Source organism: Leuciscus leuciscus (genome assembly GCF_965113295.1).
Source record: "Leuciscus leuciscus genome assembly, chromosome: 14".
Lineage (NCBI taxonomy): Eukaryota > Metazoa > Chordata > Actinopteri > Cypriniformes > Leuciscidae > Leuciscus > Leuciscus leuciscus.
This window is the reverse complement of record NC_138738.1, coordinates 11,964,638-12,074,153: the sequence shown is the minus strand read 5'-3', so window position 1 is coordinate 12,074,153 and position 109,516 is coordinate 11,964,638. Positions and strand designations below refer to the sequence as shown.

Below are 109,516 nucleotides of genomic sequence, written 5' to 3'. Positions count from 1 at the left end.
ATGACTGTCTCCATGGTAAGCCCTGTCACTTCCATCCCGTTGGCATGAAGGACTAACATTCTGGGCTTACATGGGGCGCTGGGTAGGTTACGACTCAACTGGAGCAGTTGCCAAAAGGGCACGCTACAGCTTGCCAGCATCTGCATCTCTATCACTTGTAACACACAGTTCAGTGGTTGTGGTGCTTTCCATTAGGAGCCCATTCATCAGTCAACATAACGTTGTAGTAAATTACACATGGAGAACATCTTGGTTACTGATGTAACCCTCATTCCCTGATGGTGGGAACAGAGACATTATGTCCCCTTTGCCACAACCCTGAAACACAGCTGAATGGCCAGGGCCCTCGTCTCGCCTCCTCATGAATGAATGAATGAATGAATGAATGAATGAGGCATTTATATAGCGCTTTTCATATGTACTACTGTACACCCAAAGCGCTTTACAGTCATGTCAGGGTCTCTCCTCAACCACCACCAGTGTGCAGCATCCACTTGGATGATGCGATGGCAGCCACGGTACAACGGCGCCAGTGCGTTCACCACACACCAGATACAGGTGGAGAGAGGAGAGAGAGTGATAGAGCCAATTCAGTGGATGGGGATTATTAGGAGGCCATGATTGGGAAGGGCCATTGGAGGGAATGTGGCCAGGGCACCGGGGTTACACCCCTACTCTTTTACGAGAAGTGCCATGGGATTTTTAATGACCACAGAGAGTCAGGACCTCGGTTTTACGTCTATCCGAAGGACGGATGATAAACTCATCATAAACCTGAATGAGTGGATGAGACGCCATCTAATATATCCGTATACGGGGAGTGGCTCCGCATGCAAATTCCAGCTCGATGGTGTTTTAAGCCCCCAGTGGCTCCTTAGAGGCAGCTAACCCTACCCTCAACCTTAAACCTACCCATCTCCTCGCTGCCTGGAAGGCGCCGTTGGGGGCTTAAAACACCAAATGCCCAAAATCCACTCGCCAATTCCATTGGCCATTTTTCTAAAACTCAGAGGTGATTAGACCTCCCAAGTGAGACCGCATTTGTCAGTCGACAGAATGTCTCCCTTCCCTCCATCAGAGAATGAGGGTTACATCAGTAACCAAGACATTCAGAGTGCAAAACTTGCCATGAGAGGGCATTGCAACATTTCACACAAACATTTCTCCATCATTTCCCCAGGTTCAGCATAGAAATAAAAGTAAAATAATCAGTGCAATAATCAGACTCACCACAGGTAACCAGAATTCAAATCTGATTTAGATTATGCAAATGTATCAGCATGTTTAGCAAAAGGCTTAGCCAGATACACATTTTCTATAGACCTAAGTGAAGTTCACAACGTAATTTCGGGAGGAGTGAACCCATCTAATCTTTCAATTAACTGCCGGAGCATATAAGCAGCCGCTCACCTTGCTCTGGCATCAGCTGTTTTGGCATTGCGCCCCGCCCACTTCACCCACATAATTTAGGCAACTGGCTGCCATACTCATTATCCAAGCATTAGTAGTGCCACTGGGGGGGTATATCTAACCTCGAGTTGAAGTTGCTTCCTCGAGCCCCTCCACTGCGGACAGCAAGCCAAATACACTTAACCTTATTAGCTTAAAGATTATATGGGCAAAGGAACTTGTGAAATTACGTTGGCGGACTGATGTCAGCACTAAGAAAACAAATCATTTGGGTGTAGAATTTGGAATGAGACACAAAGTATTCCCCCAAACACACCAAACTAACTCACTGGACTTTTGATGTTGTTGGTTATTTCATTCCAACAATTATTTATAACAATTGCCTACCAGTTTTAATTGTACATACAAATACATGTTAAAGTTTTCCTTTAAGACAATAAACTAAACTCCTATGTAAGTATAAACTTGAACATTTTGATTGCACCCGCATGGACTAACACATTATGCTGAGCTGTCTGGTTACGTAGGGCTTATTAAAATTCGCTAATGGATCCAGTGTCAGTGGCATCATTTCTCATGAAGTGAGAAACTCAGAAACGGGTGGGAGGAGTGATGTACAAGAAGAAATATGTAGAAGTGTGATTCTCATTTTCACATGCCAACTTATTGGCCCAAAACACAAAGGGAGTCACATTTGACACACAATGTGATGATCACACACACAGTGCAATATCAAGCGTTAACAAATCCTTATTATCATGGGGGGGCTTTGGGTGATTTTGTGTGTGTCCATGTGTGTGAAAATATGTCAGATATGTCCCCGATATACATTTGTCATTATGGACACCAGAGAGTAGTAAAATGTGTTAGATAGGACTGAAAGCAATCTTATTTAGTTATAATTGGATATATAATTGAATTAAACAAAATTACCTGGAGTAGCCTCAGGATGCGGCATCAACAAGGCAATACATTATTTCTGAATCAACCAAATGATAAGCAACACTCCTTTGCACATAAAAAACTCCAAACCTGTGTGTTAGTAAATCTTGTGTACATTTCATTTCAATAGTCCCCTAAATCAGTTAAACGCTAAATATGTAGGATAAAGTATCCAGCAGCAATCCATGGGCCATGGTAAATTGCTTGGATTTATGAAATTAATTTACGCTGAAAGCCTTGAAATTCAGGTTTTCTCTCACTGCTGCATGTAATGCCATCCTACATGCGTGTGATTCAGGGAAAGTGATGCATCATCTTTGCAAAGTTTTCAGAAACCTAGGTCACCTTGGTTTAAATTTTCAATGAGGACACAAAGTCTGATGAATACTACACTTTCAATGACCACTGACCATGAGACAGACAAGACAGTTTCCTTTTCAAAATAAGGGTTGTTTGAATGGACAGAGAAAGCATTTAACCACTACTTTATCCTTGATCTAAAGACTCAAAGGTGTGTTTGTGTGTGAGTATGTAGGTGGACGAGGGTTGGATGCAAGCTGTCAACAACCTAGCTGAATGACATTGAGACAGAGTGCACACGAATAAAATATAATAAGTGTAAATGCCACATTTGGATATAGTAAATAATAGGCCTATAAGAAAAATGATGATCATGATGATGATAGTGAAGTTTTTTTTTTAGCTGCATGGCAGAACAAAGTCTGCACATGCATTGAAGTTCTTTGCATTCAATCTTTCATTCTAATCTGACATAATGTTATTCACATAAAAAGTAAGTTATATGAATCAACATTTAGTGACTGAATGAGACCAGAAATACACAAAAAATTCAAGGGAATTATGCTATAAGAAAGGAAATGAGAGAGAAGCTCTGTGTGTGTGTTTGCGTGTTTGTGAGAGTTTATTTGCGTAAGCGAAAGATGGTAGGTGTCATTCACCATTGAGAAGCACTGACTGGACTGTAGTGAGTGTGGGTGTACTTCCGAACTGTTCTAATACTTCACGTCTGCTTCAGCAAACACATGCACACTTTCTCACAAATCCAGGAACAAATCAGTCTTAGGCGAACTAATGATTCTTACTTCCACTGACAAGTCTATCAGAAAGTAATCACTTGTTTTGATGGTAATGGAAATGTTAAGAACTGAGAGAATCATTTGTTCTCAATGCAAACAACCGGACTTAATCACTTCAAAGTCCTGTTTTCCAGCTCCACGTCCGTTGTATACAGTAAATCCGGCTTCCGGAAGACTGTAGTGCGTTGGTGTATAAGAGCTTTCCTGCTTGCTGAGAAATCAAAAGAGAGAAATAAGAATAATTTGAAAAACTAATTAAATGTTCAGGGCTTCGTTATGCAAATGAATTGAGATTTTCCTACTCAAAAAAAAAAAAAAAAAAAAAACGGAGGTCAATCAAATTGAATGTAAAAAGACTAGTAAAAGCAGAATGTGTTTGTATATGTGAGTGATTATAGAGATAAAGTGAGAGAGGTTGTGAGAAAGAAAGAGAGAAAGAGGTGTCACTTTTTTTTCTCCAGAAAGAAATAGATGGTGATTCCGACCACTGTTGTCATGGTGACTAAATTCATTTTCTCTTATTTGTTCATTTAGTTTTCCTCTTTTTTTTCCATTAACACAACACCAAGTTCACTACTGAACTGTTTGGTATTGAGGTGTTTGATGGCAAATACCAATCATGATTTCATCTCAGTCTCACAAACACAGGTAGGTATGGAACAAAAATTAAAGATATAAATCATTTGTCACACAGAAAAAGACTAAATAGAGATGTCAAATGTCTGCTAAACATTTTTGACATGTATATAAGAAAGAATATTTCACTCAATTTCAGAGACTGTATGTTAAATAAACCTTGCTTAGGGTAAAAGCCATGCATCTAAGCATTCATCAATCAGGCTACAGATCTTAATCAAGACATCACCTTTTCTATAGCTTACCGACAGCTTTGTCCTGATGAAGGACATATCTGAGATGGAGTAAACGGAATGACCAGTATAGATGACTCATAATCCCACTGGATAATAAGCATTGAACACCCAATCACACACGTGTCCTTCTGAGTCAAAAATCTGCTAAACCTTAAATGAGTTACCAGAATACAAAGCAAAAAAAGAACCTTGTCCATTTGATTATATATTGGCTCGTATAGCCTACTCTTCACAAGTCAATTCACAAAGTTTTAAACTGAATTAGACTGAATTTTACACGATTCGAAGCTCAAGAGACTAAGATGAGGTGTGAGTTTGGTTGCAATGTAATTAACCGCACAAATACGTCAAGGCTCTGGTGTGTTAATGACTTTGCGTCACTAGGATATGTTAGCATCATTTGGTTCGTATTGGAGAGTCAGCTTGCCCAAGCTTGTGTGAGCGGAGCGCGCGAACACTACAAATAAAAGAACGCGCGCACCTGCGAGCCTTTACACAGCTCTAACGAGAGAAGAACCTGAACATCATCCTCCTGAATACCAACTCATCTCTGTGTATTTTAAAGGTATTAATACCTCCTGTTTTATTCAATTATTTTAGATTAATTACAAAGTTATTGGTTTGGATTGCATAGGCTAAATAAAGTTTAATGCAGGTGTGTGAAAAGCAGCGGATCTGAGGATGTCCTGCAGTTGGTCGCTCGTGCTGTTCTCTCTGTTGGTCGCGTGTCCTGGACTCTCGCGCTGTGCACTCGACTACCTATCATTCACAGTGAGTAGTCTCTTTTAAAAGGAAATCAAAAAAAGTGAGTTTAGGGGCAAGTTGTCACTTCTTCTTTTTTTTTTTTACTCTAGTGAATAAAAGTCAGTAGGCTAATCTATAATAGGCTACTTAAAAGTTTTGCATAGGCTAGCCTACTAAATATTTGAACATTTACACCGCAATGTCAATTAAATTGAATAGAACAAATATATTCTGCTACAATTATTTATAGGCATAATACACAACCGTTTAAACGTTTTAGATCGGTAAGATTTTTAAATGTTTTTGAAAAAAGTCTCTTATGCACACCAATGCTGCATTTATTTTATCCAAAACAGTACAAAAGTTTTATTGTGAAATATTTTTTTACAATTCAAAAGAACTGTTTTCTATTTGAATATATTTTAAAATGTAATTTATCGCTGTGATGGCAAAGCTGAATTTTCAGCATCATTACTCCAGTCTTCAGTGTCACATGATCCTTCAGAAATCATTCTAATATGATGATTTGCTGCTCAAGAAACATTTATTATTATTGTCAATATTGAAAACAGGGTTCAAAAGAACAGCATTGATCTGAAATAGAAAGCTTTTGCAACATAATAAATGTCTATACTGTCACTTTTGATCAATTGAATGCATCCTTAATGAATAAAAGTATTAAATTCTTAAAAAAAAAAAAAAATACTGACCCCAAACTTTTTAACAGTATAGTATAATGTTACAAAAGCTTTCTATTTCAGATATATGCAGCACTTTTGAACTTTCTATTCATCAAAGAATCCTGAAAACATATATAATATAATAATAAATGTTTCTTGAGACATAGAGAATGTATGGAGGTGGCTAGAATGAATCCTGATTCCATTAAAACCTTAATGGTTTCTTTAATGTGATATCTGACTGTTAAATATGGGCTCAAACGGAGGTTCAGTCATGCACACACACACACACACACACACACACACACACACACACACACACACACACACACACACACACACACACACACACACACACACACACACACACACACACACACAAAATGGCTAAAACAATGTATGGGATCACAGATAGGCTAGACATTATGGCCTATACCACTCACTGCTTTATTTTATTATTTTAATGTTTTGTGAAATCAGTTTTCTAAGCAGTTCCCTGGCCATTTTTTTTTTTGGTTGTTTTTATAATTTTAATGATCATCACAGTTTGGAATCTTCGTGTTATTGAGTCATTCACATTATGAGTCAGACGTTCAGAGTTCTTGAACCATCCTGTTTGTGTGTTATGTTCAGGACAACAGCGACCCCCAGTCTGAGCGCTTTGACAAACGATATGGTGATATCGATTATGACAGTTTCATTGGACTGATGGGCAGGAGGAGTGCCGGTGAGACACAAAAAGACTAAATTATATGAATGATGAAATTTGCTTTTAATAGTTTTAAATATTCAGAAGATTGGGAATAGTTCATGCAAAAATAAAAATGTCATTATTTATTGACCTTCATGTTGTTCCACAGAAAAATAACGAAACAATATGAGGATGAGTAAATTACAGAATTTAGATTTTTGGAAGAACTATTCCTTAGAGGTCAAGGCCAGTGATATTTAAAGTTGGTTTTATTATTCTTTCTTTTTTTTTTTACAGGAACAAATCGTGACACAATTTCACCATTTAGACGTAAGTTTCCATATTCATAATTATCTTGCTTCAGTGTGATGCTGATATTGATGTCAGAGGCTGATGAGAGCTTTGTTTCTTTGGTCCTTTTGTAGCTAACATGAATGACATTTTTGTTGGACTGTTGGGACGGAGAAACATTGTGTCTGGTAAGAGATTAATTAATGGTGGTCAATAAGAGTAAGTGGGGAATAAGTGATTGCATTAATAAATTATTGTCTGTATTTATATCACCATACTCAAACAAACCTTGCACAATGCAGAATAAGGGACTGCAGGACATACAAAATAGTGCAGAGAATACACTGACCTCTAGTGGCTACTATGGAGAATTATAGTAAATGAATAGAAATGTTTTGTTTGTTTTGGTTTGATCAGCCATTCCTGCTTGGAGAAGAGAGAGGAGAGGCAACATTTTCTTAAAGGACAGAAGGCAAAGGTGAGAATTTGTAAGTTTTGTTATAGAGTATAGGCCTAATTATTGTGGAGTTGAATTGCAGCTACATCAACATAGTAAAAGTTATTTTTCAGAGATTTCTGTGTAATTGTATTGCATTTTTTTCAAGGTTTTGCTGTGGTGTATGAAGCCTTATCTCATCCGTCCAGAACTCATCTATGGAATTTTATCATCCTGAAGAAAAAATTTCTTTCTTTGTAAGATAACTGAGCTGTATGATTTTTTGTTTATTGTCAAAGTGCATTCCTTCTATGTAGGATAATAATTCTTACATTGAACCCCTTTAATCTCAAATCAAATAAAGGATGTTTTCTTTAAAGGGATGACAACAATGTGTTGATTTGACAGATATAAGATTGAAGAATATATAAGCCCCACACTGCAAATATTCTTGCTTATACCTTATTCATTTTAACATATGCTTATTTAAAGTGCTGTAAAACATACCCACCCGTTTTTATTTTTTTTATTTATTCATAAAGCAGTCCACACAAGAAAACACTTTATTTAAAAAAAGTCTTTATTTAATATGCTGGTTATTATTCCTCATTGAATTATTCTTGTCACACATTTGCCTCACACACTCTTATAAATTAAAGATTGCAGTGAAAGTGCTGTACAGGATTCACTTTGTACATAAAAGACCCTACTGAGAAAACAAAACACTTTTGGATTAAAGACAAGGGCATGAAACGCATCAATTCAGAAATGCAACTGCGCTTTAAAAAGATTGGAAAGGACATTTGCATCTTCCTGCTGGTTTTTATGTTAGCACTATGAATGGTTCTGATTCATTTATGACAAGTTGAGTTCCCTCTTCGTTATATAATCCACTACACATCTCCCAAATTTCTATGGGCCTTCTTTGTCAATGCACTTTCCCAAAACACTTTTCTCAAACAATGTAATGTCTGCAAAGAAAACAACTCCTCTTAAGATCTGCATTTCATTGTTCTGGTCAGATTTCCTATCTGAACAAAATAACCAAACAAAATTAAACCCAAGGAAAATTGAAAGATTACAAAGGAATGTTAGCTAAAGAGCTTTTCTGAAGTCATCAACATACTGAAGTATAAACGTTTTATAACTTCTTGTTAAAATAATAGAACTTTACCACAACAAAAACACAAAACAATTAGATCATACGTGAAGTAGGTGGCACAAACTGGAGTAGTTTTCCTCTTTAAATCAACAAAACAATGCAAACATATTTTCCCCCCCAGAATTCACACCATATATATTAATGAAGGCTCACTATAAAGCTGGTTCATGTTTAGTCAAAACCCACATTCATTCCCTCAACAATTAAGATGCTGGGAATGGTCAAAAAGAAACAGTGGTTTGTATTAAAATAAAAGTCATTCCCAGTCCAAATAAGTTTATTAATTCAAATAAACTTTATTTGAAATGCTTCATAATTGTGGCAAGTTTCAGTTAGTGCACAGTCAAAATGTTTGCCAGTGCAGGCCAAGATTCTTCTCTGTATTCTTCATTACTGTCTTCTGTCTGCATTGCAACCTCTACTTTAACTCCTGGCTTTACCATACTTTAATAGAAAGTGAATGTGATTTTTGATCAAATAATGCACACTACACTTTTAGTGTGCATTATTTTAAAAGGAAAGTTTAACAACACCAGCACATTTAAAGGCATTGGTTAAAAAAATAAAATCTGTCATTTACTCAGCCTGATGTCTTTCCAAAGGCATATGATATTTTGAAGAACATGAAGGTGAGTAAACGATGAAAGAATTTCCATTTTTGGGTGAACTGTCCCTTTAAGTATAGCAAATGCACACAAATAACTGAGAAATTGAGACATAAAACACACATCACAAGAAACTGAATTATTTTCACTACTCTGCATCAATTGTAAAATCAGCACTTTTAATCTCACACACAAACTGCTGTAGTAGTTGCCACACTAGCGATGTGAAATGAAGCAAATCCAGACAATCCACTTCAGTCATACTCCAGTCAATTAAATAAAGCATTATGTGGTCTGAAAAATCCAATAATTCACAACCTGCATGCTTCACAGTGTGTTACAGTACGCCATTCATCAACAAGACCAAAATTCCCACTAGCATGGATAAAGTGTATCCTTAAGCCGTCTTATCTATCTTTACTTTTTCCCTAGGTGCTCATGAACTATTGGGCCAGCCAACAGGATCTTAATGGAGTACTAATCCGTATTCTTTAAAAGAAACTTCCAGAGAAGGGTATCAATTTATTACGTCAAGACTACATCCTGGTTAATCTTTATATTGATGTAATGTTACGGGAAGTAGTGTGTACATAGTCAAATTTGGCAAATATATGTGACAATGCTGGAGCTTGAATGTTTGCAAGATATAAACAACTCCAATATAATCTGCTCTGTGTTTAAATATTGCCTAATCACAATACAAATGCAGTCCAGGAACATATGGAAATGAATGATTTCTCTGGATCAGAGCAGAGGCACTAATTCAAGGGAATGAGCAAATGAAAGGAAAATCAAGGCCCCTTGTTCTTATGAAATTGCTGTTGAATCATACATGGTGGTGTGCTTTTGATTACACAATGCAGAGCAAATACACGATTCATATTTTTATATATGTATTAAAAATAAAAATTAATCACAAATGAATGCCAAATATAACGAATACAGAGGCAGCCTTTCTTATCCCATGTTATTATACTGTTAAGGCAGGCTCATAGGCTAAATGAATCACATCTCAAGAACCGCATACTCTGGCTCTACATGTCTTAACCTTCATTTCATACAATTATGCACTGTTAGGGTTGGGGTTATATTTAAACATTCACATACAAATGCATTATTAAAAGGAACACCCTCTCAAACAGTACCAGTTCACTTAATCACACAAACATGTCATGCACACATTTCTGTGGCACAATATAGGATACAATTAAAGACATCATCCAAATAAAAATGTAAAGCCATCCCCCCAAAAAATACTTCTTTTGGAAGAAGATTTTAAATGTTGTTTAAAAAATCCTATGCAAAAAGCTGCTAAGACTTTTCATGAAGTTCAGAGGATTGTTTTTCTCCTTCCAGTGCTTCTACCCCCTGCTTTTTCTCCGAGTCTCCAGTTTCCATTTTGTCTGGGACAGGGGCTTTGAGGTCTTGTATGACATTGGGTTCAGAGGGCTGATAGCGGTATTTGTAGCCAAAGGCACGCAAGTGGTAAGTGTAGTATTCCAGCAGGTACATGTGTGATGAATCCATATAGTGGAAAGAAACAGCCAGGTCTGAGCAACACTGTGGACCCTGAGAGAGATAGAGAAAGAATTATGCAAATTAATATAGGAATATATAAATATTCGTTTATTTGTTTTGTTGTGAAACACAAATGACAATGTACTGATCACTCTTTTTCATGCAGTTCTAATGAATGGGAGCTGCAGCTTTCAATATGATTGAAAAAAGCACCATAAAATTATTATAAAAGTGGTCCAGATAATAATAACCGATCGATTCGGTTTTGACTCAGTTACACTTGCAATCATGCATTTAGCAGATGCTTTTATTCAAAGCAATTTGCACTGGATTGGAAGATTTTTAGTGAATAAAGACTTCAGTCAGTTCTCAGAAGACTTATAGATCACCATTCAAATGGACTTCTTTTGTGGTACTTTTGCATCCTTTTAAAAGCTAGAAAAAGGGCCCCATTCATTGTAAATTTAAGAGCGCATATTACGCAAATAATCTTCTTTTGTGTTCAACGGAAAAAACAAAAATTAAATGAGTTTGGAATGGCATCAGTCTGAGTAAACAATGCAAATTTTTTTTCCTTTTGTATTCCACAAAAGAAAAATCATTCAGTTTTCAAACAACATTGGGGTTAGTTAGATAATCAGTGTTCTTTATTTTTATTTTATTTTTTACTATTAGATATTAGCTAGTCTTTTCTTGTGTTTAATATCATCATGCAACCGTGCTTAAAGTAGTGTGGTGACAGCGCAGATTTACTCAATAGACTATGATCTTTGCCAAAACAAACTCACGCTCACTTAGGCCAAGGACACAAAGAATTAAAGGCTGCATAGTCAATACTGGTCTGTGTCATTTATTTGAACAGGATGTATGTAAAGGGTGACAATCACACCTTCAGGGTGCATTAAATAAAAACGTAGACGTCATCTTTTTGCTTCCCTGTCTACATAGACAGCATCTTAACAGAAACTTAAAAAGAGACCGATCTGAAACACAAAGTTGCGCTGTAAAGAATGTAGCGACAGATCTTTTTTTCCTATTCTGTCGTACAACCAAGATAAACAGATAATGGAAAGAAAAATAAATGTAGGGCAGGATCTTGGTTATATTCATCGGTAGTAGATTGGATGGAGGCAGATCTGAACTTGCAGTCGATTGTAAGAAAGGGGCGGGGTTTAAGTGGACTAAATGATTGGAGAAGTCTGGCATACATCACCAGAGAGAAGTCTGTCATTTCACTGGAAGATCAAGTAATGACATATTGATAAAAAAAATATGTTTTCACTGAATTCAGACTCACCTGCACAATGGGGTAATAACAGTAGTTCCAATACCAGAAAGTCTTGGGAAATGTGCCAGTGAGATGGGACTCGGGTACGAAAGGGTGGAATGTCTCTCTTTGTAAGGTGTCTCGGGAGTCTCCTGCCACAACGCCTACCTTCTCTAAACACTGACCCATAGCTAAGTCCTCCACTGAGCTAGTGTGAGTGCACACTTTGGTCCGAAAGCCCTCCACAAACCTCCTCAGAGCTTCTTTGCTGAGCACGTAGCCAGCGCCGCCACTCATGTAGCCCTGTTTTACGTACGGCTTAAACCGCCGGCCAAAATACACAGGGTCCTCTGGAGAGAAGCTGGCCAGAATCCATCGCAGGTTGTCGACTATTACATAAGTGTCGTCATCCGCTTTGAGGAACCAGTCCGCCTCGTCCCCGTGCTTCTCCATGACATAATGGAAAGCACGAATGGTTTTCCAGTACAGCTGATCCCGACCTTCCTTGGTGTTTAGGCCAACCGTGGGAAAATCGGGGTTATCCACAGAGCTTATGAAGACCACAATGTTGCAGTGGCGACTCCATGTGGCTTTCACGTGTCGAGCTTTTTTCTCAAGGTTATCAGGGCCAGTCATAACCCAACACAGAATGCGTACACGCTTATAGAGAGCATCAGCCAGTTTGCCATCCTCACCTACAAGAGATAGTCCAAGATTAGTCAGAAAAATTCTTGAAATTAATGAAAATCAAATTCTACAAAGTAGCAAATTAATGACACTAACATTTATTTGTCAAACTGCAGCTCAACCGTGCATGCTAAATAAAATGTGAATAAAATATTTAGGCCTAAATATCAATAAATAGCCTAAATGATATCTGTTCATCATATAAAGTGATCGTGTCTCTCCAGAAGACTTGGATTAAGCTGCTCGATTCATATGGATGACGTAGTTTACACTGTTTTTATGAAGTGTCAATTTTTTATTGCATGCACTTTTAATGGAGGAACAGAAATATCTCAGGTTTCGTTTAAATATCTTCAGTTCAGTTGTATTTTTCGAGGATGAACAAAAGTCATGAACAACAAGGGTGTGGTAATTATGACAAAATGTTATTATTTGGGTGAACTAACCCTACAAGTAAAACTAGAAACTAGGAAAAAGCAAAACGGGTTTTAAAAATGTTGAAGAAATTGAAGAAAATTGTTTTATATAAACAAAATCATTGATATTCAGTAAAGAATATCTTCATCTACTTAAATTGTCAACTACTCATGCATACAATTTAGAGTCAGCACAAGAGAGTCCATTTCATTACACTTTACCAAGGACAAAACATTAGATGCAAGCTCAAAATAAGAGCAAAGTCCATCTCTCCAGGGAGAACACACACAAACATATGCCCAAAAAGAGTTTCTCACAAAAAGGGCTTTGATCAAATGGAACAGTTAACTCTTAGTTCAATTGTGACACCAAGGTGTGGAGCTATATCCACAAATCATATCAATAAAAGGGTGTAATAAAGCTGAAGTACTGCATACATCACCTGGCTCTACCTGTCTAACACACCTCTTCTGGGAATGCCTTCACTGTGCTATTACAATAATAACTAACAGTTCTTTTTTTTTTTATATAAAAACAATGTGTATGACTGTCTGTAACAAGCCGGAAGCAATTTTCATTTTCTGGTTGGCAATGAAACAGTGCAAAACAAGTTAAACAACTTGTACAGGTGAAATGAGAGAGCACAAGGCATGTCATTAATTCAGTGCCATCTAAAATGTTCCAGTTAGATACACAGATATGCATTAGGATGTCAGTTTACACAAATTCCAATGATCGATCGTCGTTTAATTTAACGTTAGCTTTAATACTGCAGTGGCACATAGCCAACCGTATGACAGGGTGTGCAAATCATGCTCAAAACAGGTTCCTCATCAAATGAATGAAAAGGGTTTTTAGTCTAAATGAAGGGCTAGTAGGGTTGTAAAATGAGTCGATCTGATTGACCATTTAATTAAATTAATTATTTAATAATCAAATATAACGAGTAATAGATACAACGTGCCAATGTCGCCTCTGATGCGTGTTATTCATAATGTGTACTCCAGTTGTTGACGAGCTCTTCCTGGAACAATACGGCAACTAAACCCAATGAATTCACAACGTTTTATTACAATATTGTTCTCTTTATAATGTTATGTAATATGACAGTCCCAATCATAGTTATTAAAAATTCTTAAAGGGAAAAAATTAAGATAACTATGACATTCAAATGTATTTGTGGTAGGCCTATTAACGTTACAGTTCACCTAGAAACTCTTCTCATGTTGTTCCAAACCTGTATTTCTTCACTTAGTTTCTACCGTTCACATTAATTGCATTTTTTCTTTTTTTTTTTTCTTTTTTGCAATACGATGCCAGTAAATCCTGACTGAGGCGGTCCTTCTTTCTTTTAGCCAACCTTTTTTAAAGTTTCACATACAGGTTTAAATTGTTTCTGGGCAAATTATTCATTAATATACAGTTTCACTTTATGGGAATATAGTTTGTACTATATTCTGTATATTCTTACTATTATACTGCCATGCGTTTTGCTCATTATAAAAGAATTGTTTTTATTTGCAACATCTCAATTAGTTCTACAGTGTATTTACCTGTATGGTGCGGATGATTGAGGTTGAAGAGAGCCGACCTCTCCTTTTTCCAGTTCTTGTTTTCTTCTTCTATCATCTCCAGCAGGCTTTCCACGTGGGCCTCCTTTTTAGTAGACCCCAAGTTCCGCGTGAACCAAACTTGACTCAGGAGCAGGTACAGACTGCACGTGCCCACCACAAAGCCCACGTAGAACGCGGAGCGCGCACCGAGAGCTTTCATGACGAGCTCTAGAGACTCTCACCTTAGTGTGACTATTAGACAGAGACACAAGGAAGACTAGAGTGAGCAGAGGATGGCGTAGTATTTATCACACCTATCATCTGGTTATGTTTCAAAATCAAGACCTCTTTAACCCGAAAATAAACCCGATGATAGGCGCGTACAGTCCGCTTGACAGCAGCTCCGTGATCGATATGACAGATTAAACAACAAACAACGTAGCGATAGAGCAGCTTACGTCATCATACCAGGATACAACTAATGACAGCCGACAAATTCTACTGAATTAAAAATATTAGCTTAGGGAAATTACTACTTGTGTAGGCAACACTATCAGATGTAAAACCATTACTATCTAGCAAATAATCAATTTGTCTTGTATACTTAAGACAAATTAGGCAAATGTAAGATAAATATACGGCTCGTTTACTAGCACTGTAGTCGTGCAACGCGGGGCCCCCTGGCAAACTTCCGCAAAATAACACATTAAATACGTTATAATAGCTGTTAAAAATGTAATCGTAATACAACATGTAGACTGAAATCATCAACTGTTGCTTTTGTTATTTTTGGGAAAAAACATGAAAAAAACTTCTGTAATCAGGAAATTAATCTACGTTTTTTTTAAATATATATAACGTTATATATAACAAAAAGTTTTAAAAACAAGTAACTGTTAGCTATGTCACGATTACAGCATAAGTACCATCGGAAATATCTTAGCCTACATGCGGAACAATCAGGTGTCGAAAGAAACATCTTACCAGACAGCTGATTTCCTCCATAACTGAAGTGAAAAAAACCCTGCAATATTCGGCTCCGGTGCCTTTCAGTCCAACTCAGAGAGCTAGCATAACAGTAAAGCTATGGTTTTCAACTTAAATGGAAAAAATTTGGCAGCCTAACCAGGAACATCGGCTCCAAAATCATGTCTTTGCTAGTTTCTAACCCCATGCAAATTTGGGTTGGTAGATAATATTACGCTTTACTTGAAGCTAACTAGCAACGTGCTTCCTATGTTCCCCAAGTAAAGCCGAGAGGTATGGGGGCGGTTCCGTATTTTAATTAGCCAGCCTCTTCAAGAGCTACTTTCTGTCAGTCTGTGTTTTGTGGACAATGACACACACTCACCCCACTAAATTGTGTTGCTTTTATTTTAAACAATAAAACTAAATCTTTTCGACTACCCAATTCTAGAAAAGTAAACGCTTGTTCAACTGCGAACTGTGAACTGTTCGCGTCACAACTAATACGGGACTTACGGAAGCGCATTTGATTGGATGGATCGCCTGTCGCTCTTGGACTGAACGATTATGTCATTTGAACGGAGGGTTATGATTGGGTTATGATCTCTCTCTCTCTCTCTCTCTCTCTCTCTCTCTCTCTCTCTCTCTCTCTCTCTCACACACACACACACACACACACACATCATGGTTTCAGCAAGCGAAGGCACAGAGCAAATGAAATCACGCCAAGAAGAAAAGTATTAACCAATAGTACAGCCCTTAGGCAACGGAAAGTTTTCTTAAGCCCCATGTTCACGTTATGTACACGTTTCTTTAAATGACTGCAATCAATTAGAATGGTCAACAAGGATAAAAGAACAGTCCAATAAGGTGTGGGAGTCACATTTGAAAGTAACTTCCTTACTGACACATGGTCACAGAAGAAGGCTTTGCTTTAGCAATCTTATTTAAAATAAAAATGAACTATACATACAAAATATGTATATATTCATTGAAGGTGTAGAGAAGCTATGAAGTTTTTTTATTTTGCATTTTCAGAAATTCAGTTTTTCTTTTCGTTGTGCGATAAGGGATACTTTTCAAGGATGTCTTTGCTGACAATGTTATCACATATTATCACGTATTAGTGCACAATATAAGCTCTATATTTAGTTGTATTTATTTATTTATTTATGATTCCTTGACATTTTTTTTAAAGATTTGTGATTTTTTTGTATTGCTCTCTGACTGTCTTAAGATATGTGAATTAATACTGTAGCTCAGTGGTAAGAGCATTGCGTTAACAACGCAAGGTTATGGGTTCGATCCCAGGGAATTGCACATACCTATGTATAAATGTATAGGATAATGCAATGTAAGTCGCTTTGGATAAAAGCGTCTGCTAAATGCATAAATGTAAATCCTTTTCTCTATGATTCTGTACCATTAGGGCACCAAAAAAAAAAAAAAAAGTTCCTAAATAAACCAAGAAATGATGTGGAATCCTTTTTATCATGTACCATCAAAATGTGTGCAGTAGAGGGTTAAAGATTCTTGCTCTACAACAACTACGCATAGCATAGCCGATGTCGTAATGGGGGAAGGGTTGAGAGCATAGATTGGCTGGATCCCAAATGGCACACTTCATGTGGACTCGCGGTCTCATGGCCTTAAAGGGTTAGTTCACCCAAAAATGTAATTACTGTAATTACTCACTCGTATGTTGTTCCAAACCCATAAGACTTTCGTTCATTTTCGAACACAAATTAAGATATTTTTTATGAAATCTGAGAGCTGGCTCACTCCTTCATAGGCTGCTAGGTAATTGCATCTGCTGGTACAGAAAAGTTAGTAAAGACATCGTTAAAATAGTCCAAGTGACTACAGTGGCTCAACCTTAAGTTTATCAAGCGACGAGAATACTTTTTGTGCGCAAAAAAACAAAACAAAAATTACGACTTTATTCAACTATTCATTTTCTTCCGTGTGGGCCTCTGACGTGAGTTCATGAGAGCGCCACGACGCATGTGCGAGAACTGAGATGATGACACTCTCGATCAGTTGATGGGAAAGTGTGAAAGGGAAGCCATTCATTTTGCGGCATTGGTAAGGCACTTTTACGTTTTCTCGTTGGTTTCTCACGATTCGGACATCCAGGAAATGCACACTTTAGAACCATTTTAAACACTAAATCGAGACCCACTGTGTCATCTTCTCAGTTCTCGCGCATGCGTCGTGGCGCTCTCGTGAACTCACGTCAGAGGCCCACACGGATGAAAATTAATAGTTATAAAGTCGTTTTTTTTTTTAGCGCACAAAAAGTATTCTCGTCGCTTGATAAACTTAAGGTTGAGCCACTGTAGTCACTTGGACTACTTTAACAATGTCTTTACTAACTTTTCTGGGCCAGCAGATGCAATTACCTAGCAGCCTATGAAGGAGTGAGCCAGCTCTCAGATTTCATAAAAAATATCTTAATTTGTGTTCTGAAGATAAATGAAAGTCTTACGGGGTTGGAACAACATGAGGGTGAGTAATTACTGACAGAATTTTTATTTTTGGGTGAACTAACCCTATAAATTGCGTGTGCTCGCCAAGTATACGAGTCCGGACTTCGGCCTTCTGACTTCTGCGAACTTTCGCACCATCTTTCGCACCCTCCACATGATATTTACCCAATATTTTGGGACAGGCTTGATGACATCATGCCACTGAAAGTCAAATAGCCACGAAACTCCTCCCCTCGTTTATCTGATTGGGCGTTTGCAATGATTCCTGGGTAGGTAACTCGTGTGGAGGGTGCGAAAGTGCGGGCTTCGCCAAAGTCTGCATCGAGGGCACAAAGGTGGTGCTCGAGAGCACACTTCTGAGCGCTGAAATGCCGAATGGGACACCCTACGGACTCGTACACTTGGTGAGAACGCGCAATTTAAGGCCACGAGACCGCGAGTCCACATGAAGTGTGCCATTTGGGATCCAGCCATAGACTGTAAAAAAAATGGTTGAGGAGAAATCAAGTTGGGTCATGTTTACTTCACAAATGCGCATGAGTACGAAGTGAACAGAATTAATAAAAGTAATTTTAGTAGGCAAAAACTTTTATTTAAATAAATTAAATCAAGCTTTATATAAACAAATTCTAACTTCTAATTTGAAAAGGTGTCAGTAATGGGGGTCTGTATTTTTAGGTAATTTTTTATTATATTATTATATTATATTATAATTTTTTTTTTTTTTTTATTAAGTTAATTTAAATGTGTGAGAACTTCAACGCTATTAAACGGTTTAAACATTGAATTGATTGTGGAATTTATTTATAGTAGACCACAGCATATCGTACATTTTATTGTTTAATTATCTTTTTCACCATATAGGCTGTGCAATGAATGCATTTTCAACAGGTTGCTATTAAACGTTTCTTCAGAAGTACAAAATGTACAGTTGTGCATTTCGTGGTGAAGTCCGAAAACCTAAAGCTGCTGTAAGCGACTTTTCTGAGCCTCTAAAATGTCTCAACATTACCAGCAATGTCCTGTTGTGTGAACAAATAACTAGCCGACAACTACAAACAAATGTTTGCCATTGAGAGAGATCCGCCACTTGGTTCTCTGAGTCTGATTGGCTAGCATGCGCGGGCCGTGGTCACATTCTTCTTCATTATCTATCTATTGATCTAATTGCCCGCCCACCCTTGGGGCTGCCACAGAGACAATGTGGACATAAATATTTCAGTGGTATCCATCAGATACTAAAAGAAATGATTAATTGCTTACAGCAGCTTTACCCACTTTCATTCCCTCACAAAAAGTGTGCTTACGTTAGAAATTAGAAATGGAAAGTATGTCTTATTAACAAACGAATCAAGTGCTGTAGCAACATTATTTAAAATCGACCAAACTATGATGATCATTCGAAGCATTTACAACAAAAAGAGCCCTTATCTGCAAGGGACATGGACGCAGCGGTTAAATGCATTCGATTCCCAATGTTTGGCAAAAGTTTTTGTTCAATTTCTAAATTAAGTCTGGACATTATCCTTTGTAAGAAATAAATCATTTGAAGGCTGGTTGTACAAATAGACTTGTCAAAAAGATGAATTAAGACAAAACTGAAGCTGTATACTGAATATTTTGCTTAGTGCATGGCAAGGATTTGTCAAAGAAGCTGTAGGTGTTTTCAAAAAAGTCCAATGTACATAATAATAATAATAATTGAAGCAGTTATTGTCAATGTCCTGCCATTACGGTGACTCTGCATCAAGCTCCATATTGCACATATCAATCATCAACAGCATTTTAACAGCACTGTCCAGTGATGAGAATGTGTATGTCCAGACTGCCTTTTCAAAAAAAAACTTTGACATGCATACTAACTGATGTTTTGTTTCCATGTGAGAGAGAAGGTAGGTCTGTTTCACAGACTGTCACACACAGACATAAAGTGCAACACAACTGAAACATGAAGTATATTTGTATATTTAAAAAAAAAAAAAAATTCCCAAACTGAAAACAGGCAAGATACAGTATAAACAACTTACAGATGCTCATACAGGATAATCAGAATTGACGGCCGTGGACTGAACCCTTTACAGGGCTCACATGACTTAAACAGTCTGAGAAGAGTTTGGTTGCCATTCACACTGTAAAGTGACAACCAGGTGGCTTAGAGTTCGGAGTTCAGAGAATGCTGGCTGCCCTTCTTCAAGTTAAAAGTGCTTGAGAGAAGAGGAAAAGGCTCAAAAGTCTGTTTCATCAGAATCACTGTTTCCTGTGGACTGGCTCTCATCCTGTTTTTCTCCCCAGACAAATTTGTAGTTATTCTCCAACTCTTGCTGTCTCTTCTGCTCTTTATACACTTCCTCTGTACCTCCAGTCTGCACACAAAGAGAGTGAACATCAATTTATTTACCTGTTGAACCAGTGTCAGAAACAAGGCATGAAAAGGCCTTTTTTCATAACTTGCACTGAAATGTGTAAGGGGTATTTATATTTAAGTGGTCACATCAACATTTTTAAATTATTTAAACTAATAATAATAACAATGGTTTTTTTTTTTGCATCAAAAACAGTCATAATGTAGTTGCCACCCTCTCTGCCTCTTATATTTTTTGCCGATTTGCCTTTAAGTTTGCCTCTAATGGCCGCCTTCTAATATTTATTGTACTTGCGAACTATGGGTTTGCTGTTGAGTCCAATATAACTTGTTAAACTTATTAAACTTAAGCTCTGTTCGAAGGGGCGTGAGACTTGAGACTTCAAAGTAAACGGCCAATGCTATGATGAAATAAGTATTACACGTGGAACTCTTTAGAAATCTTTTACTACATTTCTACCATTACAGCTGTCGAGATTAACTAAACGTGAAAAGTGATGATTATAGCATTATATTTAGATCTACTCCCGTCACATAAACATTTTCTGCGATAAGCATTGAGCAGATGTTAGACATACCTGTTGAGCACATGAATGCACCTTAACGAATGCTTAAAAATCCTTAAAAATGTACACCTCCAGCGATTATAAAGGGAGCGTTCTTTGATCACTTTCTATACATAATTAAATCACAATTTAAATACATTTTCATACAAAGGGAAACGATGCCACAATGTGAAAATGACCATTTAGTCACTGGCTTAAATTACTGACGCATAAACAGCAGTAAAAGAATAGAGAGACAAAGAATGTCTGACTGTACATTAATCATTACATATCAGAAATCACAGATCACAGATTAGGCATTTTAACATGGTTAATTACATGAGTCATTACTGTCAGCTCCATATCTTACAGTAAAAGTTTTACAGAATGTATGCGCCGAAATTGCGACTGATTTACCAAAGAATCCACAGTGAAATGTACCGAACAAACAAATAATGCTCTACTGAGACATTCACATAGTTGAAAATAAATCACCACTTTCCTAGCATTAGGATCCTTTGGAAGGTAATGCTATTTTTAGTCCAATGATTTTGTACCTCTCTTCTCTTCCTTCTCAGGATGTTTTACAATGTACAATGACCAAAATTGAATTTCTCAATTCATGACCCCTTTAATATTGGGATTCTCCAGACAATACAAGGAGCTGCAGGTGCTACACACAGCTAGGAACAGCACAAGGTTCAACCAACTTTACCACATTTTGCTCTAATTAGGCTAGTTGTTAAGGTGTGGTCACACCACTGTGATATTCAGTCATTTAAATAGGAATCTGCACAGTCATGTGTTTTGTGTGAGGGTGAAAACATTCCCTGAATTCGCAGTGAGTGACGTCTGTGCGAGCTGTGCTTCATGCATCGCTGTACTATTGACCTTATGTCTTCTTTAACTCGTGACTAGATAGAGAACTTACAGGTGTTGCTTTTTACATGTTGCCTGTATAGTAGTGTGTGCAGATTCATACCAGAAGGTTGATGAGAAGCTCTCTAAATGATTTTGTATCCTCCTCAGTGAGCCACTGATCTCCCGCTTCCTCTGCTGTCTTACGGGTCAAAATCTTCACCTCAATCTTTCCTGAAAAACAGGCCCAAAATCCTTAGTCATTATCGACATACGTTAATCTTAACAAATATACTGTTATACACAAACAGAAACAAAATGACTATTTTTCATTCCCATGCGCACACAGTTGGTAGAGGAAAAAAGTAGTGATAGAAATGATGCATGCAGAGAAGGTGATGAAGGCTGTGGGATGTGGGAAGGATGAATGAAGCACTGTCATATTCCTAAATCTTCACATTCTATCGGGCTGAACTTCTTCTCCAAACCCAGGAAAGTGGAGCAACAGCCTGAACTGACAAAAGTGAGTGTACATTAAACCTATCAAATTTTTCTTTTCTTCCAAAAGCCATTTTTAAGGCAAAAAAAGACCACCATGAATTTCTCTGCACCCACGCAAAAGCCAGCATCAAGTAAAAAACTAAATCATTGGCATCTATGAAAATAATGAAGTTTAGAAGTGCCTCAATCTTGAATAGTGGAATAGAGTCAAAGAGAAGACAATCAGACAAAAGTTATTGAAAACGTATCTCTTCCGTGAACACATACTGTAACTGCATCCTGCTGAGAAAAAGAAAATTCTTCGTCCCTGTTCTAGTTTGTACTATTCTAAACGATGTCTGAAACTTTGTATTACTAGTACTTCTCATGTTAATTGCCTCTAAGGTGAATCGCATCTTGTATTCCTCATTTTTAAGTCGCTTTGCTAAATGAATAAATGTTAATGTGCTCAAAGCAAAGACCAGGCAGAAGAATAGTTCAAGATTTCAGAATGAAAAATAAAGTCTTTGCTCCACTCACACAGACACACACAGGGAAATAAGAATACTTTAGATGTGTGTGTTAGTGTGTTCCGGCCTACCTTCGGCCTTGATGCCGGCTCTCTCTAGCTGCTCTTTGACCACTTCCTGAATCTGCTGCCACTGGGGGTCGCCCTCGCCCAGTTCCTTCACCTTCACACCCCCCTCATCATCATCGTTGCCCCCGGTAACCGCTCCTGCAGCCACACCTCCGCCCACCTTATACTTAGTCACCCTGACTTTTACCTGCTCACCACTGCTGCCCGCTTGGGCTTGGGTGATGAGAGACAGAGGGAAGGGGAGGTTACCGCAGACACAGCGGAAAATTCCCCCTCCCCATTTCACGCATTATAGTCTCTCTCTAACAACATCAATGGCTAAGTCAAAGTTGCACAAAAGCATGAAATGGTGTAGTATTAGTGTTAGTGGTGACAATGATTTGATCATGAATATTAAGTATACAGTGGCCCCAAAAAGTATTTGGAGCATCGTTTGTTGAGAATAAGTTGGGTTGGGTTGTCAAAAGTGACAGTAAAAACATGTTATCAAAGATTTATTTTTCAAATATTTTCTACTCAATCTTAAAAATATTATCATGGTTATCATGGTCAATATTATCATCACAAAAATATTAAGCAGCACAACTGTTTTTGCATTGATAATGATAAGAAATGTTTCTTAAGCACCAAATCAGCATATTCGAATGATTTCTGAAGGATCATGTGACACTGAAGACTGAAGTAATGATGATGAAAATTCAGCTTTGTATATAATAATAAATTACTTTTTAAAACAGATCAAAACAGAAAATTTATTTATGTTGATAAGATACTTCTTTCAAAAACAAAGAATTTCTTACTGACCCTAAACAGTGGTATATCATTAAAAATAAAAATATTTTCATCGAATAACTTGTCCTTGGGAGCAGCAAAAGGGTTAAGCAGTTAAATTAAAAGTAAAGCGAAAAAGGTCTAGCATCATTTGTTTGTTTTGGAGCCAGTGTATAATGCATTTATGCATCATGCACACATTTACAGATATTATACTATAAATATGTACAGTATAATATGCTCATAAGCAGGTTATATGAATGCCTTGGGTCAAAAGGCGAAAGTTACAAGCAATGTGAATGAGCCATCCATTTTACCATCTGTTCATTCATGCACCCGTTCACTCAGCATCCATTCTCTATATTTACCTGGCGTTTTGGGAAGCAGGTTTGGGCTGCCAGGAGAAGGGCCTCCTTCTGTCTTTTGCGACGAGTGTGTGCTTTTATGCATTTCTGTATTTGTTTCTGTTTCTGGTTCACTCTCATGTTCAGTCTTGTCTTCAAGACGGTCCAGAAGTTTCCCCAGTGTGTTTTCTAGAGTTTGTGTAGCCTGAGAGCGATCAAACTCACCCTTAAGACCTTCATTCTCTAACTCCTGCTGAGCCTAGGAGATAAGAAAGTTAAAAACAGCGTATATTCACTGCCAAATCTTTTAGCTGATGTGTGCATACAGGCTATAACAGTAATAATTCATACTTCCTCTATGATGTTGTCGAACTCCTTCTGCATCTCTTCTTTTATCTCTTCTATCTTGGAGGAGGAAACGGACAGATCGGCCATCTCATCCTCAAACTCCTGCAGCAATCTTTCATCCTCATCCCCTTCCTCTACCTCCACCTCCACCTCCTGTTCTGATGTCCTCTCTTTTTTTACTTCCTCCTCCGTTTCTCTCTTCTGAGATGATTGCTGGCTCTCTTTTTCCAGTTCGGCTTTCTTGTTCTGAACATAGAGCGCAAAAATGAATGGTCGACTGAAATGTGTTTTTTAGTGGGTGAGTAGCTTTTAACTTAACACGGTGTCTTAGAAACACGTTGTGGCAGGAAATTTGAAATAACAATTCAATGCCACTAGGAGGCTTTTTCACTATTTTTGCCAAACAAGAGCCGTTATTGGGCAATACTCGCCAAATGGCTAGATATTGGCTGAAAATCTGTGACAGTGTCCCGATTAAAAAATACTCACCTTCTGGTTGCTCTCTCTGAGGTGTTGTACAAACTTCATGAGGTCTGCAGGGTCTGTTATGATTTTAAAATTAAACTTTTCCTCCCCAAATACTGAACAAAAAGAGAAAGATGACCACAGAGAAAGTGAGGAAGGTGCATAGTTTTCATTTAAGGACAACTTGATTGATGCTGTAAAAAAATAAAATAATTCAACACAAATGACTAAAACCAGGTCTATTTAAACTTTGAATAATTGTCTTACAGTCATTTTCATGTAATTGGCTGTCCTGAGGCTCCTGAGGGGTCTGCAAAACAGTTGTAAAACATGATAATGATCAGTGCCCCCTTAAAAGGTTCATTAAAAGCAACAGAAAGTGTAAAAGTTTCACAACAGGATAAAGTATATGTATCGGATGTTGGCCAGTAAGAGCTGTGTGTGTAAACCTCGCTTCAAGAGGCAGAGGCTGGGGTCTTTAGCGTCCTTGTTAACATGTCCACCTTCCACACCGGAGACCACGGTTTGAATCCCGCCCGGAGCGGGTCAAGTAGGACTGGTTACATTTGGTGCCGTGACCCGGATGGGAGTGAGGTTTAGGGGGGTGAGTGTAACGTAGAGCTGTGCGTGTAAACCTCACTCCCGGGGCCTCAAGAGGCAACCTAGAAACTGACGCTAGTGACTTTAGGAGGTTTAGGCGGGTGAGTGTAACGGACGTAAGGCCCTGGCCTCAAGAGGCGCGCTAGAGGCTGCAGTCTTTAGCGTCCTTGTTAGCACACCCACCTCCCACACTGGAGAATCCAGTTCGAATCCCGCTTGGAGCAGGTCGAGTAGGACCAGTTACATATATCGAGTGAAGAGGTGCTTTAAATGAGGCTGTACCTCTGAGTCAGGTGGTGTGCTTGATTCTGTGCTTGCTGGTTTGGTCACTCCATCCCAGAAGTCCTTGTCCTCCGGCTCTTCACTCACGGAGTCCACTTCAGCTACTTCGGCCTCTGTTAACACACAAACATGCACACACAGATGTCATTCTGTTTGAATGCTGCACAGAAACTGCTAACGAAAAGAAAATAAGAAAGCTAAAAAAAAGAGAAAGGAAGTAAAACCAAGACCGAAATAGACTACAAACGTACAAACAAGCATACCTGTACATCAGCTATGTTTTATCAAAACATGAGGATTTGAAAATGAACATTGTAATAGGCCACGTACACACTGTAAAGTTTCAGGAGTGACAACCGCTGTGAATCCCCTATAAAAAACATGGTAACCAGTTCTGTCTTGCATGTTTGGTGTATGCTATTTTTGTCAAAAGTAATTTTACAGCGACCAAAGATTCGTTATGTTCTGCAATTTGAACTAAACCACCATTTACAGAGGCATCCAGTTTTGTTTCTGTTAGTAAGGCTGTAGGAATGCGATTGTCACTTAAATTACTGAATGGGATTAAGCACTAAATGTGAACTGACAACCAAATTTAACTGCAGTGTATATGTGGTGTATCAGAAGAGATAAGGGACAAGCATTTTGAGTAATTTTGTAGTTAGGATGTCAAATACTGTACCGTGGTGGTTCTCAAATAGTTTTGCTTCAGGAACCAGATCTTACATTGGTCCACAGCTGGTACTGCATACCAGGAAACCATGGATTGCATCCATGCATGTTATCATATTTTAATATTTATTCATGTTTTTATTATGTAGGGTTATGTTCAGACTGCAGGCAAATTTTTTACACAGTGCCACCCAACGCATTCAGTTGCAACTGTATGAATTATAGAACTCAGAGGGATTGTGATTAAAAGGGTGTTGTGGATGATCTAAGTCAAATTAGCCCAAATCATTGTTAGGATGCTAACCTTTGGTTTCTGACACTGAAACTGGAGGCTCATCTGAATGGACTACAGGGTCCTCATCTGTTTTGTCATCCTGCAATCCGTTGTTCTTGTCATCCTTGGACAGAATTTCATCCAAGTTCTTGAGCTCCTCCGAGATCTGCTCCACTTTACGTTTAGTGTCAGCTAAGAACAGAAAATGAGGAAGAGGGAGTGATACAAAGAGAGATGTCTATGTGGTAAAAAAAATAATGCATCAATTAGAGAACAGAGTATGATTAAATACAGGCTAATTGCATCTCTGGAGATCTCATCTAACAGGACACCACTGTGCACCAGGGACTTTTTCCATGAATGGTGTAACGGGTGAAAATAAAAATTCAAGTACAACTCCTTATGTCTGATTAAGCTTCTAAAGAATTCTCTATACCTGAATGCTTTCCATGTTAGCAAGTCTAAGCCAATTGGCACAATGATCTTCTACACTACAGCAATATGAAATGGTGAATCTGGCAACTGTAATAATGAACTAGGTTACAGAAGACTGGGCTTTACCTGCTCTCATAGCAATTAATATCCTGTTATTGTAACCATGTAGGCCCCCTCGGTGTAATTAACAAATGATAAGATATAGGTCATCTCTCCTAGGTAAAAAAAACAGTGTGCTGGATCTGGGTTGATGGATATATCTTAAAAATATCTATCTCAGTATGCTTTATTCTTCTGCTGATTCACATTTTAAAGTTTATTTCGATATTTAAAGTTTTTTTTTTGTTGTTCCAAAAATTACGAAAACAATACAAGTATTCAAATAGATTAAAAATGCTAGCCTAGAAATCTAGACGCACCCTATCGGCAGGAAATTTTATTTTGCAGCCAGGGTCGTCTAGCAACTCTACATTGGCTTGCGAGCTGGAAAAAACAAACTCTAGTCAGGCCAATCACATTGTGTATAGAATCGGTGGGCGGGCTTAACATAATGACGGCAGAGTTGTGACGGTTCCGCATGAATTCCCTGCTATTTGAAAACAAAGAATGGCTGCTGCTGCTGGCGAACAGCGGTCTTTCGAATCGGCTTTGGCCGAGACTCTGAAAGACTTGGAGTTAAGCTTTTCTTTGAGTAAAGAACGGCACTGAAGTCATTCTTAAAAAAGGAAGACGTGTTCGGAGTTTTGCCGACCGGATACGGCAAAAGTTTAATCTATCAACTAGCTCCGCTGGTGAGAAAATGCTCTGGTTGGTTGTAGCGCTATCCTATTGTGTGTGTGTGTATTATATATATATATATATATATGTGTGTATGTATATGTATATGTATATGTGTGTGTATATATATATATATATATATATATATATATATATATATATGTGTGTGTGTGTGTGTGTGTGTGTGTGTGTATATGTATATATGTATAATAATAATAATTATATATATATATATGTGTGTGTGTGTGTGTGTGTGTGTGTGTGTATATTTATATGTATATGTGTATATATATATATATATATATATATATATATATATATATATACACATACATACACACACTCACTCACACACACACAGACACATATTCTGATTCACATTCACATCATTCATATTTAAATCTGAGATGTTATGAAAACATCTTAAAGTCTCATAGTCATGCAGCACAGCAAGGAAGGATTGTGAAACCAGACTAATGACACACTCTTGAAGCCAAATAAAAAGCAATAAAAAGCAAAAAAAAAGCAAATAAATATTATTGGGACAATCACAATGTTGCTTAATTTTGTACCACCAGCAAAATCATTTCAAACATATTATCCATATTTGATATATTGCCCAATATGACTATGACAAGGCCCTGATGGAGGTAAAAAAACAAAAACAAAAACAAAAACAGAACTTCTCGTACTTACAGACTTGAGCCTTGACATAGTCCATATACTGCTGGGGACTGAGAGCGGGTTGGCACACAATGCCTTGTGGCTTGGTAGTGGAAGGTGGCTGAAGGAAGGGGTGCTGGCATGTACGAGAGGTGTGTACTGTCAAGACGTAGCGGCAGGACTGAGGTTCATCTACCCGTGCAACATAGTCACTCGAGCCCTCCTCACACACAAACTGTTTAAAAAGAACAAAGAAAACATTTAGTCAAGTATATTTGTATTGCGCTTTTCACAATACAGATTGTATCACAGCAGCTTCACAGTATTAAATTAAAATAATACAACAAGGTTTGTTTCTAGTAGAATTTATTGATTGATAAAATTAAATTAAATATCCCCAAAATATCCCCAACTGAGCAAGCCAAAGGCAACATCTATTTAGATTATCATTTTCATTGGAAATGGGATTTTCATTGCCCATAAAACAGTAGCATACATTTTAGCACATTTATATAGTCTTTTTAACATTTAAAAACGTTGGCCCTCTTTAAAAGCTTCCACTCCATTGGGAAGGCTTTCCAATAGATGTTGGGACATATTGCTCCAATTCATATGCACTATGCAGTTGTATGTTGTAGTACACTACTGTTCAAAGTTTGAGGTCGGTTCAATTTTTTATGTTTTAAAAAAAAAAGTATTTTATGCTCTTCAGAAAATAAATCAGTAATGTCCGTTGTGAATTATTATTACACTTTAAAAATAACTTTTCAGCAAAGCTGAATTTTCAGCATCATCACTCCAGTCTTCAGTGTCACACGATCCTTCAGAAATCATGCTAATATGCAGATTTGGTGCTCAAGTAACATTTCTTATTATTATCAATGTTAAAACCAGTTTTACTGCTTAATATATTTGTGAAAACCCAAATTTTTTTCTTTTTTGGTCAATTTAATGCACTAAATAAAAGTTATTTTACACACCTTAAACAATGTATACTTTAGTATTAAGATTAGTCTTAATGGAAATAAAGGAGACTAGACAAAACAGTTAAGTAGCATCCACATATGTATTGTGTTTTCAGATTGACTTCAATAGTACATTTTCTTGTTAAAATGTTCTGGCCTGGAAATAAGCGGTGACACTTTGTAAGTGTGTGCAATCTTACTCTGACTTCCGTCTCTCTGGGATTTCCATTCAAGTCACATTTAGAGCCATTGACATATGACTGACTATGATACCGCTTCAGTTTATGCTGCTTAGATGCCTAAAAAAAGAAAACATATCAGCAAATCTAAATAATAAATAAATAAATAAATAAATAAATAAATATATATATATATAATAAAATCTCAAGTACATAAATATATAGACAATAACTACAAAGATGGCAGCATGCAAATAGTGCACTTTTGTTATTTTATAATATTGCAAATATTAATTATCAGCTATAAATTGAAAATAATTACTGGTAGTACCAGAATTCCTAATTGCTCCATTTTCAGAAACTTTCAAAAGATGAATTACATCTTACATTAGTAAACAATTTAAGCACATTAGCCTTACCTTTGCAGTTTCATTGGTCCAGTCGAACTCTGAATCATAATATCCCAAAAAGAGCACATCTCCCTTGATCTCTGAATCTATAAATCACAGAAATGGAACATATATTGAAAATTAAAAGTTTAAATACACATTATAAACTACATATTATCCATTTCCCCCATTAAAAATAACAAGGCTATACCAGGCAGTACACCAATGCAATTCAACTCAATTAGACATTACAAAACATAATTTAGACATAATTTTTAACAAAGATACATGACATGATTTAACATACCTTCTAAGTGGTATTGCCTGATGTGCTGGCCATAGCAGAACTCATAAGTCCACCAGTCTTTGGTCTATAAACAGAACAAAATAAATAAGTTTCAAGTCACAGTGACATGTACTGTAGTTTGTATTGATTGCAAATTATGTAAAAAAGTCCATAGAAAATGGCAATCATTTATTCATTATTTACACAAATATGGACACTCCAATGGTGCTTTTTTCTAAATAACTATTTGTGATAGTCAGTGATATCTAGATCAGTGTCAGTGGATGTGTATATTCAGTGTGTTAGTCACTGTGACATAGAATTGAAGGCAGGCCATGTCCACCTTAATCAGGCATGGTGCAGTCTGCATGGGCTTGAGGAGGTCAGGGACCCCAGGGCCACTGTAACCCTGCATGTCAGGCTCTGATACCGGGTCCTGATGGAAACGCACTGCCTGAGCTGGCAAACGACACTCATACAGCTGCTTGTATTTGTTAGAGACCAACATCACATCTTCCATCTAAAAAGAGGAACAGAAAGAAGATGACAGAGACAGAGAAAATCAATCAGAAAAGGAGAACCAGGGAGAGGTAGCAACATAGTTTACACTACATTTCTACCATCTTGTTTTTCACCGAAATTCATAGTTATAATTAAGCAAAATCTATAGCAAGGATTTTCACTCTTTTTAAATGCCACAGACCCTCAAATATGATCATCCTCATGCGAGGGTAGACAATCGAAAAATGTACTTTTTTTTCTACTCTAGTACTGTTATATTTAATATACTTTTAGATTATTTATTCATTTTCATCTTATTTTATTACTATTCTGTAATTGTAAACATTTCCACAGACCCCCTATCACTCCCATATGGCCCCCTCGGGGTCCCGGACGCTAGTGTGAAAACCCCCTGATCTACATCATACCTGTGGAGGCACAGTCTAACAACCTCATGTCATACAGCTAATTCCACACTCGTTCCTAAACCGGCTTTACTATTCTGTATTGGACGAGTAGACACTTAGTAGGAAACCGTATCACGTAGCAAGCATTGGCTTTAATGTCTGATTCGTCAAGCTGTGCATAAAGATAACAACTGTCTGTAGCAAACAAACAGCTAGCTGCATCTCTGGCCAAAACAATCTTACCTGTCCCATAATGACAGGATCGGGCAGAATCTGTATTCCATATTTCATTTCATTTAATTCTTCTAAATTCAAAAAAGCAAAAACGGACAGTAGACATGTTAAGAAAAAAACATATAATCCTCTTAACCACTTAATCAAGGAGGAAGCCATAGTTCTCTCATATCGCAAACTAGCGTTGTCAAATGATTTGTTATTTGGTGCATGTCAATATGTGCCAAGCAACGTGGATTGGACAACGTTGTTGAAAGCTGAAACATGATTGGTTATTACCAACGACAGTCATGTTTAGAACGTGTATTCATTGGATCACGTGCGGTAATAGACACCCACCAGCCACGAAATTGACTTCTATTGGACCCGCAGAGTTGATGTAAATTGATGTAATGTTAAGCTTTGGACTCGTGGGGTCGCTGTGGAGCGTGTGAGAACGCACAGTCGCTCAAAGCACTTTAGTTCTCTCTCTCATTTTTTATATAAACAGTATCTTTTTTTGTGATAACAGAGATCTCTTCATACAGATCTCTGATTACTTGTGGTTGATGATGACTAAAGATCATCTGTATCTAGGCTACTAATCGGTTCCTAATCTATGGTTTCCTCATTAGAAAACAGTTGCATCCTGTTTCATCCTGCACATTAATTCTCTAGCACAATTTCATACAATGGTGCATCTACATTATTTTCTTTGTTCCTGATTTACTGGCTTGGTTTTTTATTTCTCTTTTTACTGACTGTTGCTTATATGTTAATTTTAAAACTTGCAACAGTGTTAGAATAAATCATACATTTTAGTGAGATTTATTAAGAATGTCTTGATTAACAAAGCTAACAAAGATCTCTTGAAATGCATTCTCGAAAGTGTATAGGCCAGGAATTACAGTTTTACAAATATATATATTCCATAAATAAGTGCATAAATAAAACATTTTATACATCGTAATATCAAAAGCAGTCTGGGGGAATAAGCTAAACATGGCTACTGCCAACATTTGATGAAGTTATAGGGCAGTGGATGTTCTTGTTTGACTGCCTTGGTTTGAAATAAATGTATTATGGTATTTCAGACTGTCTTGATAGGCATGTGAACATTTTGACATGGATTCCTGTCGGGTCATTCGTCCAGCCAGGAGTTTCCCTTGCCTTCAGCTCAAGACAAGGCTCCAACATCACTGCAACCCTAAATAGATGAGTGGGAAAGGATTTTTACATTGCTGGTGTCATGTGACCAGATTTTTTTTCATGTGAGAGATGATGTCAGTCCATTAAGGATGTATTATCTATGATCATATAAATTACAATCATAATCCAATGTAAACACGTCAGTGGTCAAATTTGTGACCAGTGCACTAAGAACCCTATTTTGCAAATCATGCCTAACTGATTGTACCACATTTAGTCCATGGGCCAAGCCAGAATTTGGTACCACCTAAGGTGGCAAAATCTCTTTGGTACCAGTTTGTTTGTAGAGTCCATATAAGTACTTTGAAACATGATAACCTTTTCAAATGAGTAGCTTTACTAATATTTTGGGACAATCATTATTATTGCCATTATCGTCCTACAGTATCTGCCCCGCAGGTTTGTATGAAGTCTATTATAAGAGGTAGCCATACATGCTATATGTTTATTTTTTCAGGACGGTCAGGGCTATCCAGATCTGCCATAATTTGACATAATATATGTGGTATACGTTTTATATTAGCTTTCATATTAAAGAAAACTATTTTTTTCAATCTACTTAATTGTTATATTTGTAAATCTATCTCAAAAGATATTGATGTTAAGGGGGGTATCTTTTCAGATATTGATAGACAAGACTGTCTGTAATCTGGTGATATCAGAACCATGATGGTGGGACAATCCATGACCTAGCAATTTTGAAAAAATATGTATGTACTGTATATGAAATAATATTATGCAACAACAATGACTGGTGCTAGTTTCAAAAGTTTCAGATTACTCCTCCGTACCTCGTTGTACAGATAAGCCACTATGTTCATCTGAAAAGGTACTTAACCAGTCGATAAGCATCATGAAGTCTCTGCAGCTCATCAACATTGTTGTTGTTTTTGACCAGGCATTATATGCCAAAGCTGCAGAAATTACCTGGAAACACCAGGAGGTATTCAAGAACATCATCCTTAGAATGGGGGTCTTCCATACCACCTGTACTTTCATGGCAATAATTGGAAAACGGTTTGCAGATGCTGGTCTAAGAGACCTTTGTGTAGAGGCAGTAGTGATAGCTGATGGCTCAATCTCAGGGGTTATTGATGTTCACAGGTATAAACGAGGAGTAAGGCTCCACAAGCTGCTCTATGAGGCTTTCCTGAGACTAGCATGGAAAGGTTTTCATCCATGGTTAGAACAGAATCATCAGGAAGATCTTATTCAATTGGAAGCAATTCTGCAAGCAGTCGATAACCTGTGTCAAGAAATATCTCAGACAAGATTTGAGGGAACCCTTGAGCAAGATTGATGTCAACGCATTCTGACACGATTCAAAGAGTTCCTCAGTTACCTTAGAGATAACAATGGTCCCCTGTCTGCCTTCTGGATGTCTTATGTGGACATGGTTGAGATTTTGCTTAGTCTTATTCGAGCATCAAGAGAGGGAAAGTGGATGATGCATCTTGCAGCAATTAGAGCAACCATTCCATGGTGTTTTGCTTATGATAAGCTAAACTATGCCAGATATCTGACATACTACTATGCTCAAATGTCTCACCTGGAGGTGGATCATCCTGGTGTTCATGCGCACTTTATAGAGGGTGGTTTTTCTGTCCAGCTGGGCAGGAACAATCCCTTTGGAAAGATTCCGGTAGACCAGACAATTGAGGAGACTATAAACAAGGACACCCAGACTGCCGGTGGAACCAAGGGTTTTAGCCTAAAAACTGGAGCAGTCACCAGATACTATCTCACTTCAGAAAACAGAAGTCAGTATCTGAGGCAACTCAGAAACATGACAGGGAATGAGTCTACACAGTGTTTCAGTCATCTAGATTTACAGAAGCCCAGGATAGAGAAAGATATGGCAGATGTAAATGCTTTTGTAGAACTTATGGAGAGAAGCTGGGTAAACCCTCTAGGTCCAGATCAGTCTGATATCATTAGTCTTTCCACAGGAATGGCTGTGTCACCAGACATAGCAAGTGATCTGCTGCAAGCTCACCAGACTGGAGAGCAGGCATATCAGACGTTCAGAAGTGAACGTTTAGAGAAAGAGTCACCTGCAACCAGGTTCCATGACAAAATTAGAAAACAGAATCTGAAGACATTCTCAAGCATCAAGACAAGTGCTAGAGTAAAACAAGCACAGAAGAAAGGGGTGGTCTTGAAAGCTGACAGAAATCTCTTTGGGCATATGATCATTGCTTCGCAAAGTAGAGAACTTCACATTAAAGATGTCCTGGCTCATCCACTTGGTCCATTGCCTTGGGCACTTTCAAATCCAGATGGCTCATTGCGGAAAACTAATAAGGCTGCTCTTGCAAGAGAGTTAGAGAAATCAGCATCATCAGTTGAAGATATTGGAGAACAATCTGCATGCATCATTGATGGAATGAGCCTTGTTCAGATACTAAAAGGTAATGGCAAGACTTTTGGAGAGATTGCTGGTTCTGTATCGAACCTAATGTTGCACGAAGGAAGAAACAGTAAGCGGATAGATGTGGTGTTTGATGTGTACTGGAAAACATCAATCAAGAATGCTGAGAGATACAATCGTGGTTCAGCAAGTAGCACTCAATGGAAGAACATTGCCCCGGGACTAGGGATGCGCGGTATACCGGTACTGCAAAAATACCGGTATATATTATATTTCAAACGGTACAATATCATAATTTTGCTCAATTCGGTATTTGATGCGCTGCTGTTTCGAAGTTCACCGCTAGGCGGCAGTGCGCTACCCAAACTGACGCGGGTCACGCAAAACCGGCAAACGTGACAACGGAGGAACACGATGGATCAAACCAGTGTTGCCAGATGTACGATAATTATCGTATTTGTACGATAATTTTGACCTCTGTACGATGTACGATCAATAATGAAAAAAATCCCATAATGTACGATAATTTCAGAGTTTTCAGTTGTTCGTCCAAACACACATCCTACCGCCTCTCTCTCTGACCCCGAATCATTTTGCAGGCTCGCCTGCCTGCACGCAAGCACGTATACACACACACACACACACACACACACACACACACACACACACACACACACACACACAGACAGGCACCACACGGTCAACACTACACTACAGTTTTGCACTACAATTTTTTTTACACTACACTACAATTTTAATTATGTTCAATTACAATTTTCTAGTTCAAAATGTGGACTGTCGGCATATCGTTTGCACTTTGGCAAAAAAAAAGTTAAGTAGCCAGACTTCCTCCAGTTAGTGTGAGCGCATTACACAGCTTGTTTAAATTGGCTGTAAAATTATTTGGAAAATAAAGTTGTTGGAAAATAGCTATATTTTATGCGTTTGGTTCGTGTACGATAATTTTTCTCAAAAAACGATAATTTTGAGGTTTTGGTACGATACTTCGACATTTCTAATCTGGCAACACTGGATCAAACAGATGAAGCTCATTCTACACATACTGTCTATGATTCTACACGCCCGAAATTAATAAATAAAGAGAGCAGTAGGAGTGAAATATAGCATTACTTTGCTTACAAAAGTAATGAGAAAGGTGAAGCAACAGACCTCAATGCACCACTCTACAAACGCTGCTTTAAATTAGCCACGGGAGGCAACACAGTCTGGCTAAGCACTTGTCACTTGCTCATCCTGACTTGTTCAAAGAGTTCAGAGATCGACAGGTGAGCATCATTCAACTGATTTAATTTAGACTTCTATTCACAACACTGATCAGCGCACATACATAAGAGCTTATCAATTAAATATGATACGGTAAACACGAAAGCTCAAATGTGCTTGCATGACACGCTAGAACCAATGAAGTTTAGGTCTCATAATTTTTGCACATTCAAACAATCATATATTAATTGAATTTGAATGAATAAAGAGATTAGTAATATTCATTTTAGTATTAGTGCTAGTAAAATTGCTAGTGTGGCGACCCCTAGGAATCAGCCGAGAGAGAAAGAGTAATAGTAGTAATATGGATATTACTAATATGAATGTTAGAATAACACTTTACAATTAAGCTACATTTGTCAACATTCATTAGGTAACCTGACCTAACAGTATTTTATAACATGTATTAATCTAGATCAATCAGTAATTATTATTTAAATATACTAATACATGTTTAGCATGTTAACATTAGCCTACTTTATGCAATGCATTAAACTAATATGAACCCAAACAGTACTCAAACCAAGATGAATAAATGCTATAAATGTTGATAATTCTCTGTTGTCAGCTAATGGTTAACATGTCATTTCATTATTCTATTTTTATTCTATATTAATTTATTATTATAGATATTAACCTATTTTAATTGTATCATTTCAGGTTTTTTCTTTTCTTTCCAAAATCAAAATTTAACCTAGGCTACTGTATGTTCCCTGACTGTTTTTTTTTTATTTATTTTTAATTTTTTACATTTTGATACTTTTTGTTTGCATATTCGGTACTGCAGAGTTTCAAGCAGTGTTTTTTAATAAAATAGTTTCAATTCACTTAAATTTTGAGGCCGGTTATTTGTCACCTGTGGTATCGATTTAGTATCGATACCGAGGTATTAGGTTCTGGTATCGTACCGAAACCAAAATTGTGGTATCGAGCCATCCCTACCCGGGACACAATGTAGTGCAGTGGAGAAAGCTGTTAAGTAATACAGACAGTAAAACAGCCTTGATAACATTCATCGTGGACCAGTGGAAGCTAGCAGAGAACCGGGTAAAGCTTCAGGGCAAGCAGCTTTTTGCAACCTGTGGAGAGAGATGCTAGCCTAGAAATCTAGACGCACCCTAGTGGCAGCAAAATGTATTTTGGAGCCAGGGTAGTCTAGCAACTCTCCGTTGACTTTCGGAGCAGTAAAAACCTAAATTGGGTCTGGCCAATCACATCGTGTATAGAGTAGGCGGGGCGGGCTTAACATAATGACGACAGAGTTGCGACGGTTCCCTGCTACTTGAAAACAAAGAATGGCTGCTGCTCCTGGCGAACAGTCTTTCGAATCGGCTTTGGCCGCGACTCTGGAGGACTTGGAGTTAAGTTTTTCTTTGAGAAAAGAGCAAAGAACGGCACTTAAGTCATTCTTAAAAAAGGAAGATGTGTTCGTAGTTTTGCCGGCCAGATTCAAAAGTTGAATCTATCAACTAACGTTAGCTCCGCTGTTGCGAGAACGCTCTGGTTGGTTGAAGCGCTGTCCTATTGCGTGCAGAGTGAATTTGAAAGACAGCCGTTTATCCCGCCCCTCGGATTGAGCCATGTCTATGGAGAGTTGCCAGACCTAACACCTTGATGTAGGTCTGGCTTTCCAGGCTAGAGAGATGCTATTGTCTGACCAAAAAAAGACTGGAATGTTGTTGAAGAGCTGAAATCTTCCCATGAGGAGGCCGATACCCGTATGCTCCTACATGAAAATCATGCTAGCCAGAATGGCTATCAAACCACAGTTATTGTGAGTGAGGATACAGATGTCATGATCCTTTGTCTTGGATGCTATAAGAAGATGAACTGCCCCCTTTATCAGAAATCTGGCACTCAGAATCGAACAAGGTACATCAACATCAGCAACCTTGCTCAGCTCCTTGGAGATGACCTATGTGATGCTCTTATAGGGGTACATGCCTTTACGGGTTGTGATAGCGTAAGTGCTTTTGCAGGACGAGGAAAACGTACTGCTCTCAAACTTGACACCTCACCGAAATGGATGAGAAATATCTCCCACTTATTTGTACAGGTATGCTGATGCTAGACTGGATGCGGGGACCCCCAGCACCAATTGCTGTTCTGGAGCTTATGGCCTGCAAGTGTTCACGGACCTGCAAGCTTGTCACTGTCCCTGTCTTTCCAATAAATTAAAGTGCACAGAAATGTGCAAGCTACAAACCTGCAGCAATCAGAGGGAGGAGGAGGAGGAGAAAACTGATGTCATGAAACTGGTTGAATATGATGATGATGATGATGGTGAATAAACAGAAACATTTTGCAATGACCAAATAAGTTCATGAATCAGGTATAATTATTTTGTTTTTCTTTGTATGACATGTTCTGTTCAAATAAAGTTACAGGATTTTTTCATTCTTTGGCTCAACGGTTAGTGTCATTGAAGGTTAATTTCTGTGACAAAGCTACCACTTACAAAAGGTTATCATGCTGAATTATCATCTAGAGATATGGACAAAAAAATAAAAATCAAACTAGAATTTGCCACCTTGGGTGGTACCAATTTGTGAAAATTGTGGCCTGGGCCCATGGACTAATTGCACTCTTAAAAATAAAGGTTCCAAATGTTGTTGTTGTTTTTTTGTTTTTTTTGCAACAATGCAAAAAAAAATTAAGAACCATTTTTGGTTCCCAAATGAACCTTTCAGTGGACATTTCTTATAAGATCTTTTTCTTAGACAGAAGAACATTTTAAACATCTAAAGAACCTTTCCGCTATAAAGAACCTTTTTGTGGAATGGAAAGGTTCCATGCATGTTAAAGCATCTTCATGGAACCATAGATGCCTAAAGAACCTGTAGGCTATTTGTAAGAGTGTGTAAACCATTTAAAAGTATAGTTGCTTTATTGTTTGCAATGAACTATTTTGGCTAATGGAGCATTTTTAGTTTGCGCTACTGTCAGTGACAACTCTGACCAGGAATAAAACGATCTCAATAATCATTAGAGCTAAATCCGCTTCTTGTGGTGAGCGGCAGGCGTGATCGCATGTTTTGTTCAGCTACATCACTCTCCCCTCCTCATTTGAAGAGGCTGCAGCCCTCCATCGCTATTCACAGAGGGGGTAGCCCGACTCTTCGCTCTCCTCCATTCTCCCTCGGAGGTGGATGCCATGCCATCGGATTTTCTTCATTTATCAGCGGTTTTCGTTCACATGACAAGAGCGCCGGGGGTATTTTAAGGGTAGGAGATCCCTCTTGGTCGCGACATTACAGGTAAGATTTATTTGAACGCGTTTGCTCGCTCATCCGCCCTATTGTGATTAGCTCTGATATCATTTTCTCAGTCGTTACGACACATTTGTTTGTTTCGGCTGCACTATTAAGTAAATAAATACAATTAAATAAGCACCGCTAAAGTAGCCTAATTGTTCGCACTCACTTTCTGGTGTTTGAATAGAAAAGATTTGATTCGGATTCCATGGTAACGTTTATTAATAGAATTATGGCTCTGCATTGCCTGATAGAATCTTATGTGGATGATGTGACATATGGCGACAACAGGCCAAGGGGCTTTCGGTACGTCTCTGTATTTCTGTACAGAAATGGGCAGTGGAAATGATGAGTAGGCTAGTTATCGTGCCCCTTAATGGCTATTGACTATTTGCCAAGGCTTTGAACTGATTTAGCCAACGGTGCATGCTGTCAGCTGTGCGGCCTACGTGAGATATAGTTTACAGTAGGCTGGGAATCACCGCACAGCGCACACTGGCCTAGACTATACCACAATATCAGTAGGAAGTAAGTCGACTCCATTGGGCGTACAGTCTTTGGGAATGCGCATATATGGTTTTATTTTCACGGCTGTGGATGGAGTCATGAAGTGAATGATTGTTTACTGCGTTAGTTGCACAATGTCTTATTTTCTTCTCTCTCTTTCTCTCACTCTCTCTCACACACGCATGCAAGTATAAAAAACAGCAACACATTAAGAAAACATCATCAGTTTGACAACACATTTGCTGCAAATACTCATAACTACCCAATACAGAAACACACTCCAACTGAAGACAACTGAGGAAAATACGTGTATGCAAATAGAAAAAAAACCCCATCTTCATCAGTTTGTCAGCACATGTGCTGCAAATACTCACAACACAACCCAATACAGAAACGCGCTGCAAATTCTCACATAACCGAATATAGAAACACACTGCAAATTCTCACAACTCAACCAAATACAGAAACGCACTGCAATAGCACAGACCACAACGGAAATGTTTCTAGGGGACCCCAACTAGCCTACTAGTGACGAACCTGGCTGGGTTCAATGTCTACTCGTCAGTGGTGTTGTCGATGACCTGAAAGGTGTTTTTTGTTTTGTTTATTTTAACATCCTGATAATGTGCGTTGTGAGTATTTGCAGCGCTTTTCTGTATTCGGTTGAGTTGCGAGTATTTTCAGAACAAGTGTTGTCAAACCTGATGAGAATTTGCTGGTGTTTTTTCTGTTTGCATGTGTTTGCTCTATTTGCTTTCTCGGTCACTGTACTGAACAAATTATGTTTCCAAGCCCAAGAAGAAAGGATGTGGACATTTTAAATAAGGCAATGCTCACCACAGTGACTATTAAAGGGATAGGTCACCCCCAATTTTTTTTCATTTTGTCATCACTTACTCACCCTCATGTTCTAACCTGTAACCAAGAAGACTAACACACACCGACACACAGCTTTTTCAAGGTTGGATTTGGCCAGGCTCTAACTATAAACAGGAGAGTCTTCTCAAAACATGAAGATAATATGTTCTTTCTCCCAAGGAGCGGACACTTTTAATCTAACACAATAAATACTTTAAGAAATGGTCACTCAACTATAAGTTCCAATGACCCCTATGACCATTGCTGTTATGGTACCCCAGCAAAACAGATGTATGTATTGACACATGTTAAAGAAGTCCATAATTCATTTCTGGAAGCCGAGCTAAATGAGCAAGCACTGTTACTGCATTCCTGGCATTTGAGTCAGACCTTCAGTCACCTCTCAGATATTTCAGACTTTGAAAGAATACATGAAAAGAACATTTTTGATAATCAAACTTCTATTACAAAGTAAAATATCATAAGCCTAGAGAAGTCATTCAACTCTTGTGATATTTAGAAGGAAAAATATTGATTAATACCTTGATTATAATCACTCATTATTTACATTGAAGCAGCAGTGGATTCCAGAATCCACACTTTTCCAGACAATTGACGGTAGCCATTGACTTTCATAGTATATTTTTTTATGAAAGTCAATGGCTACCATCAACTCTTTGATTACCAAGATTTCTTTTATCAGTAAAACATGTCCATCTAACACTACAAAAATCATCTGATTGATAGTAAGCTCTACTCTTTTGGAGACTGGGCATTGTCATTATGTGTTACAGGAACTGTTGGATTAGATTACCACTGCAAATTTTATAATATTAGCTACTGATTAGAATTAAGCTTCAGAAAACAGAGATACGAGAACCCCAGAGAGACTTTGTCACATTGTCTTACTAGGCCTGCAAGCTTTGATCCACTATCTACTACTGATACTGTAATAATATCATTTAACTGTCAAATTAACTGTATCATTAACATTTAAAAAAAAAATAATGAATGATGTTTTTGAAATCCAATTATAATCAAATGCTCATAACTTTTTTATAGATTACATGATTGCATATTATTCACACAATGGAATAAACTATTTATTAGAGGTTACTGTGGATGTATACATTCGGAAAGTCTTTGAGTTCCCTGAGATTTGTGATGGTTACATTGACATAGGTAAATAAATTAAATATTTATATTTTTAGCGTTCTAGTGTTTCATTTTTATTTAAAAATAATTTATTTGTTTTAACGTGAAATTTTTATGTCAAACGTTTTTGTCATTTATATTTGTATTAATTATTTGCTTTTCCCACAGTTCTTTTATGAAAACCCTGGCATAATGTAATGTTTTTATTGATAATAAAGAATGGAAAACACAATGGTTGTCACTACTACACAATAATCCCTGGTTGCTGGCAAACAGAAGACGAAGATATTCCAACACAAAGTTTTAATTACAATAAACCAACAGATAGGCGAACTTGACGTAACCGGACAATGAACAGAACACAGGCAGGAACATTAATACACAGAGATGATTAACTAAACGACGAACAGCTGTGATGATTGTGTTAGTGTCCATGGTGTCAGATGAGAGGCGGCAAATAGGAACAAGGAACATATAAATGACAGAAATGAGACAGAAATGACTACGAACTAAAAGTCCTTGAACTGAATACCACTGAACATAATGGTGACAGTAATAAACAAGTTCGAAAGTAATCTAAAAGTAATCAGGTACATTACCTAAAATGTGTAATATAATAGATTACGTTACTAACAACAGTTTTCGTCATGTAATTTGTAATCTGTAACAGACTGCAATTTGAAAATAATCTACCCAGCACTGTAGGTTAGACTATTTTAGTTGTCTTATAGCTGTAGCAGGGTGACAGTTTCCCCAAGAACATGTTTCGTACAGTGTTTTAGTATGTTTGTTTGATATTAGCTGAATCTTGTGTAAAATTATCTTTAAAAATGTCCACACTATTGTGTCAAATACTTTAATTCCCCAGTGATAAAGCCTGACATTTGGCCCAGTCTCTTTCAAAGCGTTTTGCCTTTAGAAGACTTTGAATATAGCGAATGAGTAGATTTGACTGATTTTATGTACAGTAATAAATACATTTGTATATGAATGCACTACAACTGACACGACTAAGGGTTTTTTCTTCCTCAGCAGATGGAGAGAGCCCTCCATCAGCCACATCAACTACTGTCAATCACATTAAGATTGAGTCAATCAGTACCATGGACCTTTAGAACCAGTAATGGCAACTTGCAGTACTACTCGCTCTGATTGGATAGAGTGAGTATATAATGAAGTGTTACTAAGAATTACTGAAGTGCTTCCCCCCCATTGTTATTAAGTGAAGGGAAATCAAATGGAAGCTAATTAGAAAATTGAAGTGAAGTTAATGCTTTATTCTTTGAATTAAGAGATTTAGATACTCAGGGAGTATGAGGTTTCACATGAAGAACCCATATCATTTCTGTATCATTTAATCTAATTAAACTGAATGAAGTTTCAACACTGTGTTTCTGTTTGTGTCGTAGCTTGTAGCATGCGTTCCCTACGAAAGACTGTGCTGTTAGCTCTGGTAGCATCAGTGGTCCTGGTTTTGGCTGTGCTACATTCCTGGCCCACGCGGGTCTACAGCACTGTGGATGTCCGATACAGACCAGGTCCTGGAGCTGAGCGGCTACTGGAGGAGAGACTTCCTGAACCGGATCCCAGTGCTAGTACCATCCCTTACCGTGTGAGGGAGAGTGTGGCCAGGTCAGTTAATCCTCACAAACATCAGTTCAAGTAAGGGACACTAAGAATGGTCATAAAACCTTTTTCCACTTCTAACTTTCTGATATACACTACCATTCAAATGTTTGAGGTTGGTAAGATATGTTCTATGTTTTTTTTCTTTTCTTATGCTCACCAAGGCTGCATTTATTTGATCAAAAATACAGTAAAACAGTAATATTGTGGAATATTATTTCAATTTACAATGACAGTGTTCTATTTTAATATATTTAAAAATGATAGGCATTAATATATATATATATTTTTTTTTCCTGTGATGGCAAAGCTGAATGGCCATAACTGTATTAATCTGTTTTCAGTGTCACATGATCCTTCAGTAATCCTAATAATCTTAAAATATCTTAATATTTTTGTGAAAACCATGATAATTCTTTTCAGGATGTTTTGATGAATAGAAAGTTCAAAAGAACAGCATTTATTTGAAACAGAAATCTTTTCTAACATTAGAAATGTTTTTACTGTAATTTTTGTTCGATTTAGTGTGTCGTTGCTGAATAAAAGACAGCTGACCACAAACTTTTATACGCTACAAATTAAAGTTGTTCTGAAATCTGCAAATCTCTGTCTTTAAACATTAGTCTGTAAATCCTTTATTTGTTTATACACACAGTTGTACACAGAGGCCTGCATTGTCTACTGTTACATCCAAGGAGGATGCAAACATTTTTCTTCAAGTAAAAAACTCAGAATAGTCACAGAATGATCATGTGAAAACTTTTCTCCTCTTCCGCAAGGCTTTTGGCTCGCAACGGGTGTGTTTGTGAAGGAGAGAGCCGAGGGGTCAACCTGCCCTTTGCTCAGCTATTGTTCCCCAGAGTGTCTGCCCATCCCCTGCACACTGCCTTCCAGGCCTCCCAGCTGCATGAGATGAAGAAACGGCGAGCCAAAGAGTATCAGAGCTTCCAAATGAGGTGCATTTAATCATTTAATGACAGTGCCAATATTTATATTTATTATCAAATAGAATGTCTGAACTTGGGACAATTTTAAGGCAAGAGTTATTCAAGTTTTGATAAATAAAGTTTCTATATACATACCTGTGTGTATCCTTTTAACATAATTGATATACTGTTATAGTTTTTGTTAATATTTTGAATTAGATTTAATTTTGTTTAAAAAAATTCTGCTTTTATTTTAATTTAAAGTTTTTGTAATTTTGTAATTTTACAAATTTTTACATTTTTAGTAGTTTTATTCTTTTTTTTTTTTTTTTTTAAATACTGTAACGTGTGGTGCTTCAGAAAAGATGGTGAATAGGATCAAAGAGCAGCATAAAAGTTTATTAACAAAATACCAATGAACAAAAGAATCACTGGGATATAAACACACAGGGTAACAAGAGGCAAACAAGAAGCAGGAGTGGGTAATCAATCACTATGGCAACAAACAAGAGTAACTATAAAGCTGCTTTGAAACAATCTGCAATGTATAATGCACTTTAAAAGTAAAGGTCACTTGACTATAGAAACAAAGTAAAACAGGAACTAAACTCAGGACGTGAACAGTGAGAACAGAAAATGCACGCCAAAATAAAATTCCAATAACATAAACAAGAAACACAAAACAAGGGAACATGTAACAAATATATCTACGTAGTATTTTTTAAGTATTAGTTTTAGTTTATTTATTTTTTGTTATTTTAGTACGGCAACTGGCTAAAATAAAGTATGTTTTTTGATATTTTATTTTATTTTTCTGTTAATATTTATTTAATTTCAAGTAATAAAATGTTTCGTTTTAATTTAAGTGATTGATAACTCTGGTGTGTATAGGTCGCAGACCCCTGCTGATCTGCTGATTGTATCTGAAGCTAACAACCCCCTGCAGTACCCAACACAGGGTGTGGAGGTTCGGCCACTTAAAACTATCCTTATACCAGGTATTACTCTTTTTGTGCCTTGTTAGATTAATATTGCCATATGACTGAAGAGATGTGATGAGACTATTGCAAAGCATTATATTAATAAATCTTTATTCTAATATAATGAATATTAACGCTGACATAACACTGAATAAAGGGATAATTCACCCAAAAATGAAATTATGCAATCTGAATTAGAAAATAGCTTGATCTTTTCCAGACTGAAGTGAAGTCTGATACATATATGTTTGTGCAGAATAATAACATGACGCTCACGATTTCACAATCTGAAAAGAGCATTATTAGATTTCTGAATAAACCGTGTCTTTAATAGAAGGTAGTTTAGTGGATTTTCATTTTGTTATAGAGGCTGGACAGTAACAATGCATCGCTGTAATGTGTTACAGGTTTGGCCTTAAAAGAGCTGCCCAGAGATTTCTATACTGTAAGTGATATAAATAATTTATATCTGTTTTCTGTGCCCATGTGTTGTGGATGCTCCCTGAACACTGTTTTTGTCCTTCTCTGTAGCTGAATTTTTCAGCATCTCTGGGCACATTTAATGTGGCAGCCGAGGTGGAGGGTGTAAAGGTCAGGGGTGATGGCGAGATGCACATGACCCTGAGCAGCGGCCTTTTGTCCAGTCTGAATCGACAGCTCCAGTTTATCACATATACTAACACACTGTTCCACCCCAGCACAGCTGACACAGGTATGCATCTTCTTAGTATTTCCTGTAAAAAAACAAAAAAACATCCCAAATGTGCATGTAAACTCAGGACTGGGTAATCTTTATTTCATATGTTGTTTTTGTGTGTGCTTATGATTCAGTGCAGTTAGACACAGAAGGACATCAGGCTCTTTTCACCATCAAGATTCGTCATGGAGTAACACCTAAACTCTACAACACAGGCTCTGATGCAGATAAAGGTGAATACATCAGTGTTATTGTTAATTATAACTAAAACTATTAAAAATAGTTTGTTGGATTGAAAGAAAATATAAATATACTGATAACTGATATAAATGCACATACATCCACATAACAAATATAAAAATAAATCTAAAATAAATACAAAAGTATATAAATAATACTAAGATAGACTTTTTGTGACATCACAACATGGTGATGGATTATATCATGAATATTAATTAGGTCATGCTGATGTTGCTAGGTAACCTTCCTGAATTTCCTGACTGAATTTTCCAACTGTAAATGCATTACTGTAATATTCATGAGCAATTCAAGCCATAGTCAATCTGGTAACTCTCAGCCTGTGCAGATATGCTTTGAGATGCACAATCAGACCCACTTTAGGTGTGCTTATATATTTTACTTGACCATTTACAGTTTAACATGTTAGTCGCACTTCTCAATGATGTATTAATCTGAAGATTCATTCTATAATGCAGTATTTGTCCTTCTTAGAGACTTTAAATGACATTGGTTTAAATTTCAAATTATGATTAGTCAGTTCAAACTTGGTTAATCAATTCCACTACCATTTAAAAACTGTCAGTAAATCAATAATTTTTATTCAGCAAGAATGCATTAAATTATTCAAAGGTGACAGTAAAGATGTTTACAGTGTTACAAATCTATTTCAGATAAATGCTGCTACTTTCTATTCATTAAAGATAGATCAAATTATTAAGCAGCACAACTGCTTTCTACAAATCATCATATTAGAATGATTTCTGAAGGATAACGTGACACTGAAGACTGGAGTAATGGCTGTCAAAGGAATCAATTACATTTTAAAATAGATTAAAATAGAAAACCGTTATTAGAGGCGTCATTACTTGTTTCATCATCACTTGATTCACTTGTTTCATTCTGTGATTTTAGTGTAATTGGTATAGTAATTAAATCTCTCACATTTACCTTTCCCTGTTCAAAGAGTACAATATCAGTGCTCTTGTGACCATAGCAACCAAAACCTTCCTGCGCTATGACAAGCTCCAGGATTTAATTGACAGCATACGACGGTACTATCCAACTGTTACAATTGTGATAGCAGACGACAGCGAACACCCGAAAACTGTGTCAGGCCCATATATTGAACATTACATCATGCCCTTTGGAAAGGTAGGTCACATTCTTTTAATATCAGTTTATATATCACTTGAAAAAAAACGGTGTTAATTTTTAAACCCAAATGCTTGGTTGCATGAGGAAGCTGGGTTGATTTGACTTAATTTGGGTCAATAATGTTTAATAATCAGTAACCCATTGGTGCTGGGTTTAGAATGTGGTTGTGAAAGAGAGCATGAATGTCAAGCAAGCTCAAACGCAAAGGTTTTCTGTGTGCCGATACCACTTCGCCCATCTGTGTTTGCGTCGCTCATGACCGTAATATGTGTGGAAAATAGAAGAAAACTTTGAAACTGCCTGTAGCGAGGAGCGTGTTCTTTTAAAACTGGAGGGTTTTGTCTGAGTTTTTTTTTTCTCATATTCAAATCACTCGAGCGGTGACTGGTGTCTGGTGAACGAAAAATGAACAAGCCGGAATGGTGCTGAGGAGGGATTTAAACGGAAAGGAAATCCTGTAGATTCACTATAATAAATAGTTTATTCCTGACTTCCAGGGTTTATTACAGGCTTTCTCTCTGTGTGGTTCGTGGCTGTACTGAGCCTAAGATATTTGCTGGTAGATATTTAATATTAAACTTTTAAAAAGCAATTTTGTTTAACTGTATGAACTGTATAACTTGCTATTCTTTTCTTCACTTTTTCTCACTGACATACACAAACACTATTTTTATATCTTGTCTCTTATATATTTTTAATGCTAATCAAAGTTCAACTTTTGATTGCTGGGTTCGACCATTTTTTGACCCAGCACTGGGTTGCCAAAATGACCCAGATTTTAACCCAGATTTTTTAGAGTTTATGACCCATTCCTGTCTGTGTTTGCATGCCGTATGATGGGCTCTGATATGTGTCTATGTCTCAGGGCTGGTTTGCTGGTCGTAATCTGGCCGTGTCACAGGTCACAACCAAGTATGTGCTGTGGGTGGATGATGACTTCATCTTCACTGCCAACACAAAGCTAGAGAAGCTGGTGGATGTGCTGGAGAAAACCACACTTGACCTGGTGAGAAAACATTCAAATATATACTGTATGTAGCGTGATATACAGGGTTTTCCTGCACAGCAAATTTCCACTATAAAATGTTTTTCATCAAATAAAGACAAAAACAATACTATACACTTATAATCTTGTCTAGTGAAGAGCCATTGCAGAGACATTGTATGTGTTGGGTGGCTCAGGTGCACATCAATGGCTTAAAAACCCCTTGAGGACTTTTTTCCATTGCACAAGAAGCAAAGTGTTTCTTTAGGTCCCTCTTGTGGTGAGGAACTTACACCTTTGGAACTGGCAGAGTCCCCAGTTAAACCTTTAATCAAGAAACCATCCCACCTCACAATATCCACAACAACAACAACAACCTGTTATTGCTAATTAAAAATACCAAGTGTTTTTGGAGTTATACATCATGGTATTATTTTCTTTAGCAATGTTTTTAGAGAAAACACTGTGCCATGGTAAAAATGAGGAACCCTGCATCTTTTTTTTTCTTCTTTTTATTTATTTATTTTTGCCCTATATACAGTGGCACCAAAACATAATTGACACTTAAGTGACACTCAAAGTATATGATGCCATTGCATTATATAACAAAATACCAACCATCAAAAATATATGGTTATATATACAGTGAGGAAAATAAGTATTTGAACACCCTGCTATTTTGCAAGTTCTCCCACTTAGAAATCATGGAGGGGTCTGAAATTGTCATCGTAGGTGCATGTCCACTGTGAGAGACATAATCTAAAAAAAAAAATCCAGAAATGACAATGTATGATTTTTTAACTATTTATTTGTATGATACAGCTGCAAATAAGTATTTGAACACCTGAGAAAATCAATGTTAATATTTGGTACAGTAGCCTTTGTTTGCAATTACAGAGGTCAAACGTTTCCTGTAGTTTTTCACCAGGTTTGCACACACTGCAGGAGGGATTTTGGCCCACTCCTCCACACAGATCTTCTCTAGATCAGTCAGGTTTCTGGGCTGTCGCTGAGAAACACGGAGTTTGAGCTCCCTCCAAAGATTCTCTATTGGGTTTAGGTCTGGAGACTGGCTAGGCCACGCCAGAACCTTGATATGCTTCTTACAGAGCCACTCCTTGGTTATCCTGGCTGTGTGCTTCGGGTCATTGTCATGTTGGAAGACCCAGCCTCGACCCATCTTCAATGCTCTAACTGAGGGAAGGAGGTTGTTCCCCAAAATCTCGCAATACATGGCCCCGGTCATCCTCTCCTTAATACAGTGCAGTCGCTCTGTCCCATGTGCAGAAAAACACCCCCAAAGCATGATGCTACCACCCCCATGCTTCATAGTGGGGATGGTGTTCTTGGGATGGTACTCATCATTCTTCTTCCTCCAAACACGTTTAGTGGAATTATGACCAAAAAGTTCTATTTTGGTCTCATCTGACCACATGACTTTCTCCCATGACTCCTCTGGATCATCCAAATGGTCATTGGCAAACTTAAGACGGGCCTTGACATGTGCTGGTTTAAGCAGGGGAACCTTCCGTGCCATGCATGATTTCAAACCATGACGTCTTAGTGTATTACCAACAGTAACCTTGGAAACGGTGGTCCCAGCTCTTTTCAGGTCATTGACCAGCTCCTCCCGTGTAGTTCTGGGCTGATTTCTCACCTTTCTTAGGATCATTGAGACCCCACGAGGTGAGATCTTGCATGGAGCCCCAGTCCGGGGGAGATTGACAGTCATGTTTAGCTTCTTCCATTTTCTAATGATTGCTCCAACAGTGGACCTTTTTTCACCAAGCTGCTTGGCAATTTCCCCGTAGCCCTTTCCAGCCTTGTGGAGGTGTACAATTTTGTCTCTAGTGTCTTTGGACAGCTCTTTGGTCTTGGCCATGTTAGTAGTTGGATTCTTACTGATTGTATGGGGTGGACAGGTGTCTTTATGCAGCTAACGACCTCAAACAGGTGCATCTAATTTAGGATAATAAATGGAGTGGAGGTGGACATTTTAAAGGCAGACTAACAGGTCTTTGAGGGTCAGAATTCTAGCTGTTAGACAGGTGTTCTAATACTTATTTGCAGCTGTATCATACAAATAAATAGTTTAAAAATCATACATTGTGATTTCTGGATTTTTTTTTTTCGATTATGTCTCTTACAGTGGATGGACATGCACCTACGATGACAGACCCCTCCATGATTTCCAAGTGGGAGAACTTGCAAAATAGCAGGGTGTTCAAATACTTATTTTCCTCACTGTATATATATTGCTGTTCCATGGACTGGTGCCTTGTCGTGGCGGAACAGCTTGTGAGTCCCAATGACCCTGAGAGCTAAGCTGGCGGGGGACTTGTACCCCTGGTAGCTTTAAGCAAGCCAGACAGGTCAAAGGCGAGAGATCAGACAAAACCCAGTCCACCCTGCTAGCCCAGCAGCAGGGGCTGGTATGCTGAGTATCAGAGCGCGTCTGCTTTTACAGCACCTGAGTTGGTCTGTCTCAGCCGCCCGGTGAATCTGTAGCGTTGAGTCCAGAGGTGGAAGTTTGACCTGGGCACGCATGCTTTCACTTAATTTTTTGCCCGGGCGCTCTCTACTATGAGCATCTCATCTCTCCACTATGACGTCAAACATTCAGCCTCCACGACTGGCAACTCGGGAGCACTCTGTCCTTGAGAGTGTTGTCGTTGCTCGGCAAGGTTCGCGTGTACGGCAGGCGCGACCTGGTCGTCATCCTGCAACTGTTGCATACACCTCCATCACATGCTGGAATGTGCGTTCTCTTGGCGTTAGTTCTGACATGGACTGCGTCTCACCTCGTAAATCAGCCCTGATTGATGCAGAACTACTCCGACTAAACATCTCCATCGCTGCCCTGAGTGAAACCTGGCTGACCGGTGTTGGCTCTGTCCGGGAAAAAAACTATACTTTATTCTGGAATGGATACCCAGACGGTGACAGACCAATGCACGATGTAGGCTTTGCAATCCAAAACAAGCTACTATCCTCAGTGGAAAAACCTGTGCCCATCTCCTCACGCCTCTCCTCACTGCGCCTGCACACAAACTGTGGCCCAGCTACAATCATAGCCACTTACGCCCCTACACTGACTTCTGACCTAGATGTAAAGGAATCATTCTACAATCAACTTAGCGCCATTGTTCAGAAGACCCCCTCAACCGAACGTTTGATGATCCTTGGTGACTTTAATGTCCGAGTGGGTGCTAACTCTAGTGCATGGCCTGACATTCTGGGAAGCCATGGATATGGCAACATGAATGACAACGGTCAGCGCTTACTGGAACTTTGTAGCACCCACAAACTCTGTGTCCCCTCCTCATTCTTTAAGGGCTCAAGCTCCTCCAAGGTCACCTGGTGTCATCCACGTTCTAAGCGCTGGCATCAACTTGACCATGTACTGGTGAAGCGTGAGCATCTGAAGGAAGTAACACACTGCCGATCACTACACTCTGCAGATTGTGACACTGATCATGCCCTTCTACGTTGCAAACTAAGGATGGTCCCAAACAAGTTTCATTACGCCAGGCCAAAGCCTACTCCTCGTCTGGATGTTTCTGCAACCTATGTTCCTGCGTCGCAGCATGTGTTCCAGGAACTACTTGCTTCCAGCTTTGACTCCTCACCTCCTCACTTCCACTCTGCTACCACAAAGGCTGCATTCTCCATTTTTGGAAAGCGATCCAGATCCCAGCCTGACTGGTTCAAAACCCATGCCAGCCGGCTCCTACCTGCAATTGACTCTAAGCATTCAGCCAGACTGTCCTACCTGCAGTATAACACTCGCTCAAATAAGGCAGCTTTGAAGCAGGCATGCCGCAATGTCCAACGGGTCACTCGCACAGCCATGCAGGCTTACTGGAGCACACTGTGTGACAGTATTGAGTCAAGTGCATCCATTGGAAACATTCGAGGAGTCTTTGAAGGTCTGAAAGAAGCCTTGGGCCCAGTCCCTAAAAAATCCTCTCCACTCTGTTCCCTATCAGGAGAACTTCTGACTGATTTGGAATCTCAATTGGTGAGATGGGCAGAGCACTACAGCCTTCTCTATGCTCAGCCTGTCACAGCCAACACACTGGCAATAACTGCTGCTGTTCCTGAGCTCCCCCCTATGTCTGATCTGGATGCAGATATTACCATTGAGGAAGTCAAATCTGCAATTAAAGCACTGAAAAATAACAAGTCTCCCGGAGCTGACGGCCTCCCCCCTGAGGCTTATAAGGCAGGCGGTGATGTTCTTGCCTCTGTCCTACATCATCTGGTTGTGATGTGCTGGAACAGTGGATATCTCCCAGATGTCCTTAGAGATGCCAACATCATCACCATCTATAAGAACAAGGGGGACTGTGCAGACTGTAACAACTTTAGAGGAATATCTCTGCTCAGTCTTGCTGGCAAGATATTTGCTCGTACTATTCTACCACGTCTACAAATCCTTGCTGACCGTATCCTCCCTGAAAGCCAGTGTGGGTTTCGTGCTGGCCGCTCCATAGCAGACATGGTGTTCTGTGTTCGTCAACTACAGGAAAAGTGTATTGATAAACCTCTGTTCTTGGTGTTTGTAGACTTGACCAAGGCCTTTGACTACGTTAGTCGATCTGGACTTTTCCTAATCCTACAAAGACTTGGCTGCCCTCCAAAGTTACTGAAGGTGATCACTGAGTTTCATGAGGGCATGAAGGCATGAACTGTACAGTCTGAAGGCACTCGCTCTGAAGAGTTCCAGATAAGGTGTGGAGTAAAGCAGGGATGTGTCCTTGCTCCTACCCTCTTCGGAATTTTCTTCTCTGCCCTGCTACGCCGTGCCTTCCCTGATGACTCGGGTATCCTTCTACACACCCGCAGCTCAGGAAAACTGTTCAATCTGGCCAGACTGTGGGCGAAGACTAAAGTATGCCATGTTCTGGTTCGTGAGCTGCTTTATGCTGATGATGCTGCCTTTGTTGCCCACTCAGAGACAGATCTACAACTACTCTGCTCATCTTTTGCCGCTGCATGTCTAGAGTTTGGTTTTCAGATTAGTCTTAAAAAGACAGTTATCCTTGCCCAACCTGCAACCCTGAACCCTACAGTATACATTAACAACACATGTCTATCTGTAGTAGACAAATTCACCTACCTGGGTTCCACAGTATCAAACAACAATAACCCTGACGCAGAGCTTGACATGCGCATTGGGAGGGCATCATCAGTGTTTGGAAAATTGAGCAAGCGTGTTTGGCACAACAAGAACCTCTCATTGCTCCTCAAAGTCCGTGTATACCATGCATGTGTACTTAGCAACTTACTATATGCAAGTCAAGACATGGACAACATACAGGAGGCACGAACATCGCCTCAACGCCTTCCATTTTCGCTGCCTTGAAGGACTATGTGCCAAACTCTGTTATACTTGAGAGAACTGGTTCCAGTGACCTGTACACCATCCTTTGTGAACGCCACCTCCGTTGGACTGGGCATATTTATCGAATGAATGACACCCGCCTCCCAAAAATATTGCTGTATGGTGAGCTGGCAAATGCCCCCCGCAAACATGGTCGCCCCCATCTACGTTTTAAAGACGTTATTAAGAGGTATCTTCAGGCCTTCTCCATCAACCTGGACAACTGGGAGGCACTTGCAAATGACAGACCCAACTGGCGCGCAGCAATTAACAACGGCCGCAGGGACTCTCAGGAGGCCTACAAGTCATTTCTGGAAGAGAGACGCTCAAAACGGGAAGCAGTTTGTCGCACTCGACATGAACGGCCATAGTAGTAGTAATATATTTATTGATGAAAAATATATTTTTCAAATTTAATCTTTCTAGGTGTTTGTGAAACTCACATATGATGAACTTGACCCGTGGTTACTTTGTTAGGACACCTGTGTGAATATAAAGGGAACTGACTTCAGATATATTTAAAAAAAACACTAGTTGGTTAAAAATAATTATAATACAGGGCTGTTGAATGCTTGATTCTGATTGGTTGACGAATGTTCTAAGGTATACAATAAATTCTATTAAATGCCCAGCTGAAGTCGTTTCAGGCAGGTCTTGACCGCATTGAAGTTCCATATCACTTCGACTAATGATTTCAGTTATTTCAAAGGTCCTTAAAGGGATACTTCACCGTTTTTTCATATTAAACTATGTTATTCCCTTAAAGGGATACTCCACTTTAAAATGAAAATTCTGTCATCATATACTCACCCTCATGTTGTTTCAATCCTTTATGAATTTCTTTCTTCTGCTGAACAGAAAGGAAGATATTTAGAAGAATATCAGTAACCAGACAGTTTCTGGTACCATTGACTTCCATAGTATATTTTTTTCCTACTATGGAAGTCAATGAGACCAGAAACTGTCTGGTAACTGACATTCTTCTAAATATCTTCCTTTCTGTTCAGCAGAAGAAATAAATTCATACAGGTTTGAAACAACATGAGGGTGAGTATATGATGACAGAATTTTCATTTTAAAGTGGAGTATCCCTTTAACTAAGACAAGTTGATACATACCTCTCTCGTCTCAGTGCGTGCACTCAATCGCTCTGGCGCGCGGTGACACTTTGATAGCACTTAGCTTAGCCCAGTTCATTCATTAGGGACCAAACAGAGATGACGTTAGAAGCGACCAAACACCTCCACGTTTTCCCTATTTAAATACAGTTACACGAGTAGTTACACGACCAAGTATGGTGACACAAAATAAAACGTGGCGCTTTTCTAAGCGGGTAAAAAGGATAACTATAATGTATGGCGGAATAGCACTTGGGAGCACTTCGACTCGGCGCAGTAAGAGGGAGAGGGAGAGGGGGAGAGGATTTTTCAGGAGTCACTCCTGAAAAAGTCAGCAAATCCTCACAAAAAGTCACTCCTGAAAAATCCTCTCCCCCTCTCCCTCTCACTTCTGTCATTACAACCAACGTGACTTTTTACTGCGCCGAGTCGAAGTGCTCCCAAGTGCTATTCCGCTAGGGTGACCATATGTCCTGTTTAACCAGGACATATCTGGCCAGGATTTCGAGATCGCCCAAAATGCCCGGGATTCGGCTTTTGCTTTCTACAGTCACCATTCATTATGTTTACATTATTACGTTATTTGACACTGACACGTACGTGCCAGCTTTGCAGGTCATGCATTCTGATTCACACGGATCCCATTCGAGACGAAAACACATGAATTTTCTTAGCAATGCTAGAACGCACATCAACCGATCACTTGTTTAGTGTTCATGTAAACACTACATTCAGATTAACCAATCGGAAGTAATTCAGTCCTACTGAATCAAAAGGTGTACATGTAAACAAAATGAATGGCGACGAGAAAGCAAAAGCCGAATCGCGGATATTTTGGGCGATCTCGAAATCCCGGCCGGACATGACCTGGAATATGGTCACCCTATATTCCGCCATACATTATAGTTATCCTTTTTACCTGCTTAGAAAAGCGCCACGTTTTATTTTGTGTCACCATACTTGGTCGTGTAACTACTCGTGTAACTGTATTTAAATAGGGAAAACGTGGAGGTGTTTGGTCGCTTCTAACGTCATCTCTGTTTGGTCCCTAATGAATGAACTGGGCTAAGCTAAGTGCTATCAAAGTGTCGCCGCGCGCCAGAGCAATTGAGTGCACGCACTGAGACGAGAGAGGTATGTCTTAGTTAAGGGAATAACATAGTTTAATATGAAAAAACAGTGAAGTATCCCTTTAAAGCCTACAACAGCAAAAGAACCAACACCCACAAAGACAATGACCGAGCAGCCACATACCTCTGCATCTGGCATCTGCTTCTAAAAGCATTAGCCCGGCCTCAATCTGCACACTACTGTCTAAATGTAGCTTTAAGTTCATTCAGCTGAGTATGTCATTTGACAAATTACATTTGACTCCTGTTTTTCACATTATTTTTCAAAATCAGAACAAAGGTTTTGGCAAATCTCTGAATCTCAGGACAGTGTTCACTGCTGATTTGATTCCTTTTGAGATCAGCACATTTAGCATCAGCACAGCAGAGCTAAACAGGCTTTATATTATGAGACCTTCCTACTCTCCGTCTTTGGCAGTGATTGCTAGAATTCTAACAGAGAAGATTATCGAAGTCTGTAAAGTTCAAAATGGTCCAAAAAAACAACACATGTTTGTTTGCATTTTGTTACATTTTGAGTACTCTGATGCTTATAAAGGAAGAGTTTTGAATGGTAAAGATTTCTATAGAGTCTGTTTGTATCAAATAATACGATTAAGGAAAGAGTGCAATAAATACAGTTTTCTTTAGGCAGCAGCAGATCTAGGGCAGATTACTGCGCTGTAATGGGTCATCTATGTGACCTTTCCAGTGAACGAGTCTTCTGTGCGCACACAACCTCCCAGCTGGAGACATGCCCTGGAGAAAGGAGACAAGATCATCCTCTTTCTTAAAGAAGAAGACACAAAAATAGATGAACTGTTTTTACCCTGTACCAAAGAGTGTTCTCCACTTTAGTTCGTCTTTTCTGCATTGTTCTTAGTGTTTGGCTTCTGTGTGTGTTCAGGTTGGAGGAGCAGTGCGTGAAGTTACAGGCTACACTGCCACCTACAGGCAGACCATCTCAATTGAGGCTGGAGAAGAAGACGGAGACTGTCTGCACATGCGGCGAGGCTTCCATCATATCATCCAGGGGTTTCCTCACTGCGTGGTCACTGATGGAGTCATCAATTTCTTTCTTGCCAGGACAGATAAAGTGCAGCAGGTTGGCTTTGACCCCCGGCTTGCCCGTGTTGCTCACTTGGGTGAGTTTTCAATGGAGTGCAAACACACAATTAGGTGATTCTAGGATTGCAAAAATTAAACTCATAAATTATTCAATTATTAAATATATTAAATTCTGGCAAATACTAATGAGCTAATAATTGTTTTCATGTTATGTATAGTAAAATAGTCTATAGTAAAATACTAAAAATCCTGATCAATGCTTTTAAATGTTATACATGTGAATCATAATGTAGCCTACAGTATGAAAATAAATTTTGAGATCTGAAAAATAATTATTGTTCAACAGTGACAGTAAATACATATATAACGTTACAAAAGATTTTTATTTCAAATAAATATTGTTAAACTTTCAATTCATCAAGGAATCCTGAAAAAAAATGCACAACAGTTTCTACAAAAATATTATGTAGTACTGTTTTCAACATTGATAATAACAAGAAATGTTTCTTGAGCATCAAATCAGCATATTAGAATGATTTCTAAATGATCATGTGACACTGAAGACTGGAGTAATAATGCTGAAAATCCAGCTTTGCCATCTCAGGAATAAAATACATTGAATTTTTAAGTGTAAATGTAATATATCACAATATTAGTGTTTTTACTGTACTTTTGAACAAATAAATGCATTTACTGGTGAGCAGAAGAGACTTCTTTCAAAAACATTAAAAAAAATCTCACTGACCACAAACTTTTGGTAGTGTGTGTGTGTGTCTGTGTATAAATATGTTATTTCAAACATGACTTTATGCATTATTATAGAAACAGCAATTGTCATCATAATTGTAGACTGAAGAAATTAGCCACACGGACAAGAAAAAAACATTTTAGTTCATAGAGACGAAACAAATTTTCTCATTTCATATTTTGTTTTACAGAGTTCTTTATTGATGGGCTTGGCTCCCTGCATGTTGGGTCGTGTGATGATGTCATTGTGAACCACGCCACTAAGATCAAGCTACCGTGGGGCCAGTCGGAAAGCGACAAAACTTACGCAAAGTTCCGTTACCCTCCTGCTTCATCTGATGCGACACACACCAAAAATGGCCTCTTGTACTTCAAAAACCGCTTCCAGTGTCTAACACACAACTGAACCCACTCTGACAATGCCTTCTTCCCTTTCTCTCATCCTCCCTCAAATGAACTCTCTCTCCATGAGTAGCTAAAGGAGCCTGTGAAGACACTGGAGGTGTGCTGTGTAACTTTATATGGTCCCATGTGAGTAAGGGGGGGCTCTTTTGGAAAGTGTCTTAAGGTGATCAGACATGACTGGCGGATGAGATGTGCAGTGATGGCTGATTAACATTTTTTTGATACCTGAAGATGTCGTATTTTTTGTGTCTCCTTTCTTTAGCTTTATTTTTGTTCAGAAGAATTCTTTAGATACAGATCAAACCATTCCGTAAATTATGCACAGCCATCTTTTTTTCTCGTCAGCCAATCATGTTTCAATATCACATTTAAAGAGATAGTAAGCCCAAAAATGAAAATTCTGTCATTATTTACTCACGCGAATGTTGTTTTAAACTGTAAAAGAGACATTCCAAGCCCCAAAATGACATGGGAGTAAGACTATGACAGAATATTTATTTTTGAACGAACTAGGCTAGTCCTTTAACTGACGAGAGTACAGAAGTTTCTTTTGAAACTGAAGAACGAAGAGAAAACTGTGGAGGCAAACTTTCGAACCATGACTTTTAGAATTTTTCAATCCAGATAAAGGGAGACACTTTCTTTGGGACGTTCGCATGGAATGTCACAAAATCTCCCTGTCTGGCATTAATCGAATCGTGTGTGTACCTGTTAGTCTGTGTGGGTTTTATTGAGGGTCGTCTCTCTGTACGTTTGCACTAAAACAAATGGACTTCAATTGGAGAGACCAGACCCTCAGCGTCACTGAAAGAAGGAACATAGTGAACATCATTAGCAAGCTAAAACCACAGACAATCCAACAGATCACTCTCATTATCTCTCTCTCCCTCTCACATACACACTCAAGCGAGAGATAGGGGGGTGATTCATTGTATATCAGTAAAACCTCCTGAATTTGATATTTTTCTGTGCCAAAGGCTGAATCACTGTCCTGGTATAGGTTATTTATTTTTTTGTACATTTTTATTTAATTGATTCTGGAGTCTTTTTAGATTTCGTCCCTGTGTACTGAAGCATGCAGCCTTGATTAAATATCAGCCAGATGTGAAGCAGCAATGTGAGGTCCAATGCCACCTTTTATAAATTTAGTTAGCAATCACTCATCGTGAGCATGTAGTCCACCGGGGGGGAGGGAGCGCCAGTCAGTTGCTTTTGCTATGCAGAATGGCTGAGACAACTAACCTTACTAAAACCAACACAAAAAAAGCGATATTAATAGACTCTTCAGAGTAAATAGCACATTATGTGCAAATAATGAAGTCACTATAAAATAAAACGATCATTAAGGTGATATCTACAGTAGCTGTCAAAAAATGTGGATACATCTCATTCTTAATTATTATTATTTTCCTTGTTTTGTAATAATTGTTGGGATTAAAAACATTGAACCCCCAAAACATTCATCAAAATTTTATTTTATATATATATATTTTTGCTTTTTAAGTTGCCAAACTCTGCCAAATCATTTAATTTAAAAATTTTGTTTTGTAAAGACACACTGTATATTTCTCAACCAAAATAAAGCTTTAAGATCAAAGGGTCTTTAAGATCATGAGAAACAGTTTGTACAAACCTTTGACTAGTACTGTATGCAGCCACCTTCTGTAGAGTAAAAACATGTAAGAATCTGGTGTAATTGCTGTCAAATCCAATGTATAGCATCATTTTGGTTATGTTTGTTTGTTTTTATGTGTGTGTGAGAGAGAGACTACATCGAGTGAACTTTACATTGTCTCTACATGACGCCCTAATGACTGTTTGCTGCATTATCCATTGAACCACAAATTCTTCAAATAACATTCAACATTAATACCATGTCAAAGATGATACATTTCTATACGAGTGTGTGTTGCGTGTGTGATAGTTCTCTAACTTTCCTGTTACATCCTGTCTAAAAATGGTGCCATACAGGAGTAAATAAGTGCATGGCTGTCTAAAAAGCCTTAAAGAGGTGAAGGAAATGAAAGCTCAGAGGTTCAGTGCGTAATGAAGTTAAATGAATACACAGGTTGAATACATCGTGCAATGGTTTAAAATGAAATTGAAAACACTTTTGCACTTTTTTTATATCTGAAATGCCATGTGACACCCCCTTAAAACAGAAAAGGGAATACAATTTGGTAACACTTTTATTTTAGTGTCGTTGTTGCACGTTACATGTAGTTACTATAGTAATAACTATGAATAATGCATAATTACATGCAAGTAACCCTATAGTAAGTATAGTTAATTAAAATTACTCAGTACTTAATGGATAATTACACTGTAACAAGCACACCTTAAAATAAAGTGTTACCTAAAATTCTTTTAAATTGTACTTTATCACTCACTACCAGTCATTGAGCTTATTTCAGTCCTGAAAAAGACAAGTGGAAGATGCAGTCCTGCAATACTATGATGCTGTCTGGAGAATGCTTCCATTTATCTGCTCTGCATATTCAGGTGCATGAGTGTAAGATCAAAAAGGGAGCATGCAAAAGCATTGGTTTAAGGCTACTTGATTACAGATGAGCTTAATGGGATGGGAGCTTGAACTGAAGTAAAGCTGAACATCTGATACTCTGGCTATGATGAGATCGACTTTTTGATTACAATTTTAATTCCCTGCTTCCTCCTCACGTCACTGCAATGATTCTGACTCCTCATCTCTGGGTTTCTCACTGTGTCTGCATGAATATTTTCTGTTGGTGTTTTGTATCTGTAATACAAATATAATTTTCTGTCTGCCCAAAAAGTTTGGCTGCCTATTGCTCATTTTTAAAAGAACAATGTAGTGGCAAAGGCCCCTAAATATAAAAAAGGGGAAAACAACTAAATAAATAAATACCTTTTTTCTTTCTTTTTCTTTTGTAAATGTAAGAAAAAGCATTTGTTGTTGAATGGAATGAGATAAAGGCTTTGGTGATAACATTTGTCATGGTTTCTGTCTTCCTGAAGAAAAGTGTAAATCTTGTATGTTGAGTAAAGTTAGAATATAGACATACAGAAGTCTAGGATCACTTAAGAATCTTTTAATTGACAGCTTTCGAAAGGAAAATCTAGAGTCATTCAGTGAATATACAATGCTAATGAAAACATCTGAATAAGAAAAAGTAACACACTGGATAGCTTGATTTCAGGTAGTACAAATACCTGAAATTTTACAGTACTGTCACATTATGTATCATTTCGAACAAGGAATAAGTTAACCTTCCCATGCACAATTTCAGTAATATAGAATTATCAGTAGCTACATAAACATTTTCAATCTTTTGTAAATTATATCGTCACTGACACAAAGTTTAGTGCATACAGTCCAATACTTGCTTTCTTTTTTTGTTATGGTCACAGAAAATGTAGTCTTGTAGGTCCAAAATACTTGTTACTATTGTCAAGTACTGAAGGTTGTGTTATCATAATTGAACTGGCAGGCGGAAGAATAATTCAGTCTTTGTTTATTGGACATAACTAACTCGGAAATGGACTAAGTCTTCCTTTATCTCCTTAAAATGTTCTCCTGAGGGTAACAGATGGTCCATTGCTTGGGTTGAGGGCAGAGGAAGATGAGAAAGTGCCTTTGCAGGACTGTCAGAAAGCTGAAAATTAAAGGAATAGAGTGAAAACATATGCTAGTGAACAAATGCTTTAATGAACAAATTATGATAATTTCACAAATAAAGCAAACATTGACCTTTCAATGAGGCGTGGAAGTTTGTGAGGAATTCCAGGAGCGCAGGCAGGGCAGAACCTGGCGGTCCACTGATGCAGAGCTATAGGGTCGCAGGTCAGAGTTCAGTGAGGGTGATGTTGTCATGTTCTTTCCCAGGCTGAGGGATTTAATTTCTTTTCTCTGGAATTCAATAGGAGACTGCAGAGCTATGATGGGTGCGATAGAGGAGATGAAAGAGAACAGCGTCCATTAGGAATTCTGATCTATGGCAAGGTCACACAAGGGTCATGGAAAGTATATTGCTGATACCGTTTAAGAAGTTGCGCTGTGTCTCCAGCATCTGTATGATGTCATTTGCCCAGGACATTCTGATTTCTGGAGTTGATGCACGAAGAATGAATCGCTGCATGCTTCCATCTACATTACGAGACGTCAACACCAACCGACATGAGTCGTCTGGGCAACAATCCTCAATGCCCAAACAACTAATCTGTGAAAGATACAAATATTTACCCTCATATTTATTTTGCCTACTACCTCCCACTTTTTTCTTCTCTGTTTTTCACCTTGATGCTGTTTTTATAGATGTATCCTGTCAGGGAAAAGCCTTTCTTGCGGTCAATTGGCTCACTGAGGATGACAAGCTGCTCAAAGAGGAACACCCGTCTCTCCTTGGGACGGGAGAGGATACTGTTCTCATTCTCAATGAATGTGAAGGTGTCCTGTTGCAAGAGTTTCCCTTGTGCTCTCAGCTGACCCTATGAACCCAATCAATCACAGGTGATCTGAGTGAAATTTTAGCTTCAAATATTGGTAAGAGAGCTAATACAACTATAAAATAACTATAAATGGCATAATTATTTTATAAATAATGGACTCATGCTGTGCTCATTTTAAATACTGAAGCAGTCCAAGGTGAAGTAAACCATTTCTATTTCTGCAGTGCATTTGAGTCTCATCCTACCTCAAAACCCTGTAGTCTTCCAACATTCATCATGTCGTTACATCGCTTTGGAACAAAACACATCACCTGCACTGCCCTCTGTGATAAGGACACAAAAAGAGAACGGAATAATAATTCAATATGTCAACTGATAATGAGTTTATTCTCTTGTCCTCACTTTTATAAGCCAGTACAGACTGTGCCTACCTCAAGATCTTCTGTTTGTCTGCCTGCTTTAGTGTAGTACTTCAAGAAATCCTGTAAATAAACAACATTTAGGCAGAATACTAACTTTTTGCAGGCATGCAGACTTCAACTCAGCTCCATAATTTGCAAAGAAGGAGAAGCATGCAAATTATAGAAGAATAAATATGCAAATTAAGGTAATGAATTAACAGTTTCTGTGTGTGTGTTGTGTGTATATATATATATATATATATATAATATATATCAGGGTTAAATAAAGTAAAAAAGTGAAAGTGACGTGAAGACCCAAGTATGGTAACCCATTCTCGGAATTTGTACTGTGCATTTAACCTATTCAAGTTAGTGCACAGTGCACACACATTAGGAGTAGTGAGTAGTGAACACAGACACACTGCAAATCATGGACACACACAACAAGAGCATTGAGCAGCCATTTTGCTGCGGCCCCCGGGCAGCGATTGGGGGTTTGGTGCCTTGCTCAAGTCATTTTCTGCCAGTATTGAGAGTCGAACCTGCAACATTCGGATTACCAGTCTGACTCTCTAACCATTAAGCCAAGACTGCCCACAAGGCATGGCATGTTTGATTTGATTTTCGTATAAATCACTAAGAAGTAACAAAAGCCATCAAAATAATTTCCTAAATACCTGTTTGTTGTTATGCACTTCATATCAGTTCATACAATTACAAGATTTATGACATATTGGCTATACAGTATGAATCTGAGGTTTTTTTTTTTCTGTAATGGGAATCGCTGAATAACATTATATATATATATATATATATATATATATATATATATATATACAGTATATAATATATATATATATATATAATATATATATATATATATATATATATATACATATATATATATATATATTTATATATATATACATATATATATATATATATAAATATATATATATATATATATTTTTTTTATATATATATATAATATCACTTTTAATCAATTGAATGCATCGTTGCTGAAAAGGTTTTAATTAAAAGAAACATATATATATATATATATATAAAAAATATATATAATATATATATATATATATATATATATATATGTTTCTTTTAATTAAAACCTTTTCAGCAACGATGCATTCAATTGATTAAAAGTGACAGTAAAGACATTTATAATGTTACAAAAGATGTCTAAATTGAGCATTGCCATCACATGAATAGATTACCTTTTAAATATATAAATAGAAAACAACTATTTCAAATTATAATAATATATCTGCTATGGCCAAAACCTCTGTTAGGTTGACAGAGGAGGAAAATAGGGAATGACTGAAACTACAGGTGGGGAAAAAAGGGTGCACTATTATAAGAAGTCTCTGTTTTGAATGAGTGTGTACTTGTGTACAAGCTCACACTAACACACCTTCAGCAGCAGCTGATATTTCATGATTCTCTGAACAGGTTTGATGAGCAGGTCATTTAACTGCAGTCTGTGACCCAGCTGTTGTCTCAGTTCCTACATTGTGAAAGAGCACAGGACAGTCATAGACCTTTCCCTCATACACCAAATAGTACACATGGTCACATAACTATACTCAGATTGGACAGCACAAATTACCTCAAAATAGGTTTCAATATACTCTGAGACGATGTGCTCTGACTTTGGCTTGTTCTGACAGTAGACCACATACATGTTGAGCCGCCTCTCCTGGGAAACACATAGACATATTTGTTGCCACACAGGTAAACGTTTCAATTTATGTAATACAAATATCGACTGTATCATTAGCAGATGAAGGAAATAAAACATAGACTTACATGTTTGATAAACAGTTGTGCCAGCAGGTCAGGTTCAGACACACATTTCTCCAACTCTCCAAGAAAAATGCTGTTTAAAAACAAATAAAAGGAAGGAGCTGTAAGAAGGTCAGGTATGCACACCTCACCTCGATGGTCACAGATCCTATCAATGGGTGACCTACTCTTTGTGCCAGTCATAGATCTGATGAATGTTCCCAAACACTATTTTATCCTTTCCCACCAAATACTCAGGCACTCCAACACTTTTCATTGTAGCCATATAACCCTGGAGAAGGGAGAAAGTGAGAGTTAAAAAGAGAGAATGACTAAGCTCTTCTATGCGTGGGATTGAATGCATTTATGTGTTACCTCCACTACAAGCCCCAGATCTTCCACATATAGCTTCTCTGTCTCGACCAGCTCTGTCAGCACATATCTATGAGTAAGATATGAGGAATGTCAGATTTGGAGAAGGATTATTAACAGTATTTCTTTCCACAAACCATAGGTTTGGGGTCACCAATCAAATAAATACCTACATGGTTTTCTCTAATGCACTTCTTTTCTCCTGTTCTTCATCCTCCAGGCTCAGCGATTGTACGTGTGTCTCATCATTTAAGGAGGCACCTCTCTCCCCATAATGCACATCGCAAGACTGATGCCTCTGAAATTTGACTCATTAGCCATCACAAGCACAAATCAGCAGACAGTTAAGTAAAATTGTTCAGCACTGTCCAGTGATCAGTTCTATTGTATTACCTGCAAGAGATCATTTAGGTATCTTGGGTAATAGGGACTGTCAGGAGATATTGGCCCTGAAAGTTCATCACAGTCCTGCATGCCACAGGATAAGAAAGTGTACGGTTTTAGTATAAAATACAGTATGAAAAAATTACACTTATTCCCTCTCTATCTGTGATATACATTAAACATTCAAAAGTGTTTGGGTCGGTAAGATTTTTTAAATGTTTTTGAAAGAAGTCTCATGCTCACCAATTCAACATTGATTTGCTCAAAAATACAGAAAAAGCAGTAATATTGTGAAATATTATTAAAATTCAAAAGAAGCGTTGTCTATTTAATACATTTCAAAATGTTCACATGATGCTTCAAAATCATTCTAATATGCTGATTAGTGCTTTTATTAATTATTATCACAGTTGAAAATTGTTGTGCTGCTTAAAATTCATGTGGACACCCTGATACTTTTTTTTCAGGATTCTTTGATAAACAGAAAGTTCAAAAGAACAGCATTTGTTTAAAAATGACTTTTTTTTTAAAGGTTTGTGAGTTTTTACTGTCAGTTTGATTAATTTAATGCATACTTACTGAATAAAAGTCGTTTTTTTTTTTTTTTTTTTTTTTGTACTGACCCCACACTTTTGAACAGTAGTGTAAATTATGTGCATACCAGAGATCTGAAGGAGCGGGGCAGTTTTTTGGACTTCTCTGTTGGGCTCAATGGGCTTTGAGCTGGTGAGAGGGGTAGAAACATATAGGCTGACCTGTCTGGGCTCTGAATGACCTTTGAGCTCTGACCCTTGCCACCTCCTCCCAGACTCAGCTTTCGAACTGGGCTGCTCAACCATCTCTTGAGGGCCTTGAGAGAGTGGGTAGATGTGGTAGATGGCCGTCTAGTGGAAAGAGGCTGATATTTGCTGGGTGAGATTGGAGAGAGGTCATCAATGGAGACGGAGGCCGAAAGTGTTTCAGTAGGCAAGGAGACATCGCCAACCCCTGTCAACGTGTATGACTCTACAGAGACAGAGACAGAGAGAGCTGGAGAAAGGAAATAGTTCGATCTTTAAAGCAACACTTCCAAAAACTAGCACTAAAAAAAAAAAAAAAAAAAAAAAAAAAAAAATCATATTTATGGTAAAGCAAAAATTGGATGGAGGCTATGATTGTCAGAACTCTGCTAGAAAAATATAATAACAACCTTTGACAAATTATTAGATGGCATTTTTAGGTCTACAAATATAACAAATTATAACTATATGCATAATTAAATGATATACAGTGAACATACACTGCTCGATTGTACTGACAACCGCCATGATAAAACAGGGGGTAGAAGACTTACCTAATTTCATTAGAAGGGACCTTTATTTCCATCAACTCTGGCCATTCTTTTGCTATAAATAAAGTGCTTTTTCCTTGCTTTTTTATTTATTATTATTATAAAAAGTCTATTTAAAAGTCTATTCATTGTAACTTTCAATCAATTTAATACATAATTAAATCCCTTCCAAAAAGAATAATAATAAGAATCTTACTGACCTCAGACCTTTGAATAGTAGTGTATGTTGTGCAATGATTTAATAAGGAGAGAATCGGGAGAAGTAATGAGATATATCACAAGGGAATTTCCAGCTCCACCATTAATATTCATCTTGCAGTTATTTGTCCTGAATTTTCCAGTCATAAAAGGTGGAATATAAATATAACTGGCAACACATGAGATTCTGCCTTATAAGCAGATGATACAGCTTAAAAATGGTTTGTTTTTTCCCCCTGATTTAAAAGCTTTACAGCGCAATGTGGGAAAAGCATGCCCTAACTGAAGGGCAAACGGGAAGGAAAGACTTTGAGAGAGAGAGAATGAGGGACAAAACAGAAAGGATTCTACTTTTCCTGTACATGGATCAGCTAGTTTCTAAAGGTCGCATAACCATAATCTTGCAATAACCCATAAAACAACCATTTACATACACAATGCATCAGCATTTCTACACATAATCTGTGCAAAATTATACTGACAATATTAAGAAATGGGTTCTTCACTTTTACAAACTGAAGCAAAAAAACAATGGTATAATTAATACACTAGGTTTACGAGCAAATAATCTTTTTCAAGCTCCAAAATGTGTAAAGTATGAATGTTTTTGGCTTAATCAAGTATGCTGGGCACATATTCAGAATTTCCATCCCTTGAAAACAGCAAAGCCTACCAAAACACAATGCAAATACAAATAAGATTTGAAGAGATCTGACAACGCAACATCTGACTACAGTCAAAAGTGAAAGAGCAACATACGGATCTCTTACCTTGCTGTCTGAAGCAGCAATCACACCTGGCCAAAACTTTCTGGCAGAAGCGTGCACAGCCACACACCCTTGGGGCACGATGCCCCTTCATACCAGCCGAGTAACACTGCTGTATACTTTACAGCAGACACACTCCTACTCTCAGTTCAGAGGTAATCCCTGAGCTCTGAATTCACACACAACATCTGTATAATCCCTGCTTTTATCCACATAGACCCACTGGTACATCATAGGGGGAATGGAGGGGAGAGTTAAAGGCGGCTTGAAACGGAAGCTTGCCTTTTGGCTACATTTTTTTTTTTTTTTCATTAGTTTTTCATGGTCCACACTCCAGCACAGTAGGTGGCGGGAATGCACCTATCGTTTGTTTGCTAACCGCCATAAAACACCAGAAGAAAAAAGCTAATGGCTTCTCGAACAAGAAAAAATGTAGGAAGGGTCACGGGACAGTTGAATACCACTTTTACATGTTATTTAGAAGGCGGGACTTACTGCAGCGTGTTGAACTTTCTACCATAAGTAATATGAGTGCACCGTCTTCAATTGGAACTAATCGAAGACGACGATGAAAAACGCTAATAAAATCCACAGAAGACAGAAGCAACAAAGTGGACATGCGAGGTTGAAGGTACCCGTGTTTGTACAACTCGAGTTTAAGATAAAGCATCTTGCCATCTTGTGGAGAAACATGGGGAAAAACTTTTTATGAAGGGCCTATTTGTACAGACAGATTACATTACAGTCAAATTAGGGGTGTGCGATATCACGTTTTTTTTGTTTTTGAAGAAGTATCGTACTACAGTGCATTCTATCAGTTGCAGTTCTGGCGCCTCCATCTTAACATACTCAACGCGACTTACATTCACACATCACTTGTTAACGCAGCGGTAGAGTTACACTAGAATCTTTCCAAAGACAGCGGGCTGTCCGCCGAAGACAATTTTTGCGGAGGCAAGCAGAAATCATCTCTGCTTGCAGTACGTCAAGTGTATACCACACACACGCACGCACGCACGCACCACATTATACGTCATCAATAGCGGTTCACTTCCGCGATTTGGTACGATTGCATTCATATCAGCAGCGAACCGTACCCCCCAGACCACGGACTCGAGTACGGTCAGTACGGTTCGCAGGTGCTCACCGAGTTCGGAACACAGCGTTCACATCATCCAAATGAACCGAACTCTGACGTCATTCGAACCCGGGTTCGCACCAGAAGTGCTAGTGTGAAAGCGCCCTAAAACGTCAAACAGCGCATGATTACTGGACTAAGTTACCTTTAAAGTCTTACAGCGCTAATACTGTACATAAGTACACAGTTGGTTAACTTATTTGTTCATTTAATTTCTTTCTTCAATGCTACTGTTAAATACACTTACTGTAGTTGAAAAAAAGAAAGCACTGTTTTATTTCATTTGTATATTATGTTGTGTAGCCTATTTTTATTTGCGCCACTTTGGCCTAATTGTCTGCCATTCTTTTTTATTTCATATTGTGTTATCTTATAAGGCTTTGTTTTTAAAATAGGGACATTAGTTTGGCTGTAATGCTCAGTCACTTGCAAAATAGTAAACCAAAATGAAAGAGAATCGTGATAAAATCGTGATTTTCCTGAAAAAAAATCGTGATATGATATTTTTGCCACGTTGCCCACCCCTAAGTCAAATATTCACTTGGAAGATAAACCATATCTTCCAAGATAAGGCTTCTTGTTCCGGTCATCTCTAGGTAATTTGTTAGTTACATTTGGCTTTTTTTTGTTGCTATAAACATAACATCGTTGTTTTTGCTCTTTTAACCATTCTTTCAAAGACGTAGACCTACAAACTGACATAGTATATTTATTATCACCTTTTTTTTGTGTGGAACCAGTTAAAGACTATATGCTTGCATGTTTTGACTGTGTGTGTGAAAAAGAATTCAAAATTCTTAAACATTATGAAAGGGTATGTTTGACCCCTCACCTTTGCCCTCAGGTATGTGTTTTGGTCTTGAGTTACAGCTTTGTTCTCCAGTTTCCAATTTTGCGCCCTTCTTTGAACAACCACAGCTGTCTTCCAGTAAAGTACACCCTTCATTGCTTTCTTGGATCTGAAACGGGTCATAAAAGTTAGTGTTATCCTTCAGCTCTGAAGGGGCAGAGCTGTAACTAGCTGTCCTGTCTATACCTGAGCAATTCATATATATGTATGACTTCAAAAAAGACCACATAACTCCTCAAGTTAGACTGACAAGACTCTCTGGGTGAGTCTTGAGAAAGTATTTCACTCCAAAATTATATATATATAATGTGTTTCAATATATATATATATTTTTTATGTACAAAATTAAGCCTATTGTAAGGACCATTTCCCCCTAAATACCCAGTACCTAATGCTTTTGAACATTCGAGTTCTCAATGGTAATTTTCTTTAGATTCTGATCACTGGTTCTGTTTATTTAAATCAGCATAAATGAAAGATAATACTAGTACCATGACATTTTGATTAAAAGATTGATCTTTCTATTAAAACATTGACAATCTAAATAAAGTAAATCTGTGCCACTGTCAAGGCATTAATTTACTTGGTATATATTTACATGTAATTCCATATACAAACATTCCAGACAACACATAAGCTAGAATAACACTTTATTTTTTATTTTTATCTTGAGTATCTACTGTAGAAATACATCCAAAGTACATTGTACTGGAGGAGGCCTTATCTTTTGTGCTTGCTTCCTTCATTTGCTGTAAACATTAAGTTGGCCTAGTTGGAGCAATATCAGTATTGAGCTGATGACTTGTTGTGACAAGTTTGGCAAAACTCTATTGAAGGCTCAAGTCTTAACCATGAAGTAATCATTTTCCGACTGGAAGTACAAAGAAACCCAAAAAATCTTTCAATGAGACAGCAACTCACTAAAAAAATACTTGGGACAAATGATCATGCGGTCCATGTAATTTTTTCTTGATCTGATGCTGGTAAGAGAGACTGAAAATTTAGAATAGGTAAAAATAAGAAGCATCCCTAAGGCATAAGATAAGAGACACAGGCCTGCTTTCAGTCACTCTTGTTTTGACTGGTGTGTGTTGGTCTGAGTTATTAGAGTATCGCTAAAGCATTCAAGCTATTTACACAAACAATTGAGAAATAACTACAAGAAGGGTAAATAATAGTAATAATTAAGGCCCGGTTTCACAAACAGGGCTTAGATTAAGCCAGGATTAAGCCTTAGTTCAATTACTGCATTTAAGTAGCTTTTATAAATGTGCCTTAGAAAAAAAAAAACATTTCTTCTGCATCTTGAGACAAAACAATGACACGGACATTTAGTGTGGGAGGATAGCCTTAAGCCTCGTCTGTGAAACCGGGGGTTAGTGTAGTGCACTGATTATAAAGATAGTCAGGTCATGTCATGTCCTGTAGTGTGATATGCTGTATTCTAGCTAAACCACTACATTTTTCTAAAGCATATTGTTGTTATAAATTAGTTTAGTAGCATATGTTGTAATTAATACAGTTTTTTTTAATCTAATATTAATTGAGAGACAGCATGGAATATTTATTCATTTCTACACTACAGGACCATTATAAAATAAACTTAAAAGGGTGATTAAAATGGATTAATTGGTACAAATAAATGTATGGACATCCACTACCCATATACTTAACATTTAGTAGGGCAATGTTAGGGAATTGTATATGCAGTTATTTCTGTGTAAATCGTTCATAAACCATTGAACTTAAAGCGACAAAATTCGTGTAGAAACGTGTCTGTTAAAGAGCGCTAACAGACTTTGAACACACAGTCAAAATCTGGTTATCTCAGTCATGCCAGACTGTGTTTGTAATAAACCAAAAGACACATACAATAACAGCCATTCCAAATAAGGCCTCAAAATAATCTCATCTTTTTCAGTGTATATTTAATAGCAGTCAATAATATGTGTATACTTTACACTATGGTTTAGTCTCTAAAAGTGACCTTAAAATTGATCAATTTTGTACCCAAAAAAATTTACGCATAAAGTATGTTACCTATAAGTAAATGTGTGTGAGTGTATGTTTTCTCACCCCATGCTGGTTACTCAAGTCCAAGGAAGGGTTTGATAAAGACATCAGCAGTTGCTCTGGGTTTCCCTGAAGTTTGGCCAAACTCTTCATTTTCCTCTTACTTTGTCTCCAGATGGATGAAGGAAATGTTTGGCTGCGTGTTGTGTCTTCTCTATGCTAGTCCAGTACTGTCCAGTTTAATCTCTACTCCACTCTCCCTGATTCACTGACACACATTCTTATCTATCTCCTTCTGCTGTCCACCACCCATTCCCTCCTGTTTCTCCAACACCCTCTTGCTCCATCTTAACCTCCCTGAGAGAGAGAGAGGGAGAGAGAGAGAGAGAGATTTTATTTATTATAAAATAAAGGAATTAAATAAAGTCTTATTTAACATGTGCAAGTCCCAAAGGTTAGGATTAGGGTTCTTCCTTAGGGTTAGTCTAATTAACTTAAATTTAGAACAAGAAGTCAGTGGGAGGCCACCGACATGATATAAAAACAATGTGCATGTGTTTCTATGGGTTTTTGGAGGTGAAGGGGTTGTTGGTTGGGGGGCAGAAGGTGCTTGTTTGAGGAAGGATATTCTAGATCTATTATCCATGTCCTCATAAGGAAAACATTTCAATAAGCTTAGTAAATAGTGTCTTAATAAAAAATCTATAAATGTTGAAAGGTTCCTATGAGGGTTATGTTTAAGAATAATGAGATTATCCTTAAAAAATGAATAATTCATTCGAGAAAGAAGCAGAGTTCAGTTACGTGAAAATAATAATAAAAATGTTGCTTTCTCTCTATTTCTATTTTCTTTTTATACTCTTCTGTACAACTGCAAATTTGATTCTATAATTAAATTCTATTACTTTGTATTTTGTGTTGCTTTAGTTTTTATTTGATAAGAAATAAAATAATAATCTGTTACTATAATTTTTCATTAATTTCTAGCACTGTCATCCTCAACATATTTAGTAATGTTATATGTCTGTGTAATCTGATATGTGTGCTTGTACATCAGTGATGACTGATATTTGTACATTTAGGATTTACTTAATTTTGGTACTTAGATGTTTTGTTAAGCTTTGATAAAAGAGTTAATTTAAGATTTTCTCAGTCCCTTCAGAATTGCAAGAATTTAAGCAAATCAGCTTGCAAGTTTGTCATAACATTGGTGAATAGGTATTCATGATTGGAATTTATTTGTGCCACAGAAATACATTTTTTTTCTCAGACTGCTTAATGGAGATGGATTGTCTTATTTTGACCATCTGTAGAGACAAAGTGTTCATTACCGGATAAACATTTAACCTGTCATGTAAGGACATTTTTGTCTGCAAAGTACGTCACTCTGTCTTGAAATCTGATCAAAGACAGCTTCACATTCCATATAATCCTCTAAACTAAATGCAGGGTGCTTGTGACATAAAACAAGCAATATATAAGACAAAAACACAAAGTCCTGAAACCCACCCACTCCATGTTTAACTTTATCAGCATCATTGGATTCATAATAATTGTAATGTTTAAATGTTTGTCAGTATGAGACAGAGAGAAAGAAATGGAGACCATTTTGAGTGTAATATAAAAATAAAGTTTTTTTTTGTTTTTTTTTTTATGCAGAAAGTTTTCAGTTAGGGTTAGGTTATCGTTTTTATAACTAGCTGCATAAAAAGAATAGAAGTCTATGCAATGTCCCCATTTAGATAAGTTAATGTGTGTGTGTGTGTGTGTGTGTGTGTGTGTGTGTGTGTGTGTGTGGTGTTTGTGAAATGTGATTATGCTCCGAGTGCACGTGTTGGGTCCTTTCTGATCCTGAAAGGCATTAGTCTAAACCTGAGGCGTTACGGAGCGTGAATACATAGGATCACATACACACATGCACTACGAAGACATGAAGCTGACTTGTATTTTCTGGGAGCTGAGATTTCTGATAATAAGGATGTGAAATTTAATTCAAAGTATAGCTGCGTTCACCGAAGGCTCTTATTTTCTTCTGAAAGGTGGACACAGGTGAGTTATACTCCATATTTACTCCATACTCCATATTCCATATAAAGTAAAAAAAAAAAAAAGAGCATCTGATTGTCTTCATATTGGTACACTAGAGCTCAAAAAGAGAATGTTTATTGCTTTATTGTAATCTTTGGATTGTATTTTGCTTTGTGACATGCACAACTGGAGAAATGTTTTATTTATTGCTGTTTTGAGAAATAGAAATACCAGTTTTGTAGCAAAACTAAATGTTTTCAACTTAAAATAGCTGTATAAATGTATAGATATATTTATGCTACAGTTCACTGAGGTAACATGCTTTTAAAGAGTATGTAAGCCTGTTTATTGGTATCTGTGTATTTTAAGCCTGAGCAGGCCAGATTTAGCACTGACAATTAAAGCACAGCTCTCCCAGGCTAAATCCAGAGCTATTAAAACTCCCAATTTTCTCGCATCAGAAGCTTTTGAGTCAATTGAACTGTGATAGTTGCAATCACTGCAAATTAATTCTTTTTATGAAGGTTCTCACTTGGTTAGAGAGTTTTGTGGTTTATCTCTGTTGGTCTGTTTGCCTCAAGACAGGGGCCGTAAACACTTGGAGTGCATTCCTTCACCTCAAGTTGCTGATCTACCACAGTCGCGTTGGAACACTTTCCTCAAATGCCAGAAAAGATGATGTAGGCAACACTAAACTCTTGAGACATGGCAGCAGTTCATAGCTCTGCCTTTGAGGACCCAAACCTGGGGTCAGGCCCAGCTGACGATGAAATATCATTGTTGGAAGAGTCTGACTCTGGAAGTTTGCTCTCTGATGACTCTGTTCTCCCTGATTATGAACAAGAGGACAGGAAAAAAGGAACTGCCAACACACTATATGAGGCGTGTGTCCAAAACGATACAGAAGCACTGAAGAGAGTGTTGGAACGTGGTGTGACCCGGGATGAGGTCATGGAAGTTGACATTAATGGCTGGGTAAGATATTATAAGATATTGAAAATTAGTATTAAAGAGCATTCGACTGAGTGTCTCATCACTGAGCAGAAAGGTCAGTTGCTCTGGCAATAGTTTTTTTTAGGAGTGAGCTTTGAAAGATTGAGGTAATCCATTAAAAATAACTTTGTAAACCTTTCATTAAAAATATATAACATCATTGTCAACCAATGATGTTTTGGCCTACCTTCATATTGGTTGCACTTTATTTTACAGTATGTGTACTTGCCTAAGAATGTACTGGGTAATATAAGGTAACAACATGGGTTTAGGGGTAAGTTCAGGGTTAGTACCTAGTTATTACCCAGTTATTGTAATTACTATAATAGGTACAGGATGTACATGAGGAACATATTAGATGGCCTTAACTACTAACATTAAATGCCTACGAGAAGACTATGGGTTTACTGTGTAACTACATGTTCTGGAAAATTCCCACATTTACTGTTTGTAGTTAGGAGTAAAGGTACAGTAGGGTTAGAGTTTGGGGGTAAGGGTTTGGATTACAGTTAGAAGAAAAGTAAACAGTGCAACAACAAATCTTATTTAAATGCAAGTACTTTAAATGTAATTGCAATGCACCCACATGTATGTATGTATGTAATATTGCATCAAACGGTTAAGCATATAGTTAAGGCCGCCTAATATAAAGTGTGACCAACAAATTTGTAGGTCATCGATAATGGCTATTTCGACATGGTTTTCTATGGAAGTTTCAAATGTTTATGAGTAAAATGGGGTCTGAGGTATTTCTTGAAGAGACTTTTATGTTTACAACTTGGACAACCATTGCAGTCTTTGTAGCAACTTGTTAACAAAATTCATATTTGAGGTATGATTGCATTTCATTTGAAATTTAACAGCATGTGGAAGTCAATTTAAGGAATATTAACATACCTTATTGTAATCATGAATCAAAAAACACTTATTAAATGATCGTTGGAAATTCCTGAAGAAACCTATGCCTCAAAGTGTTGCTGGGTTATTATGGTTTGATTGATTTATGAAAGTGTTGCCTGTTGGGGTGGAGCGTCCATGTGCTGCAGTCTATGTCTCTAACCTTTTTAACTTGTTATAAGGTCCTTATAACATGATTCTCTCTTCTAGAATGGACTGATGGTGGCTGCATATAAAGGATTTCTTCCGATTGTTTATGAGCTGCACGGCTGTCCACACCTGGACATTAACCACCAAGACAATGACGGCAACACTGCTCTAATGATCGCTGCTCAAGCTGGTCAGTTACTGTGTGATGTCAATTCACTTTTTTTTGAATGGTAGTTAGAGGAGCTACTGCCTGGATTCTGCTGGCAGTAATAGCGTTACAGTATATACAGCCCGATATTGTTGAGTTTTGTGAATATGGTTCAGTAAGTACAATTTACATAAAATGGAGGTGTATTTGTATAAATGTTAAATTTATGTTAAATACTATTTACAGTTACTGTTTACTGTTTTGGGAATTCACCCCATTTCTTTATTTTATATATCTTCGGAAATACAATGTGAAAACCTTTTAAATCTTTCTGTACACAGGTCATGTCTCCATATGCAACTACATCATGAATTACTTCCCTGGAGCAGAGACAGAGATCAGAGACAACAGAGGGTTCACTTCCCTCATGAAAGCTGCCATACAGGGCAGGACTGATGTGGTGGCAGCTCTTATAATGCACGGTTAGTTATTGAACACACATGCTGATATGCTGGAAATTATCTCTGAGGTATGAGCATTTCATATACTGATTATATGTTTATCATATCACTTGGTTGGGAGAGACAATACATCACCAAGTGACCCACATAGCCAATCAAGAATGGCATATGCTGGCATAGACCCAGTTCACCTCATTAGCACCTATTGGATTAATTAAGCAGCCAAGCATAAGATCTGTGGAAGGCGCAAAATTAGTTCTTCTGACACAGCATTTTAGACAAACTCTTTTTTTTTATTTCTGAAATAATTGTGCTTCTAAACTAATCCCAATGTTTGCATGACATGAATCTCCTGTTCTCTCCACATTATTCTTTAAATTACTCAGGCCTGTCAATGTGCACATTTTAATGTAGTCTTTAAATGTCCTGCTATACTCTGCTTCAGCAGCATCCTCTAATACACAATATTCTTTTTTTAATTCTCTGTATTGTTCAATCTTAGGTGCTGATGTAAATGCTGTAGACACCAACCGTGGTAAATGTGCACGTGACTGGGCACTGAAAACGGGTCGCTTTGACACGCTGACACGTCTGCGCCACCTTGTACTCCATCCCACAGCGGAACAGTTCTGTGAGACCTACGTCCCTGAGTGGCCTAACCTTAAGTTGCTGGTCAGCAAAGCAACAGCCAATAAGAGTGCTGGCCAGAAGTTGACTCATCATCTCAAGAGTACGTTCGGTTTCAGTTTCCCACGCGACCCACAGGAAAATGGCGTCATGGATCACATGGTGCGAATGACCACCAGCCTACACAGCCCGCTCATAGCCACGGCCACACGCCCGCTTTGCCCGAGCAGCCCTCCACAGGTAGGTAAACGTCGGCTGGCTGTGGCTGAGCTGATGCAGAAGCACTCAGAGAAACAGCTGGAGGAGAGTTCGGTGTGCCACCGAAACAGCTCCGTCTCCTTCATTTCTCCATCTATCCACTCTCAGGAGTCCGTCTCTGTGACCTGCTGTGCCGATACAGAGAGGCGTGGAAGTGTGCTGTCCATTGCTCAGTCCGGTATGCGCACATTCATTCCTCGTAGCGTAGCGTCACGGCGCAACAGTGTTCTCCCCTCGGGCTGTATCCCACAGATCAAAGTCACTAAATCCTCTGAGCCCACCCCAAAGAAAGCGAAGAAGAATAAAAAGCAGAAAGGTTACCTGGAGCCTCCAAAGTGGAAGTATAAGGAGGCCAAGGAGGAGAAGAAGAAAGAGAAGAAAGCGTTAAAGGAAAAAGAAGAGAAAGAAAAGGAGAAGAAAAGCAAAGACAAGGATAAAAGAAAAAAGAAAAGTGATGATTAAGGGCTTTTTGAAATCTTTGCAAAATTCTGATAAGCACTCAGTCTCAATGAGGGTGTAGATGCCCTCAGTGTTGTGGGGCAATGCTTGATGACCGAATCAGTGAAGCAATGCAGTGAAGAACGCATGGGTCCTGAGGAGAAGTGCATTTTGAAACCTCAGCGGTACAGTCCTGTCTCACGAAATCACTTCCTACTATAACTGCCAGTTTAAAGGGGAAATTTATCTATGATAATTTCAGTCCTTCATAGGCTTAAGCAAACAGTTTAAGATATCTGATTGGATGACTTGCAATATAGGATAGTTCCTAAATGAATTCTGCATTATGTATTTAAATAAACACCATCATAATCAGAACTTTATTATGCTATAAATATGTAATTTAATATATTGAACAATTTAATTAGGCATAGTCCATCACTAACATATAATAAAAAACACAACAACAAATTAACCATAGCTTATCTATAAAATTATTTAAATGCTGTGGATTCCATATTTGCAAAATTATCCCACAAAAGACGTGCAGACGTAATTCAGCTGCCAATAAAATGAACATTTAGAGGTTTTGTACAGTGTGAACTGAAAATGCTATCATGATTGACTTGATCATGTATTATGTTTGTAAATATGTATGATCCATTGTAAGATGCTGTAAATATGATTTAATAAACCATGTATCCTGTAGTACACAAAAATGGTCTTATTAGACTTTTTCTTACACTCTCTTCCACCTGTGTAGCATCTCTGACAGAACGACAGGGACAAATGTGACTGAACAGTCAGTAATCTGCTCTCTCACAGTTATGCAACACGACCATCCTAAGAGCAGCAGTTAAAACCATGCAGGATTAGAGATCTAACCGGGTCACTCAGGTCAAGCTGAGGCCTCTAAGTTTGGCTTCTAAAGGATGTGCTTTGGAATCACTTTTGTAGTGATAAGATCTTCATCAACAAGGGGAGAGAAATACTGTGCACCCATTATTACAAAGCAAAAGGACTAGATTTGAAATAAGAGACAAGCAGAATGTGGGAATGTGCAGGGGTATACATTTTAAAAAGAAATGTGATGTGATATTTATACACATTTTCCATTGTATGGACAGGTATCAATATAAGTTATGGCTAATGTGAGAATATAAGTGAATTGTGTAGGGGGAAAAATTTAAATATCTCAAGTGTGCAAATAACACTGTTCTTGGTATTTTATGTAAGCCTTTATCATCCTAATGCAAAACTAAAATAAATGAATAGATTAAATATACAAAAAATAATCCAGATTGACAAAAAAATAAAAATTTTAATAGAATTATTTAAAATACATTACACACAGTATATAGTGGACTAAAATGATATTTTACGGTAAATTAAAAAAACTGTCACATCCTTTTTTGGGGGGGTCAATATCCTCCTTTTTTTGTCGATGGACTTCCTGTTAGTTACTCAATGCAGTGTTTCGCCAGTTGGGTATTTTTGCTCAGCTTTGTTGTGGATTTAAGTTTTCATTCGTACTGTCACAGTTTCATTTACTGGTACTTTTACTTGTCAGGATGTTTCTCCCCAACACAAGAGGTAAGTGTTTATTTCATTTTCCTGATGTTTTTAAAGTACATCTTTCTCATCTCATTGCAGTACAATGTCCATCAGTGGAACGTTTAATTTAATTGAGCTAATTGCAAAAACATGTAGCTCTGATTTCCAGTTAACGATTGTTGTTTTCAGTTCATTAAGTTTGCAACTAATGGTATAAATTTGAAGGTATGAATCAGGGCTACCCAGTGAACTTGCTTTATTCTCCCCCAATTCTTTCTGCAACAATATGTACATTGTATTTGCATTTACTAGAAGAGAACTGGCTTGATAGATAGAGTTGGCACTATTATTGATTCTGAAAATATCATGATTGATTCTGAAAAAAGTCCTCGTGTTTGAGCTAATAACATTTCCATTCCAGTTAGCAGGACTGTTTAGATGCAGACCAGTCAGTTTAGCCAAGTGTTGAAAACAGTACTCCTCTAAATCTGGAGTTTGTTTGACTCACAATAATTTACTTTTGTAAAGAAAAAATATATTTTCAACCAGGAGTCTAAAACTATATTAATGGTTAAAATAATTTTTTGGGGGTTTAAATAATGTCTTGTTTGTTTCCCCATGTATAAAATGTTGAAACTCGCACATTTCATGTATTTTAATTTGTGAAGTCCTGTTTTTCACAATATATTGCAATCGCTCTTTCTTCATAGCGCTAGCTGTGGTGTGCTGGATAATGTGTGTGAGAATCACAGTGTCTCAGGGTAAGAGTCATTTCACCTGAATTACCTACTCCTGTACTGAGGCAGAAGCACACATAGTATGGTCAGTATGAGGGAAGAATGGCCATTTTGTTTTCCATTCAGGTGACAGGTCATACAATCTTACAAATGTCATGCTGTTTATAGAAGTATTCTCACCAACTTGTCCTTATCTAAAAGATTAGGGATCTGGCAGCCTAAAAAGTAGCTACATAAATGTGTCAAAATGTGAATGGTCATAAAATCTGATAAATAACAGTATTCATAATGTTAAGTCGATCAATTCTCTCTATTCTCTCTAAACTCTATTTGTACAATTTATAATAACTCTTTTTTTTATTTTAATATATTTTGAAATTTTAAAAGCTGATTACTCCAGTTTTCAGTGTTACATGATCTTTCATTTGCTGATTTAGTGCTTAAGCAGTTGTACTGCTTGATATTTCAGTGAAAACTATACATTTTTCTTTTCAGGATACTTTGATGTAAAATAGAGCTTTAATAGAAAGCTCAAATGAACAGCATTTATGTGAAATAGAAATCTTTTGTAACATTTTCTGTCTTTACTGATCAATGTCCTTGACTAATGAAAGTAATTTATTTTTCTCTCTTCTTTTCCAAAATACCCAAACTTTTTTTAACCGTAGTGTATGTGTGACTTCAAATGGCCTGTTAAGGTCAGTGCAACATAAAATCCTAACACTAAATAAAAACAAATCCCATAATTTGTTTTTATTTAGTGTTGCTTATGCGGTTTGCTGATTGATTCGAAATGAACAAGCACACGGCAACTAAATGAAAAAGTATAAATTCTGGTCCAATATTGCATTAATCTTTTCTTTTTCTGTTCCTTTCTCACTCTGTCTCTCACCTCTAGCATCTGTTCCAGCCCCTGTACTCAATTTCGCATCCTCGGTGAATGAAAGTAATATTGTGCTGAACACTTTATTAAGTGTTTCCTGTTACGCCCCTAGAGGTGCTCCGTATCCTCTAACTCTGTCTGTGGGCAGGCTGGAAAGCCCCTCACAGACCCCAGAGACCACAGAACCATGGGTGACCTCTCAGGTCGTCAATTATGCGTCTTCAGTGGATTTCAATATCCCTGCAATAGCCAAGTACGAAGGGAAAATAGTGTGCTGGTACCAATCCACTCGAACTGAACTGAAGAATTCTTACTCTGAATTCAGTAACACTGTTCCCTTAGTCGTATGTAAGTTTGATTATGCATGGATAAGTGTGTTTTGAAAAAAATATATTAGAAATTTTCTACTGAAATGTCACTCTATTTCTCTCTTGTTTCCCTTTACCAGCTGCCCTCCCTCCTCCCATAGTGTCTTTGCACCCCAGTGTCTTTCTTGTGGGTGGGAATTACACTGTGTACTGTGATTCAACCGCTGGTCCAGTCACAAACTTCACATTAAGTCTGTATTACCGCATCCTACCTGTCACACCCGGAACCAACTGGACCTTCGCTGGTTCGGTGTTTCTCACAGATGGCAATAGAATCTATTCAGGATACACGAATGCAGTCGTCCAAATAGAGTTTGTCTGCACTATGGGGATGTTGTACAATGGAAAAGTTTTGCATTCACTGCAGTCTAAAATCGAGCAAGCCATTCCAGGTACAGAGGAGCAATACATTTCTTTGCATGTATGAGAGTTAATATGTGTGCTTATAGATGGACTCAAAAGACTTCACGGAGCTCAGGATATTTATTCTAAACCTCTTTAGGAGAAATATAAAAATGAATATTAAACTGTAAAATGAATGTGGATAGCATAGTTTAGATAATTTTGTCTTGAAGGAAATTGCTTAGAAATCTGAGTATAATTTTAGATTGTTCAGATCTTTTCTGAAAGAAGGAGACTTGGTTGAGATTAATAGGGGCTTTGAGATCTGAGATGCCAAATCTGTGACCAAATTATTTAACTGACGCTTAGAAAAAACAATTGAGATTTTATTTCCCATGTGTTTATACATGTGCACCTATGTTTTCTAAAGACATGGTGCATTGTCTTCCCTTGTGCAGAAGAAGAGCTTCCGGTTCGCCTCTGGGAGCAAAACCGTGGAGAAAGCTGTCTGGGAGACCTGGATGTCAAGATCAGAGGCATGTGGGAACCGGTTTGTCAGCAGGAAGTCAATGCATCTGTCGCTATTGCTACGGCTAATGTGGTGTGCAGGGAACTGGGATGTGGGCATGTGCTGGTGTGGAGGATTTTGGAAAACAACCGGCATTTCTCAGGCAAAATCGGAGGTTTCAGATGCAGTGGGAAAGAAGAAAAGACCAGAGATTGCCCAATGAATGAAAATGAATCGTGCAAAAATAGAGGCACTCTCTACATAGCTTGTTCAGGTGAGACAGATTGAGATTAATAATACAAAAGTTTTGCGATGTCATTTTACCAGAAAATGTTTTAAAGACCCCATGAAATGTTTTCATGAACCATAATTTTCTACTTGCTAGTTGGCTGCAGGTACTATTAGAGGGGTAAAACTGGACGAAAAATCAGTGTAGTGCAAGATGAATCATCAAGATTTTGTCCCATTTTCCCAGAAGAAAGTTTTAATGCCAATTTTAATGTACGTGTCCTGTATATTATCAGCTAAAGGTTAATTATGTCGACTTTTAGGAGTACACTACCTAGCACATAAGCTTATGTATGGCTTTATAAAAATGGTCCAAAAGCCACAAAACACCAATTCATGGACTCTGACTAATTCCCGCATACTTTGTACCTTTATAATAAATGTCTTTCTTTCACTCTCCTCTTTCCCAGATGCATTGCCCCCTCCTAAACTGTCTGTGATGACTTACGGTCCTGTCCCTAAATTGTATGTCAAGGACAAACAAAATGTGGAAATCTCCTGCTCCTTTGACTCAACTTATTTAAAACCAACAGACTATGTAACTCACCCCATTCACACTTATACTGTTACACTGAATTGTTTTATTATTACATTGCAAATATTGTTTCTGGAACATATGTAGCAGTTTTCTTTACAATGGTCTGTTCTTTCCTGTTTAGGGGTACATCGTGTTTAGAAAGAATGGAGTTATCTTAAGTGATCAGTACAGCAAACCAGGCACCTCTGCGTCTATCACACAGAGTTACGAAGTGGCAGGAGAATATGATTGTGTATACCGACTTTATTCTTCAAAAATTCAACTTGTGTCTCAGCCCAGCAATACAGTCTTCATTTACAGTGAGTGCCTATAAACAACTAACTTTTTAATCCATGATAACTAACATAAATGATTTTTTTTGCATCTAGTCATGCTCTTGATTTGTAATCTATAATGCTTAAAGTAGAATTTTAAAGAACAAACACCAGGGGTCAGTGCTGAGCAACTAATTTGTAATTTTTACATCATTAAAAATTACACCTAAAGAATGAAGTTCTTTCTGTCAAGACCCCTGTCAAATCAGTAACCTAATAAAAGCTGTTTTATTTTAGATGGAGCAGGTCATTTCTTAAGGACTGATAGGTTAAACAAAGTTTTTACAGTGTTTGCCACAATATTATTTTCCTCCACACTGGCAAGGTCCTTTGGTTTAAAAGGTAACTTTGACTGTGTCCCTAAATGTTGTCCTGACTTTGCCATACTTTGATGTTCACTTCTGTTTGTCTTTTGCAGTCTACAATCCTCCGGATCCGGTACCAATTGTTGCAGGTGTTCTCACAACTGTTATTGGGATAGCAATTCTGACTTATATTTGTATCTATAGAACCGCGACACAAGAGGTACAGGGCAATGAGTGTCCAGCACATTCCCAGGACCCAGCAACAAATGCTGAAAACCCATGTCACACTGTCCACATACCACAGCAACTGTAGACCAAAGAAAAATAATTTATGGCTTGAAATTTGTTAAACTTCACTATAGAAATATATCATCCCAACAACTTTCCACATGAAATATGACGTTTGATGAATGTTGAGAAATGTTAAGAGATGAATTTTGCAATGCAGTTGTACAAAGAGTTCCTGGAAAGGTTCATTAACCCTTTCTTGCGTTAGTTATGGCAACCTCAGTCATGATTTTTTTTTTCTCTGTGTTTTTATTGCTCTTATATAAGATATTGTTAAAACATTTTTCTAAAAGATTTTTAGATTGAGTGGATAATATGCACTTTTGTTTTTGAATGAAGATATACTGTATTAAACATAATAAAATAGTAATACTGTGTGTATTTAACAAGACAATAAATAAAAGTATATAAAATCATGTGAAAACTATAAAATATATACAAAGAAATGAATACAGCTTCAACTATTGCAAACACAATTGAGTTTGTTCCCGTTCGACCAACAGACCGAGAACTTCATACAAGTTGAACTTTGCGTGATTCCATCAAAGATCTCTACAACTGCGGTGAAGATAGAACTCTGTAAAAACCCAACTCAGACTATGTAGAAAATGCTTATGCTCCCATGTTGATTTACTCGTATTAGCTGATAATTCAAATAATGTTCAATATGGACAAATTTCTACCATAGTTCTCCTCTTAGAGAAAATCTACATTGATCTATTGATGTTTTCAGACTGGAAAAACTAGTTATCAGGTGTTTTCAATCTCATGTTACACATTACAAGTAATATGCATTATGCAATCAGATTTTTTTTTTTTTTTTATGAAACGAGTAAAGTAACTCATTACAAGTAATGTGCATTACGTGATCAGATTACTTCTTTGATGTAATGCATTGCAAGTAACACATTATTTACATGAATTACATCAGATTACTTTTTGACATCAGGGGCCTGTACCATGAAAGTAGCTGAACAAACTCGGGGTTACAGGATTAGTTTTGAGTTGACAAAACCAAACCGATGCAATCAGGCTTTATTGGTACCATGATGCAGCTCATCAACTTTCTCTGTCAACTCAGGCTTTGATCCTTAAGCTATGATTACTCCACGCGCGCGTGCACATAAAAGAGTGACGTCGACACTGAACAACCAATCGCGGGTAGAGCGTGAGCGATATATTTTTCCGCGGAGGAGCAAGAGATAATCATTCAGAATTACGATGAATTTAAATATGTATTTCAAGCTCGAAACAATACGGTCTCTGCTGCCAAAGCAAGAGAAGACTGTTGGAGAAAGATTGCTGATTGTTAATGTGTAAGTTAAACAAATACGTTCTATATTTATGTAAAATTATGTATGTATGTATGTGTAGCCTATTTATGTGTAATATAGCCTATAGGCTATTTTTATATTATATAAAAAATGTGCATGTATGTACTAAGAAAGATTAATATTCATTGATTTTTAGATGCAACCCCAACTCCAAATGTTCTTGTCAGCAGATAAAGACAAAATATAAAAATATAATTCAAAGTGGTGAGTATTTACCACAACCTTTTATTACTTTTGTGAACATTTTATCACAAACACTTGTTTGCAGCAAACAGAAATAAAGAATTAAATTCAGTAAACCAGAATACACTGTGGCGGAGGAGTTGGCTCTGAGTAGGCAATAAGGGACGGACGATTATGGATGTGATTACAGGTGCTGTACAATCTGACCCTGGTGCTGGCTCCTCTAAGCAAGTAACACTGGGTATGTGTGCAATACATTACTACTTTTTTAAGTTGTAAATATAGCTGACTATGTTCTGCAGTAGAGGGAAATACAGTGTCCCTGTTGAAGCCAGCACACATACACACAGTCTCCCACACAGAGGTCAGTATGCAGCAGACAGAACACCAAACATAACCTGCTTTACAACAGTTATGCTTTACATTGGCCTATTTTTATTTATTAGGGTGGAGAAAATGAAGACACTCTGTCTGTGTGTTCTCAGACAGTTGCTAAGGTGAATGCACTGGGCTTTTTTATTATGGCAAACATTTGAATGTGTGGCATAAAAAAGGGACTGGCCCTTACACATCTCTTTTATTGTAGGATGTAGGATTTTTCACAACCTGCCCCAGAAACTGAGGCCTCTACCTCAATGGGCTTCAGAAGAAATGTGTAAGAATTTAAAACCCTTGACATAAATTACAGTCAGTCCTGTGTTTGTAGGAAGTCAAGGAACTTTTTGTGATTTTGATGAGCCTCCAGAAAACTTGTAATGATCATGTTTGTGGTGGAATTATATTTCAGGTGGAAACCGACTCAGTCAGGGCCCTGTACAAAAGGAGTCTTGAACTAGACTGCACACTAAAGGAGACTTGAACTAGACTGTTCAGGAGCTGACTGTGAGCTGAGGAGGCTCCAAACAAAATCAAACAGCTTGATAAAACTGATCTCAGTATGTGTATATAGTTATATTTTATATATATATATTAGTATAACTTATTTAACCAAGTAACACTTTAGTATGAATATTTATTAATGCAACTTTCTCTTGCTCTTTCTCCCTCCCATCCCACAAAACCAATAAAACAGTTTGAGACCTATCTGCAGTTTCAGTGTGCTTTTATTAAGTGAAATATTGTATGGTGATTGCATCTACACTGCATACATGTTGCAATGACTTGGGAATCCTATCATAAGATTAACAGAATAATAATAAAAAAGATTCAAAATAATTCTTAACATGTATTATATTGTATAGTAGGCTACATTTGTAAAATTTGCTTTTTGAAAAAAAAAAGTGTTCATGTGATGTCACCCTATCAATATATCTTACTGGCAATTTGATAAAAGCCCTCTTTTATGGACATGGTCGATAAATGTCCGGGGAACACTATTAATGAAACTATTCATGTACTCCTGCAGAGCGAGGACCACCTTACGAATGGTTCGACAAACATATGTTTTCCCCGAGCTTCTGTGCGTCACCCACCGTGCAGGAATGTACCACTTGCAAAAAAAAAACGCAACGCAACGCGTGTTAAATTCTTTATGTGCGGCTCAAGAAGTTCGCAAAGATAAGACATTCCTTCCGCGGAAAATCTGTATCTTTCATACAAGTAACTATCAGGAAAGGCAAGGGGATTTTGTCTGGCTAAAAACTCTTTCTCTACGAAGTGCTCGTCAAACAATTTGCGCTGAGATGTCACAGGATTTGGAAGAAAAGGTGAAGTCATTGCAACAGACAGTTGGAATAAGTTACGTCACCTATATGTTTCTTTGCTCTCAGCTGATTGGTCAAACTTCAGTCTGAGATCTTGAATCCAGAACATAACCTGCCCCGGAGCAGGTTAGCCGTGCAGCGTAAGATACCATGGCAACGAACACCGATTAAAGCCAAGCTACTTTCATAGTACCTAAAACCCAGGGTTGGCGGAAACTAAACTGAAACATAGCTGGCTAGCCACCTAATCCGGCTTCATGGTACAGGCCCCTGGAGTATTTTAAAGAACAACAGTCACAGTAATAGTTTGAATTGTATCTGAAATATAGCTAGTGATGCATGATGTCCAATTTAGTGGACAGATGATTAATCAGAATTTCCTCCCAATCTAAAATCAATACTTGGATAATGTAACAATGATATGACTCCTTAGATGGTACAACTTTTCTTTTTTTTTTTTTACCTGCAAGTGCCTCCTAGGAAAGAAGGAATAGATGGATTTTCCGGAGCAAGTCAGCTGTCAGACATCTTGGTTTGTAGAAATAAAATCCACATACAATGGCCTGCCACTTGGTGACAGTGTATAGGATGATGCACCAGTGTCCACTGTAGTGGTTGATGTGCAACTATGCCATCAAAACCTATGCATACTCAAGAAAATTGCTTTTTGAATAGCTGTCCATATGGACAGCTAAACGTGTCTAAAACTATATCTTAAAAATGACCTAACATAGTGCTTTAAGAGTATTAAGAATAAGGGAGTCTGTAATGGTTGCAATAAGTAAGTTCTGCCTTGCAAGATGCTTAACATGTTAGGCAGGATTTTAAAGAAGACTAATTGAGGGAGATAGAGCCAAGTGTCATCATCATAGTTTAAGGCCAACATAAGTGAAAATATATATCTGTTGAAATATCTTTTACTATTTATAGTTTCTTGGTGGTTCCATTGTCTAATTTTAAGCCATATGCAGCTACTTGATGATTTGAAAATTTAAGGGACCCAAACAAAAACAAAAACAGTGAAAGACAAAGCAAGGCAAAACTTGTGGTCTCAGATTTATTGTATTTAGATTTTAAGATGGTGTCAAGTCAATCAATACAAAATAAATCTGGTTGAACATGATTTCAGAGTTGTTGCTTTTTTCAATTTATAACAGGGATAGTAAAATATGATCTGGAAGCAGTTTGAATACTGGGGAAAGTGTAAGGTAGTACAGTAGTACAGTCACCACACAGTAAATGGAGCTCTCAGCTTCCAACTCAGCAAGTACTCAAAGTTAAGGAGGGATGGTCCACAGAAATGCCATTGTGCCTATTTTTTGCTGTAACAGATCCCCCTTGAATGTGAGATAACTGGACTTTGGTAGCCCACAAGTCATTGTCATCAGTTATAGGTTGTGGGTCATGTTTTTATAGCAAATCGGTAAACTGACACTGACAACCATTGCATAATGATAAAAGACTTATTAGTCAACTAAAATACAGCAGGGAGTTGTAACACAGCACAAAACATTCAACCAGGACTTTCAGGACCTGTATAGCACATCCCTGATCCAGTGAAACCATGGTACTACTTGTGGTCATGCTAATGAGACTTAAAATCCTATTGTTGGGAAAGGCTTAATTCACTTCAGTGGTTTCTATGTGTATTTCATTCAAGTTTCTCTTTCCCCAGAACAACCTAAAACATATTTTGTTTTTCGAAATCATTGTCCTCATCTCCTCATTAATAGGGGATAGCTGTCTGGCTAGAATATAGCACCATAGATGGTTTGAGTTGTAGAAAGGTTTGAAGTGATCTGGATGCAGGTAAGGAAGGTGGGACGCTTGGTTGGGTTGGGTTGGAAGGCATCTCTTTAATAGCGTCTACTGCTGCTGACAGAGGAGACGCTGGTTTTGCTGATGGAGCTGCCACCGTATCCTGAACCACCACTGTATCCAGAACCACCTCCGTATCCAGAACCACCTCCGAATCCTGAAGCACTGCTAAAACCGCCGCCATAGCCAAATCCAGAGCCACTACCAGAGAAACCTGCAAGAGAATGAAGGTTCAGAGACATATCCAACATGACCTGGAGAATAAGGTCATAAAAAAGGTGGATTGATTGAGAGAGAGTGAGGAAGATTTACTTACCAGATGACAGACCTCCAGAGGTCTGCTGCACATGAATGGTGGCTGAAGATCCACCGCTGGTCAGTCTGAGTAAAGAATATGATAGATTTGCTTAGTGATGTTTTTCAACACCCAGAGGTTGGTGGAAAAGTTCTGAGAGTTTTTTTAACACTTCCTACCTGTTCTCCTCTCCCTCCAACAGCTTCCTGTAGGTGGCGATCTCAATGTCCAGAGCCAATTTGACGTTCATGAGTTCCTGGTACTCACGCACCTGGCGGGCCATGTCTTGCTTGGCCCTCTGGAGGGCTTCCTCAAGCTCCTTGATGCGGAGCTTGGCGTCCTTCACTGCCAGCTCTCCACGCTCCTCAGCTTCAGCGATCTGAGCCTCCAAGTTACCACGCTAAAATGACAACAACATACATAAAGTCAGCTTTTTCACATAAACAGAATGTGAAATATTTTTGAATCAATCGTTGCTCATCATTACTTGTCCCTTGACGGCATCAATCTCATTCTGCAGGCGGGCGATCATTCGATTGAGTTCAGCAATCTCAGCCTTGGTTGAGCGGAGGTCCTCACCGTATTGACCAGCAGAGGACTGCATCTCCTCAAACTGTAACACATATTGAGACAATGAGCACTTACGTAGCTACAGATGAGGTGGGCTTCAAGAGTTGAACCTATAAGAGCTTGACCCACCTTCTGTTTGTACCAGCTCTCTGCCTCGGCACGGCTGCGGTTTGCAATGTCCTCATACTGAGCACGAACTTCAGCCACAATGGAGTCCATGTCCAGGTTTCTGCTGTTGTCCATCTCTACAACAACTGACGTGTCCTTGATCTGAGACTGGAGCTCACGCAGTTCCTGCAAACACAGACCAAACAATCTGTAAATTGCACGCCATAACAAAGCAGCAATACTATATAAGTACAACAGAATTGAACTTACAGCCTCATAGACTGCCCTGAGGAAGTTGATCTCATCTTGAAGAGCATCAACCTTGGCCTCAAGCTCAACCTTGTTCATGTAGGCTGCATCAACATCCTGAAAAAAATGAGAGGACATTATTCCCCATTGCTATTACAAAATAAGACAAAAAAAAAAAGCTTAATGCAGTGAAAAGGGGAGGCAACCCATTAAAAAAAATGAATGGTCATACCTTCTTGAGCAGGACAAACTCATTCTCTACGGAAGCACGCTTGTTGATCTCATCTTCGTACCTGTTAAGAGATGTGAAAATGTGAGTAAATCAATTCTGTTCTCAGTGCTTTATCGATTAAATTATTCACCTTCAAAATTACAACTTCACTCACTTGTTCTTGAAGTCCTCAACCAGGCCCTGCATGTTCTTCAACTCTCCTTCCAGCTTAACCTTCTCATTTCCCAAGCCATCAAGCTGTCTGCGCAGGTTAGAAATGTAGGCCTCAAACATGGCATCGATGTTAGAGCGGGTGGTGGTCTGTTCTTGGAGGAGACTCCATTTGGTCTCCAGCATCTTGTTCTGCTGTTCCAAGAAGCGCACCTGGGGGAAAAAAGAAAGAAATTAGTGATGTGTTTTTTTTTATGATTTTCACCGTCAAGCTCCTTAAATGGGGGTTAAACGTAGTTGAGGAAGATTGCATTCTGAAAAAAAAAAGAAATGACTGAATGAAGTGGATTGGTGGTTTTGTCTGGCTTGTATGGCTCCTTTGTAGTGCTGGCTCTTTAAGTAACTTTGTGTATGCTCTCTGGAAGCATTGTTTAAGGGAATACAAATGGCCATGAGTCATTTAAGCTGGCATTTCTTTCCTGCAGGGTGAAGTGAGGGAAGGGGGAGGGGAAGATGAGAGTGGACTGACTGGGTGTGGCGGTGCTGTACACAAGCTACATACTCCTAGGCTAGAAAAAAACTTTCAGTAATGGCCTCGCCCCAAGCCTACATTGCTTCACAGATAAAACAGCAACATCAGAGAAACAAGACATACCTGCCACACCCTTAGGCAGGTTTTGTGTTTGGTCTTTGGAGATCAGCCATACCTGACAGCACCTGTCTAGCTAATCTACTTAAAAAATTTTTTCTAGATGTCTGCAGTATGATTGTACCCTAGAAATATTAATGCCCTATTCCTCAAGATTTCTTGATTTAATAATCTTAAATTAACAATGATTTACATTTCCCTGTTATCTTAAACCTCAGAAAAGGCTCAAAGGTAACCTGACCTGTAACCTACTAGCAAGATATAAAGCAGGGTAGACGTTTAGAGCATCTATGGCCCAGGTGACTCATCCTGGTCACACACTGCTTACTGCAAATTCTCCCACAGGCACTAAAAAATAAAGGTGTGTGTGTGTAGACTCCATGCCCTTTAGGGTGTGTCTTCTGTCCACATTTACTCAGAAAGTTATGAAGTGTTTGTTTGCAGCTAAATATGGGTGTAACATACAGCTGACTTAAGTGAAATAAAAATGCACAGCACAAAGGGATCTAATTGACAAGCTGTGTGATTTTTTGCGGTGTAATAAAGTCTAGACTTTGGACTATGCACACACTGGCTACTAGTAGCAGTGTGTAGACCTATGTGTGTATATATGACTCACATGGTTGCTAGGTTATTACCTAAACTCCACCCATATTTGGATAGTTCCAGTCATGGGTTTTTGGAGTACTTTTTTCCAAGGCTAAAGCCATACTGAGAGATCTAGCACAAATGGTTTAACATTTGTAGAATTTACATTAGCTTATTTGCTGACTACGCTTGTACTGCCCAATTACTAAATATAGTACCACACAGGCCTCTGGTGTAAGCAGATGATTTTTGTTTTACAACTAAGAAAAAAGCCTAGCTTGCAGATATTCTCAAAGAATGCTGTTGTGCAATGGAAAACATATTTAAGTGTCACTCAATTTATTATTTTACAGCTGCAAGCTATTATGGTGTGTAGTAACACTTGCTGCATTCAGTGTTAAGAGCCACTGGTTCAAAGGTCATACTTAGTAATGAAATGAGAATTCCGCATTTGAATGCACTCCAGGCACTGTGCAGAGCTATATCATTTCATATATTTGCATAATATGTAAAAGACATTGTCATTATAAGAGTGAACAAATGCATGAATACTCACTTTGTCAATGAATGATGCGAAGCGGTTGTTGAGGGTCTTGATTTGTTCTTTCTCCTGAGTGCGGACAGCTTGAATCGTGGGGTCAATTTCCAGGTTGAGGGGGGTCAACAGGCTCTGGTTGTAAGTTACAGCAGTGATGGGAGCTGGAACGAAGCCCATGCCTCCACCGAAACCTCCACCAAGACCTCCACCAAGACCACCACCATATCCTCCACCCATGCTGCTGCTGCTGAAGCCGTAGCTGCTGCCTCCAGCACCGAAGCCTGGGCCGGCACCCACAACAGATCTCCTGACGGAGCTGACCCTGGTAGAGCCGACGGGAACTGCATAGGCTGACTGGCTGGAGTAGCTCTTCCTGACGGAGCCACCGCTGCTGCCACCACCAATGCTGTAGCTGATAGACCTGGTGCTTGCCATGGTGCCTGTGTCTTTCAGTTGCTGAGAAGGAGGTACGAGAGTGCTCTTTGAGAGAGGAGTGGAGTGGAGGAGGTTACTCACAAAGGAGAGTCAAAGTCCCTCTGTGTGTCTCTCTGCAGCTGGCTGACTGATTTTATACACACACTGAAAGGGGGGGTTGGGGGCGGAGCCAGCCTCTTCACACACACACACACACACACACACACAGATTTACTCTCACACACACTCTACCTGTTAGACAGGTACGGAGAGAAAGTTCAAGATAAATGGCGTCACACCCAGCCCCAGGCTTTGCCCCTGGTGGAGGGAGAAAATGAGAGGAGAGGCAGAGACTTGAGGACAGACATTCCAGTAAAACTCTGAAAAAATTCAGTCAAGACTGTGTAATTCTCACAGTCTGCCAGCGGGAGTGTTTCTGCCTCAGTATCTGGTTGGCTGGGCAGCCATAGAGAGTGAGTTAACCTCTGCTCTTTTCAACAGGGTGGGGCACGTTGCAACTTTCACATTTATGAATGGCTTTTTTCCATCTACTTTTGCCAGTGTTTGGAACTGGCAGGGCTTTTTTCCCCCAAGAGAAGAAGAGTTGCATTGTTGAGATTTACAAGGGAAAAAGAACAGAGAGCAGAGTTTCCGTCAGGATTGATATTGGAAATTGTGCACACACTCTTCTGCACTGTAGCCCTATAGCGGCTAATGCAGCTAATGTATTTTATGACTCTAAACTCCACCATAGGTGTGTACATATGAGTGTGTGTGTTTGAGGTGGAGCAAAGTGGTGTGATAGAGCTGGGAGAAAACAACAGTGAGAAAATTTGCCACAAAAATACAGTACATTTCGCTATACCTTTAAACTTTTTTATGATCACTCATACAGCGTTCCCATACGCCCTGCATAGTCAGACCATTTCTCATTTCCAGCTCAAGTCAACATGATAAGCCAACGGTTGGGTGTCACAGCCACCACTGCATAGTATTACACAATCATCTACAACTATCATGACACTATGATAGTATAAACCAGGTGTGAAAGGTGTGAGATCACGGTACAGCAATCATCGCTTTGTCCGAGTGTTTGTGATGAGTAATAAGCTTTAGCTATGTCTTTAGCTATGGTGTGCACAAGCCCCTTTAAAGACGTCAGACGGGAAGGTAAGGCAAGAGAATGCATGTCCGGGCTGGATCTCCGGGACATTGTGGAGAAAGTTTACTGTAACAAACCATTACAGTAATCAGACAAGGGTTTGGCCAGGGGTTTGGCTAGAGACTGTAAGCTATCTGCAGGGTGCAGACTCATCATCAACTTCTTGGAAATTATTCATGCGCACATATTGGTGTGCAAGCATGTTTTTGTGTTTGCAAGTTTAGCAGATCTGAATTTAGGGTGTATTATGCATATTTTACAATGTGTACATTATTTGCTTCGGTACATTAACAGGGCTTGGCACCTTGGAATTACTGCAATGCAGTAGGCACCCACATTTTCTTTGCTAGTATTGTGAAAAGAATATGCAAATATTTCTGTGTCGAGGGTGATGACAGTAGATATGTTACTAAATAATATGCACACACACACACATACACAGGGAAATATAAAGAACAAAAATGAGCATTTATGTATTACAGTTTTTTTTGTTTTTTTTATGCTTACACACTAGTGGTTCTTGAGACCCACTCAGTGAAAAAATTCACTCATATACCTAATCTTCAGACCAAGTCTGCAAAACTGCAAGCACATTATATGCTTTACACTCAGTTTGCAATTGTTAAACAAACTTTTTGCAAAATGCTAAACACAGTTCTCTGCATTAGACACGCCCCTCAAAACTAACAGCTCTTGTGTTACATGTAGACGACACTGCCATTTAAATGCCACAATCATTTCCCAATTATCTACACCCAATGATCATGCGTGAAACTTGTAAACGACTTATACATAACTTGATCACTTCAAAATCAAAACTCAATGTTTTCAGAAAGAAATGACCCTTGCATTTGTTTATTTTGTAATATATACTGAATATGCATACAAGTCAAGTCACCTTTATTTCTGTAGCACTTTACACAATACAGATTGTTTCAAAGCAGTTTCACAATAGTAACAAATTCCAATTCTGCTTTAAAGCAGCTCTAACAAGCCAATAGTGTCATTATTCAGCTTAAGTTCAGTGTTGATTCAGTTTAGTTCAATAACAGTGAAGTGTATCAATGGTGCATACATATATAAAGTGTATTTGTGCACATAGATGTAAGTGTAAGTGCTATGACACTCGGTACAGTTAGTTGTGTTTTACATTTTTCACATCTGTAGTTTGGCATGTATGTGGCTAATGATTTAATGGTTTGTGTAGTGTTACTATGCAAAAACATTTTCAGAAGAGTTAAAATAGTTTTGAATGAAGTGTTTGCTTTTGCAAGAGATGTGTGATGTTTTGCATCTTATGTGCGTGTTTTAAGGTTTTGTGTGTAGAGTTTTGAGAAATGGAGCCATAGTTTCAGAAATTGTGTGTAAGCACAGTTTTTTTAACTGTAAAGTGCCATGTTTGTTGGTGAGAGATCTGGCACATTCCTAGTTTAAGTACTAGTGACAAGAATGGACACACCCTTTATTGGGGTCATCAACTGACACTAAAAATACCTTTGAAATTATGCTTTGAAATACTAAAAAATAATAATTATGGATTAACATATGCATAGATTGGACCCACACTTATACCCACAATAATTTTTTTTTCAATACAGTTTTACTTCAGTAAGAGCAGAAAGACAAAAAGACTGTAAAGTATGCGGCCAGGCCACCAGTCAGTCACAGGGGTGGAATCATTTTCAGACGAGCGCCATATTTGCAGATCAAACAGTGGTAGTACAGAACAGAATATCTTCTGATATGTATTTTAATGGCACCCAATAGTCTAGATCTGATAAAATAAAGCCAAAATCTTGTTTTTAATCCTATTAAGTCTAGTCGCAGTAGTTTCTCTGAAGGGAATTAACAAGAGTAACAGACAAAACACCTTTCTGCATTTTAAAAGCGTGCAAAACAAAAGTCAATACAACAAAAACACAACTGAACAGCACATGCATTCATTTGAATTTTTAATAATGCATGTGGGGATGGGATGTTATTATGTTTTCATTGTCCTATTCATGGATGATACATTCAGTATTTCCATTTCAACCCACTTTGAAAAGGACTCATTATTTTAGGTTTTCTTTCTTGTTAAGCATTTCTGGATTGTAGCGATATCAATACTTAAAAACACCACAGTCAGATCTTTCAAATCTTTGGAACTAATCTTTAAACAATATCAAGAACAGAACATGTCTGTCTACTGTTAAATGTTGAATACCTGGATTTACTTGACTTGTAGATGCTGTGGTATGTGTAATTTGCATAAAAGCAGGTTGTTTTGGGGGTTTTTTCCCTCTTTTTTTTAGTAAATGGAGAATGGAGAGTCACTCAGCATTCTATAATATACATTTTTAATAGTTTACATGATGTTTTCTTAATAGTAAAATATGTAAATTCTAAGGTATGCTGATCATGCAAAAACAGCATTGTTTTGTAAAGACTTATTTGAGACTTCATGAGAAACATCAACAGACTGGATCCAACCAGCTTTGTACCCAATATGCAAAACTAAATTAAATTTAGATCTCAGGTTTCTATAGTAAGAATTCAGATGAATGAAACCAGTCGGGTCTGTATTTCCAGATTATGGAGGGTAGACTGATGCCCACTTTCCAAGATTTTCTAAACCTGTCCCAGCTTGGCATGACTGAGCTTCTTAAGAAGCACTGAATAAAAAGGTGTCACTAATCACACACATTCGATCCACCCAACACTGCTATTGTCAAACCTTTTTTTTTTGAAGGCCATCATGATATGTACCAGATATTTTGTGCACACGCAATAATGTTAATGAAAGTGAGACCTAATAATATAAAGACCCACAACCAACACCTAAACAAAAGTGCACCATGCATCTGCACAGGCAAGACTTCTCTTACAACACTCATAATGACCATCAAAGTGTTCGCAATCTATTAGGTGGATCCAGAAACACCCTAAAACTTAATGAAATCACTTTAATTTACACACACACACACACACACACACACACACACACACACACACACACACACACACACACACACACACACACACACACACACACACACACACACACACACACACACACACACACACACACACACACACACAATGTAAATGTTATTAATTTAGAGGTAAGAAGTAATTTTGCAGTAAGAAGTAAATTTTAGTTTGTGGCTGTTATTAAGTTATTTAAGTTGGTGGGTCTATATTAGGGGTCTACCAAACCATTTCTTCAGATATCATGTCATTAAAAAACTACAATAGAGATGGTATACATTTTTTAATTCATCATGACTATAAGTGCAGCACTGAGCCAGAATACTTTTGTATCTATTAAAAATGTAATTTGTTTTTTGTTTTGTTTCAAAGGCCAAGGAGTTCAAGCAGTGTATGAATGGCTCTGTCTCTACATGCCTCTTTTCTCCTCCCTCTCCTACCTCATAACATGAGCATGCCTTCTTATAGTGGATGGGTGTTTGTTTAGAGAACTCACTACCTCATTACTCACTCAGCGAGGTGCCAACTTCTGAAAATGCTGTGAACCAACGTACCTTGAAACAATGAGGGTGCTCATTTAACAATCATCTTAGTCTGCCAGTTTACAGAGCCGCCTTTTATGGGATTCAGGCACACCCATAATCTCAACAGATTTACTATTGAACTCAATAAAGATTAGGGGAAAAATATTGCACACACACAAATTGGGGAGGCCAGGTTCAACTATATTTTGAACTTTACACATTTTAATAAATGTGGAAATGTTTTTTTTAGACTTTAGATTTTAAGGTACAGCCTATGACCTATACAGAAACTAAGTGAATCTACCCTTAGAAATGTAAGACTTTGTTGTTTTAAGAGCATTTCTGACATTTATACACCATTTCAAAAGGCCACTGAATTAAAAACAGCTGGAATGGTTAGGCAACTAAATTTGACCAGAAGAAATGACAAGGTTCACTTTTTTCACAATATGTGTGATTCATTCTATAAAAATGCACAAGATACACACAGGGAAGAACAGAAATAAAAAATAAAAAGTGAGATGGAAATTTACGAGTGTTTGAATATTATTGCAGCTCCAGGCAGACTTTAAAACTTCACGAATGAAAGGATTTGCTTTAAGACAGTTCATTGCCAGTAGCTAATGGCCATGTACTCACTCGGATATCATTATACAGAGAGCAATTACCTACTTGTTCAACATGATGTTGAGCAATTACTCATTCATATAGTCAGTTCTGTTTTCAAATAAAACAGGTTCAGAGCTGTCCATATTATGATAGGTACACAAGACAAGTGTAAGCCTAAATAAGTGCAGTTAAAAAATAAGTAATAAAATATAATAGTACTTAAACTTCTAAGAAGAGAAAGGGCCTTGACAGCAGGTGTGGTAGGCTGGTGTGAAGCAGAGATAAACAGAACACATGCAGTAGCTCAAAACATTAGCACACAGATGAGATGAGCAAAGTTGATTTATATTTTCTCTATGACCTGACCTACTCTATTGCCCCAATTCGTCGTGTGCGGATCCATTTTTTCTCTCTAGATCTTTAATTTTATACAGATTTAATAAAAAATATTTCTTAAATGGTTTAAAATCCTACATTTTTATTTCATTTAATTCAGCATCAGCATATCTTTTCTGCGTTTTTTGCCTTTATTATGACAGGAAGTTAGTTGACAGGAAGCAAAGTTGGAGAGAGAGAGCGGGGGATGGGAACGGGAAAGGTCCACGAGCCGGGATTTGAACTTGGGACGCCCAAAGCACAACAGCGCTATATGTCGGCGCGCTACCCACGAGGCTATTGGCACTGACCGCATCAGCATTTCTTTCACAATCTATCATAAACATCCACTATAATACAAACACCATAATAAAATAAGATAATTATGATTTATGTTAACTGGGATAAGCTCCAGCATCTCTGTGACCCTAGAACAAGCAGTTTGGAAAATTGAAAGATGGATGAATGTTGCTTTCAAAAGAAAATGGTAACACTTTACATTAAGGTTCCCTTTGTCGTCGGGGTCGCACCGATCTCAAATTGTAAATATCTTGCCCGTCGTCCGCCATGTTTGTTTACTCTAAAGTCATGTTTGACCACGAGAGATTTTGCGAGATTTCCCATGTTACAGTCGTATTCTGGTTGTTTGTGAATGGAATCTGTTATTGTGTGTTGTGCTGACTTGGTCACATTTAGAAACTTCACACTGGTAAATCTATGATTTTTTTCATCGTCATGTTTGTGGACTATTTAAAATCTGATAAGATTTGAAAAATCTTTTAGTGTGAGCCAGTCTTAACTAGACCATGCTGACGAACTAAGCACTGCCCCCTTGGTCTAGAGGAGACTCCCTAAACTACATTGTCTAGTCTTGACAGTCTTTTATGTATAGTGATGAAGTCAGAGAGATGAAGTCAGAGAAGGATGGCTGGGTGGTGGACAACTGTTGATTTCTACATCAGTAGCAGATACAGTCATATTTTCCCATCATATGGTAATGCCACTATAATCCAGCAGTCAACAGTGACATGACCACAGAATGTTTTTCCCATGGAAGTGCTTCTCTATTCTAAAATTAGTTTTGGATTCCTATTTTGAAGTGTTAGCATAAAGCAGTCAGATCTTATTTCTTTACAAAGGATAAAATATCTTAGACCTGACTTGTCTCAACAGTCAGAAGAGGGTATTCCTGTAGCATTTACTCTTGTTGCTTTTTGTTTTTCAGTGCCTAGCAACCACAGAGTTTATGACGAAGACTTCCCATTCACAGTAACACAGTGAGCTTTCAGTCCTACTCTCCATTTGATTCACATCATATGCTCCCCATTCATAAGACTAAAGCCCCTCAGTGCATCTATTGCTGTAGCTTAAATTTACTTTATAAATATGTTTGACTGTCTTTTGCCATATAAACTCATTTTTTGAAGTGAATCATGTATTTCAGTCATTGTTTTCCTAAGTAATATACATACTGAGATAATTACCCATCAGTCTTCTTATGTAACTCCAGCCTTTTCTAGTTCTACCTTTTTTCTGTTAAAGGGGCGGGATGTGGGGGAGAATTATGTGGTAATTTATATCTAAAATCATTGTTTCCACTTATATTCCAAAGACAATTTCCATGGCAACATACAGTCACAATCCACACACACCCCTGTTGGTAACACATGCCAACCATAGCCAAGCACTTTCACCATATCAACCTCACAGTAGAACATGCAAACTAGCTTTTCTTGCCCAATGCCACTGAAACATCTGCTGCTTGTTATCTGTACTCTGTCTAATCTGTTGCACTTGTATTTGTGCATACACATTGTTCTTATTACTTTTTGATACCCAATCCTTTATTTCAGTCTTTAGTTACCCAGTTCATAACTCTGTTAATGTCACATCCCCATGAGGGTGTGGATCATACCATGCCGAGGCGTTCCTCAAGCTTATCTCTTTCTGAGTGCAGTCATCCAAACTCATAAAATGCAGGTGGAGTCGAGGGGGTTACTAGTTTCACTCTTGTAGTTTATTTTTATTTCTTCACATATTCTGTGTATATAAAAAAGTATACTACTTATCACACTCATATGTGCCACTACATTAATCAAAGATTTAACCCCCCCATCACCCCTGATGAGGGTATGTGTTTGGACAAGTGGACACTCCCTCCACACACATCTACACCCATTCAGGTTACACTCGCCTTTATGGGACACTGGAAGTTTGATTAGCTGACAGGCCTTGAACAAAGCCGCCACTGTCTCAAAGATAGACAAGTGTGAGGATTTACTGCTTCTGGAATAAGGGAAATGTCACTGAATAAGCTCCTTCAGTTTTCAGCATTGACAACTAAGTGAACTTAAGTACACAGGTCATACAAGTAGTTGTCACAAGAAGGTGTGTGTATCTTAAAGTGTGACAGTGTTTAAAAGATGAACCAGATTGAGGAAAAAAACGAGTTATACAAAAAAAACAACACCTAATGTTACATTCCAAACCTTTATAAGATCTTTCACCCTCGCCCATGCAAAAAAAAAAACAAAAAAAAAAACAAGAAGACAAAAGCAACAAGGTCATATTTAACCCTGGATCACAAAACCAGTCACAAGTAGCACGGGTATATTTGTGGCAATAGCCAACAATACATTGTATGGGTAAAAAATATAGATTTTTCTTTAATGCCAAAAATCATTAGGATATTAAGTAAAGATCATTTTCCATGAGGATATTTTGTACATTTCCTACCGTAAATATTTTGTGAGTGAAAGCAGCACAATCACGAACATAAATGGACAACTTTAAAGGCAATTTTCATAATGATTTTATTATATATGTCATATCGGTCTCGGCCAATATTTGGTCACTATTCAATGTTATCGTTATCGGCCCAATAAGAAAATTTGGCCGATATATTAAAGCCAACATATAATAAATTATTTCATTCAGCTGAGACACTTCAGATGCGCACTGTTCTCCATTATGTTTTTGAATTGCTTGAAATATGATTTGAATCCCTTCAAAAAAGAAAAATACTGTAAAGTGCAACATGTGCAGTGCAAGCCTGTCATATAGGCTACATAAAATTATAATGAAAACATATAATTGTGTGCTTGAGACGTGGCTTTTAATGGTGAGATTTTTGTTTTCATAATCAGGCTCTCAAAATTTCTATAAAAATTTGGATTTGGGTATATCTGCCAATGTATCGGTTATCGGCTTTCAAATATAAAGAATTATCGGTTATCGGTATCGGCCAAAATGTTCGTATCGGTGCATCCCTATGGAATACATTCTGGCCTGGTTTCACAGACAGGGCTTAGATTAAGCCAGGATTAGGCCTTAGTTCAATTAGGGCATTAAAGTAGCTTTTATAAATGTGCCTTAGAAAAAACAATGGCACAGCAAAGCTGCTTTCAGTTAAAACAGCTCAAACATGTACTTTAGTCTGGAACTAGCTTAAGCCTTGTCTGTAAAAACCGGGGGTCTGTGTTTTTAGGTTTTCAATAAAAATTTAAATAAATACTCATAGGAATTTTGTTCCAACAATGTCAAATTCTTACTATCCTTGTTCGGACGTTTGGTCCCCACAATATATGGAATACCTGGACCACGCACACACACACATGCACAAACAGCTCTGGCAGGCTTGCAGCAGCAGTCTTGTGTTGAAAACACATTGACCTCATCCACATATGTAAGTACAAAGGAATGTTCCATTTACCTTACTCTACAGAGTAAACCCACACCACTAGACATATTCATGTTTAATAAACATAATGTAAAGAATGAGCCAAAGAATCTTAGCAAAGTTGAAATCTTAAGATTTAAAAATATATTTTTTTTTAAATCTGACCTTTTGTGCAAAGGAGTTTACATGGTCAGTGTCACAAATTTGCTTACATTTAAATGGTAATGGTAACCAAGAAATAGTGCAGATAGGCACAAAATTGCATCTTCATTGTTTTGTTTTAACCCTAAAAATGGCTAATTTTATGTTTAAATGAAATATTTAAAGCTTGCATTATATATAGAAAAAAAAAGGATCACATTCAGCGTCTTGTTTATTTCAAGGTTTATATGTGATCTGAAACTTTTGGATCCCACTATATGCATTATGCACTATGTGGCTAAAACCTACAGTATACTTAATCATTGCATTAACATGAGTGAATTTTGCAGTATCACTTGCAGTACACCCTTGTAGATTTGTAAATAAATGCAGAAGCGTTAACTAAAATAAATCTAATGCAACTGAAACATTTTCCCAAAGAAAACTTTGAGCCAGTCATTTCAGCTCCTTGGTTTGTTGGTTTCTCAAGTTTCATTCCAGTATCGGGTGGACCTTAACACTTAATAAGCATTTGTGAGAATGGAGCAGAATAGCTGAAATAGCTACTTTCATTGTTTAGCACACCTTAAAAATGAGACACACCTGTCAGAAATATCCATCAGCTTATGCAAATAAAGAGAATGAGAGTGAGAAAGATGTTTGATGTGCCCCTGCAGCCAAAGTAAAAGGAATGCAAGAAACAGCAAACCTGTTACTCAAGGCCCTTTAACACGAGAAAGACAAAAAGCAAATCCAGAGCCAATAAATTAAATATCTCTGCTGGGAGAAATGGAAAATGAACAATAGAGTTTTCAAATGTTCACATAATGCTTTTGTCTCTGTGTGATCTTGCAAGCAACCTGTTCTGCAGACAGACCTCAGTAGCTTTTCATGAGTACTTCCAAAAGTTTTAAGAACTATGCATTTCCTCAACTACATTTGTAGACAGAATAGGACAGTAGAGAGCAGACAAGAAAGTGTCAAGATCAAAGTGCACTGTGCAATGACTCTAAAAATGCACTGAAAACACTTTCGCCTCAATAAAAAATGTAAATATTATCTGTATTTCTATGGCCAAAGGAATTAAATACCAACACGTCAATAAACATTATGCAAATGTATTATGTAAAGAAATTGTCCTTGTTTTGCCCTTCACGAATGTCAAAATGTGGAGGGAACAACAGGTTCTGTCGAAATGTTGATAAGGGGCCCTTATGCTGAACACAACTCCTTGCTCTCTCTCTCTCTCTCTCTCTCTCTCTCTCTCTCTCTCTCTCTCTCTCTCTCTCTCTCTCTCTCTCTCTCTCTCTCTCTCTCTCTCTCTCTTAAACACACACACACACACAAACACGCACACAATACATTCTATTGAGAGTTTTGGGACCATAGCAGCAGTTTACACATGCGTTTACAAAAAGCAGGCTATAAGTGGACTTTCCCCAGTTTGTTTTCTTTCTTTCTACACTGACCTCCTGCCCTAGATCAAGTTTGTTTTAGCCTGTGTATTGTGTTTCACAGATTCACATTTGAGAATGTTTATCAAAGTGATTAAGAAAGAGGTAATTAGGTTTTGTTTGCTGTCTGCAATGGAAGGGACATTTAAAGGGTAGATTTTAAATTTGACTAAAGCAATAATTCCCCTTTATAAAATACCATTTAAGCACTTTAGACCAACTAAATTCGTACCCATAATTATTTTGTGAATTCGTCACAGGACTGAGATAATGCAATAATAGCTCTGCTTCATCCAGCAAGTATACACATTAATCATAATAGTTGGTCTTATTTCGTGGGCATGCTCCGAAAGACATTCAATTATGCTGTATCATGTATAATCGGACAGAGAAATGAACACTGTTGCTCGACTATGCAAAAACCTGCTGCAATTATAATTATGCAGGCAAATGTACTTAGCCTATTTACAAACTGTGGAACTACAACTGTAAAAAGTGCTGTGAAAATATGGCAAATACTAGACAGAACTACACTGTAAATTAAAGGTGGAGATGCAGTTGTGGAGAGGGAGGGACACCACAAGAAGTGTCGAAAGAATGAGGAAAGCTGCTAATTTCCCAAATTGTGATTGGCTGAGATGAACACAATCTCTCGCAAAAGCAAACACTTCATTCAAAACTATTTTAACTCTTCTAAAAATTGTGCTTTTGCATAGTAACTCTACACACAAACCATTAAATAACTATCCACATACACGCCAAACTACACACAGATGTGAAAACTGTAAAACACAACTATCTTGTGTGTTTTGCTTGTTCATTGTGCAGTTGAGCACACAGAAGTTTGTCACACATATACATGTATGCACAATTGATAAACTTTACAGTTATTGAACTAAACTGAATCAACACTGAACTCGTTAGAGCTGCTTTAAAGCAGAATTGGAATTTGTTATTGTGAAGCTGCTTTGAAACAATCTGAATTGTAAGAAACAGAAATGCAAGGGTCTAAAATATATTTGTTTCTCAAAACATTTAGTTTTTTATGTTATATTTATGTATAAGTGTTTCCCCACATGACCGTTGGGTGTAGGTAATTATTGTGGCATTTAAATGGCAGTGTCTTCTACATGTAACACAAGAGCTGTTAGTTTTGAATGACGTGTCTAATGTAGAGAACTGGGTTTGGGTTTGGCATTTTGCAAAAAGTTTGTTTTACAAATGCAAAGCGAGTGTAAAGCATATAATGTGCTTGCAATTTTGCAGACTTGGTCTGAAGATTAGGTACATGAATGGTTTTTGAATGGTTTCACTGAGTGGGTCTCAAGAACTACTTTTAGTGCATAAGCATTTTAAAAAAAGAAGTAAAACAGAGATACAAACACACTCCGTTTGCGCATATTGGTGCAAGTTGCACGTGTATGCATATGCATATGTCTTTTGCAATTTCATGCAGTTTGTGTGTGTGCATGCGAAAGTGAAGTTAAGGTGTCAATTGAGTCCATTTTGAAAATGTAAAATTTTCAAGAATGTTAGGTATCTCACAAATGTACTTGGAATGTAATATGGCCGAATAGACCTGCCCACATTGAGTTACGGCAATATTTTATGAAGAAATATATAATAGATAAAAGATAAAAACAGCACACTTTCACTTTATAATGAAAAAAGTCAGACATTATGCAGCATGTTTTGACATTAGCCTACTGTAAATCTTTGCAGGTTTTTGGCTCTAAATGGTGTATACACATTAAAGTGTCTCTAATAGGCCTATGTAAAACTAAGTACTGTAACTACTAACTACTACATATGTTTTTTGCAAACCATTGGGAAAAACACATGGGGTTGGGCTTAAGTGAGTTAACGGAATCGTCCACCCAAGCCCCCAACCGCGTTAACTTGTCGTCAGTCCATCCGGTGCGGGGCCAATAATTATGAACGATAATCTGGCAACAATGTATTATGTTAGTTGTTGTAACATGGCAGAACAGGAATAAATGTCTGGTGAATGTCGCTAAATGGTTAATCGCATTATAAGTAAATAACTTATAATTACCACTTACATCAAACCCTCCCCATGCATGAAACAAAAGTGCAATACTATTTTAGCTTGTTTCTACAAGTCTTCGAGCACTTTTATCTTGACTCATTTTTCAAAGGAACTGATCTTTCTGCATCACAAAATCAGTGCTGTACCAGGTGTGTTACCGAGCAAGCTTACTTCATGAGAAAAGCCAAATCACTCTTTCTGTAAAACCTTAAACAAGTTTGGGTGGTTTTTTGTGCAAAACAAATATCACTCACTAAAACACATATTGCACTGTGATGCACTCGTGTTGCAAAACCTTTTTGGCTTTTGCAGTTGGACTACTGCATTTTTACAGTATGCAAGTGCTGAATATACAGACATTCAGTAATATTCAGTACAATACTATACTTGCAGTGTATACAGTATACAATTTATTCATCTTTTTACAAACTTTACAAGTTTTTTACAGCAAACTTTGTTTACTGCGTAACAATATACTTTTTTTTCTGTAACTGCATGCTCTAGATGCTATGTTCTCCATTTTTTTATGTATAGTGCCTAATGAATGATCTGTAGTGTTTATATTTTGACTGGCTGTGTGTAAGATTGGAAAGCATTACTTGATTTTGAGCACAGATCAAATGTTTTTGAGGAAATGTTTGATTTTACCAGAAGAGTCAGATGTTCTCTCAATGTAGATTGAAGATTTGGTTTTGTGCTTAAGGTTTTGAAAAAGTGGGTGATGTTTTTGAGAAATGTGTTTTAGCAATTCAGAAACACTGCAAATTCGTATCCATAAATGGGAAATGAAATTCAGGAGCAATATGTGACCGAATGAGTGCAGATGTAGGAGGTTTATGGAGAGGCTTGACCAGAGCATCAGCCCTGTAATCCCTTGAGTTTCTGTTGGTATCCTCAAAAAAAAGTATCGGCCTGTTGCGGCCTGCACAGAAAGAGAGAGACTGACATAGAGAGAGTGAAAGAAAGAGAGACGTTTTTTAACTACTTGACAGGAGATTATAAAAATAATAATATATCAATAAAAGGGAGGAGTGAAAGGTCAAACACAGAGAAACTAGAACAGATTGCAGCTGTTGATAGAAGAAAGTCAGAGTGAATAAAGATTGATGTGTTGCAAGATGGGTGTGGGGGAGGGAAGATATGGATCTGAAGGGACTGGTTAGGTGGGTGTTTTTAGGTGTTGTACAACTCTAAAAGGTTAAACACATGTGTCAAAGTGTAGGCTATCATCAAAATCAAGCATCCACTGAACTGTTGCTATGTGTGGCATTCTCTACAAGGGTTCACTATTTTTTTCTTACCTCACCTTTCAACTCAGTGTACATTTTGTATAACAAACCACAGAAAACAATAACTGCTTTTTATCTCATCCGTGTAATAACTTCTAAATAACTGCACAGTTATAGTCAATGAGGGCACACGAAACCGAACATAATAGCTCAGTGCATGTTGTAGCAAGACTTGAGAAATTCCAGTGCAACTTATAGTGATTGTCCCCAACACAAGGGCCATTTATCACCACAACAGGGTAGGTTTTTTACATTTTTATTTGTTTATTTTTTATCAACAGCCCTATTCGGACGCGACTAGTTTTCTAAACGACGTTTTAGTTACAATTCTTATCACTCGACGTCTGTGATTTCACGTAGGCTACCGATTCGGACGGGACTAACATCTCCGTGTTTATTAGGAGTAGGAGGGACGTTACAGAAGGTCATGTGCTGTGCGTGCGTCACGTATATGTCTTTTAATTTATTATCTATTGATATGATTTTAATTGATTATTAAAAATAAATAAAAATAAATAAAAAAACATTTAAGTAAACTTCACGAGTTTATAGCAGTGGCTGTTGATAAATAAGTGAGCAGAGGAATCTAGACAAGTAGCCTATCTTACTCTTACCTGACATAGGCAATAAAAATGGGCAGTCTTCGCAGTTTCCGCGACTTGGCTCTATTTATTAATTGTATTATGTTCCTTTTTTCGTTGGATACCATCCACATCGAAACGAAATTAAAGCATTGCAGAAGATTGGTGCGCAGACGGTATCTCTGGTAGGTCAAAACACATGAGGAGAAGCGTTAGGATAATACAACATCAGCAATCACAGACATTCTCATTAGATTTCTCAGAGGACCGTTGTGTTTTCCGAAAAACAGTTGGTAATTTGCCCTGGAATTGGAATTTTGTATTTTGTATTTTAAAGTCGTATAAAAAAATCAAATGTAATTTTGTATTTAAATACATTTAAGATGAGTATTTTTGTATTTTCAAAATACATAAAATACTTTTTGCCAGTAAACCTCTTTATCAAGGTACTGATTTAGTGCATCAACTTGATCAGACACGCCCCCTCCCTCCCAACCCCATCATTCATGCATGTGAGCTGTAGTACAATTGAGCATTGGATCATTTATTTGAATCTGGAATAAGGTGAGGATGTCATGATCAATTCTACTTGTTGATTAAAGTTAAAATAGTGCATTATTCAGATTTGCCTTCAGTTAACATGAAAGAATAAAAGAGCACAGACAAGTGGGAAAATAGCGTTAGCCAATCATTCTTGATCAGATGTCAAATGTGTTTAAAGCATTACTGCATGTTAGGGCTTGGTGATATCTATGACACTACATATCATAGCGTTGATGTAATATAAAGTGTGAATCGATGGAACTGTCTCTAAATCATTTGCATAGATGGCCCTGGGCTTTTTTTGTGTAGTAAGCAAATTTATCCGTGCAGCTTTTAGTGGCAGGAATTATTGGAACGTTGGAGTGGAAAAACAAACACTGATGAATGATACACCACACAAATATTCATTTTGTAGGTTTATTGTTCATAAAAAAACAATAATAAAAAAGGGGTAAATAGTGTCAAATGAATCTAAATTTATTCTAATAAAAAAATGTAGATAAACTTTCTAATTTTAATAAACTTATAGAAGCATAAACTTTACTTTTATAAACTTTACATAAAATAAATAACTTTTTTTTGATAATTGTGAAACCATGATATATATTGTTACTGTGAAGTAAAATTGAGATTTTGGTCACATCGCCCATCCAAATTCTTTGCTAGATATAGAAAAGGTTCCCACAGTTTTACATACAGTATGATTTTTTTAATAGTGTTCACCACAAGTAATAGACTACATTGTAACCGGGTCAGAAATAAGTACATAAATGGCTGCTATTTTGCATAAGTTTATTAGTAATTGCCAGAAAGAAAGTAAGAATGACAGAGAGGGCAGAGATGAGGTTAGGAATGAAAAGTCAGTAGGCCTATGTAGTTTCTTCATTCACTGTGACCTATACCTGCACTGGATGGCCAATTTCACATGTATTTTGTGTATTTTCAAAATACAAGATATTGTATTTATTTTATATTAAAAAAAAATGTTTCACACAGTATTTTGTATTTGTATTGAAATACATTTTTCCAGACAGTATTTTGTATTTTTATTTTAAATAGGCTACATTTCCATGTATTTATGCCCATCTCTGCTAACAACATAGTCCCGTCCGAATATGGCTATTGTCTGTTTCTGGTGCATGCATACATATACATAATATATAAATATAATAATTTAATAG

The 109,516-nt window shown here is 37.8% G+C and overlaps 8 protein-coding genes and 1 long non-coding RNA gene across 14 annotated transcripts; 5 read left to right on the top strand and 4 right to left on the bottom strand.

Moving 5' to 3' along the window:
- Window positions 1-4,732: 4,732 nt before the first annotated feature.
- Window positions 4,733-7,542, top strand: tac3b (tachykinin precursor 3b). 2 transcript variants are annotated; one of them, XM_082137291.1, is made up of 7 exons: window positions 4,733-4,886; window positions 4,977-5,092; window positions 6,379-6,472; window positions 6,734-6,766; window positions 6,862-6,915; window positions 7,145-7,205; window positions 7,333-7,542. In XM_082137291.1, exons 2-7 carry the CDS (start codon window positions 5,003-5,005, stop codon window positions 7,349-7,351), a joined length of 351 nt encoding a protein of 116 aa, XP_081993417.1. In that variant the 5' UTR covers window positions 4,733-4,886; window positions 4,977-5,002; the 3' UTR covers window positions 7,352-7,542. The 2 variants fall into 2 exon arrangements, with proteins under 2 accessions (XP_081993417.1, XP_081993418.1); XM_082137292.1 differs by having other exon boundaries at window positions 7,145-7,215.
- A 183-nt stretch (window positions 7,543-7,725) lies between these two features.
- Window positions 7,726-15,645, bottom strand: c1galt1lb (core 1 synthase, glycoprotein-N-acetylgalactosamine 3-beta-galactosyltransferase 1, like b). 2 transcript variants are annotated; one of them, XM_082137285.1, is made up of 4 exons: window positions 15,357-15,645; window positions 14,373-14,624; window positions 11,746-12,410; window positions 7,726-10,499 (listed from the first exon to the last, which is right to left on the bottom strand). In XM_082137285.1, the coding sequence occupies exons 2-4, from the start codon at window positions 14,590-14,592 to the stop codon at window positions 10,242-10,244; spliced, it is 1,143 nt and encodes a 380-aa protein (XP_081993411.1). In that variant the 5' UTR covers window positions 14,593-14,624; window positions 15,357-15,645; the 3' UTR covers window positions 7,726-10,241. The 2 variants fall into 2 exon arrangements, with proteins under 2 accessions (XP_081993411.1, XP_081993412.1); XM_082137286.1 differs by lacking the exon at window positions 15,357-15,645 and adding an exon at window positions 14,718-15,324.
- A 3,001-nt stretch (window positions 15,646-18,646) lies between these two features.
- Window positions 18,647-31,452, bottom strand: os9 (OS9 endoplasmic reticulum lectin). 2 transcript variants are annotated; one of them, XM_082137245.1, is made up of 15 exons: window positions 31,272-31,452; window positions 30,464-30,640; window positions 30,142-30,205; window positions 29,865-29,941; window positions 29,467-29,565; window positions 28,335-28,536; window positions 26,457-26,618; window positions 25,481-25,593; window positions 24,866-24,908; window positions 24,623-24,714; window positions 24,137-24,379; window positions 23,810-24,044; window positions 22,674-22,883; window positions 21,717-21,826; window positions 18,647-20,190 (listed from the first exon to the last, which is right to left on the bottom strand). In XM_082137245.1, the coding sequence occupies exons 1-15, from the start codon at window positions 31,419-31,421 to the stop codon at window positions 20,053-20,055; spliced, it is 2,115 nt and encodes a 704-aa protein (XP_081993371.1). In that variant the 5' UTR covers window positions 31,422-31,452; the 3' UTR covers window positions 18,647-20,052. The 2 variants fall into 2 exon arrangements, with proteins under 2 accessions (XP_081993371.1, XP_081993372.1); XM_082137246.1 differs by lacking the exon at window positions 22,674-22,883.
- Window positions 31,453-39,162: 7,710 nt separating this feature from the next.
- b4galnt1b (beta-1,4-N-acetyl-galactosaminyl transferase 1b) lies at window positions 39,163-61,189 on the top strand. Its single transcript, XM_082137258.1, has 12 exons — window positions 39,163-39,362; window positions 42,912-43,040; window positions 43,289-43,511; window positions 44,285-44,461; window positions 45,323-45,429; window positions 45,819-45,856; window positions 45,943-46,123; window positions 46,243-46,341; window positions 47,313-47,500; window positions 48,369-48,509; window positions 57,009-57,246; window positions 58,108-61,189. The coding sequence occupies exons 3-12, from the start codon at window positions 43,297-43,299 to the stop codon at window positions 58,320-58,322; spliced, it is 1,599 nt and encodes a 532-aa protein (XP_081993384.1). The 5' UTR covers window positions 39,163-39,362; window positions 42,912-43,040; window positions 43,289-43,296; the 3' UTR covers window positions 58,323-61,189.
- Window positions 59,811-77,350, bottom strand: arhgef25b (Rho guanine nucleotide exchange factor (GEF) 25b). The gene is made up of 17 exons (XM_082137249.1): window positions 77,211-77,350; window positions 72,066-72,359; window positions 69,972-70,098; window positions 66,368-66,711; window positions 65,716-65,790; window positions 65,496-65,620; window positions 65,326-65,392; window positions 65,139-65,242; window positions 64,975-65,044; window positions 64,775-64,864; window positions 64,580-64,672; window positions 63,181-63,231; window positions 62,995-63,072; window positions 62,597-62,788; window positions 62,340-62,520; window positions 62,052-62,236; window positions 59,811-61,956 (listed from the first exon to the last, which is right to left on the bottom strand). Exons 2-16 carry the CDS (start codon window positions 72,153-72,155, stop codon window positions 62,055-62,057), a joined length of 1,869 nt encoding a protein of 622 aa, XP_081993375.1. The 5' UTR covers window positions 72,156-72,359; window positions 77,211-77,350; the 3' UTR covers window positions 59,811-61,956; window positions 62,052-62,054.
- ankrd33ab (ankyrin repeat domain 33Ab) lies at window positions 74,736-78,033 on the top strand (the record flags this gene model as incomplete). The annotated part of the gene is made up of 4 exons (XM_082137270.1): window positions 74,736-75,005; window positions 76,131-76,260; window positions 76,560-76,700; window positions 77,182-78,033. The coding sequence occupies 4 exons, from the start codon at window positions 74,736-74,738 to the stop codon at window positions 78,024-78,026; spliced, it is 1,386 nt and encodes a 461-aa protein (XP_081993396.1). The 3' UTR covers window positions 78,027-78,033.
- A 1,438-nt stretch (window positions 78,034-79,471) lies between these two features.
- Window positions 79,472-84,543, top strand: LOC309474687 (uncharacterized protein). 3 transcript variants are annotated; one of them, XM_082137255.1, is made up of 9 exons: window positions 79,472-79,595; window positions 80,267-80,317; window positions 81,192-81,524; window positions 81,625-81,936; window positions 82,345-82,668; window positions 83,093-83,220; window positions 83,342-83,519; window positions 83,772-83,876; window positions 84,044-84,543. In XM_082137255.1, exons 1-9 carry the CDS (start codon window positions 79,574-79,576, stop codon window positions 84,187-84,189), a joined length of 1,599 nt encoding a protein of 532 aa, XP_081993381.1. In that variant the 5' UTR covers window positions 79,472-79,573; the 3' UTR covers window positions 84,190-84,543. The 3 variants fall into 3 exon arrangements, with proteins under 3 accessions (XP_081993381.1, XP_081993383.1, XP_081993382.1); XM_082137257.1 differs by lacking the exon at window positions 83,772-83,876; XM_082137256.1 differs by lacking the exon at window positions 83,772-83,876 and having other exon boundaries at window positions 83,953-84,543.
- Window positions 84,544-85,069: 526 nt separating this feature from the next.
- LOC309474712 lies at window positions 85,070-86,515 on the top strand. Its single transcript, XR_014197403.1, has 3 exons — window positions 85,070-86,141; window positions 86,231-86,299; window positions 86,432-86,515. It is a non-coding gene; the product is annotated as an uncharacterized lncRNA (long non-coding RNA).
- A 1,875-nt stretch (window positions 86,516-88,390) lies between these two features.
- On the bottom strand, window positions 88,391-93,097 carry krt4 (keratin 4). Its single transcript, XM_082137265.1, has 9 exons — window positions 92,563-93,097; window positions 90,774-90,982; window positions 90,620-90,680; window positions 90,409-90,504; window positions 90,160-90,324; window positions 89,948-90,073; window positions 89,640-89,860; window positions 89,482-89,546; window positions 88,391-89,379 (listed from the first exon to the last, which is right to left on the bottom strand). Exons 1-9 carry the CDS (start codon window positions 92,977-92,979, stop codon window positions 89,204-89,206), a joined length of 1,536 nt encoding a protein of 511 aa, XP_081993391.1. The 5' UTR covers window positions 92,980-93,097; the 3' UTR covers window positions 88,391-89,203.
- Window positions 93,098-109,516: the final 16,419 nt, after the last annotated feature.

Bases quoted from the DNA above. Each gene is read 5' to 3' on its own strand.
- c1galt1lb (XM_082137285.1), bottom strand. From the start codon at position 14,592: ATGAAAGCTCTCGGTGCGCGCTCCGCGTTCTACGTGGGCTTTGTGGTG. The intron at 12,411-14,372 runs GTAAATACACTG...TATCTCTTGTAG, and splicing joins CAATCATCCGCACCATACAG to GTGAGGATGGCAAACTGGCT. The intron at 10,500-11,745 runs GTGAGTCTGAAT...TATCTCTCTCAG, and splicing joins GTTATTACCCCATTGTGCAG to GGTCCACAGTGTTGCTCAGA.
- arhgef25b (XM_082137249.1), bottom strand. From the start codon at position 72,155: ATGAAGAGTTTGGCCAAACTTCAGGGAAACCCAGAGCAACTGCTGATG. The intron at 70,099-72,065 runs GTGAGAAAACAT...GACCCGTTTCAG, and splicing joins ACTTGAGTAACCAGCATGGG to ATCCAAGAAAGCAATGAAGG. The intron at 65,791-66,367 runs GTATGCACATAA...TGTGGCATGCAG, and splicing joins CCCGCTCCTTCAGATCTCTG to GACTGTGATGAACTTTCAGG.
- krt4 (XM_082137265.1), bottom strand. From the start codon at position 92,979: ATGGCAAGCACCAGGTCTATCAGCTACAGCATTGGTGGTGGCAGCAGC. The intron at 90,074-90,159 runs GTGGGTCAAGCT...TATGTGTTACAG, and splicing joins AGAGCTGGTACAAACAGAAG to TTTGAGGAGATGCAGTCCTC. The intron at 89,547-89,639 runs GTAGGAAGTGTT...TTCTTTACTCAG, and splicing joins TTGGAGGGAGAGGAGAACAG to ACTGACCAGCGGTGGATCTT.
- os9 (XM_082137245.1), bottom strand. From the start codon at position 31,421: ATGGCTTCCTCCTTGATTAAGTGGTTAAGAGGATTATATGTTTTTTTC. The intron at 30,641-31,271 runs GTAAGATTGTTT...TCCTCTTTTTAG, and splicing joins ATCCTGTCATTATGGGACAG to ATGGAAGATGTGATGTTGGT. The intron at 21,827-22,673 runs GTAGGCCGGAAC...CCTGTTTTTCAG, and splicing joins AGCCGGCATCAAGGCCGAAG to GAAAGATTGAGGTGAAGATT.
- tac3b (XM_082137291.1), top strand. From the start codon at position 5,003: ATGTCCTGCAGTTGGTCGCTCGTGCTGTTCTCTCTGTTGGTCGCGTGT. The intron at 5,093-6,378 runs GTGAGTAGTCTC...TGTTATGTTCAG, and splicing joins TCGACTACCTATCATTCACA to GACAACAGCGACCCCCAGTC. The intron at 6,473-6,733 runs GTGAGACACAAA...TTTTTTTTACAG, and splicing joins GATGGGCAGGAGGAGTGCCG to GAACAAATCGTGACACAATT.
- LOC309474687 (XM_082137255.1), top strand. From the start codon at position 79,574: ATGTTTCTCCCCAACACAAGAG. The intron at 81,525-81,624 runs GTAAGTTTGATT...TCCCTTTACCAG, and splicing joins CACTGTTCCCTTAGTCGTAT to CTGCCCTCCCTCCTCCCATA. The intron at 83,877-84,043 runs GTAACTTTGACT...TTGTATCTATAG, and splicing joins AAGGTCCTTTGGTTTAAAAG to AACCGCGACACAAGAGGTAC.
- b4galnt1b (XM_082137258.1), top strand. From the start codon at position 43,297: ATGCGTTCCCTACGAAAGACTGTGCTGTTAGCTCTGGTAGCATCAGTG. The intron at 45,430-45,818 runs GTATTACTCTTT...AATGTGTTACAG, and splicing joins TAAAACTATCCTTATACCAG to GTTTGGCCTTAAAAGAGCTG. The intron at 46,124-46,242 runs GTATGCATCTTC...CTTATGATTCAG, and splicing joins CCCCAGCACAGCTGACACAG to TGCAGTTAGACACAGAAGGA.